The following is a 121,896-nucleotide window of genomic DNA, read 5'->3' on the forward strand; positions in this document are numbered from 1 at the left end:
TCAAACATCTTGAAAAAATCACGTAAAAGAAGTTTAACACTAATGGGCAGAGAGTTTCACAATCCAACACCACGATAACAAAACCATCCTTGACCGTGACCATTACTAGAAGTGAATTAGAAGTTTTAAATTTGTGGTCGCACATGGATGATGCTTGTGATTCGTGAACATGATTCGAGTTAGTGAATTTGCTAATTATTATAAATAATCAAATATCGTTATCCCTTATATTCTATTAATTTATATCTGATTTCTGAGCGGGTCATCGGCTAGACTTGCTTGCAGTCTGGCCGGTAATGTGAGGGCGCTTACTAGTAGACTGATAGCAAGTCTGTTGGGATTTCATGATTACAGGACTTTCGCGTTCACCCCTCGCTCAGTTTACGCAATTTATATTTATTTTTAAGACTTTTTCATCGGAATTGCAACAGGCTTCGTGTCGGAAGATGTTTCACAAAAATGTAAAAAAGTAAAAAACCAAGACAATTTACCAAGATGATATACAACTTGTTACCTTCAAGACTTAAAACAATGGCAGGTGCCAGTGGCGGATCCAGAGGGGGGGCCAGGGGGCCACCCCCCCCAAACGCATGACGATTCGTATCATCTGGATTACGCATAGCTTCTCTGCGATTTACGCTCCGTATATTTTAAGCGTAGCTTGGGACCCCCCCCCCCCAATACATTTTGCTGGATCCGCCACTGGCATGTGCTCCTACTATACAGTCATATCTCGCGTAACAAAAACTCAAATAAGCTCATCATTAGTCGCGTAATTTACTTCAGTCGAATGCATAGATTTGATTGTTGCCGGTCGCGAAGAATTCAAGTTGCAAATGCATTTTGGCAGCTTTTCTACAGTTCCCGTTCGCGAGTATTGTCTAGTATTGTCTTTAGTATGCAGCATAGTACTGAACAAAAACTAAAGTTGCTCGAACTATTTATGAACTATGTATTTGACGCAGGCGCCTCAATCGACTCCATGCGTCCGTTCCTTCCACGAAAAGCACAGGGCCCGTCACGAGGCCTCATCATTGTTTTAACCGCTAAAGTATTATCAGCTCACAGTTCATACCCCGGAGACATAACGTAAATACAGTTGCTACGTGTTCAAACGTGTGACGGTTAAAGATATATATACCCGGATTATATTGAGAGTGTATAGCTTGAATCATGCACACTGGTATTACCAAACAGTTCACGGTGGTCATATTTCATAGCTGTGTTTCTGTTTCTTTAGCGTACTAGTAGTATAGCGAAAACGGAAAACCAACTTGAATTAATACATTGAATTGATCTAATTAGTTTTTGTTAGCCCCCAAGTAACATATTGTAAAGTGTCGGTTCGATCTCTGGCCGGAAAGAAAATCTTCTACTCCACATTTTTGTCTGTGGTACTGCTATAACGAGCAATTTGACTGGACAATGCATTTAAGAAAATATTCCTAGTATTGCCAGAGAGGGCGCACTTAATATACGTTGGCTGTATAACGTCTGCCAGCGACGGTGTAGTGGCGAGGCGAGGCGAGTGGCCGAATGGTTTTCAAAAATTAAGTAGAGCTAGGAAAGATAAGACTACAGGGTCATATGAACATTTTTTTTTCAGTAACTTTTGAGATAGAGGGCAAAAATGAAATTGGTCTGTACTTTGACTAAAGATTAATACTACCGAACCCATAAAACAACGGGTAATACGTGCACATTTCATAATATCTAGAATTTATAATTTCGTTCATCTTGATTACCTGGACCAACGCATTTGCACCACTCTTTTAACATGTGTCTTATGATTTATGTATTAAACCCGTACCTAGAGATAAATTATGATCCACATAGTCGTACATGTTTACTCCGAACACAGGGGAGGGACTGTGCTGCGAAGTTCAAATAAAGTTGTATTCCGCAATATGTATACGACGGTTGAGTTAACAACTTCGATTATGTTTGTATGTTTTCTCACAGTCCATGGTACAGAGGGTCTACAGTCATCGGTACAATTTAGTTAAAGTACCAAATCCTTCTCTTGCTCACGATTCCTCGAGGCTTTCCGCTCGTAATTGGGCATGCTAATTTTCAGTAACGAACGCTTGTTTCCGATGTTTTATTGTATACTAATAGTAGCTCACGACTGATACCAGATGTTTTCATTTTTCCATCGTGTAAAATATGACGGCTGTAACACGTGTTGGTTTTGTACTATTGTTATTTAAATTGCCTATTATTGGATATTTACCCAATTAATGTTATTGTACGTTCAGTTATTGTTTAATCTATGCCATGAATTAAAACACGTAACATTGCAATTGTTCGACTTGTTGTAATGCGACATGCCGTGTATTTAATTAATTTTTGAGTGTCGTTATTTCCAATAATAACAAAACCGAGTGGTGCGTGACAAGATCAGAAGCTTGCTCCACGAGGGGTTTCTGTCCCCGCTGAGCTCGCTTTGGGACACCTGCATTTCATTACACAGGCGTTTCTTTCATTTTAGAAATAAATACTATGTGAACGTTATGACGTACTATCGTGTCCTGACCACCACCACGTCACGTACTCAGACCACATGTTTATCAATTAATCATTTTAATACTTGTCTTAATCGCCAGTGGGAAAGAAATTGAAACAGAAACAAAACTGAAAGGAAAAAAAAAACGGAATGTATCGAATTGTGCAAGAAGAACACATTCTTTGATACCAGACTCAATTTATGATACAGAACTACGTGACGGTAAATATATACATGTATATACTAATATTTGTCAGTTTTGTTTATAATCCCGACGGGTCCACGGCATAATGCACCTACCTAGTGCGTGGTGTCAGATAATTGGTAAGGGTTCGATAATTGAATACTTGACAATATCCACCTGATGATACTATGTGTATGGACACCAAATTCGTGTTATTTTATAAAATGTGGAATCAGACATGCACGAACAAACTAGAATTATTATTGAAAATTAAACATATAAATTGTTGTTCAATATATATCCAATATTTAGCGGTGGCATATTCGAGCGCATATTCGACTCCCGTGGACACCGAATCAAGTTAAATGTACCAACTCACAATTGATTATTCGCATACTATTTCAAGAAATATGCGTTTTTGATCATAAGTATTCCTTATTTTTGCATATTCATGAATACGCCTGAACAGGCTGCCACGCACTAATCTCATCTGCACTGAATCCCTCATATTACCTGTTATTATTAGAACAGTCCATGAGCAGCTGCGCTTGGTAGTGGAAATTGCTACATACATGGTAGTCATTGTAGGACAGGTATCAGTTCGAGAGTGGAGGCAATAGTTTTCAGTATGTATAGAAAGTTGCATTATAATCGACTTGTCAACTACGTTCTTCTTATTTTGGCGTTTTACGCGTGTTACCTGATCAGAACGCAACTGCGATTGGCTGGAGTTACACCATGGACAGCTTCGGAAAATACAAAACAAACGTGAGTGTTAAAAGTCCGTTAAAAGTGGACCATACTGTCGTTACTTTATTTCTCACCTACTGTTATTTGAAAGCCAGACTGGCTGCTGTGACTTGACACAACGTATATACTAACCATATGTCTATAATAATCAACATTGTATCCAAAGTATAAATTAATAATAACCACAATATTTTAATTTAATTTAATAATTAAATTCCCTGTACTAGTTGTAAACAAATATAATTCACAACTGTACGCAGAAGCCATGAAAAAAATCGAGTATTTTCAATGTACACTAATACGGGGTAATCCGTATAAAAATTATGTATACTATAAATAACGTTAATACCACGATAGAAGCGGTTTGAACCCAAAAGGCAGAACAACTAACAACAGTTGAATTTATAAAAAAAATGAATATGGTAATATCGGAAATAAGTAACATGAAATTGTTGAGTTATAATGGCAAATGTATGATACCAATACAGCTTACGAGTATGTAACGTTAGTTATGTGACGGCCAAAGAGTTTTATACTGAGAACCTTGCATTTCACAACCAAACCTCATTGTTCTGAACTTTTTACTGTTATACACCATAGTCACTATAATGTTGAAATACGACAAGTATATAGTGGTCTCCTATGAGGGACCCTTCACTATCAGATCAAACTAGTCAAGCCTTCTTTCAATTAAAGATTATGATAGTAATTGTTTATTATTATATATCTGTCACCGTAACGCCATATGTTACAGCTTGCCGTAATTTTGCGGTATTGCACTGGGTATTTTTCATCCTACCATATTAGGAAACGCGAATTCCAAATATGGAACGATTAAGCGTGTAAGCGTCCTCTAATAATAATAAAAAAACATGGCTGCCCCCAGGGTTTGACCGAACTTGAACCCCACACAAAAAAGTTCGTTAAATCTGTTCTAAACGTTTTGGATTTCGGCATACCCATGATGTATTCCTGGAAGGAAATGATGTATAATGATAAGGTTATTACTAGAATACTGCAAAGTATGCACTCAGGCAGTACGCGATCGCATAACTTACGAGTAGTATGTAATTTAGAAAGCGGAATTCAATAATTTTACGCACATTTAATTACAACGTTATTGAACTGAGTTTGACTTCCTGACCTCATCAGTAGTTCAAAGTAACAACAAAAATCACTTTAATAAGAATAACTTTAATCCGACGTTTTTTTTGTATTCAAAACAAAATATGGAGCTTCTAAAATTCACTGACCGATTTTATGATGTAATTTCGGGCAGTGGACAGTACTGCGGTGCTGATATTCAAAGTTGATCGGTCCTTCCGGTTTTTTAATCCGACGTTTTTTTGTATTCAAAACAAAATATGGAGCTTCTAAAATTCACTGACCGATTCTATGATGTAATTTCGGGCAGTGGACAGTACTGCGGTGCTGATATTCAAAGTTGATCGGTCCTTCCGGTTTTTTAATCCGACGTTTTTTTGTATTCAAAACAAAATATGGAGCTTCTAAAATTCACTGACCGATTCTATGATGTAATTTCGGGCAGTGGACAGTACTGCGGTGCTGATATTCAAAGTTGATCGGTCCTTCCGGTTTTTTAATCCGACGTTTTTTTGTATTCAAAACAAAATATGGAGCTTCTAAAATTCACTGACCGATTCTATGATGTAATTTCGGGCAGTGGACAGTACTGCGGTGCTGATATTCAAAGTTGATCGGTCCTTCCGGTTTTTTAATCCGACGTTTTTTTGTATTCAAAACAAAATATGGAGCTTCTAAAATTCACTGACCGATTCTATGATGTAATTTCGGGCAGTGGACAGTACTGCGGTGCTGATATTCAAAGTCGATCGGTCCTTCCGGTCGCTGCTACATGCAATAATACTGTTTGAAGACATTCGTTAAAACGCGGCAGTCGTCGTGCCGCGTCCTGTTCGATATGGGACTCGCGTGTAAAATACATTACACTATCACTATCAGATCAAAATACCTTGCCGTTTATTCGGTGTTATTTGCTTACTTTACTTCCTATGTCGACAGCAACTATGAGTTTAAAAATTATTTCTCAGTACTTATTCACTGTTAAAATGCTGTACCATTACTTTCACCATCCTACTACAGCCAGATCTGAAGGCCTTTGCCGCATTCTGGCCATGCTGTGTGGCGCGTATCGCGTGGACGGGTTTCACGTTCTCTGCACGTAAAAAGCTCGGTTATTAAGCATCCTTTTTTGGGGATGCCCGGTGGCCGAGGGGAAGACGTGTAGTGGCGTGAAGCTAGGCGATTAGGTGCCGTACGCGAGCGCCGGTTCGAGTCACGCACGCAGTACGTATTTACTATAATTAGACATAGTCTTTACCTTGCCGTTTATTCGGTGTTATTTGCTTACTTTACTTCCTATGTCGACAGCAACTATGAGTTTAAAAATTATTTCTCAGTACTTATTCACTGTTAAAATGCTGTACCATTACTTTCACCATCCTACTACAGCCAGATCTGAAGGCCTTTGCCGCATTCTGGCCATGCTGTGTGGCGCGTATCGCGTGGACGGGTTTCACGTTCTCTGCACGTAAAAAGCTCGGTTATTAAGCATCCTTTTTTGGGGATGCCCGGTGGCCGAGGGGAAGACGTGTAGTGGCGTGAAGCTAGGCGATTAGGTGCCGTACGCGAGCGCCGGTTCGAGTCACGCACGCAGTACGTATTTACTATAATTAGACATAGTCTTTACCTTGCCGTTTATTCGGTGTTATTTGCTTACTTTACTTCCTATGTCGACAGCAACTATGAGTTTAAAAATTATTTCTCAGTACTTATTCACTGTTAAAATGCTGTACCATTACTTTCACCATCCTACTACAGCCAGATCTGAAGGCCTTTGCCGCATTCTGGCCATGCTGTGTGGCGCGTATCGCGTGGACGGGTTTCACGTTCTCTGCACGTAAAAAGCTCGGTTATTAAGCATCCTTTTTTGGGGATGCCCGGTGGCCGAGGGGAAGACGTGTAGTGGCGTGAAGCTAGGCGATTAGGTGCCGTACGCGAGCGCCGGTTCGAGTCACGCACGCAGTACGTATTTACTATAATTAGACATAGTCTTTACCTTGCCGTTTATTCGGTGTTATTTGCTTACTTTACTTCCTATGTCGACAGCAACTATGAGTTTAAAAATTATTTCTCAGTACTTATTCACTGTTAAAATGCTGTACCATTACTTTCACCATCCTACTACAGCCAGATCTGAAGGCCTTTGCCGCATTCTGGCCATGCTGTGTGGCGCGTATCGCGTGGACGGGTTTCACGTTCTCTGCACGTAAAAAGCTCGGTTATTAAGCATCCTTTTTGGGGATGCCCGGTGGCCGAGGGGAAGACGTGTAGTGGCGTGAAGCTAGGCGATTAGGTGCCGTACGCGAGCGCCGGTTCGAGTCACGCACGCAGTACGTATTTACTATAATTAGACATAGTCTTTACCTTGCCGTTTATTCGGTGTTATTTGCTTTGTTTATTTACATGAAATTCGAACACGCGCTGCGCGATGACCACCGCGCTTTAAGGTGAAACAGTCTTTATAGCTTGAATGCAGAATTGGCATACAGAATAGCAGACCCAACTCAAAATGTGACGACCCTTGAAGTTCGAAAGTCATGGTCACTGCCGAATCCGAACAGACGTGCTGTGCTATTTGTACCAAGAATTATAACAACTGGGTTGGGTATAAAATTTGCGCAGTGTCCCACGATATTGGCCATAAAGCCAATCAGATTCTGGTCGATTTTCTCACTGCACAGATGGCGCACAGATGACACACAGTCAGGGTCGTCCCATTCAGGGAACTCGGAGTGTGTTCGTCATGATTCGCGGTGACTTTTATTTGGCCGTTTTAAAATTCATAAATATTTTATCTTTATAAAACGTAAATATTTGGCACGGCTCTTCTGAAAACATTATAGTTTAGCTAAACTTTCCTTCCTAACAGATGTTATAAAATATGCATAATAATAAGGTTACAGCAAAATACGGAATTTATGTACGTCCTCATCGTACATGATACGTCTCGGCATTGTCCCCGACGCTATGCGTCTCTGACAATAATTCGCTGCACATTCTCCGTTAAAACACCATTCATAACGTCTGGGATTGAATATTATCTAAACTACTCTATCATGTGAGTATTTCCCCAAAACTGTGAACTGTTGTCACGTCAGTACTATAGCGGGAACGTGGTGTGCTTTAAATTCGGATGTAGTTACTATAGGTTCTTGTTAGCGGATACCAAGTCTGTATATGTACTGTGGCATTCGCGCGATAATGCTGAGATAAATGTTCATAATGTTCAGAATAAAAAAAATCAAACTGAAAAATAAACATATTGTTGTATTTTTGTGAAAAATTCGCACACACAAAAATGCCTGTACAAATGTACAATTATCAAGTCTGCTAGTAATTGCTGTTTGTCGGCTCAAACAACAATGTTGTTTCGTTATATGTGCTTGGATATATATTTGTGTAAATAAATGATTGCTGGTGATCGAAGCAAAATGGATAGATACGATTACCGGATGTAGAATATCATACCTTGAAAGTATGCCCATTTGAAGTCACAAACAGAAGATTCCCTTCAGCAATACAGTTGTAACGCGGTGCGCCTTCGTAACAAACAATCTATTTGACATCATTCAGTGAATATACGTTTTATCGGGAACAAGATATGTAGATAGTCTTTTTGACGTTTCTTTCCGTGTATAATTCTTTGTTAGTACAGAGTATGTTACCGCGGCCATTTACATGTAATATGCGGTGAAACTATTATAATAAAATGTTCTACTACTGACACTTATTATCTGTGTAATTATTACTATTATATATTGTGGTACTGCACAGTTCTTACCCCACTGCGTTTTAGATCTGTCGGGACGCATTGAATTTCGAGGGGTCCCCGTGGAAACATTGTCGTTGGTAAACAATTATGAAACTCTTGGATTAAGTTTTTGCTCGCAATAAAAGTTAACTCAACGAGTGCAATCATCCAGTTATCCATTCTTTAAAATGCAATGTAACACGCATCTTAGTTTACGTTCGATGAAACAATGAAATTCTATAATACGCATGTGCAGCGGTCCTTTTAGTATTAGTGTGTCTAGTACAAACGCAAAATTTTTCGTTTATGATAAACCATAAAACCATTTAAAAATTTCATCAACACAATATGGCATCGAACAACAACATTAAAAAATATGTTTTCATCCATACTGCATCTTTAATGTAATGCAACAACAGTAAATATGTGCCTGACTATACGTTGCATCTATCATTCAGTGCTAATCTACTGAAAATATAATATATTCAAATCCCGTCCAAATATTGTATGTAATCCAAAAAGGGGTCTCACAGATTTATACGCTTCTGTGTACAGCAAGAATCAAGACCGCGGATACTACTCGGGCACATCTAGGGCCACTAACATCCATGTACATTTTGTTCTGTTTCTGGGTAGCAGGAATTGAATAGGTATTGTGTGGTTGTTTGATGTACTATCGCATGCAGCCCGGGTTACAATTGCCTGGTACATACTAGTAGTATAGAGTTGGGTTACGGTGTATCCCATGTATCTATCTCGCAGCAAAGAAATCGTAATTTGTTAACGCGTGTTCGAGTCTTCGCAAGTGGCGTGTCTTACATTTTAATTGCATGAGGAATATGTTTATTGTAGGAGTGACCATCAATATACTTACACTTCCGGGGCACGTGAGACCATATCACAGTTCTGAATGTTAGTGCATTCTGGGATAGTTTTGACACAACCCTGGTCAAACACAACTCCGCCAATCACAAAGCGTGCCCGCTCGTTCAGCCTGAACTATTCCACAGTGCACTAACATTCGGAATTGCGGTGTGGTCTATTGGTCACATGATTACGAATTTTTGAGGATGTTCAATCTGTGGCATTTGCATCATGGCTGTTGGGGTGGCAAGGGGTTGGGAGAATTATCTAGATATAGTGCCCACGTATAAGAGCATTTATAACAAAGACGCGTTTTAGCTTGATATCTGAAACTCTCAGTAATATTCGAATTAATAAACTTCCTGTGTAAAACCATCATTTGAGAATTTGGTGTATTCGGAGAATGCCGACCGTGTAATATATTTGCATAGACCAATCAGATTACTGGGAATAGCATAATAACATGATAGTATGCATGTATCAATAATTATTACATCTCTTTATTATACGGAACGGTCAAGATAGAGGGGATACAATAACATACGTCAACTATTAGAATGGTAATGGTACATGCCCGGGGGGGGGGCAGTTGCAATCTGATTAAAATCTGATGTAGTGTACGGGCTTTAATTATTTTGGTTATAAACTTATTTTAATTTTATTTTTTATTACTTTTGTTATTAATGCCCTTTTATTTTACTTCGATTTTGTGATTTTTTTCAAATTCTGCCCTACCTACATCTGATCCGACGCCTATGTAAGTCCCGTTCAAATCTCGCGTAAGTAACAGCCAATCACAGCCCCCCTTTTATACAGGCTGTTGGTTGCTTACTTTTCAGTGTAGCGATACTCTACGGGCAATCTTTCTGTACATTATATTTTGCCCACTTGAATAAACCATTAATAGAAAATTGCTAGTATATTTTTATTTGCAAAAGAAATTCCTCAGCATTTTACAATTGTTGTCATTACATTGAACATTTTTTTTTACTTCCAACAAATGTGTACACTTCCAGATACATCTTCGCCAGCCAAGGTTCGTTCATTCAGTCATCGCTTCAATTTTACATCACTGAGCATAATTATCTAGAATGGAAGCAAAAAAATAAGTAAATCGTAATGATTAGAACACTGTAAACAGCTATAGTAAACAATGCAAACTGATTTTAAATTGTATAACGGTCACCGGCCCACGGCATCGACGCAGAAAATTGGATCAATTGCGATGTGTTTGTTCCAAATAAAAAATATTTTATTCCAGTCCAAATCAGCTCAATTACTTTAATAAAGAGTTATTGTATAATGTACAAAATGTTGATACAATTTGATGAATATTTACAGCTACGGCTTCAATACCGTAGATGATGTTGGCCCGATCTTCAACAAAACATCACCCGTCTCCAGGGCAGGCGACTGGAAAGACACTGGTGTTCGGTCGAAACGGTGGAAACAAAATCGTCACTCCCAGAATAACTATGCAAAATAACGATCTAAAGTCGAACCATTCGAGCCACAATATTAACATAAAAATGACTTTCGTTGCATTTGACAATGATAAACTTACCGTAAAGCCGTGTTATTCTCGGTCGCTAACGTCGGTATAATCCGCCATTTTATTTGAGTGTTTGCCACCCGACTCCGCCCGGTGACGTCATCATGTGCGCTATAGAAGGAGGTCTGTGATTCGTTGACTAAAATCGTCGATAGTGGGTCTCGTTGAAATCTCGTTACATAGGCATCGGCTCAGATGTAGGTAGGGCGGAATTAAAAAAATCACAAAATCAAAATCAAAGTAAAATAATAAAATAAAATAAAATAAAAGGGCATTAATAACAAAAGTAATAAAAAATAAAATTAAAATAAGTTTATAGCCAAAATAATTAAAGCCCGTACACTACATCAGATTTTAATCAGATTGGGGCAGTTGATACATATATGATGAATTTGTTTTTGCGTATCTGTTGATCGACTTAATTAGTTTATTACGAGCGAATTGCCGTGTTATGTCTGGCATCGTTTAGGCAGGCGAGGTCCTGGACGGAACTCGACTCAGTGATTTGGAACTAATTTCGAGATAACCGTCGCTATTCTGACTACTATTTCTGACAGTTAGTATTCGTAGTTATTAATGTAGTGAACGATTAATCAAAAGATATGACGTGTTCAGTACTTAGTGTGATTAGTTGAACGTGTGAAGGCCACGCCTTAGAGTCTTAATACTGTTTTGTAATTGATTAGAGTTTTGAAAATGAATAAAGTTTTTTTAGTTGGTCTTGGAGAGTACAGGAGGACAGAGGCACTCTTGGAGAGTCTAGAGTCTGGTTTAAGTCCAGTCCTGGAGAGTCTTGGGGCGAACCTTGAAGCAGTCCAGTCTTGGGCTAGTCTTGGGTCAGCATTGCGATAGTCTTGGGGATTTTTCCCCAGGGCGCTGTGTCTTATAGAGTGCTCGACTGATCGACTAAGACAAAAGTTGAAACGTATTTCGCTGTGTGTGTCTTATTTAACTGTAAAGCTTAAGTGACTTCCCCGATCCCGTACTTCAGGGGGACGCGATAGAGAAACGAGACGAGATTTCCCCCTGACACGTGTGGAGAACCCAGAGGAGTGAAGAATTACCCCTGATACATATAGCTGGGCAGGGAGGTGCACCTGAGTGCTCAAAAGTGTGACCATTTTTATACCTGGATAGTTGCAAAATCTATACCCATATTAATACCAAAGTACCATTCCCGATATTTATATCCCTATCTTGACCAGAAATAAGACCGATACTTATACCCCAAATCTAAAAAAACGAGACCCATTTCAGGAGAACGTCCCCATTAGGAAAGTTCTATCATCCGGTCTGTTAGTACCTTCCATGGTTCTATGTACCGGCCCCGAGGGTAATGTTATAACACAACTAACGTCACCTTTGTATATTGTTTCAGGAAGCCACGTGATGCTAGTATTGTTCAAGCCATAGAGAAGCTGGTAATAGAGAGTAAGGATGTCTGCTTGGAGCACGTAGACGTCGTACCAATGTGCGAACCAGTGAGAAAAGTAGTTTTCACAAAGACACACAAAACCGGGAGTACTACCTTAGCGTCGATCATTGAAAGATACGGCTATACGCGAAATTTGTCGTTTGTCGTACCGCCGGATAGAAAAAACGGGCCACACATTTTATCCATGAATCATTTATTCCACCGCAACATGGCGAAAAAGTCAGCGCCTCCATTGAATGGAGGCGAATATTATGACATGCTGACCAATCATGTGCGTTATAATCGACCGGAAATGGATGCTGTACTCCCTAACGCGACCCACATAACTATAATACGTCATCCAGCGAAGCACTTCGAGTCATCTTTCTCATATTTCTTGTGGGGCAGGGACGTGAAAAAGGAGCACGGCGACGTTAACGTGGGTGATCAAATAGCGACTTTTATGGAAACTCCGGAAAAATACATTAAAAACAAAATTTATTTTTGGTGGCAGGCGCATAATGGGCAGCTATTTGATCTTGGGTTAAGTACGGATGATACTGATAATCATACCACGGTGAGCAAAAAAATACAAGCTCTTGAAAAGGAGATGGAATTTATTCTTATCGCAGACCACTTTGACGAATCGTTGCTTATATTAAAAAAGAAATTCTGTTGGACAATGGATGATATATTGTACATACCGAACGGCGTACGAAGTAAACAATTCCGCAGGGAGATGTCAGAGGAAACACGTGCGCGCATTTTGGACTGGAATGATTCCGATTTAAAACTATTCGAATATTTTAACAAAACTCTCTGGCAAAACATTGCTGAGTACGGTCCCTGTTTTGAAAGGGATTTACAATATTTTCGTGAGAAGCGACAGAAAGTGATGGATGAGTGCATTGGCCCTAGTCAAGTTGTCAAGAAAGACCCGCGAGAAACTAGATACGTGCTGAAAGAAAACGCATCGGAACTGTGCCTCAACATGTGGCGTGGTGACGTCACATTCACCAAGTTTATCAGAAATAAACAGTTATCCAGAATTGTACACCCTCTCAACAATTAAATACTATTATTATACATCTGACACCGTAACGTCGTAAGTTACAGTGTGCTGTAATTTTGCGGTATTTTACGGGGTATTTTCATCCTACCATATTAGGAAATGCGAATTCCAAATATGGAATGATTACGCGCGTAAGCGTCCTCTAACTTGAATAATAAAAACAGACATAGCTGCCACCAGGGTTTGACCGGACTCCACACAAAGAAGTTCGCTGATTCTGTTTAAAACCTTTTGGATTTCGGCGTTCCCATGATGTAATCTTGGAGGGAAAATATGTATAATAATAATAATGATAAGGTTATTACGAAGATACCTCAAAGTATGCACTCAGACAGTACGCCGTCGCATACTCCCGCTATACCGACTGTCTTCGTGCATACTTTGAGGTATCCTCGTAATAACCTCATATTATATAAGTGTGTGTCGCCTATGAGTTTGACCAGAAAGATGTGTCAGTATATCGATGTTTAATGTAGACGCCTCAACATTTCGATGAGCTACAGTTGCATGGCAACACGATTCAGCATTCATGATGTATGTTTCACGAGTGCCATATTTTGAAGTCATTGGCCTAATATATATATATATATATATTTCAATAAATGTTTTTTTAAAACAATTACGTGAGAAAAATATTGATTTTGTGTAATTTTTTAAATCCCTTTTTTAAATAATAATTTAAGACAACTAAAAGTAATTATTTGCACTAGGGTAGGTCATTTCGTCAGTTGAGACATACTCAGTCGACGGATCACGCTTTGACATGATGTGACATACAATCCCCGTCATAGAAACCGATAATACTCAGGCAAAAAATGCAACCATCATTTTCTCAAAAAGGGGCTGGTGACCCCAACTGTTTTGATATCACTCTATTTTCGAGAACGGCTATCAACTTATATGCATAAAATGTCACTGGTTTCTATAGACCACAATGAAAACATCTCGTAAGACGTTACATTACACTAAATATATTTTGCAACGTTTCCTAGAGAGCTCAAAGTTATATTAATTAATTGTTAATTTTATCTTAGACAATATTCTCAACAATAAATGCAATGTATTTATATCATTTCGCTATGCAAACGTATGTGATTCGAGTACACTAGGTGTGAGATGACGTCATTGTCACGTGTTTATTACTAGTAACTGGCAATAACAGATGCAATATATTATTTATATATTTAATATTCGATACGCCACACTATAGACTAAATCGGACTAAGATGTATAAAAATGTTGCGTTTGCAGGACATGCAACAGAATTCGTTAGATGAAAAACAAAACCACTAATGCCCATTTGCAGAAATTGTTATTATACGTACCAAAACAACCAGTGCGCATGCGCATTAGAAAATCTCATTGGTTCATATTCCAATATATTTATCAATATACAGTATTAATACAAAATATAAAAATGACATGCTATCATCCGTATTACATTTTTAGTTTTTAAAAATTGGTAATTAAAAAACAATAATACTTGTGTATTTCTTTCGTTTTTATATATGTCAGCGACAGCATCGATCAACACGTTGTATTTGTTTGAACGTGAGATGAATTATAAAAGCAAACAATTGTGCCACTATGGTTATAGTTTTTATTGAGGCATGCTATATTGATAAATTGTCACTAAGAGTTTTAAATTTCTGATTATTCGAATTCTGATACCTGGACATATCTGGGGGTACGTCGGTGTTTCAGTCACTCGGACATTTTCAATTCTTGGTAACATCAATCGTCGTATTTGATTTGAGTGACGACTGTGACAATAGTAACCACGTGGCCGCCTCTCTGTAAGGGTAAAACAGTGAACGAAATAGAAACAAAACTCTTAATTTCTCCTAAATACAATATATCAGTTGTATGCATGTTTTTTCCAGTACAAAACTAAGATATTGAACCCGAATTGGGTCTAAGGACACTCTATGGCAGACAGTGGTCAATTTGACGTTTTCAAACAACAAAACAACGCAAACCAATCATAAACACTTCATAAACATAGTACATAGTTCATCTTTCGGCATAGCACTGGGTCAATGATAAAACTAATGTCAAAATTCATTGTTTCTTATCTTTAAAACAATACTTCCTGGATAGCTGATGTGTCTGTCTATGGAGAATGTGGAGTTTCTATACCTACTGACCTCACTTTCAGTCATTCTGAAACAGGAAGTGTTTGAGGGCGCTCGACTTATAATAAAAAACGTTAATAATAAAAAATCCACTTGTAAATTTATTGTGTGCAGTATAAAACGACAACAGGTTCAATAAACTTACCAGTAATAAAATGATATGAACAAACATAAGTATAGTTCCATTTTTATGACAATGTCGCAATTCTATGAACTATTTTCTATTCTGGTTTACTTTTGTCCTGGACAAACGGTACTAGTAGTGAGAAGCCAGAGCTCTGTTCTTATCAAATCTGCCGATAAAATAAAAAAAAATCGTATGTCTGGATCTTTCTTTTTGATGCACGCACGCAGCAACTTTTCGGCATTGTACAGGTAGTAGCCAAACACAGCAATATAAGAGATGATTTGTTCTGGGATGTTGTAGGAAGATGTCTTCTAAATGTGTTAACTTACTAGTAAAGGTAGTATTATTCTATTTTCCACATGGCATGATACATCTTGAGTAGCGATCTAAAGATTCATAGAATGACATCATTTATTTCATTTATAAATAAATAAATAAATAATACGTTCACGCTCCGAATACTATACTATAGTAGTGTGAAGTTCACGGGCGCCCATGTTGTTTTGTATGGTCGTCTGTCCATAAAAATACTATTTTTCAGAAATTTGCTAAATTAATGGACGACGAAACGGAGTAATCTATATGAACAATATTTCTTACACGCATTTGCGTAATTTTAAAGTAACAGAATCGCTTCGTCGAATTTGGGAATTACTGCTAATAAGAAAATTACTGGCAATCGGGAAATTACTGGTAAACAGAGAATTACTGGTAGTAAACCGTCACTCGCGTTTATATTTTAAAGTACAGTGTCCGAAGGTAAAATCATATTGTATATGTGTCTTTGAAATTTGTTATTAAATCTTATTAAATCTTATTAAATCTTTTGTATTATGCGTGAATTGTGGGACAATATCGTGACAAGTTCCGCACACGTGCGCGATGTGTATTGATTTTCAACAAATAATATTGATTATGCTGTCAGATTCCCTCATTGTATCCCCATCCTTTCCCCCAGTATGTTTGGGACAGTCCGCGCAGCTGTGACACGATGCTTGGACGATAATCCCTTTGTTTGGGGTCAGTCCGTCGTCGGCACATTCACGGCGAGCTCATAATGCCGAGAAGACTGAAATTTCATAGTTTAGTGCCTTATATCGCCGTCATCGTCATATTATATATGTGTTTTCTCATTGGTATTCAACTAGGACAAGCCAATTCCATGCTATGGAGAAGGAGTGTGTCGCAGTACGTCAGCAGTCGGTAAGTAACACTATCGCCCGGGGCAGTATGCGATACTCACGCAGATCGATTCTATCAAAATCGCCGGCTCTTACGGTCGAGACGGCATACTGTCGCAAATGCACAGACTACATTATCCGGAGTTCGGAGAACGAACAGTTAAACCCGTGAGTTGTGCCTTGAACGAGAATATCTGCCTTGAACGAGGTTATGATCCTGAAGTGTATATTATAGCACTGATTTTTCAATTGATCACGTGACTCATTAATCTGCACGAGTAGTATCATAATTGAATTCATTGCCTTACATATGTAGCTACATTGAATGGCCAAGTGACAACGAACAAACAATGGGAGTTCACAGGAAATGGAAAGAGGTGTCACATGTTTACGTTTAATATTTTTCACACTACCAATATTATAATAACAGGACAAGAGTGGTGCTCCAGTTTTAGTCTTAGTATTCCAACATGTAATAAATAAATGACTAAATAAATGACTGAATAAATAAATAAATAAATAAATAAATAAATAAATAAATAAATAAATAAATAAATAAATAAATAAATAAATAAATAAATAAATAAATAAATAAATAAATAAATAAATAAATAAATAAATAAATAAATAAATAAATTATAATTTACTACGATGTGTATGAACACAATATGCTATTTGTGGTAAAAAAATAACCAAATTTAATTCGCGATATTTCAGTATGTATATGCCGAAGTGAACACCATTCGGAAACTAAGTGTTGGCAATTGAGTGTGTACGATTGAATACTATTCCGAATTCAACCTTCACACCACACCAAATAATTTTCCCGTTTATTTGATCAATCTGATGATATCGGATACGCCTTTTAGTCATTCATATTTTAATAATTAATTATAGTACAGTAATGTCGAGTCCGCCTGGCGGCCATCTAAATAGCCACATCTTATCTATCGGCAATAAAGTGAGAGAAAAAACATGTGCGTATATGCGATGATATATATACCGCAATTCGCGCGTATTCTTTTCAGTGAAATACGTCACATATGATCAAAAACATGCCTAGCACTTTCATATCAGAACGTTTCGGCAAATTTCTTTACACTCCACTGCCTGTTTGTTTGCTTGTCATTTTGTTTGGTTTTTGTTTGTTTAGTAAGTAACGTAGCTCGAAACTGAATGCGATTTTTTTTTAATAATTGGATCATTATTTGTGTTTTTAGTGAAATTACAAATACTTTTGTTTAGAGATTCTATTTCCACTTACACTGTAATCTGGCGACATTGATGATTTCACTTTTAGATAATATACTGTAACATTTGTACAAGTGAAGCAAATGAGCGGAATAGATCACACGTCGCGTGGCGCCCTCGCTTTCGACGAGATTTCGGCGGCCATTTTGGGTATAAGGTTTATTGCCTTTTTATTTGACCATTTGACTTGTACAATTCTTGTTTCACAGTGATTTTGAAGACCCACTTTGTAAGAACGGTGTGCTCGGTTGCATTTCCAACAAAAACACAGGCAAAAAAACAACAATAACTGACATTGTCGATGCTGTGAAGGAACTTGTTGCCACTGTGGAGCACGAATTATGCCGAGAACAGTTTGAGAGTCCTACATCGTGCGAAGCAGTTAAAAAAGTGGTATTCATAAAGACGCACAAAACCGGAAGTACTACCGCTGCTTCAATTATAGAAAGATTCGGATACTCGCACAATCTATCTTTCGTTGTCCCACCAGATAGAAAATACGGTCCACACATTCTATCAAGTACGCATCATTTTACGAGAAGCATGTTGAAATATTCGCCTCCGCCTCTGAATGGCGGGAAGTACTACGATATGCTGACCAATCACGTGCGGTACAATCGTCGCGAAATGAATGATGTCATTCCCAATGCTACTTACGTCACAATATTACGTCACCCTGCAAAGCAGTTCGAGTCAGCGTTCGCGTATTTTTTGTGGAATCGGGAAATCGTGAAAGTAAATGGCGTAGTGGATGACCCAATCGCAACTTTCATGGAATACCCAGGGATATATCTTGAAAAGAAATTCTTCTTTTGGTGGCAAGCGCACAATGGACAACTTTTTGACCTCGGTTTGCAAACAGAGGAAACCGATGATTATGACACGGTAAATAGAAAGATTGAAACTTTGAGCGCGGAATTAGATGTTGTTCTTATCGCAGATTATTTTGATGAGTCCTTGATTGTACTGAGGAAAAAAATGTGTTGGACTTTGCATGACATTCTATATATTCCGAACGGAATAAGGAGACAGAAATACCGCAGGGAAGTGTCTGATGAAACGCGTGCCGAAATACTGGAATGGAATCGTTCCGACGTGAAACTGTACGAACATTTCAACAGGACGTTGTGGAAAAATGTAGCCGAATATGGCCCATGTTTTGAAAGGGATTTAAATCATTTCCGGGAACAGCGTCAGAAAGTTATGGAAGAGTGCATTGACCCATCACGTGTTAGCCGTAAAGACCCACGGGAAAACCGATATGTACTGAAAAATAACGCATCCGAGTTGTGTGTGAACTTATGGCGCGGTGACGTGACATTTACAGACATCATAAGAAAAAAACAAATAGCGAGATTGGTTTATCCACAACGAACAGATTACAGGTCTAATATGTGAACGGCTTTCGAAACATTAAGTCGAACTTATTTATAGTGTCCGACATATGGAGTATCTCGGCTAGCATTGGATTTCACTGAGTGTACACTAGTACGTGTAATACCAGTTATAATCAGTTTTTCCCTGCATAAGTTTTTCGACCTGTAACCACTTACGACTGTGTGCAATAACAGTGACGAGTGTTTTCCTACACAAACCCGAGGCAAGATTTTGCATTTCTTTTTAGGAATTCGGATTCTTGTTTGAATTGCTAGAATTGTGACGTGAACAATTTTACATACTACGCGAATGTTAATTCCTATTTTCGTCAGAGATTAATAATTAAATGTTTTGTTTTTTTAATTTTGATTTGTGCGTGTATTTGCCGTGAAAACAAACGCGTGTCTGCTTCAGCACAATCAAACACAACTTTTCGGCCACAAGACAGTCATGTAATCCGGGTCATAATATTAGTACAACATTTCTATAAAAGGGCGCCCTCTAGTGACGGATCTAAAAACACAACGACCGCAAATCAAAGCTTCATTTTGTTCAGCGTTTTAATAAAAAAACCTACTTGACACTTTTTGTGACTCTGGTACATAGAAGATGTGATTTCTAAACACGATAAATTTTTCGGTTTCAACTAAAAGATTTTTGATGAAATGCAAACGCCTGGAATTACATACTAATATTCATTTTTCTTAAAAGCTGTTTTTTTTTCTTGAAACCAAATGACTCAGCGATAGATGTATTTGAATTTTAAATAGCAAGGACATTATTCGTCGCAATTTGGAGTATTTCTTTTATGTGTGTGTTATCATAATTAACACCTTCGTCAACATAAGACGCTTAGTGGCCAATACGCAAAAATGGGTAAGAAGATGTTTACTAGTATTATGATGAACATATTCAAAGCACACATATGCTGGCGTTGTGTCATGTTCGTGTATATTCCCTATCCCAATAAAAAAAAGCATTTCGTATGCTTCATTGTTAAAAGAATCTATACAGTCTTGCTGAGAGTGAAAACCAACAAATGGGTTGATAGAATTTTTTTATAAGTGGAATGAATTTACCTTGGCGTGTCGTTACTATCCAAAGGGAAGTGAAATCACTTGTTGGTTACTGGTAATTACAATTTTTTTTTATTATAATTATTTTTTACTGTACTTATCGTTGATTCCACTTTTTCGTTTGTATTTTTATCGCCTGGAAAATATCTTCAGTGCTTCATGAAAATCGTGTTAAAACTAGTAATACTTGTATTACTCGTCTGAAGTTAAAGTAAGAACCGATCAATATGTAGGTTACACAATCAGCCTCTCTGTGATTGGTCAGCAAAACTAGCCAACAAAGATCACGCGAGAAAATTTGCACACGCATTGATTCAGATGAATGTGGGATGAATTAATGCAAGAAAATGTGTGTACAGGTTGCAGACATTTTTTCAATAATCTACCGAATGCCCCCCCCCATCAGTCACATGACATTGTTGTAACACACGAATAATGTGCCACATATAGAAACGAGTGTGTTTTAGAGTTACAGTCAATACATAAACATGGCATTCCCATTTAAATCTAATTTGTTTTTAAATTAAAATGTTACATTTGACAACAAACATAAGTTCATCACAATGGGGGAGTTGGGGTTGGGACGAAATAAATTTATATTTAATTCACGTAACTGGTTTCAAAATAAGACCACCAGAATTTCCAAAACATCTTTGAAAACATTTTAAGGTAGCGAGAAGGGAAATTTTCACTTTTTTCTTGATTTTTCAAAAATTGATAAAACGGTTACTTTAGACCTTGATACATCACCTCCTGTTTACAAAAGATCAAAATTGCGAAATAACGTTGCTCAAATTAGTGTTTAAAACACTAGCAGAAAAGACTATGCCGTTTCGTGGATATTTGCATAATGTTTATCTTTGAAAGGGTTTAAATGATAACATCTTATCTGTATACTCTGTTGTTGACGATTCTGATATAACGGGTGATAAGCTTCCAGTTGCAAACAATGCGTGTTTATCTAACGTCCATTGTCAGTCGAGACTTCGTCGGAGAAACATGGTCATACAGTACTCATTTCGCCCAACCTTCCGCTTTTACATCGACCGCTTATCGCTTAATTTCCGACCACGCGGTCTTGTCCGGCCGGAAACCGACCGCATTTTAATCGCGTTTTTTTTTTCGCTCGCTCGCTCATTGAAAACATTGACCGCTCGCCCAAACACTGAAAACTGGCACATGGGTGGTCGAAATGGTGGTTTTGATAGTAAAGTGTGAACATACAACTAGTATTAACAGAGGTACATTACTTGGGGTTTGCAACTCGCATAGTACTGTATGGTGACATCATGTCAAGATCCCATTCAAGTCACTTCTCGTAGATAGCGAGACTGAGGCTACGACCTTCTGACATGACACATATCAATGTTCAAGGTTTGTAATGAAAAAATAAAACTTTTCTTGTCGCTATCATAGTGAAAAATGTAATACATCGAAAATGTACAGAAAATATAGTTCTCGTAATCCGTCATACCGTGGGCAGCTATTTTGGTCCACCTGGACATCCCAGTATCCTAGTTACCCCGGGCATGCGCATTCGCATTTTTCTGAGTTGGAACGCTTATGCGAGAGCGAGATTGTGACGGGATCTTGGTATCATGTCACCGTAGTTACAAACCCCAAGTAATGTACCTCTGGTATTAACTATTATTAAATTCTGTACGACACTTCAAATCTAGTAGTTGTATGACACTTGTATCGTGAAAGCAACTGAACTGGGACCTCTTGTTACGTGTTTTGGGTGATTGTTCTAGATGTAATATTTTTTATTTTATTTTAATGAGACAGTTACGTGAAAAAAGCCTAGGTAACTCCTCTTGACAGAGCAGAGAAACGAGGAAATGTTAGTGATTAATTCCAAAAATAACGATACCGAATCCACATCGGTCCACGTCTGGTAAAATTTGACATTAAATTTTTAAAATTAAGTCACGATCATTGAATGAGCTCGGTCTATACCGTATACGTACCGCAAAAGTGTTCCCACAAAAAATATTTTTGACTAAAAACGGCCACATGCCCTGAAAAAATCGAACAGAGCTTAACATGTATGAATAATTTATTGGGCTTAAAAGAAAAACGTGTCAAATTTAGCCAAATAGCCATAACTATTTGGTGGCCAGTCGATGAACAATTCAAAACTCAGGATTCACACGGAAGTCCTTCAGGGCTGAAAATCATCGACGCTACTCTGGTTTACTTTGTTTCACAACTTGCAGAGAAAACTGATTCGCGTGAACTCTAATGTATCTTAGCCTAGTATTTTCTTTTTGAACTAAGGTCAAATTCCATCAGTTTGTCAAAATATATGTTTTTCAGCGAATAATTTTGAAGCCTGTCACAGCACAAAAAAACATGTGAATCGACGCCGGTGATTGGATTGTACGAAGGCCCTTAAATTAGCGTCAAATATGCTTTGTTACAACATCATTGATTGGCTGAGAGTCACCTGATCGGAGCACGACCTGGGCCACAGAACCATATTTGTCCGTATTATCAACAGGACTTTGCAAAATAACCACACCCACATTTTCAATCTTTTTTAGCGCGGAAGTTGCCAACAATGTTAAACAAAATCGTGAATTTCATGGATTCGAGTAAAATAAAGCAAGCGATTGATAAGGATGATTATTAATATTTTCCCCGATGCTTTTCGAATTTTTATTTTTTTTTTATTTCAAGGTAAAAAATGGCTAGTTGAAGTTGCATCGTCTTCAATGCGGTTGTTTCACCGCGAACAACTCTAGCTCTGTTTGGGGCATGGTTTAGTTTTGCGATGTAAAATAAAATATATATTAAAATAATAATATTGATTAATTATTTGGGGTTTCAGCCCACAAATTACGGACATGATCCCCATGAATTACGGTCAATGTTTGTCTTCTCTCGGCTGATTGTCACGGTGTTGATCGACGCCCTTCCTAAACTCAGTATGGAGAAACCAACGGGGATCGACATTCCAAACAAATAATCGAAATTATCAACGAAAGACGAGATGTTTCTAGATATTTACAAACATACTGTCATGACAAACATATGTAAAATTAACAAATACACAAAGAGGTGTAATATTAGGTTTTATTTTAGGCTTAGAAATATTTTCTTTCACTCAGCTCGTGCATGTAACTGCCATTTAGCTTTACGGTCCTTCAGCATCGGGGAAAACAACAATAATTATACAAAACACATTGCGAAGACTCAACAATCAGGAAAGAAACCCCAGACAACCATGTCGTACTTGTGTTGAAATACATTTTGCATTTCGCGTCAGAATATTGTTTAAAATAAAATATTCAGTCCAAGCCAAATCGAGGTCAAGGGGTCAGGTTGCGTGCATATAATTATAGATAGTTAAAACAAAAAGTATTTGAACTTTTGTCAGCTGTTCAACATCTATAAAAACCAGAAAGACAATTATAAGACAATGTGAACCTCGGAAATTATTCTGTTAGTCTGAATTTTAAATGCGCGCGAGCGAGCAGGTGGGCGGTGATATTTCGGGGTTTGCGCGGTCGAAAATAAAGCGGAAATTTTCCGGTCGAATTCAACAAGCGGTCGCAAAAGCGAGAGAAAAAGGTGATTGGAAAGCGGAAGCGGGCGGGAGGTTGTGCGAAAGGAGTACTGTAACTTTGCACAACTTTCTTTTAAATCGTTTTATTTTCCAAGTCAATTTTACTAATACATTTTTTTTCTAACGCAATGGCGAAGAAAAGAACGAAAGCGTTGACAGACGAGGCAAAGAAAAATCTGCCACTCAGTGTCGCACTTTTTTTCAAACATCGGCCATTTTGTTTCACCATGAAAACCGTTTTTAGATGTCTTATCAGAGACACTTGAAGGATTAGCTTGTTTGTAAACTGTCAGCGTGTACAGTGGGACAGTAATGTTTGTCAGAGGATTATCCCTCGTTGTTCGTTTGCATAACAATGGAAAACCCGAACGTTCCTGGAGTACGGACTCAAATGCCAGCAGTTTTCTTCATTTTTCACGCTTGAGCTTGAAATTATTCATTATCTGACACTCTTTATGAGTTCTATGATATCAGTGGTTAATATGTTTGGCCATTTTTAGTGTATATTTATAATAATGCAGCAAATCTACAGTGTTTTATTAACCAAAACTGTTTTTCGCGTTTTTCTCGAGTTGAAGTTTTGATCGAGTACGACTCATTGGGACCGCCGCCAAATCAAGTGCGTTCGGACTAGGACATTCAAACTCGCAGTTATCGTTCAAAAGATAATGATGGTGCGAAATATGTCTGGGCTTTTAAAGAAAATGCTTTGTCACAGAATAATAGTCTGTTAAAGGTACCAAGTATGAAATAATTTGGGGACAAAAAAACAAACCTGCATAGAAATCGGAATAATAGGTCTTTTGATTATCGGAGACGCATTTCAATGGACTTGATTACGGACAATGCATGACGTAAATTTCACCAGGAAATTCCGCAGTGTGCTCTCGCGATCGCGGACTTAATCATTTTTACAAGGTTCGCCATTTTTGATGTCACGTGATAATTATGTAAACAATGTCTGTCCAGTTTGTGCGAACTTGCACCTCTATACTTAGTCTTTTGATATATATAACCTAAATTACTGTTCTGAACGAGACAACAGACAGAGAATGTTTTATTTAAAAACGTCACAAAACCTTCTCGCTACCTTAACCATATGTATATATATATATAACCCATTTACATTGCAAATATAGGTGAGCTTGTTTATGTTACAACATGGAGGTATAAACATCTGTTTATACCTCCATGGTAACAGATAGCAACAGATAGCCTGTAGCGTGAATTGCGTCCTCCGTTCGGCCGGCGAGTTCGCCACTCACGCCTACATGTCAGGTTACGCAACAGCCTGAGAAAATAGCTGAATTTAAAATGAAGCAGAGCATCATGGGTATTTTCTTGACGTGTTTGTTCGTGGTATAATGCTGGACGCTACATTACATACAACGTGGCATGTTAATCTGTTACGTGTACTACTGTAAATTGCGTGTATTAAAATTTAAAAAAATAGGTAACCCTTGACAACAGGTTCGACCATACAAAGAATACTATATGACAAACACATGCAATGGATAATCCATTTAAACTCATAAAAATAAACCCTTCAATCTATCTGTTGGTTGTCATCCTCAGCAAGGTTGAGTATTGCAACAATGAACCGTTTAGTGGTGGAATGCATTATTTTTTTTATTGGGATAGAGTACATCTTTCGTTCTTTCTTTCCTTCGGGTGTGTCTTAGTTCCTCTGTTTCGTGGTTCAATGATAGCCATTGAAACGTCGATGTAAAGCCCACTTGCTTTGACAAACTCGCAGACAATAGTCATTCAATAAATAAATCGGACGCTACCCGCCACGCCCACTGGAAACATCTGTTCGTATCATGTAAGAACACATATTGAACTCAGGACAGCTGTTTTACAAGATACAGTTCTATATACGCACTTCGTGGTCATAATCATGTTCCAGGTGAATATAACAGGGGAATAGTTTGTCCTTTATCTGTCCCTGTCCTGTATAGTGGACTGTTCTTCTTGCCAAGTGTCTTTGCCGCCTATAGAATAGAATGCTCCGTTTCTCAATGACTTAAACAATATTCACTCGAAACTCGATACATTAACTCGCCATTCGCATTTTATTTCATTGAAAAAACACTCCAACAAGCAAGCAAGAGATTGCATGCAAGTCTACATGAGGGGTAGATAAAAGGGGGGCAAGGGGGGTAGTGGTACAGGTTACACGAAATAATAACGTAATTTTACGTTTTTACAGGAAATAAAATGAAAGTTACATTTACAGTAAAAATAGGTTTTTACACTTTACATTTTACATTTTTATAATACATAATGTATTTTTGATAGATTGAGTTTAAGAATCAAAATTGTATATTGCGTACGAAATACAACATTTAATTTGGAAAATGCTGTATCCGATTAGTACAAAAAATAATATCTTTGTACAAATTACGGACGAATGAAATTACATTTACACCTTGCCCATGTCTACGAATTTACGTTTTTTATTTATTTAAATTATATTATTACGAAAATAAAAAAAAAAGATTACAGCTTACGAAAATACTCCTTGCCGACCCTCATAAAAACTATATTTTGTATTTTTTGTGATACTATAGTAGCCCTGCGAAATAGGGGAAAATAAACCCAAAATTGCAAACTTAGTAAGGCCATAAATCAAAGTAAGTTCACTTTTTTGTGACAAGACATTTTCGTTTCGTATTACAACTAGAGAGTTTTCATACACAGATTGAAGAAAGTAGACTAGCTTAGGGAGTCGTTCTTATTACATATCTTGTATGTTTTATTCTTGTGGTGAAGGACGGTTCAATGGCGAGAAGTCCGTAGTATGACAGTCTGTAGATGCCAAACATGGTGACCGAAACTCGTGTTCTTGCTGCCATTACGGCGATAGTGGTATTAGAGATCATCGCGTTTGTTGTAACAAGACATAAGTACACCAATGTTACCAACCGCGCGTACACCAACACGCCATCAAGTACCATAAGGGTTGACACCCAAATGTCCGTCGAGGCAGTACGGTAAGTTGAATTCGTTTGTTGTGACACAGTCCCTCTATCATTTGGGATAGAGAAACTGTGGCTGTGACCATGAATGGTGTTTGCTGGACAAAGAGCTTAGACAATGAATCGGTGGAATGGGACTTGTGATCCTTATACTGTGTTTATACGATGATGCTAGTGAGATCGCTGCCGTTTTTAGTGACCTGGTTTACGGCAAAGCTACTTAGTGGTAATAGTCGTGATTAACATTGAAGAAAAAAACTCGCGCTCTTTAGATTTAAACGACCTCCAATCCTGTGATGTCAAGGGCGTCACGATCTCATGAAGACAGTCAGAAATGCTTGAGTTGACAGACACCTTCTTTATCTGTTTGTACCATCGTCTCCGTACACACCCGTTGATTCGTGTTTTTTTAAATCTAAAACGTTATCTTTCTATGACTATCATGAGATTACAGACATTTACACCGTGACCCCCTCCAGATACCATCGCGAACATTGAGCATTCAAGACGGCCACACATTATAAATGTCATCATTTTACTAATTGACGCGGAACGTAGTCGTGCTACATTATTTATAATACTGCCTAGTGACGTGGACACACCTAAATACGAGACACGTGACTACTGTTCATATCACAATGCCACGTGGCAAAGATTTGACATCATCACGAATTCGCTGAAATATCGTTATACATGTATCACCATACTGGCGTTGACACTGAAAACACATACCGGTAATAAATAAACGTGTGATACCAACAAATCGATTACCACAGATAATCGATATTCTTGGGATAAAATTAAACGTTACCAATGTATTTATATGTACAATAATTGAATTACACGTTTATTTTTTTTTTATTTTTTTTTTTTAGAAAAGGGATTATAAATTGCTGTTTTGCCAGCCAACATTCGTATACTAGTATTTTGACCTCTAAAATCACCAAATTGCACGATTTTGTTCATAGTTATCACTGATAATGAAAGGTTGAGAAAGGTTATTTTACGACCATTGTCGTACGTACATAACGTACGTAACGTGCATCAAAATCGGGACTGTAAGATTTCATTACAACCATGACCCAATGGATTACAACTTAGTCAATATAGCAAACATACCAATTTCTTTGTTGTTTATCTGTGTTTCATCAAAGATAATACATCTAGTGACTTTGATTTCGTAACGCTTGCTTACGTTTTCCCGGGCCTGTGCGTGCACGTGCACAGTGCCTAGTTGGCAAGAACTGATCGTTCACACTCGAAGATAAAAAGAAATAGTGTAATTTGCCGTTGTTGTTATTAAAGGGAGGTGGTCGTCGCGCTGCGCATGTGCGACATTTGTGTTGATAAATATGGATCGCAATCTAGTGCCAATCAGTGCGCAACAACTGTTTATTCGCATACGAAATGTAGAGTGCAAATATGTAATGGAAGAGACGCAAATGTATCATCTTATATAAGTATAGTGACTAGTGTTAATTGACTGAAATAATGTTATCCTTCTCCCGGACTCTACGTCACTCTATTAGATGTTACTAATGTTAGGTTACAAACATCTAAACTGGAACAAACGTGTCAAATAACAAGACCTATCGACTAATGTTTGTAGTCACGAAGTCATCACGTGTGAAACACATGTGCTATATCACCGGGACAAACTTAAACGACCTCCACATGGGAGACGTTTACAGTGCACTATGAATGTGTTACACAAGATTCAGACAACTAATAATTATTAGTTGTCTGAGCACTGGAGTATGCCTTGTTTTCAAATCGTCTTGGTAACATTTCGGAACTCTGTCAAACGTGGGAATTGATTTTAAAAATGACCTACTGCCAATGTTTGACCACCCATATTGAATTCCACCAACTGTCAGTGTATGTGGTCTTTAAAGCGGGGGTGTCGTCACCTACGCATGCGTCAGATGGCCATAGCGTGTCATTGTTTGCAAACAAGCGTCTAACCATGAGCCTTTGCGTTTTAGCGTCTGTTGTTATCGTCGCTTGGGAAGCCACACGTGCCCAGGTGACGACCCTCCCGCTTTAATATATCGCGACATTTTTGTTGGTACCTGTAAATAAATACATGATTAATTAATTGCCAAAATATTTATTTAAAAAACAGGTAATAATTGATTAATCGCCAACACTTTTTTTAAAAAAGTCTGGCCGCATCTGACTTTCAATTTATAAATATACTTTCAAGTTATCTGTCACTTTACTTTTCAGGAACGTCGAAGCCCGAGTCCAATGTACCCCAACTACGAACGTTGTATTTATAAAAACACATAAAACCGGAAGTACCACTGTGGCATCCATTATTGAAAGGTTTGGATACCTAAAGAATTTGTCGTTTGTCGTACCGCCAAGTAGAAGATATGGACCCCATATATTATCAAGTAATCAGTTGTTCACCCAGAAATTGATTAAAAAATCTCCCCCACCTTTAAATGGCGGGAAATATTACAACATGTTGACAAATCACGTGGGCTATAATCGTCCTGAAATGGAGGCTGTTATTCCTAATGCAACCTACGTCACTATAATACGTCACCCCGTACAACACTTCGAATCCTCGTTCGCATACTTTCAGTGGAAAGGGGTCGTTACGAAGGCACGCAAAAACGTTAGCGATCCAATTGCGACATTCATGGAAACTCCGGAGGAATTCCTAAAAAGTGGTTTCTATTTTTCTTGGCAATCGCACAACGGACAGCTTTATGATCTTGGCTTTCGACCAGAGGCAAATAGCACTATTGAGGAGTTGGTGGAAAGAAAAATTAATGCCTTGAACGAGGAGATGAGTGTTGTTCTTATAATGGAGTATTTTGATGAATCATTACTCATTTTAATGAAGACACTTTGTTGGACCATGGACGACATCCTTTACTTACCAAAAGGCGTGAGGAAACAATCACTACACCGGCAGATGTCAAATGAGACCAGGGAGAAGATTCTAAGATGGAATGAAGCAGATGTGAAATTATATACACATTTCAACAGAACGCTATGGAAAAAAATTTCTGAATATGGTCCCACGTTTGAGAGTGATTTACAACGTTTTCGAACCAAACAGTTAGATATTAAGCATGAATGTATCGACTCTAGCGGGGTGTTTAAAGGGGACGCGCGCGAAAGTAGAAATCCGTTAAAGAATAATGCAACCGAATTTTGTAACAACCTCTGGTACGACGATGTCACTTTCACCGGATTGATAAGAGATAGACAGTTAGGCGGCAAATGATCACGGACAACGCACTACCCATTATTTACAATCGATTTCCAGTCTGCCCCGCGCATGTAGCTGAGAGTTGGTATTCTTGTTTTTGTTATACTGCCCTCTACGGTGTTTGTGTTGTAACGTAAATTGCACGCGTCGTATTTTGTTTCTGTGTGTACCAATCCGCGTCACAAAAAATATAATTTCCGTCTGTCGAATATCGGCAACACATTCCTGTATTTTCCGCGATGATATAAAAGCAGGCGTATTTCTGCACCCATGGCTCGCTACTTTCGGGAATGTGGTCGATTATTATAATTGCTACAAGTGGCTCGCCGGGCGACCGAATTTGAGTCACAGTTGCGCAACGACATTATTATATTATTGCGTGTTGTAAATCACCTCTATCAGAATTTTACTACGTAATGGTTTTACATTATCACACAATAATGTAAACCCTCCACAAGTAATTTCATTTCAAGAAAAAGCATCCAAATTCCGATGGTAGTGATTTACTGTAATTAGCTGGAAATAATTTTCACTGAAAAGACATTTTGGGCGTTTCGTATGGAATTTATTTTCACTGATTTTTGATGAGTCATTTTGAATTCGGAGAATTCATTATCTTAGTATAGATCCCTTTTCTCATCGAATATGGCGCTATGTGACATTCATTATTGTTTAAAGCGGGGAGTCTGTGCATGCGTAAGATGGCCATAGCGTGTCATTGTTTATAAGCGCCTACCCATAAACCTTTGCGTTTTTAGCGTGTGTTGTTATCGTCGCTTGGGACTCAATTCCCGCGCGTGCGCAGGTGACGACTCCCTGCTTTAAATAACAGAAAGAGGACGGGGGGGGGAGTACGCAATAATGGACAAGACGCAGCCGAGCTTATTATTTAACATATTTAAGGTAACATCTTCAGTTTGTCAGAACCTTGTTATCATGCAATAATTTCTGTTATAAATCTGAGAAATACTGAATACACGTGCAATGCTGACCGAAGAAGAGAGAAATCGAGTCGTCAGTGTGGTAGTGCATCGCAGGCGTTCGTACCAGCAATGCAGTTACCGTGGAACACGCTCAGTGATTTTGCAAATGAAAATTACCTGGGTTTGTGAAAGACTCATCTTAGATTTGTTCATTTCGTGATGATATCTTCAATTCTCTAATTTTGATGAATAATTTTGTCATTTTTGGTAAAAAGTGATATTTTCGACTTCTTGTTGAAAACCGCGTTGATATTATACATATAGGCACTACCGATAGACCTCTCTCAAATTTGTTCATTTCCTGATGATATCTTCAATTATCTAATTTTGATGAATACTTTTGTCATTTTTGGTAAAAAGTGATATTTTCGATTTCTTGTTTAAAACCGCAAGTCCGATTGATATTATACATATAGTTACTACAAGTAGACCTCTCTCAGATTTGTTCATTTTGTGATGATATCTTAATTCTTGTTGAGTAACAGCAAGACCGATTGCTCGGTTACTATATATATATATATATATATATATATATATATATATATATATATATATATATATATATATATATATATATATATATATATATATATATATATATATATATATATATATATATATATATATATATATATATATATATATATATATATATATATATATATATATATATATATATATATATACATTTGATATAGCTGATTCAAGTACAATATTGTTCGTCTGCTCGTGCATTGATCTCAACTGCCCAATTATTGTCTGAATACCACGTGACATGGATTGACTAATTAGAGCGTGGCTTTTTATCATTGGAGAGCGCACATAATATTAATTAATATATAATCACTTGATTTATCGAATATTCATATACTCAAACTATACTGTAGTTTATTGTTTCTGCTGATGAAAATCATGTTTTCCCATGTACAACGGATTTTTTCTGGGTTTGCTTTCTAGCTCCGCTGTCTAGAATTCGGATAGAGCAAGGACATAGAACATAATCATTGAATTGTTTCGAAGTTGGTTGTACACGGATATCAATTTTGCTTTCTAAAAGTATGTTTTTGAATTCTTCTTGATTGTCTAGTAATGTGTGAATTGCAATCAGCGGTGAGTGTTTGAAATGCTGCAGCACACCGGCCTGGCGCCAGAGTAGCATAGCTCAGCGGCGATGAACCCCCCCCCCCGCGCCGTCCAATAAGTAGTTATCCTTATCCGATTGTTCCTTTCGTGACTATGTGCTATATTTTGTGAGTTGACCCCCCCCCCCCCCCGAGACGATGGTATTCTATTTTTATCAGCTAGCCCGTTTATTGGCAAAGACTGGGTGTTTGCGAATTATGAACAAAATACTCCAACTTTGACATAAGACGTGTGTTAGAGTGCCTTGCAATAACCTCAATCGGATATGTTCATTTTAACTCAAAATATGTAGTTTTTAATTGCATTTATTGCTTAAATTATTTTATTTTGTTTTTTATTATTGCTATGTTTTAATGTATCTGTACTTGATATGTAAATACATAAAGAGAACAAATGTGTTATTTTAATAATAGTTAATATTTAAAGCATATCCCCCGAGGCTAGTAGACCACTCGATTTTGACTGGAGGGAGATAGTGATGTGTTACAACGATACACCCACCAAAGGAGTTAGTCTTTTACCAAAGGGAGTTATTGGAATGTTACGAGTAGTCATTTACCAAAGGGAGTTATTAAAATGTTACAAGGAGTCATTTACCAAAGGGAGTTATTGAAATGTTACGAGGAGTAGTTTACCAAAGGGAGTTATTAAAATGTTACGAGGAGTCATTTACCAAAGGGAGTCAATGAAATGTTACGAGAAGTCATTTACCAAAGGGAGTCATTAAAATGTTACAAGGAGTCATTTACCAAAGGGAGTTATTGAAATGTTACGAGGAGTCATTTGCCAAAGGGAGTTATTGGAGTGTTACGAGTAGTCATTAACCAAAGGGAGTTATTGAAATGTTACGAGAAGTCATTTACCAAAGGGAGTCATTGAAATGTTACGAGTAGTCATTTACCAAAGGGAGTCATTAAAATGTTACGAGGGGTCATTTACCAAAGGGAGTTATTCGAATATTACGAGTAGTCATTTACCAAAGGGAGTTATTGAAATGTTACGAGTAGTCATTTACAAAACGGAGTTGTTGAAATGTTACGAGGAGTTATTTACCAAAGGGAGTTATTGAAATGTTATGAGGAGTCATTTACCAAAGGGGGTCATTGAAATGTTACGAGTAGTCGTTTACCAAAGGGAGTTATTAAAATGTTACGAGGAATCATTTACCAAAGGGAGTCAATGAAATGTTACGAGAAGTCATTTACCAAAGGGAGTCATTAAAATGTTACGAGGAGTCATTTACCAAAGGGAGTTATTGAAATGTTACGAGGAGTCATTTGCCAAAAGGAGTTATTGGAATGTTACGAGTAGTCATTAACCAAAGGGAGTTATTGAAATGTTACGAGGAGTCATTTACCAAAGGGGGTCATTGAAATGTTACGAGTAGTCATTTACCAAAGGGAGTCATTAAAATGTTACGAGGAGTCATTTACCAAAGGGAGTTATTGAAATGTTACGAGTAGTCATTTACCAAAGGGAGTCATTGAAGTGTTACGAGTAGTCGTTTACCAAAGGGAGTTATTAAAATGTTACGAGGAATCATTTACCAAAGGGAGTCAATGAAATGTTACGAGAAGTCATTTACCAAAGGGAGTCATTAAAATGTTACGAGGAGTCATTTACCAAAGGGAGTTATTGAAATGTTACGAGGAGTCATTTGCCAAAAGGAGTTATTGGAATGTTACGAGTAGTCATTAACCAAAGGGAGTTATTGAAATGTTACGAGGAGTCATTTACCAAAGGGGGTCATTGAAATGTTACGAGTAGTCATTTACCAAAGGGGGTCATTAAATTGTTACGAGGAGTCATTTACCAAAGGGAGTTATTGGAATGTTACGAGTAGTCATTTACCAAAGGAAGTAATTAAAATGTTACAGGAAGTCATTTACCAAAGGGAGTTATTGAAATGTTACGACGAGTCGTTTACCAAAAGGAGTTATTAAAATGTTACGAGGAATCATTTACCAAAGGGAGTCAATGAAATGTTACGAGAAGTCATTTACCAAAGGGAGTCATTAAAATGTTACGAGGAGTCATTTGCCAAAAGGAGTTATTGGAATGTTACGAGTAGTCATTAACCAAAGGGAGTTATTGAAATGTTACGAGGAGTCATTTACCAAAGGGGGTCATTGAAATGTTACGAGTAGTCATTTACCAAAGGGAGTCATTAAAATGTTACGAGGAGTCATTTACCAAAGGGAGTTATTGGAATGTTACGAGTAGTCATTTACCAAAGGGAGTTATCGAAATGTTACGAGGAGTCATTTACCAAAGGGAGTCATTGAAATGTTACGAGTAGTCATTTACCAAAGGGAGTCATTAAAATGTTACGAGGAGTCATTCACCAACGGGAGTTATTGAAATGTTACGAGGAGTCATTTACCAAAGGGAGTTATTGGAATGTTACGAGTAGTCATTTACCAAAGGGAGTTGTTGAAGTGTTACGAGTAGTCATTTATCAAAGGGAGTTGTTGAAATGTTACGAGGAGTCAATTACTAAAGGGAGTTATTGAAATGTTACGAGGAATCATTTACCAAAGGGAGTTATTAAAATGTTACGAGGAGTCATTTACCAAAGGGAGTTATTGAAATGTTACGAGGAGTCATTTACTAAAGGGAGTTATTGAAATGTTACGAGGAGTCATTTACCAAAGGGAGTCATTGTAATGTTACGAGGAGTCATTTACCAATGGGAGGCAGCTTGTGATATGTAAAAAAAAGAGATATTGCCAAATTCTAACAACCTTACAGTCCACCACACTATACAAATGCATACGATTTCATAAAGACAGAATAAACTTCTTCTATATAGTGTTTTATTACAAGATACTATTACATAGAAAACATATAACACACAATCATACAACAGTATATAAGTTACCAATAAACAAAGAAATAAAACACACCAAATATCCATGCTTGCAAATCGTAGCGGAAAAGCATGAATCATTAACAATAGTTCTCTGTGTTAGACAACCATGTGACAGTTCTCGTAAGATAATATGGGTTAGGTCACACTGAAACATGCAATTTTAAGCGGAACAAGATTATGTTGAACCAGTTCCAGTTTTGTAGTGGACGTATTGATTGTGTGTGTGTCCTGTATACACCCATGTTATATGTTCGTAAATTACAGAAAATGTAATACGCATTGATGAAACAAAACAAAATATGCTACTTAATAGTGTTGATCTCTGCTAAAGAAATTTATTCAACCTTAAAAAACGGGTTATACTATCACCCACACATATCAAGCCTCCAGTGCCCAATGATGTGTCAACTCAAAAATTCTTCAGCCAAAATAAGTGCAGCTCAGATGTTTTTCAAGGAATGGCCAGTAACATCCGTATGGGTTTTAGTAGATGACATTTTAATTAAGCTAATTAGCTCTTAATTATTTCCTAATTTGACCGCACTCCAAATAACAGGTCAGTCAATGACCTATTAAATATGTTGAGGTCACAGACTGACATGTATATTTATTGATGTAGTGCGAACTGTTTCAATTTATCTTGTTCTTTTAACGAAATATTATCGTATCTGATTTTTTTTTCCATTCTTATATTGATTTATTCCGACATACATTTTGTTAACTCCCAGTTTTCAGAATGAAATTATGATGGACATATTTTTATTACGCCGGTATATTCAAAGCTGAGGGGTCGTCACCTGCGCATGTGCGGGAATCTCAAGTCTCAAGCGACGATAACAACGAACGCATTTTACGTTTTTACAGGAAATATAAAGGAAAGTTCTATTTACAGTAAAAAATTGTTTTGTTTTTTTACAATTCACAGATAAAGCAAATTCCTGATTACATTTTTAGAATATACTTGATAATTCGTGTTTTAGAATGAAAATTGGAAATTGTGTACGAACTACGACATTTAATGTTGAAGATGCATTATACGCTTACAAAAAATAAGACCTTTGTACAAATTACGAACGAATAAAAGATCTGGTTACATTTTACACCTTGCCCATGTCTACGAAATTACATTTTTTATTTATTTAAATTTCATTATTACGAAAATAAAAACAATTGATTAGAGCTTACGAAAATACTCATTGCTGAACCTCAATGTAGACATTTTCACACACCACATAATGAAATAGACAATTACGTATGCCGCATTGACCACAACATATAACACATTTTACTAATTTTAATAATAAGTGAAATATAACAACACTGCCATTATTATTTAATGGGATACAATATAATCTATTAAGTTGCAAGCTCTGGCACAAAATGGCCTTTAATCGTATATCACCTACGTTTACGATTACTCCTTTCCAACTTGAAACGTCATGGATCGGCGTATATATATATATTAATTAATTAATATCATTAGAGCAATTAAAATGTAAATCGCCATGAACGAATACGAAGCTTGTTTCTTACTTGTAAGGAAAGAACTCATTTGTAACAACTCTTGCCTCGGTAATGTCATTGCGATTTGCCGTTTTACCAGTTTGAGTTATATCTCATGAGAGCCCTAGCGATTATTACGGCTCATGTAATATTGGGGGACCGGCCGAAACATTCATTTTATAAATAAGTTACTGTTAACGTCTTTATTTGAGGCCAAACCTGGCATGTCCATTCAAATCAGAATTTAGGGTACTCTCACGTTAGCCTGCACGCGTTGATTTTTAGGATGATGTTGAGGCATTTTGGGCTTTTCTCCTTATGTTTGATTTTATTTATAATAATATATTTTTTCTGTGTTTCTAAACATGAAATATTCCCTACCCGAGTTTCTTATGGACAAATTAGTAACGCTTTTCAGGTCAGAATTGATCCCTTCAAATTTCACGTCTGTGGTTGAAATTATTGTTATAACGTTAAATCTAAAACATCATTACCTCTTTCAATTATTTTGTTGACTACGAACAATAAAATGGTTATAATTGTTGCACTAGCATATACGTCAGTGGATGCCTTAACTGCTGAGTCATTCTCTTCGTGCATTTCGCATTAGATATTTATGTAAACAAATTAACACGTGATGTCCACGTCACATGCGCAGTGTGCATTCAATACATTTCCGTTAAAATGTGTCTTTAGTTTCCGTCTGAAGTCATCTTTCCCCCGAAGATTCACTTTCCCGTCGATGACCCGCGGTACCAAGCCGTCCAGGTGCGTCAACTATACTTACACGACCGCGGTCGGCGACACTCAAACGACCGTGACTAACCGATGTATCTGTAACACTCAATCTGCTGGCAGCTGTTCTAGAACGCCCTCCCAGATACACGCATAAGTCAGATCTACCAGACTTCTCTAACGCACGGCAAAGTTTCGCGATTTTATCCGCTGAACGTCTCTCGCTGTTTCTCCACGATATTAACATATCAAACGCTTGACTTTCTGTATCCAACTGATTATCGCACTTGACTCTTTGAATCTTCGGTTGGTCGAACCCTATGTGGGGTGCAAGTAACTCGTAGTCTTCGCCGAGTTCTCTGGCCAGAGTCTTTAAACTTTCTTCACTTAGTGGGCCTGTAAGACAAACACAAAACTGTTATTTTTTATGCATTGCGTAGTTCAAATTTTATATACAATGAAAATATATAATTCGCTTATTAATAAATTCACTTATACATTATTATTGTAGCACTGTGTTAATTTTATAACTGTGCGTGATAACCATGTACATACCGGTCAACTTCACCGCCGTCTTACATGATGTCTTCGGTCTCGGTGGTGGAGGCTCTGCCTGATTGGAAGTAACAAAATGACGTGTTATGATTGAAACAACTAGACATAATTAATACATATTTAATAGATGATATTCACTTCCAGCTTCCCTACAAAACTCTTGATAAGCTTACCTTAGGCAGAGTAATGGTCATTTTTTCAACAAATCGAAGAGATTCGTTGATTTCAACCTGGTCCTCATTTTGATTTAGTTGCTCTTTTTCACAAACATACACTTGAGCCGTGCCGATGTGACAGTCCGACGCAAAATTACGATACAAATTTAACTCTTTTATTAGAAACTGTACTCGATTGGTCCGTCCTTTATAGAAAGTCAGCCTGGTTTCCTCTCCGTCAGCTCTGCAAATATTTCCGGTGAATTTAACGACTATTTCCTGTTCTTCTCGTAGTTCTATATCGCTACTTGGATCAGGTGGACCCACATAACCGTCTTTAATCATTCTATCTTCGACCAAGTCACATTGTTCATGCAATACTATCTGCAACAGCATCCGATCTCTCTCGTCATCATGTTGATGTAGTATGACATTCACAAGTGAGGTCCGTGTCCAGTTCTCCAGTGCTGTTGCCATACCTGTTCTACTGGTGCGACTGTTTGGTGGAGACATAAGCAGTAACAATCTGGAACATGATTGAACGGTGGTAAATTTAATCTGAGATATTTTTCTGAAAAATAGAATGCCTGAAATATCAATTAATGTTACACTGTTGATATTTATCAAATATATATATATATATAACTCACGCATCAGGAATATTTTCTAACTGAAATTCCACCACATCGTTTTTCAGTATTGTCATGTTAATATCATCTGATGCAAATTCTTTCCATTCTTCTTGGTTGGCGCATCTTGCTAATACATGAGGAACACATTCCGCAGTTGCATCCTTTTGTTGCATTCGTTTCCCCTGCTGCGTAGATGGCCTTGAAGAAGACCCTTTTGATTTCTCGTCCAATTTCTGCGAGGAGTTCAGGAGTGGAATTCTCAATGTCATGGGCTTGACAAGCTGAGGACGAGCGGAACAAGATACAAAAACAATGGGACTACAAGTGTCTAAGCCGTATATGCAGGACGGATGGCGCTCTCGTAGCTGTGAAATTGAAGCTGCATCTATTAGATTCAACTAGAAAATAAATATAGCATATTAAATATACCATTATATATCAACACAGACCAGTCATGTTTACATATTCTACAGTTGAACATATTAATCTTGGCCTCAACTAGGCCAAACAAAATAATTACATGTATTATAGGCATTAATCTGTTAATAATTGAAAAGTAATAAGGGTTCACATTAAGTAATATAATTACTGACTTTACACCTACCTCTAAAGACACATCAATTGGTGTACGTAATGATTGTGGAGGGAAGTTAATACTGACTCTGCGTTCAATTGATGATGTCAAGTTGCCACCTTGCCGCTCTATTCTAGCATTTTCTCGCACCAATCGAGACAACACAAAGAATGTAGAGAATCTATTGACACGAACTTCAGCAAATGTTTTCCCCTAAAAATTAAACATGCACCATTAACATACTATTTCAAAACCATGCCAACAAGGCATCTACACAATTATAATTATATTGGAACAGGCCAAACACCCAGGTAGTCATCAATCAGAATAGGTACTGATTAATCACGAATCAAATAAATAAATAAATAAATAAAATAAGGCTTTTATTTTTTTAGATTTTGCTTGGGAAAATGTTTTACAAAGTGAATCAACAGCACATATTTAATTTAAACCTTCACTAAATATTAAATTCAGTGGGGAATTTGTTGCAACTGTTGCAGTTTATCTAACCTTTGCTGTTATCAGTATACACAACGTTTAACACGGAATAAGCGGATGTTTATAAGCCTTTGACCAAAAATTATCTTCCTTAACACGTATAAGTTCGTGTATATACTATATATAGCATGAAATACCTTGAATTCATCAAATGACCTATCAGTTGAGTTTGTTGGAGTCAACTTCCACGTCTTTCCATTCACTGTAGTTTTAACAACAATTTCTCTGTCTCTACCCCGCAAAGAAGTATCAAATGGAATAGCTACTAAGGCAAATTTCGACAGATTCACATTTTGTGGTTCTATTTTCACTACATGGCTGAATGGTTGGTCATGGACACCTACAGCATTTCTCATTAGATTACTGGCCTCACTACATGTTATGTGAATGTCATCCAATACACCAGGAGGCGTTCTAATAACACATAGAAGTTGGTCTTCTGTTTCTTCATTGTTGATGTAAAACCTGAAAAAGTGGATCGAATTGGTCACATTGCAATAAAACCATTTAGCTGTGCATGAAATAAAAACTAACATGTAATAGAATTACATCTATTAGGATAATAATGATAATGATAATAATAATAATAATGATAATAATAATAATAATAATAATAATAATAATAATAATAATAATAATAATAATAATAATAATAATAATAATAATAATAATAATAATAATAATAATAAGCACTAACTTATGACATGCCCAACTCTTGGGATTCTTCTGTTTCATTTCCTCAAAGCATGTTTTGACTACGCTGGTCGCCTTACTAACTGTCTGAGTATGCTCCTTCATAACTGTTGTACATTGATTAACTTCAGTCGATTTCTCGTCAATTTCTTCTGCAGGAAACCTCTCTTGCCTGGTCATAATGTGTAGTTTGTCGATGACTTTACTACTGGCCTTGTTCGTCTTGATCAAGTTCTCTGTGCTTTCTTTAAGGTACTTCAAACTTTCAATCACATGTTCAATTGCTTTTCTGGCTTCATCTGTATCACGTCCACAATCTTCTACTGCTGCAGTTATTGTGTCAATTATTTCTATGGCATCTTTTCCATTTCTATTACACTCATTCAGAACATCTCTAGCAACTTCTAAGTTCGCCTGGGCCTTTTGAACTGCCTGACTGCGTTTCTCAGTATTAATCATTTTCTGTACTTCCATTTTTACTTTATGGCATTCTTCAATTTCACTCTCTGTCGTGGAAGCCAAAGCATTAGTTTCATTTACCATCTTCTCTAATTCAACACTTTTTTGCTTTATGTCACTTTCTGCCAACCCAGATTCGTGTAATACCACATAAACTGCTTTTATGTGTTCCCTGGACTTATCTACATGTTCTTTTGCTTTTTCTGAACAAACCTTGGATTTCATATGTATGGATTCTAACCTTTCCTTGCAATGTTCATCATCAATGTTATATTTATCTAACTCTTCTTTCAGACACAGAGCCTGTTTTGCTGTTTCCATTGCAGCTTCTGCGCATGTATTAAGCCACTCAACAGCCCCCTCTGCAACGTTTGCTGATTTTTTTGCATCTTGTGCTGCTTTTTTTAAAGCTAGTCCTGATAAAAAGTCAGAGATGAATTGTTTTATTTCAGAAGACAGCGATTGCACAGACCCATGAAGCTGGTGAACTTCCGTAAAATTCTTTTCTGCTTTATCAAAAATAGTTTTCATTTCTTCCTCACTCTCTCGTCTCTTATATTTATCCATTGCCTCCTGTGCTATGGTTTCTGCAGTCTCAGTTAATTCTTTCAATCTAAGATTGTTGTCTCGACATGTTCGTTCCATTTTCTCAACATCTCGATAAATTTCTGGGTTTACTTTTATGACTCCATCATCCAAACTACTAGTGTCTAAACTGAGTAGTGCATTCTGTGTGTCACTGATGTTTGACATTTGTTTTGATGCAGAATTTGGTTTTTCAATATTCAATACTTGACTGACTACAGACACTCGCCTTGTTTTCTTCACAGCTACAGATGTTTTTCTTCTTGGAGCTGCTTTTTCACACTCATATTCTAACTTGACACCTGGGCTGTCCTCAACTTCTCTCTTGAATGTGTCCACATTAGTACACACTTCCTTATACAGTCGATGAGTTTCTTCTTGAGCAGAATGTGATTCTTTTACCTGATATTTTATCTTGTTTAAAATTGTTTGCCTTTTTGAAGTGCTCTCTGCTATAGCTACCAGGCCCTTTAACCATTTATTATTGGTTCTCACTTTTCCAATATCACTTTCTGTAACTTTCATTGCTGTCTGGACTGCATGTAATAGTTGTTCTTCATTCTCCGGTTTTTCTTGTTCAGATTTTGCTATTGTTAATTCTTCTGTTGCACTTTTTAGTTGTTTAATTGACTTTTCTAGGTTAAATGCTAATCCCTTAAGTAATTCTACCATTTCTTTCAACTCTTTCACAAGCTTTTTATGTTCTGCACTATCTTGTTCGATTTCATATGCTAAGTTTTTACATTGTGCTAGCAAACCACATGCATTATAAAGCTCATCATCAAAGGATGGTTGAATATCTTCTACTTCTTTTAAGAGTTTCCAACCATCATCATTCATCAGGGCTTTATCCAGCTGTAGTTTCAGTTCCTTATTTTTCTTTTGTATACATTCAAATATTACGTTTGCATTTTTTTTTGCAGCGTGAAGTTTCTGGCTACATTCTGCTTTGGTTAATTCATCAATCAATTGTCTAATCTTACCACTATTCGATTTACTTTTTGCAACCTCTAGTATTTCATCAGCTTTATTTTGGATTGATTGGTGACTTTCTTTAGTACGGCTTGTCTCTTCTTGCAGTAATACAAAGTTGCTTTTTATCTCTTTAATTAAGGAAAGAAATTCTGACTCATCCAAACCACTACTTTTTACAGTTTGTTCCATTTGCCCAATCTGTTTGTCTACAGCACTCTCTAATTTTTCAACCTCTTCTGCATGACTTTCTGCATCTTTGGTAATCGTTACTACTGTCTCCCGAAGAGCTAATTTTGTTTCTTTTTCTTTTGCTATCATTTCCTTAACTTTTTTCACATTATCATCAGTATCATCGGAAAGCTTAAGTGCATCACTTACTACATCCTCTATCTTCTTTTTCCACATTAAAACATCTTCAGCTAGACCGCTTTCATTTTCTGCTAAAGAGATGTCATCATTACTAATTTCATTCAACTTCTCAGTCACTGTCTTCAGCTCATTAACAAATGATTGAGCTTCTTTAAATAGATCCTCGCCATTCGCAACATTTTTTTCCAAATCTTCACGACATTTGTCTATGTCATCATCATCAATAAACGCAGCATTTTCTTTCAATTGCTCAATACCCTGTTTCATTGCTTCAACTTTAACACCAGCCTTTCTTACTATTTCTTCTATATCATAAATTACTACTGTCCTTGCATTTGATATTTTGTCTTCCTCTCTGTCTACTTCTTTGTCTTCTACTTCATCTTTTTGATTGACTTCTTCTTTGTCCTTTACTTTGTTTTCTTGTTCGTCTTCTTTTCTGACTTCAACTTTGTCTTCTACTTTGTTTTCTTGTTCGTCTTCTTTTCTGACTTCAACTTTGTCTTCTACTTTGTTTTCTTGTTCCTCTTCTTTTTTGACTTCAACTTTGTCTTCTACTTTGTTTTCTTGTTCCTCTTCTTTTTTGACTTCATCTTTGTTTTCTACTATGTCTTCTTCCTTGTCTTTTTCGTTTTTCTCATCATTGTTTTCTACTTTGTCTTCCTTTTCTTCAACTGTTTCTTCTGTTGCATCTTCTACTTTTGTCTTGTCGTCTACTTTGTCTTCTTCCTCGTCTTCTTCTCTATCGTCACCATTGTGTTCGAATTTCTCTCCTTTTTCTTCAACTTTGTCTTCCTTTGTGTTCTTTACATCATCTTCTTTGTCTTCTACTTTGTGTTCTGTTTTCGCCTGTTCCGTGTCATCTAATCTGTTTTCCTCTGTGTATCCATTCTTGTCTTCTACATTGTTTTTTGAATTGTCTCCTCTGTCTTCAAATGTGTCTTCTTCTTTTTCGCGTTCTTTGTCACTTTCCTTGTCTTCTTCTTTACATAAGTCTGTCATAATAGCTGCAACTTCGGATTCAGATAACTCAGTGATCTTAGCAATACTGTTAGCTAACTCTATCATATGTTCTATGTTGCATTGTGCACCCTCTCCATATTCGACAAGATCTGCCAAAGCCTTGTCTGTTTCGTGTAGTTGTGCCAATACCATTTCTGTTGGATCGATAGTAACATTTTTTTAAATGAATGTCTGCAAACATGGTTGAAGGAAACATAACTGAATAACATACATGTATTCTATAATAATAATTATCAAATTATGTGTACAATACATAAGTAGATCATTAAGGTTGTTTAGATAGTATTCATTATTATTATTGTTATTATTATTATTATTACTTATGTTAAATGAAATCACATTTATGGCTTGTTATCTCCAGTTATCAGTTCATATCATAATCATCAGTTCAAAATACCATAACTACAAACATTGGACACACTCTTACCTTCAGGACGCTGTTCCATGTCTGGACTCTCTTGGACTGTAATCACTGAAAAGTTAAAAAATATAACAGGGTGATTGTGACAGATAAACACGAAAGAATGGTTTGACCATCTACTTTAGCACTACAATATGTACAAAAATATTTTCTTTCCAAGAACTTAAGTGCATCGTGTATTATGTGAATATTTCCCATTCTATTAGGGGGACGAATATATTCAGCATATATTTGTATCTATATTTTACGCATTTATAATTAACATTTATATTTGCATTATGTAATTATTTTGTAGATTCCACTATTAAAATAGATATCAAACTTATAATTATAATTGAAAATTACAATCGAAATGCATTTAAATATAAATGCGTAAAATACGGAAAAAAACTACAATACAAAAAATCGTTATAATTCTAAAAGGTATAGTCATGAACCTCCTCTGTTGACGTAAATATATCCAATTCAATGGCACTGTGTTGTTCAACAGACCATAGTTCTGGTGACTTAATGGTTTTGTGTTCTAAAAATAACAAACTGGTGAAACTGTAAATAAGGGCGAAGTTTAATAGCTCAAGTTACTTTAGATGTGGTAGTTTGGATAGTATTTATACAGCTACGATTATGCTCTACTCAGTTTTAGTTTCATTTTTACTCTATGTATCAAAAGCTGTATTGTAAGTAAATGCCTTAGACTCGCAAAATGCTAGTCGTACTTAGTACCACCACCACACATGCCCCCCCCCCCACCCAGTGCGGACTACTACACACATTTGGGTCAAAGCCATTTTTAGGTGACTGTGATGTAATTCGATAATGCCGTTCTGGTCAAGGTTCTGATCTAAGGTGGGATCATACATTTCATTCCAGGAATGTGTCAAAGGTGCTGGGCTTTCCTAGCACTATTATCTAGATGGTGTTGCCGTTTGCGACAACTCCCACCCCTTCTGGGAAACATATTTGTAATTGTGTATATCTGTTTGGTTGGTTGGTTCCCGTGATATATTTTGTCTTGGCAACCAAATTAGTTAAATGAAATAGATTGATTTGTGATGCACGTTCCATCTTTGGATGGCACCCTAATTAGACTGGTTAACGGTATCCCGCATTGTTATGACACTATTGGAGTTCGAATTTGCAATAATCGATCTTAATAACAACTAACTTGGCTTCAGTTCCAGCATGGTGGATATTTTCTAGTTCATAATTACGTGAAAAATTCCAATATCAATCCACAATGTAAAAACAAATGAGTATATTTAAGCCCTACTCGAGTATATTTCACGGTATGGACTGGATGTACGATGTTATCCGAGTTTTTATTTACTTATTTGGTTGATGAAAATTGATTTAGGTGTTGAGAATACTGAGTGTTTTAATGCAATGTAAACACTCTCTGAGATACATCAAATGTGATGGCAAAATATTTTCCTAATTATGCTGATAGTTATAATTTAGTTTAGTTTAGTTTATATATATAATTGAACACATATTAAAATATGTCTTCAGAGTTCATACTTTGTAACAAATGTGGCAACTATATGGCTCAAAGATGGTTTGTTTCATTGAACTTTGCATAAGTTTCAATTTAATTTGAAATAGATTAAATACTTTCCAAATGTTCTGAAACTGTTTAATAGATAGGTAGTATTTTGTTGTTTTGTGGGTTTATTTGTTTTAGGAATAATAATAATAATAGAAATGAATATAACAAGTTTTAGTAATATAATGTATGCATCAGAATCGCCAAATTTATATGTAGCACACCATACAAATAAAATCTCTTTTTAAGTATTTTTTAGAATGCAATCACCTGTGCGTAACAAGTGAAACAACTACTCCGCTCACCTCACTTCGCCTTTAAAGAATCGGATCCAGGCTATCCCTCTGTCTGGTCCAGCCATTGTTTAAACCATTGTATGTGAGTTTTGATTACACCCGTTTTACTACATCGATGCCGACGGGGAGACATTTCACAGTAGATTATTTTAGGTTACATCGAAATCCTGCACCCATAATTATAAAATTTTACTTCCGTGGTCTGACTTTTGGAATATGGGTATCAATCACGTAATGTCTCGTACGATCGTTCTCACTCTCTCAGTTGATAGGCCGGACGATATACTTAAACTATATAAAAATTAAGATTTTTATGAATAATAGTACTCCCATGGTGCATATCACTTACTAGTGTATGAATACTTATTCACTGTTCAATGTGTAAAGCCATGGGAATAATTATCACCATGTAGGGCGTCTTAGCATAATGTTGAAACAGGTATTTCCTGCATTTTTTACAGTCCGAAGATTTGGGTTTAATTATGAATCTCCATTGTATGTAGTTTGTTTCCATGCCAACAAGTTCAGGTATTTATACTTTTTCAGTGTGTTATTTATTTGATATAATCTTTCACTCAATAAAAATACAACAAATTTGCAGTGCTTTTTAATTTTCAGCATTTTTGCTCGTAAACCGCGTCCATCATCATTAAAGGGTGTGGTCGTCGCGTCGCGCCCCGTTCAATATAGAACTCTTAGCGACGTATACAACGCGCGTGAAATGTTATTTGTTTACATATAGCATGATATTTGAACACGCGCTAGTGCGACGACCACCGCCCTTTAAGGTGCCTAAGTTGCCTCGACGCGTCGTGTCAGACATGGAGTCCCACGCAACTTGCACAACGGGTGTAAAATACATTGTTTACACGAAATTTAAGGTAGCGAGAAGGTTTTGTGATGTTTTTAAATAAAACATTCTCTATCTGTTGTCTCGTTCAGAACAGTAATTTAGGTTATATATATCAAAAGACTGAGTATAGAGGTGCAAGTTCGCACAAACTGGACAGACATTGTTTACATAATTATCACGTGACATCAAAAATGGCGAACCTTGTAAAAATGACTAAGTACGCGATTGCGAGAGCACACTGCGGAATTTCCTGGTGAAATTTAAGTTATGCATTGTCCGTAATCAAGTCCATTGAAATGCGTCTCCGATAATCAAAAGACCTATTATTCCGATTTCAATGCAGGTTTGTTTTTTTGTCCCCAAATTATTTCATACTTGGCACCTTTAACAGACTATTATTCTGTGACAAAGCATTTTCTTTAAAAACCCAGACATATTTCGCACCATCATTATCTTTTGAACGATAACTGCGAGTTTGAATGTCCTAGTCCGAACGCACTTGATTTGGCGGCGGTCCCAATGAGTCGTTCTCGATCAAAACTTCAACTCGAGAAAAACGCGAAAAACAGTTTTGGTTAATAAAACACTGTAGATTTGCTGCATTATTATAAATATACACTAAAAATGGCCAAACATATTAACCACTGATATCATAGAACTCATAAAGAGTGTCAGATAATGAATAATTTCAAGCTCGAGCGCGAAAAATGAAGAAAACTGCTGGCATTTGAGTCCGTACTCCAGGAACGTTCGGGTTTTCCATTGTTATGCAAACGAACAACGAGGGATAATCCTCTGACAAACATTACTGTCCCACTGTACACGCTGGCAGTTTACAAACAAGCTAATCATTCAAGTGTCTCAGATAAGACATCTAATAAAACGGTTTTCATTGTGAAATAAAATTGCCGATGTTTGAAAAAAAATTGCTGTGTCAGAGTGCGACACTGAGTGGCAGATTTTTCTTTGCCTCGTCTGTCAACGCTTTCTTTCTTTTCTTCGCCATTGCGTTAGAAAAAAAATGTATTAGTAAAATAGAATATTGACTTGGAAAATAAAACGATTTAAAAGAAAGTTGTGCAAAGTTACAGTACTCCTTTCGCACAACCTCCCGCCCGCTTCCGCTTTCCAATCACCTTTTTCTCTCGCTTTTGAGACCGCTTGTTGAATTCGACCGGACAATTTCCGCTTTTTTTTCGACCGCGCAAACCCCGAAATATCACCGCCCACCTGCTCGCTCGCGCGCATTTAAAATTCGGACTAACAGAATAATTTCCGAGGTTCACGTTAGATAAACACGCATTGTTTGCAACTGGAAGCTTATCACCCGTTATATCAGAATCGTCAACAACAGAGTATACAGATAAGATGTTATCATTTAATTCCTTCCAAAGATAAACACTATGCAAATATCCACGAAACGGCAGTTGTAGTCTTTTCTGCTAGTGTTTTAAAACACTAATTTGAGCAACGTTATTGCGCAATTTCGATCTTTTGTAAACCTGGGGTGATGTATCAAGGTCTAAAGTAACCGTTTTATCAATTTTTGAAAAATCAAGAAAAAAGTGAAAATTTCCCTTCTCGCTACCTTAAAGACGATGATATATATATATATACGTTTTTACCAAATACTCTTTTTGTTGGTATAATTGAACACACTTATAGACTATTTCATTTTCATTTCCACTGGAACTTATGGAGAGTATATTGACCATAATAAATAATGGATAATAAATTAAAAATTAAATACATTGACATTATCAAAGAATTAGGTGGCATGCTATTGGAAACGATAGTGTTACATTTTGTTGATTTGTTGACAAATGGTAAAACTCCAAGCAAAGGTTGTTCTATAGAAAGCACTGGCTAAATACAATAGTATCAAATGGCCCATGAAATTAACACTGTTATACACTGTATGCATTTGTGCCCTGGGCAACCACAGTATACGTGAACGTGACGAATAAATATCACAACAAAAACAATACTCAACTCTTTTTTAGCTCTTCCTTTCTGTCTCGGACCACTGTTAGACTCTCACGCAAAGCCGTGTTGATCGCCTGCACGCCCGATGTCAACGTGCCGCTAATGCCGCTAACCGTACGCAGCCCTTGCTGCGAACTCTGCATTAGCGACTGGGTGTGCTTCAACAAGTGCTGTTCTCGGCAGTCTTTTACAAAGTCCTGCGAGTTTTTCATCTTCTCACTTTGCGTCGACAGATCAGCGGCCCATTTGATCAGCCTTGCAGAACAGCTGATATTGTCGCGTCTGCTCTCTTCCCTGTCGAATAAGACATCGTTGGCGGGCATCTTCGTAGATCTTGGTACCGCTGTGTTGATTCCCCACTGGCAATGTCTCTACACCTTGTAGCGAGGGATAGAGTAGGCACGAGCTGTGAAGTTACTTAGCGACCGCTACAGTTGAATGCTAATATCCCTGGTCAAATGTATTTTGTTTCAAATTTACACAGCGTCTCAAATGACTTGTTGTGTACGGGTGTGCCAAGAGGGTCCCTCGCGAAATATGTGCTTTTAAAAAGTGATGATGGAGGTGTGGTTTATACGCACAATGCTTTATAAAAGCGCCGTCCCTCAACACCGGTGTTGAGAGACAGTGATAGAAGTTAGCGTTTGATTTAATGCAACCATGGAATTATAAATTTATAGTTACATGATTCAATCAAGGAACACTAACCTGGACGTAATTTGAAAGTAACTACCAGTTAAATGGGTGCTTACACAGGTGTGCAATTCCTCCAGTAATACATATAATTTTTACGAAAGTATTTGCTGGTCTGGTCCGAATAATGGTTGGTGGAATAATTGAGATATAAATACTTTCTGATGTTTATTGTTAGTTAAGCCATGGCATGGTGTGAAAAGAAACTAAATGTATTGTTTACCACGTGTTTCTCATGTGTTTTCATTGTTCTAATACTAAATAAATATGCCTACATGGAACGCAGCTCATTGATGCTTTATGACCTGAAGTAAACCGTGGTAACCTGGCAACTCAGTTGCTACGTACGTAACCGGCAATTCAGCTACTGCGTACGTTGGAAACTCAGTTGTTTCGTAACCTGACAACTAAGATAACATTACAGAGCAAATCCACCAATAGTAAGTAATTGACGAAGGAGCACCCTACATTTATTTTGAAGGAAATATCTCTCCGTGTTTTGAACTGCTAGGATAGGCAAAAAAAGTACTAGTTACAGAGATCATAAGAGTGACACACTGCTATAAATCATACTGTTACCAATTATTATATTAACGCGGCACCGCTGTGAATGTACCCCAGGGGCTGGAGGTTGTAGTGTTGTATCATACCGGGCGGGCGAAACATTACAACCTCCAGTGCCTGGGGTACTGTGAATGAGTCGTTCCTCTACGATTTAGCTTTAATGCATCGCGGACTAGATATTTCATACTACAAACCATTGTCACTAAAGTGGAGGAGTTCAAAGAGTGTTATAATTTACTAGCAACAATCATGATAACGAATATTGAAAACAATTAATAGTTATTGGATTTATTAATATTAGATGGATCATGTTTTGGCGGTACAAGTACAAACATGATACTACTATACGGTATAGGTTAAAACATACCATGTATAATACGAGGATAATATTTAACTTACCCACTAGTAAAAATTACACTCTACCCCAAATTGATTAAAATAAATCCTAGTTTTGGCATTATTTTCAAGTTATTTTATTTTATTTTATTTTATTTTATTTTATTTTATTTTATTTTATTTTATTTTATTTTATTTTATTTTATTTTATTTTATTATAAATAAAATACATGCCGTACAATACTGTAACATCAGATTTTAATCAGATTGACTCTACCCGAGGAGAGTAAAATATTATGTAGTATGCAACGCACGAACTCTCTTAGTGTATCTGCATTTATTTTTGACAAAGGCATCCTATTTTATCGTGATAATAGTGTAATTCTGTAATTCAAATCACAATGAAACGGTTTGGATTACATTAATCGTATCCCTCTCTTGGTCACCTGTCCCATTGTCTCGGCAGCGCGTTTAGAGCTCCTATAGAATATATTATATCACTATTCGTCATGTGATCCATCGCAGTGGCTGTACGACTAGTCCTGTAATGCCACTTTTTGACCCACTCCATTTGTCCTGTGGCTATACTTTCTGAAACTGAGCACTTTGCCATTAATTAGACTGTATACAATGGATTTCTCGAACGCAGACCTCGAACTGGTACAGGTGGCAATACTATCTGGGATTTATTCTTGAATACACATTTCCTTTAAACCACGCCCTCTAGTGAGGAAAAACATTTCCCGTCATTGAATATCGCTAATTTTAAAGAGAAAAGTAAAATGTTCCCTCCACAAACGCCATTAATTCATCAATTCGCGAATATGAAATGGTTTACAGTACGTGTATCTCGTTATTTGTTTATTTATGATAATTCGAATAATGTCTGCCTAGTTTCCCCTTACCAAGTACCCAGGAGTATTTCTAGAAACATCTAACTGTCATCGATATACAGATAGAATAGAATAATGCTTTATTAATACCATAAAGAGAAAGTTAACATTTCTTTTTAGGTTTTCACATTAATAATAAAAGTACATGAAATTTAAAAAAAATGATTTAAAAAGAACTCAAAATTGATGAACGACAAAAATACTACAGGCAATTATTAATAATATAAGAAATATTATAATACTGTGATATGTAATTATATCTGTATAAAATATAAAAGAACATGACAAAATAAAAGAATTAGTCTTGTTTAGATTTAACTAAATATTTGCAAAGAGTGATAAGATGGTCTGTATTTGGTGACTTTAGTTTAAATTGTTCTTTTTTTGTTTAAGTTTTGGTAATCACTGTTAATTTCTTTAAGGATATTATATATGTCATCTCTGTGTTCTGTGTACCAGTTTACATTCTAGTAAATGATGTAATTCATCCTCTATTTCTTTACAGTGGATGCATAATCTGTCTTTTATCAGTGCTTTTGGTTTTGTGTACCTTCCTGTTTCTATAGCTAGTTTGTGACTACTTGTTCTAAATCATGCTAGCATGTTGATTTAATGTCTGTTATCTATGTGCTTTTATGTAATGTTCCATGTCTAGTGTGGTTTTGTATGTACTGTAAGTGCGCAGTTTTGCATCATCTCTTTTATTGTCATTGTTCCATGCGTTAGTGTAATATTCTCTGATTGAAATTATCAGTTCTTGTATTGTTATATTATCTATATTACATTTAGTGTACATTTCTAAGTTGTCTTCTAATGACTTCAACCATGACCCCGTACAATAAGTCCGATGGTGGTGGTCGTCGCGCAACGCGTAGTCGAATTTCATGTAAACAATGTATTTTCTCCTAACTATGAGTTCATATCGAACAGGACGTGGCGCGACGACCACCGCCTCTGTGAAATAAAATAATTGTGTTCACACAATTACGTTTATATCGTACGTGTACTGTAATTCCTTGACAGGCTTCGATAGACGCACCGTTAATATTTTCTCATAATAGACTATGATTTTTTCTCTCTCAATTTATTCTGTAGTTTTCATTGTTTTTACTATCGATCACATTCATTAGGGTTAGCTTCGACAGTGGTGTTCTCATTGGATGAAATACGTCGTTTTCACAACGCCTTATATTTGAGAACGTTGTTAACATGTGCGACTGCAATAAATCAAACATCAGCGTAGGGTATTTCTGGCATTAACCTTTTCACCTCGATTTCCATCTTCACAAAATTATAATGTGAACTTTCGTTCAAAACATTGGGACGAAAATAGCCCAATTTGTTGAGTAAAAACTGAAAATTGACTAAAATTTTGTCTGTTGGTACCAAAATGTTGGTTCTTTTCCAAAACCATTGAACAATATAAAAAATAAAAGTGCAGAAATAATTGGGCGAGAAAGTCTAGTTGTGAAAGGGTTAATACATCACACTTGTTGTTGTTTTAAACATGGACCTTCTGTGAAGAACGAGTGTGTCCCTCGTCTAGAATTTTACCAATAAAACATCAACTTTATTAACCAGTCAGAATATCGAGGTCAATGGGGTCACAACGCACAGATGCATTAAAATACAGATAGCACCTGAATTCGAACCAAGTTGTCTAAACGAGTGTTGAATAATCGTGTTTTAAACCTTACAGATCAAATTATTAGCTTGAATAAATTTGATTAGAGCGATAATTATAATTCTGTATGATGATAACGAGTGGCACTCTTTTGACGAGCAACGTTCTACAAATTATAGCCCCTCTAAAAACAAAATATGGCCGGCAAAATGGCTTGTTGCAGGTTTACTATGTTGACAAGACCGGTGAAACTGTCCCGGCTTTGGAGACAGGTTGGGTCGGCTATTTCTCGTGATTGGGTGGTGAAGAGAAGATATTCTACAGGTAAATATTGTGAACGTAAGCCTGCAGACACCGATCTCCCTTGGCACGGGGTGGATCCATATGATAAACGTGAACGACGTACGTGTGTCACTGGCTCACGTCGGGTCGGTGTGGCACACAGGCGCTCGGCACGTTTTGGGGGGTAATAAGTGGAATTAACGCGGGGGAGGGGTAATTAGTCAGTACATCCTCCCTATCTTCAGCTCCAGTAATAATAACATAAGTTTATTGTCCACATTCTCCCCTTACTGAAGGTATGGGTGAAACAAACAAATACAAATTACATAACGAAGCATTCTCTAAGTTTGTGTGTGTCATTTCAAGAACGTACCGAGCGTCCATGGGTCTCACGGATATAATGACCCAGGTAATTTTTAGATGATTATTCATATTCATGTCTTTTTTTTTTTCTTCAGTAATTATGTCTATTTTTAATCCACCAAATAAACAGTGGAACATAAAATATTCTCAATATTATTTTCTGATAATTTTTGATACAGTTTTTATATACTGTAAAACATGTCTTTTTTGCAAGCATGTTTTTTTAGAGAAAACTGATTCGCTAATTCAAGATGTCGCTAATGACTTTATTATAAATTCAAAAATGGTCACCAAACAACGTCTTTTTTCTCCACACACACGCGTTGTAAACAACACACACAAAAAAAGTACTGACATGATAGATACACAATATTAAAAAGTAAATTTACACAAAAAAATAAACGTATTGTGAAAACAGGAAATCAACTATAACAAGAGCGATTTACTAAAATTGCATGTCGCTTTTTCAACATGTTTTACAGTAGTTAGTTTAGTTAATAAAAGTTTATTTAATGTTATATAATTTATTCCTTGCTTTTGTAGATAGTTAGAGTAAGCTTAATAAAGAGATGAATACTTTTATAGAAATTTATAAAATAGTTATGAAACATTACACCATTTACATGCAGGCAGTCATTGCAGGTTTCCTTCAATCATTGGTCGTTTTACTACCATGCACATCAAAGATATTAAATACTGGTGTATGAATCCACAAAGATATTGTGATTGAAGGGTAGTGGTCATCACACTGGGTCCTGTTCAATATGGGACTCATATTGGCATATACAACGCGTTTAAATACATTGTTTACATGAAATTTGAACATGCACTGCACGATGATCACTGCCCTTTAATAATCAACTTGTTTTCAACCATTATCTGAAATTTTTAAAACAGTTATAAATATTCATGCCTTTATGAAACTCACTGTACATAGTGTGATAAAATGAATTTTATAGTCACATGTGTTAATTTCTTCTGCAGGTGGATCGACACAAGCTATGGGAGCTCTTGATGGCATCCGCGTACTGGACTTAACAAGGTGATGTACTGGGACTTAATTATTAGCTGGATTTTATTCCACTGATGGTTAGCTAAATGCGCTAATTAAAATTTCACAAGAGACAAATTTTTGTGAATCAGTGACTTTCTCGAAATTTTTTCTCGCGCATCAAGTAAATTCCCAGCAGCGAAAATTAAGCAGTTTATATTATGCTAAGTTAAAAATAGAATGCATTTTTTGTCTTCACAAACTAGTAAATTTAAAACCCAGCGACTCCCTACAACATTGAATTTCTTCAAATTAAGCCAAGTGAATATTTCTCGAAACAAAAGACAGTAATTTAATTCAAATAAAATACCTCTACACTGTTGTGACAAATAAACATTCTTGTTTAGTACCATATTCAATATATCTTAGTCGTGAAATCATGATCATTAATAACAATATAATCAAATCTACCGGTATTATTGTACGCAACTATTTAATTTTCAAATACATTCCACTAACCATTTCAGGGTATTGGCTGGTCCTTTTGCTACTATGATACTTGGTGATCTCGGAGCTGAAATTATTAAAATTGAAAAACCAGGTAAAACATTTTAATTAGTTATAAAATTTACATGGTTGAATAAATTCTGGTCTTGACATGATTGCTTTTAACCATTTTTGTGGCCTTGATAACTCTGATTGAAACAATGGACATAATATTCAATACATATATATACAATACAAGTTTAATTTTGGTCTCAGATTTCGAAAAAAAGTAATGTAATCTAAAGTTCTAAGATTGATCCCCGGAGTAAATTTCGATATGTTTTTATTCATAATAGTTTCAGTGGCATGAAGAATTAATTTGTTGTTACTTTTCTCATTTTAATTTTTAGCTGACCAAATCTCCACCAGTTAAACATAAATTGTAGTAATATATTCTTATATATTTTTGTTAACTTTTTTGTATACAACTTTTTGTATACCACTTCCAGCATATGAAAAACAATACTTGAGTATTTATATACAGAGACCTCTATTTATTGATTTACAGTAGCTGGTACTTATTTGTTAAGACACTGGTAATATTGGTTATCTACATAAATAATGAATGTTGAATACTATAATTGTTTTTAGGTGTTGGGGATGAAACCAGAACATGGGGTCCACCATTTGTTGACTCTCAAAGTTGTTATTTTCTCTCAATAAATAGAAATAAAAAGGTATGTGTTTTCTCTTTGTTTTATTAGTCACCATCTAACAGATTATATTCAAAGTTGTTACAAAGGCAACACTAATTTTTATGTTCTCAAATGTTAATTCAGCGAAACATACACATGGCCATGTGACTAACAATAGTATACAGAATGTGTTATAATGTCATAATGTCTGATTACATGATATCTAGTCGTAAAATGTCAAAATCTTATTGTATAGCTTCAATAGTTTGCATGACTCGTCACACAGATTCATATATTTATCACATCTGCAATGCCTAAATATCACATTTGTGCATTTTGAATTGTCACCATGGGCAAGTTCTCACCATAAAATTGGTGAAAATTACTTAGCCAATGAAGTGGTTAATATTTGTATTCTCACCATTGAATAGTGATAGCAAATCCCCCCTCTATATCAATGAGAATAATATCAAGTCTTGCCAAACCACAAGCAAGTGTTGGTTTTTTGCTCTAGTTTTTACTGATAGTGTGTACAATACAAACATAATGGAAAGGCAATAAGTGCAGTCCTGATTGGGATCAGTGAGCGACGGGGAAATGATATATATGTGACCCTTACGGAATGAATACATCACCTTTATTTGATTTAATTTAAGAGTCTAGCCGTAGATTTAAAAGACCCAAGAGGAAAACAAATTATTATTGAGGTTTGTTTCTGCTTATTTTTTCGTTTTACTGTTTGTTTTAAAAATGTGAATTATTGTGGATATTTTATGTCATTTCATCATAAACTGCTTAAAACTGTGTATTTCTGCTGACTAAAAGTGACTGGTCATTGATTAAACTTCTCTTCGCATGCATGCTTTCTAAGCAACCATGGCAATCAGGGAAACTGAAACTTGTCTATTGCTCCACAATTTTAGAATTTCAAAGTATTCACCATATTATTATTTTTTACGTTTTCTAGCTAGCCAAGAAATGTGATGTTTTAGTTGAAAATTATGTTCCGGGAAAGCTAACGTCAATGGGTTTAGGTTATGAAGATTTGCATAAAGTGGCCCCTCAACTTATATACTGTTCAATATCAGGTGAGAAAATGAGAAAATATCACCTTTGAAAAAATAATTTGTTTATGGTCCAGTTCAACAATCAAATGTTTTTCATTTATGGTATCATTGCTTGTCAACAATGTGCACTGTGGTAGTCAACATACAGTTTTTTGTTCTATTGACTTACCGCCTGCTAAAAGCCGAAATGAAGGAAAAAATGGTGTCAACTGCCGACGTGTATATATTTCCCAATGCTAATTTGACAATCCAAATTGGACAGTCAACTCTTTCTAACAGCATATGGTATCTAAATAAATATTGATAGCCCGTATTTCTATCTAGATAGATCTACTCATGGCCAGCATAACTCGTCAGAGTCTCAAAATTAGCTTCTATCACCCTATTGGTCAGAATGTTATTTTGAGATGAACATACTGTTCGAATGAACCTATTAGAAAGGTGTATTGACGTAAGAATTATTCATAGTACATGCATGCTTGTATTGTTACTTATACAGGTTATGGTTCAGATGGTCCCTACGCTGAGAGAGCAGGTTATGATGTCGTCGCTGCATCCATGGCAGGATTATTACATATCACAGGACCTCAGGTATTTTTATACTTTTTTGTTTTATATTATTATATGGTGTTATATTTCAATCTACCAGTATTTTGATATACAGTGTAGATTGTTCTTAATCCAGATATAAATAATGATAATGATCTTACATGGTGTTACAAGGTTGTATTATTACATGTCTTTTCTTCCACACATTTCTTTTGTGATCAGAAGCATTCATTTATGATTGCCGTTTATACTTTTTCCTGTGTAGAGTTAAATAACTTGAAAAATAATTTATGAATAATTTATTTTTGGAATCAACATACATGTATGTCTAAATTCAGGCCTGTCCACCTGTCCCAGACGGTGAGATTTCAGTTGGGACAAGTGAATGTACAAATTGCCTGTGGACAGGTGAATAAAAATATCAAGTTTTAGTAACTGACCAATGACGTAGTTCAAAGTTGCTAATATTCGGAAAATTGACTTGAATTGAATTGATTGAATTTTTAGACCTATGAAATGAATTAAAATTATATTTTAAATAATATATCTTAATTTATTATTAATTGAATTGCTAAGGACAGGTACATTGGACAGGCGACCTATTTTTTTAATTTTCAATTCCTTACAACTGTGATATGATAATGCTTTCAAATGCTTAATCCAAAAAAACAATATGTCAATTTCATATAACTGCATTCTGACAGTCATTACCAGCCCAAAAAGGATTGATATTCATTAATTTTTCATGCATTGTATGAAAATATATTTCGTAGTGTGACTTACACATTTAAGTTTGTTACAGTGTTATGCGTAAATTATACATTTCACTTATCATTTGTAGGATGGTGAACCTGCTCGCGTTGGTGTCGCTATGACTGACTTGTCAACTGGTTTATACTCACACGGTGCAATAATGGCTGCTTTATTACAAAGATATAAAACAGGGAAAGGACAAAAAATTGAGTGCAATTTACTTTCAACTCAGGTAAGTGTATTGTCATGGCAACAAAATTACATTTGTATAAGTGGAGCAAGAGGAATAAGCATGTATGCAAATGAGCAATAATTTATAATGATCATCGCAGATTCGTGAATTTATTTTTATTGCTAGAAATGTACGTCATTCACGAAGACAAAATTTCTACTTTGTGAAAAATTGTTCTCCCACAAAATTAAAGCTGTTGACAGTAGTTCCTTTATTTTGACTTAAAGTGCCTGTGCAAAGCCCACCCACACGTTAACTATTTTAGATCCGTGTTCTACTGAAGTGAGCAGTTATTGATTTTTTTTCCTCAAAATGGTTACTCCTATCCAAGTAAATTTAAGATATATCTCGTGCTGTAGCCACGCCCACCTATCCTGAAACGGTCGACTGTTTCCGGATTTCCGACTCTCGCCGAAAGTGCGCCACCAAATGCCAAAATATGAGAGGAAGCCATACTCCTGAGTTGTACTTTTATAACACTGCGTCATTCAACATACTTTTAAACGATATACATTTTTCGGTCGGCATTTCTTTTTTTTGTCAATTTTTTTTTTTTTTTTTGAGATAGAGAGTTTTTAGAAGTTGTTTTCAGAACAAACGTTTATGATGGTTAAACGTTGTGTTGTGGGCGGTTGCAGTAATACGTATAGTCATAGTGCAAGTATTCATACGTTTCCAATCGATCCGAAGGTGCGACGTCAGTGGACGAAAGCCGTGAAAACAACGAGAAAAGGTTGGGGTGGACCTTCTCCTTACAGCGTCATATGTAGTGTCCACTTCACCTCAGATTCTTTTTTCGAAAAACTGTCTTCGGCCGTGAAAAAACAACTAGGTTTTAAAGAGAAGCGCCGACAACTTAAACCTGGCGCAACAATTTTGAAAGAAATAGATTCCGAACCAGCCCATGATCACCGACTTGTTTTGCCATCCTGATTATCGCTTTATAGAGACAATTAAGTTTGCCTTATGTAAAGGTATCAATAATTTTTGATAGTAACACGAAAACGACGCGTCGGACAAACAGGAAATTACGCAGTCCTTACACACTGCTAATTGTTTTCATTTTCGCAGGCTAAAAGTTTCTGAATTGTTCGGTGGTTGGTGTTGAATGTTGAGTTCACACCTCTGTTACTTTACTTCCAGCTTGATCTGCGAAATAATTTATGGGGGTACTGAACATCTCGACCCCAAAAAATCCCGACCCGTTTTTCATACCTACAGCCAAAACAAAGTCAGCTTGGACTTTCAGTTATGAGACATGACAAAACAAACGCTGCCAGTGATAGATTTCGCGAATAAAAAACAAAATTAACGCAATCAAAGGCGCCGACCACACGCATTGGAAATACTAGTAGATAGAACACGAAGTTTCGAATCAAAAGATGTCGATCAACGTTGAACTAGATAGAGGTTCGCGTCGCCACATTGAGACAGGGTCGCGTCGATGCGGTGGGTCGAGATGTTCAATTTGGGTCGAAGTGTCTTGGGTCGAGATGTCTAGAAATCATTTATGGAATAAGAATCCGGGCTTTGGCTGTCAATGCGTTATCACCAAGTAAATAAGTATGACAATCACGCAAACTCGAGTCCACTCTGAATTTGTCTGTATGCGTGTTGCTCTCAATTATTTTTGTTATCCAATTAAACGCCGCCAGTTCACGCACTTGTCCTCGTCGTGACCCGACGCGTTCACCCATTTCAACTGAATCTATTTCCACGCGGCTGTCATTTATTTAGTAACTGTGATTTGTCGTTTTTTTTTAGTTATTTCCCTATTTTATTGATCACTATAGTTTAACGTCTAGAATGTCAAAATATGTTTTCTTTTTATTTTAATTTTGAATGTTTTTTTCGTTTTGTTTTTTGACTCAGACGATCGATGAAATAAAACAATGTAGTGACGTGCCTAGTAACCTGCTGAATAATAAGACAATTCAGGCGTCAAATCCGATTTTGACAAACAATAAAGGGGTAGATAGTTCCGTGGAAGTAAAAGTCGACACTTCGACTGACTGTGCAGCCCAGACCAACCCCGTTGATTTCCAGATGCTGCAACAATTATGCTAATAAAAAACACGGCTACGTTACACAGTTCACACATTTTATTTAGACTTGTGATGAACAAAGAAATATGACAATGTAAACATTGGATTGTCTGTACATGTATGCATGGAGGTATGTATGTAAAGAAAATAATGTGAATAAAATATAATTTGTACATGGATTAATATTACTATAGTATATGGTTTTAATTGAGTGACACTGTGTGACAATGAAAAAAAAGAAAACACATCTTCAGATTTTGGAATCTATGAAAAACCAAGATTTGGTAATTTAAGTCCTAAATAATTCGCTGACATAAATATTGATAAATCTGTTACTGCTCGCTCTGGTAGTACATCTGTAGTCTTTTTCAAGGAACTTCAAGTATCCCCTCGTTAACCTGTGGAGGTTTAGAAAATAAATAAGGTCACAATCTTTATTTGGCATTTGTTTATACGTAATTCATTCGTTTTATGATGCATCTTTTTTTACTATTATTAGTTATTATGTTATATATGTGTTTGAATTATGGATGAAAAAAATATTAAACACATGTACAATTACTAATTAGTACATAAGTATAAGCAATTGCCACCCAATCCTCTCAAACGATTATTCGAAAAATAATTAAATTTGTTTTTCCTCATTTTCTTTTCATAATAATAAGTCAATTTTATTTCACCAAACATTTTTCAAATTTACGTTTAAAATGTTGAAACTTGCGGATGTAATGCACACCCGCGCTTCGTGTGAAGGGAAGCCAGGTAAAAACATTGGGCATTTTACGTGTGTAGAGCAGCCCACAGAAATAGTTGATGGTGGGAAAATAAGAGTTTCATTTGTGCAAAAAAAAAAAAATCAAACGTGATAAAGTAAAACGCCGATGATATTCGGGCCACACGAGACACTCGCGCCTTCGACCATGAACGAAAATCCAATATGGATGCCAATGCACGTTTGAACGGAGCAGGCAATATTTCTGAGGAAATTCGCGATCTAAGTTTATCGAGCATAAAGAGTTCACACATACTTCTTTGAAGTTATCGATAAGATATTTTATAAAGAGCAGTAAGCTTAACTAGAACAAAAAAAAAACTAGAACTTCTTACCGACTCGAAAGTTGTCCAGTGCCGAGGTTCAGCGATAGTTTACAAACGTGCGCCGGGGACGGTGACATCACTGTGACCAGCTACACCAGAACGGACATATCTCGCATCTAACTCAACCACATGCAACAAATTTGATAACCAAGTGTTCATTATGGCCCGTTCTTCCTCGACGAACAAGTACATAAGTGACAATTTAGTCAAAGACGAGAAAACTGCACAAGAAATTTGCCTTTTTTACACGTATCGGCAATGCAAGCTGCCATGCGACTTCCCTTTCTGACGTCACAAGGGGAATTTCTGCATGGAAATGAATAGCTAATGAGGAGCCTCGTTTTAAAATACAAAAAATAAAGTTGCTGTAGACTGAGTTCAAGACGCATTTTTTCACTTAAAAAAAAATAATTTATGCTTAGAAACATAAAAATTAATAATATTTATGTATTAATTGATAATTTTAGGCGTGAAAATAGCAGCCATTTCACAGGCACTTTAAAGACCCCCTCCCCCTTCTCTCCTGTTTGTAACCTGTTTCTGGTAGCAGCTACTGTATGTGTATATTAGTCTGAAAACATGTGTCGCTTATATCAATGAAAAGCAACTCAGAGGGCCGTTCAGTTAATGACATACGAGTGAAGGAATAGTTTTTGTGTCATCCATTTCTAACATGGAAGCACTTTGCCACTAGATGGCCTGATTTAAGGTAGAAGCCTACTCATAAATTAAAAAACCCAGAATTTATTCATTTTGCAATAAATTGTACTCCAAGGCAATATAAGGATATTGACCTAAAAAAAGTTGGGTGTCACCAGCCTTTTTTTCGAGAAATTGATAGTTGTATTTTAGTAGAAAATCACCATTTTGACACTATTATAACACTTTTACCACAGGTTTCTATGGTAGAGATATTATGCAATATCTCAAAATCTAGCCTGGTGACATAGGCTGAAAAAAATCATATATTGTTAATGATGGAGTACTTTTTGTTGTTCTAAATTATTTAAAAAATGTCAAAAAATGCAATTTTTCTTTTTGTTCTATGGAATTGTTCTAAAAAAAGCAATTTTCAATACACGTTTCTCAAAAAGCATAACTGTAACACGCAAAATAATGCTATTTCATTGTACCATGGGACATTAGCTTCATGATTGCACATAATAAACTAATGAATATTGTCATGCAATTTATGACCAATTTTGTCAAAAATTATGACTAGGCTTAAAGACAAAGTATATTGATTCATTTTTATAGAAAATACTTTTTTATCTATAGGTGGCGCTGTTAACGCACATAGCAGGTAACTACCTTAATGCTGGAGTAGAAGCTAAACGTTGGGGAACCGGACACGGAAGCATAGTTCCTTACCAGGTGGGTCAATGCTGTGCACAATATGCAATTCTAATTTCTCTGGTTTCTCAAGAAAATTGTTATTGAAATATAGTATAAATGGTAGATGGTATACGATTTGTTATTTCTGAATCTAGTTTTATTGGCTACCTGATATCTTGAATGCTTTGACTCTTCGCCATGTTATTGCAGTTGCATATACCGGTGATAAAAGAATCAGTAATTGCAGACAGAAGTATTTTTTTAGGATACATGTCAATCAAACAATATGTAAGTTTTGAATAAAATTAATTTTAGGGGTCTTGTTAATCGGCATTGTTACCTCTATTGTACTTCTAGGCTTTCAAGACCAAAGATGGGTTTTACCTGATTGTTGGCGCTGGTAATGATAAACATTTTTCAATTGTATGTAAGGTAAGAAAAAGTTTAGTCTATTTCGTGGTGTGTCTGACATATTTTTTAGTTAAACGTTGACAGATTTTGTCCAAATTTGAAACAAAGGCAGAATATAATTGAATGTGTTTTGCCCTTTTTTGAGTTTTTTACCTATACAACATAAACTCTGATAAATGCGAGATGCTATCAATTCAGGAATTGATTCTATTGTCTTATTTCCATAGTAACCATTTTGGCTTTTTACAGCTACTGTCATTGGAATTTTTATTGGAAGATAATCGATACAAAGGGAATCATATGAGAGTGGAAAACAGAAACACTTTGATAACTACGATGTCAGATAGGTAAGCCCATCTTCCTGCTTTCTCAAGTGCATGTATCACTATCCACATGACAAGTTTCAGTCACACATACAAATGTATAACCATACTCATTCCTCAAACACTTTTTGTATGATTTTGTTCAAATTTTTACAAAATTTTACAAAGGCAAGGTATATTGTTTTGCAGATGCATGTCAGTTTTGATTTTAATTAAATTTAACTGACAGTAATTTTCATTTTAAAACACAAAGTCACACAAGGTAGGATTCAACCTCTTCACATTTTGATCTGTACTAGAGTAGGATTAGAACTTTGCACCAATCGCCACTACACTTCTGGTGATTCTCCATATATGGTAAGGATAGTGTGAAGCTACATCCATATATGGAGACGTTCATTTGCATGTAGTGATCATTCTCCATATTTGGTAAGGATAGTGTGAAGCAACATCCATATATGGAGACGTTCATTTGCATGTAGTGATCATTCTACATATAAGGTAAGTATAGTTTGAAGCTACATCCATATATAGAGACTCTCATTTAAATGTAGTGATATTAATAAGGATAGTTTGAATTCTCATTTAGCTTACATCCATATATGGGGACACTCATTTGCATATTGCACATCACAGTGTTTTAATATTCTTTTGGCATTTCAAAAATATTGTATGTGGTTGAGAATACTTGAGAGAGTCGACTAGTATGTATCGGTAGTTTTATTACTGTAATGATGTTATGCTCTTGTCCATAGATTTTCCCAGAAGTCGTTAAAAGAATGGCTTGATATCTTTGAAGGTTGTGGTATTCCCTATGGTCCAATTAATAACATGCAGCAAGTATTCAATGATCCACAAGTACAACACAATAATATGGTGCAAGAAGTTCAGCATGCTACCGTAGGAAATGTCAGAATGACAGGTTAGTTGTGTATTGAGTTGAACGTGGGTAACAGTATTGTAGTTAATTGGGGGAGTAACCTTACCCAGGGTAAAATTGTCAGGTTAGTGACCTAATCCAGGGGGTATGCATGCATTTGTCAGTTTTAAGATTAGTGACCTTACCAAGGCTACAGTTTTAAGATTAGTGACCTTACCCAGGCTACAGTTTTAAGATTAGTGACCTCACCCTGGCTACAGTTGTCAGACTAGTGACCTTACCCAGGCTACAGTTGTCAGACTAGTGACCTTGCCCAGGTTTAAGTTTTAAGATTAGTGACCTTACCCAGGATAAAGTTTTAAGATTAGTGACCTTACCCAGGATACAATTTTAAGATTAGTGACCTTACCCAGGCTACAGTTTTAAGATTAGTAAGCCTACCCAGGCTACAGTTGTCAGACTAGTGACCTTACCCAGGCTACAGTTGTCAGAGTAGTGACCTTGCCCAGGTTTAAGGTTTAAGATTAGTGACCTTACCCAGGATACAGTTTTAAGATTAGTGACCTTACCCAGGCTACAGTTGTCAGGTTATTGATCTAACCCAGGGTACAGTTTTTAAGATTAGTAACCCTACCCAGGCTACAGTTGTCAGACTAGTGACCTTACCCAGGCTACAGTTGTCAGACTAGTGACCTTGCCCAGGTTTAAGTTTTAAGATTAGTGACCTTACCCAGGCTACAGTTGTCAGGTTATTGATCTAACCCAGGGTACAGTTTTTAAGATTAGTAACCCTACCCAGGCTACAGTTGTCAGACTAGTGACCTTACCCAGGCTACAGTTGTCAGACTAGTGACCTTGCCCAGGTTTAAGTTTTAAGATTAGTGACCTTACCCAGGGTACAATTGTCAGATTAGTGACTTTACCCAAGGTACAGTTGTCAGACTAGTAACCCTACCCAGGCTACAGTTGTCAGATTAGTGACCTTACCCAGGCTACAGTTTTAAGATTAGTGACCTCACCCAGGCTACAGTTGTCAGACTAGTGACCTTGCCCAGGTTTAAGTTTTAAGATTAGTGACCTCACCCAGGCTACAGTTGTCAGACTAGTGACCTTGCCCAGGTTTAAGTTTTAAGATTAGTGACCTTACTCAGGGTAGAGTTGTCAGGCTAGCGACTCTTCTTAGGATACAATTGTCAGATTAGTGACTTTACCCAGGGTACAGTTGTCAGGTTAGTGACTCTTCTTACGGTACAGTTGTCAGATTAGTGACCTTACCCAGGGTACAGTTGTCAGATTAGTGACCTTACCCAGGCTACTGTTTTCAGACTAGTGACCCAACCCAGTCTACACTTGTCAGACTAGTAACATTACTCAGGGTAGAGTTGTCAGGTTAGTAACCTTACCCAGGGTACAATTGTCAGGTTAGTGTCCTTACCCAGGGTACAATTGTCAGGTTAGTGTCCTTACCCACGGTACAGTTGTCAGACTAGTGACCCAACCCAGTCTACTGTTTTCAGACTAGTGACCCAACCCAGTCTACACTTGTCAGACTAGTAACATTACTTAGGGTAGAGTTGTCAGGTTAGTAACCTTACCCAGGGTACAATTGTCAGGTTAGTGTCCTTACCCAGGGTACAATTGTCAGGTTAGTGTCCTTACCCAGGGTACAATTGTCAGGTTAGTAACCTTACCCAGGGTACAATTGTCAGGTTAGTGTCCTTACCCAGGGTACAATTGTCAGGTTAGTGACCTTACCCAGGGTACAATTGTCAGGTTAGTAACCTTACCCAGGGTACAATTGTCAGATTAGTGACCTTACCCAGGGTACAATTGTCAGGTTAGTGACCTTACCCAGGGTACAATTGTCAGGTTAGTGACCTTACCCAGGGTACAATTGTCAGGTTAGTGTCCTTACCCAGGGTACAATTGTCAGGTTAGTAACCTTACCCAGGGTACAATTGTCAGATTAGTGACCTTACCCAGGGTACAATTGTCAGGTTAGTGACCTTACCCAGGGTACAATTGTCAGGTTAGTGACCTTACCCAGGGTACAATTGTCAGGTTAGTGTCCTTACCCAGGGTACAATTGTCAGGTTAGTAACCTTACTCAGGGTACAATTGTCAGGTTAGTGTCCTTACCCAGGGTACAATTGTCAGGTTAGTAACCTTACCCAGGGTACAATTGTCAGGTTAGTGACCTTACCTAGGGTACAATTGTCAGGTTAGTGACCTTACCCAGGGTACAATTGTCAGATTAGTGACCTTACCCAGGCTACTGTTTTCAGACTAGTGACCCAACCCAGTCTACACTTGTCAGACTAGTAACATTACTTAGGGTAGAGTTGTCAGGTTAGTAACCTTACCCAGGGTACAATTGTCAGGTTAGTGTCCTTACCCAGGGTACAATTGTCAGGTTAGTGTCCTTACCCAGGGTACAGTTGTCAGGTTAGTGACCTTACCCAGGGTACAATTGTCAGGTTAGTGACCTTACCCAGGGTACAATTGTCAGGTTAGTAACCTTACCCAGGGTACAATTGTCAGGTTAGTGTCCTTACCCAAGGTACAGTTGTCAGACTAGTAACCCTACCCAGGCTACAGTTGTCGGATTAGTGACCTTACCCAGGCTACAGTTTTAAGATTAGTGACCTCACCCAGGCTACAGTTGTCAGACTAGTGACCTTGCCCAGGTTTAAGTTTTAAGATTAGTGACCTCACCCAGGCTACAGTTGTCAGACTAGTGACCTTGCCCAGGTTTAAGTTTTAAGATTAGTGACCTTACTCAGGGTAGAGTTGTCAGGCTAGCGACTCTTCTTAGGGTACAGTTGTCAGATTAGTGACTTTACCCCAAGGTACAGTTGTCAGGTTAGTGACTCTTCTTAGGGTACAGTTGTCAGGTTAGTGACCTTACCCAGGGTACAGTTGTCAGATTAGTGACCTTACCCAGGGTACAGTTGTCAGATTAGTGACCTTACCCAGGCTACTGTTTTCAGACTAGTGACCCAACCCAGTCTACACTTGTCAGACTAGTAACATTACTTACGGTAGAGTTGTCAGGTTAGTAACCTTACCCAGGGTACAATTGTCAGGTTAGTGTCCTTACCCAGGGTACAATTGTCAGGTTAGTGTCCTTACCCAAGGTACAGTTGTCAGGTTAGTGACCTTACCCAGGGTACAATTGTCAGGTTAGTGACTTTACCCAGGGTACAATTGTCAGGTTAGTAACCTTACCCAGGGTACAATTGTCAGGTTAGTGTCCTTACCCAGGGTACAATTGTCAGGTTAGTGTCCTTACCCAGGGTACAGTTGTCAGGTTAGTGACCTTACCCAGGGTACAATTGTCAGGTTAGTGTCCTTACCCAGGGTACAATTGTCAGGTTAGTAACCTTACTCAGGGTACAATTGTCAGGTTAGTGTCCTTACCCAGGGTACAATTGTCAGGTTAGTAACCTTACCCAGGGTACAATTGTCAGGTTAGTAACCTTACCCAGGGTACAATTGTCAGATTAGTAACCTTACCCAGGGTACAATTGTCAGGTTAGTGACCTTACCCAGGGTACAATTGTCAGGTTAGTGACCTTACCCAGGGTACAATTGTCAGGTTAGTGACCTTACCCAGTCTACACTTGTCAGACTAGTAACATTAATTAGGGTAGAGTTGTCAGGTTAGTAACCTTACCCAGGGTACAATTGTCAGGTTAGTGTCCTTACCCAGGGTACAATTGTCAGGTTAGTGTCCTTACCCAGGGTACAGTTGTCAGGTTAGTGACCTTACCCAGGGTACAATTGTCAGGTTAGTGACCTTACCCAGGGTACAATTGTCAGGTTAGTGTCCTTACCCAAGGTACAGTTGTCAGACTAGTAACCCTACCCAGGCTACAGTTGTCAGATTAGTGACCTTACCAAGGCTACAGTTTTAAGATTAGTGACCTCACCCAGGCTACAGTTGTCAGACTAGTGACCTTGCCCAGGTTTAAGTTTTAAGATTAGTGACCTCACCCAGGCTACAGTTGTCAGACTAGTGACCTTGCCCAGGTTTAAGTTTTAAGATTAGTGACCTTACTCAGGGTAGAGTTGTCAGGCTAGCGACTCTTCTTAGGGTACAGTTGTCAGATTAGTGACTTTACCCCAAGGTACAGTTGTCAGGTTAGTGACTCTTCTTAGGGTACAGTTGTCAGGTTAGTGACCTTACCCAGGGTACAGTTGTCAGATTAGTGACCTTACCCAGGGTACAGTTGTCAGATTAGTGACCTTACCCAGGCTACTGTTTTCAGACTAGTGACCCAACCCAGTCTACACTTGTCAGACTAGTAACATTACTTAGGGTAGAGTTGTCAGGTTAGTAACCTTACCCAGGGTACAATTGTCAGGTTAGTGTCCTTACCCAGGGTACAGTTGTCAGGTTAGTGACCTTACCCAGGGTACAATTGTCAGGTTAGTGACTTTACCCAGGGTACAATTGTCAGGTTAGTAACCTTACCCAGGGTACAATTGTCAGGTTAGTGTCCTTACCCAGGGTACAATTGTCAGGTTAGTGTCCTTACCCAGGGTACAGTTGTCAGGTTAGTGACCTTACCCAGGGTACAATTGTCAGGTTAGTGTCCTTACCCAGGGTACAATTGTCAGGTTAGTAACCTTACCCAGGATACAATTGTCAGGTTAGTGTCCTTACCCAGGGTACAATTGTCAGGTTAGTAACCTTACCCAGGGTACAATTGTCAGGTTAGTGACCTTACCCAGGGTACAATTGTCAGGTTAGTAACTTTACCCAGGGTACAATTGTCAGGTTAGTGTCCTTACCCAGGGTACAATTGTCAGGTGAGTGACCTTACCCAGGGTACAATTGTCAGGTTAGTAACCTTACCCAGGGTACAATTGTCAGGTTAGTGACCTTACCCAGGGTACAATTGTCAGGTTAGTGACCTTACTCAGGGTACAATTGTCAGGTTAGTGACCTTACCCAGGGTACAATTGTCAGGTTAGTGTCCTTACCCAGGGTACAATTGTCAGGTTAGTAACCTTACTCAGGGTACAATTGTCAGGTTAGTGTCCTTACCCAGGGTACAATTGTCAGGTTAGTAACCTTACCCAGGGTACAATTGTCAGATTAGTAACCTTACCCAGGGTACAATTGTCAGGTTAGTGACCTTACCCAGGGTACAATTGTCAGGTTAGTAACCTTACTCAGGGTACAATTGTCAGGTTAGTAACCTTACCCAGGGTACAATTGTCAGGTTAGTGACCTTACCCAGGGTACAATTGTCAGGTTAGTAACCTTACTCAGGGTACAATTGTCAGGTTAGTGTCCTTACCCAGGGTACAATTGTCAGGTTAGTAACCTTACCCAGGGTTCAGTTGTCAGGTTAGTAACCTTACCCAGGGTACAATTGTCAGGTTAGTGTCCTTACCCAGGGTACAATTGTCAGGTTAGTGTCCTTACCCAGGGTACAGTTGTCAGGTTAGTGACCTTACCCAGGGTACAATTGTCAGGTTAGTGTCCTTACCCAGGGTACAATTGTCAGGTTAGTAACCTTACCCAGGATACAATTGTCAGGTTAGTGTCCTTACCCAGGGTACAATTGTCAGGTTAGTAACCTTACCCAGGGTACAATTGTCAGGTTAGTGTCCTTACCCAGGGTACAATTGTCAGGTTAGTAACCTTACCCAGGATACAATTGTCAGGTTAGTGTCCTTACCCAGGGTACAATTGTCAGGTTAGTAACCTTACCCAGGGTACAATTGTCAGGTTAGTGACCTTACCCAGGGTACAATTGTCAGGTTAGTAACCTTACCCAGGGTACAATTGTCAGGTTAGTGTCCTTACCCAGGGTACAATTGTCAGGTGAGTGACCTTACCCAGGGTACAATTGTCAGGTTAGTAACCTTACCCAGGGTACAATTGTCAGGTTAGTGACCTTACCCAGGGTACAATTGTCAGGTTAGTGACCTTACCCAGGGTACAATTGTCAGGTTAGTGACCTTACCCAGGGTACAATTGTCAGGTTAGTGTCCTTACCCAGGGTACAATTGTCAGGTTAGTAACCTTACTCAGGGTACAATTGTCAGGTTAGTGTCCTTACCCAGGGTACAATTGTCAGGTTAGTAACCTTACCCAGGGTACAATTGTCAGATTAGTAACCTTACCCAGGGTACAATTGTCAGGTTAGTGACCTTACCCAGGGTACAATTGTCAGGTTAGTGACCTTACCCAGGGTACAATTGTCAGGTTAGTAACCTTACTCAGGGTACAATTGTCAGGTTAGTAACCTTACCCAGGGTACAATTGTCAGGTTAGTGACCTTACCCAGGGTACAATTGTCAGGTTAGTAACCTTACTCAGGGTACAATTGTCAGGTTAGTGTCCTTACCCAGGGTACAATTGTCAGGTTAGTGACCTTACCCAGGGTTCAGTTGTCAGGTTAGTAACCTTACCTAGGGTACAGTTGTCAGGTTAGTGTCCTTACCCAGGGTACAGCTGTCAGGTTAGTGACCTTACCCAGGGTACAATTGTCAGGTTAGTGACCTTACTCAGGGTACAATTGGCAGGTTAGTGTCCTTACCCAGGGTACAATTGTCAGTTTAGTGTCTTTACCCAGGGTACAATTGTCAGGTTAGTGACCTTACCCAGGGTACAATTGTCAGGTTAGTAACCTTACCCAGGGTACAATTGGCAGGTTAGTGTCCTTACCCAGGGTACAATTGTCAGGTTAGTGTCCTTACCCAGGGTACAATTGTCAGGTTAGTGACCTTACCCAGGGTACAATTGTCAGGTTAGTAACCTTACCCAGGGTACAATTGTCAGGTTAGTGACCTTACCCAGGGTACAATTGTCAGGTTAGTAACCTTACCCAGGGTACAATTGTCAGGTTAGTGACCTTACCCAGGGTACAATTGTCAGGTTAGTAACCTTACCCAGGGTACAATTGTCAGGTTAGTGTCCTTACCCAGGGTACAATTGTCAGGTTAGTAACCTTACTCAGGGTACAGTTGTCAGGTTAGTGTCCTTAACCAGGGTACAATTGTCAGGTTAGTAACCTTACCCAGGGTACAATTGTCAGGTTATTGTCCTTACCCAGGGTACAATTGTCAGGTTAGTAACCTTACCCAGGGTACAATTGTCAGGTTAGTGACCTTACCCAGGGTACAATTGTCAGGTTAGTAACCTTACCCAGGGTACAGTTGTCAGGTTAGTGACCTTACCCAGGGTACAGTTGTCAGATTAGTGACCTTACCCAGGGTACAGTTGTCAGATTAGTGACCTTACCCAGGCTACTGTTTTCAGACTAGTGACCCAACCCAGTCTACACTTGTCAGACTAGTAACATTACTTAGGGTAGAGTTGTCAGGTTAGTAACCTTACCCAGGGTACAATTGTCAGGTTAGTGTCCTTACCCAGGGTACAATTGTCAGGTTAGTGTCCTTACCCAGGGTACAGTTGTCAGGTTAGTGACCTTACCCAGGGTACAATTGTCAGGTTAGTGACCTTACCCAGGGTACAATTGTCAGGTTAGTAACCTTACTCAGGGTACAATTGGCAGGTTAGTGTCCTTACCCAGGGTACAATTGTCAGGTTAGTGTCCTTACCCAGGGTACAGTTGTCAGGTTAGTGACCTTACCCAGGGTACAATTGTCAGGTTAGTGTCCTTACCCAGTGTACAATTGTCAGGTTAGTAACCTTACTCAGGGTATAGTTGTCAGGTTAGTGTCCTTACCCAGGGTACAGTTGTCAGGTTAGTGACCTTACCCAGGGTACAATTGTCAGGTTAGTGTCCTTACCCAGAGTACAGTTGTCAGGTTAGTGACCTTACCCAGGGTACAATTGTCAGGTTAGTGTCCTTACCCAGGGTACAATTGTCAGGTTAGTGACCTTACTCAGGGTACAATTGTCAGGTTAGTAACCTTACCCAGGGTACAATTGTCAGGTTAGTGTCCTTACCCAGGGTACAATTGTCAGGTTAGTGTCCTTACCCAGGGTACAATTGTCAGGTTAGTGTCCTTACGCAGGGTACAGTTGTCAGGTTAGTGACCTTACCCAGGGTACAGTTGTCAGGTTAGTGACCTTACCCAGGCTACTGTTTTCAGACTAGTGACCCAACCCAGTCTACACTTGTCAGACTAGTAACATTACTTAGGGTAGAGTTGTCAGGTTAGTAACCTTACCCAGGGTACAATTGTCAGGTTAGTGTCCTTACCCAGGGTACAGTTGTCAGGTTAGTGACTTTACTTGGGTACAGTTGTCTGATTAGTGGCCTTACCCAGGCTACTGTTTTCAGACTAGTGACCCAACCCAGTCTACACTTGTCAGACTAGTAACATTACTTAGGGTAGAGTTGTCAGGCTAGCGACTCTTCTTAGGGTACAATTTGTCAGATTAGTGACTTTACTTGGGTACAGTTGTTAGATTAGTGACCTTACCCAGGCTACTGTTTTCAGACTAGTGTCCTTACCCAGGGTACAGTTGTCAGATTAGTGACCTTACCCAGGCTACTGTTTTTAGACTAGTGACCCAACCCAGTCTACACTTGTCAGACTAGTAACATTACTTAGGGTAGAGTTGTCAGATTAGTGACCCACCCCAGGGTACAGTTGTCAGATTAGTGGCTTTACCCAGAGTACAATTGTCAGGTTAGTGTCCTTACCCAGGGTACAGTTGTCAGGTTAGTAACCTTACCCAGGGTACAGTTGTCAGGTTAGTGACCCAACCCAGGGTACAGTTGTCAGATTAGTGGCTTTACCCAAGGTACAGTTGTCAGGTTAGTGACCCAACCCAGGGTACAGTTGTCAGATTAGTGGCTTTACCCAGGGTACAATTGTCAGGTTAGTGTCCTTACCCAGGGTACAGTTGTCAGGTTAGTAACCTTACCCAGGGTACAGTTGTCAGATTAGTAACCTTACTCAGGGTACAGTTGTCAGGTTAGTAACCTTACCCAGGGTACAATTGTCAGGTTAGTAACCTTACTCAGGGTACAATTGTCAGGTTAGTGACCTTACCCAGGGTACAATTGTCAGGTTAGTGACCTTACCCAGAGTACAATTGTCAGGTTAGTGTCCTTACCCAGGGTACAGTTGTCAGGTTAGTAACCTTACTCAGGGTACAATTGGCAGGTTAGTGACCTTACCCAGGGTACAATTGTCAGGTTAGTGACCTTACCCAGGGTACAATTGTCAGGTTAGTGACCTTACCCAGGGTACAGTTGTCAGGTTAGTAACCTTACCCAGGATACAATTGTCAGGTTAGTGTCCTTACCCAGGGTACAGTTGTCAGGTTAGTAACCTTTCTCAGGGTACAATTGTCAGGTTAGTAACCTTACCCAGGGTACAATTGTTAGGTTAGTAACCTTACCCAGGGTACAATTGTCAGGTTAGTGACCTTACCCAGGGTACAATTGTCAGGTTAGTGACCTTACCCAGGCTACAATTGTCAGGTTAGTGACCTTACCCAGGGTACAATTGTCAGGTTAGTAACCTTACCCAGGGTACAATTGTCAGGTTAGTGACCTTACCCAGGGTACTGTTGTCAGGTTAATAACTTTACCCAGGGTACAATTGTCAGGTTAGTGTCCTTACCCAGGGTACAGTTGTCAGGTTAGTAACCTTACTCAGGGTACAATTGTCAGGTTAGTAACCTTACTCAGGGTACAATTGTCAGATTAGTTACCTTACCCAGGGTACAATTGTCAGGTTAGTGACCTTACCCAGGGTACAATTGTCAGGTTAGTAACCTTACCCAGGGTACAATTGTCAGGTTAGTGACCTTACCCAGGGTACAGTTGTCAGGTTAGTAACCTTACCCAGGGTACAATTGTCAGGTTAGTGACCTTACCCAGGGTACAGTTGTCAGGTTAGTAACCTTACCCAGGGTACAATTGTCAGGTTAGTGTCCTTACCCAGGGTACAGTTGTCAGGTTAGTAACCTTACTCAGGGTACAATTGTCAGGTTAGTAACCTTACTCAGGGTACAATTGTCAGATTAGTGACCCAACCCAGTCTACACTTGTCAGACTAGTAACATTACTTAGGGTAGAGTTGTCAGATTAGTGACTTTATTTGGGTACAGTTGTCAGATTAGTGACCTTACCCAGGCTACTGTTTTCAGACTAGTGTCCTTACCCAGGGCACAGTTGTCAGATTAGTGACTTTACCCAGTCTACTGTTGTCAGACTAGTGACCTTACCCAGGCTACAGTTGTCAGGTTAACGACTATGTAGTTATCAGATTAATTGTTTGTTTTTTCATTTTTTTCCTTGCAATCAGGACCAGCTGTCAAGTATAGTGATTCAGACAACTCAATTCATTTGCCTCCACCGTTGCTAGGGCAACACAGCAAAGAAGTCCTTCAAGATCTCCTTGAATATGATGAGAATGAAGTGGCTGATCTTATTGATAATCACATTGTAGCATCTTGCAAGGATCAGTGAAAATGAACTTACCAGTCTTAGAAATTGACAAACGTATGTTTGGCTTCATGATTAAGCGCATGTGAACCAAATACATAATGCTAAGTCATTAAAATTTTACTCTGAGAGCATTCAAAGAGCTTTATCTGGGTTATCAGATTATTATGCAACATATTTCAGGAAATACATAATAAACTTTCAAATTTTAATGCTTTTCTGATGCTTGTAATCGTCCGCTTCCCATCTGATTATGTATTCAAATTTTATTCGCTAATGATTGGGAACAGTGTTTCAATGCACATTGTTTTAATTCTGAATTACTCTGTGGTCTGCAGTAATTCAAAACAATTAAAGCTTATTAAATTTAGTATTGCTATTAATTTAACCTTAGGGTGAAGGTGTATACTTGTATGAAATTTGAAATGTTCGTTACTCTATCAGAGTAGTGTGCAGATTCTAATTATTGGATAACCAATTTAATAATTCCGAAATCAGTGCACTTTTAACAGACCCTGTTGTAAATCAGTGATAAATATATGCTTATTCATGAGATTCAAATGTAATATATAATTTACATAAAAAAACAGAACATTGTCAGAAATGAGTTGATTAATTTATGGAAAAAATTGTGGCATGTTGGCTTGAATTACTTAAAGCAACATTAGCTGTAATTACAGATCATTATTCTCTGATTTTCATTTTTATGTGCAAACTGAAAGCATAGCATATACACCATGTATACCGACATGAAAAACGATGACGCCATCTATTAAAATTTAGTTTTGTCAAGCGAACCTTGGGCGATAATTTTCTCTTGTCCCCATTTTGTTTTATAAAATAGCGACTACACAACTCTTAGTTTTAAAATCATACAACATGTAATTTTAGAATTGTGTAGAGTGACTTTTCCCATGTAATTGTGTCCCAAAAAATATTTTGGTGAGATTTGTTTTGTCTTCTTTATGTTTTATAAATATTTAAACAAAAAATTTTCAAAATTACAGCTTGTTTAATTTATCCACATGCCAAGTTTTATGTAATATTGATTTGGCTGCTTAGTTGGTGGTTTTATTGTCCAAATAGAAATAAACTGTGAACCATGTGTGTAGTATTTTAAAGTATGTAACTTAACTAAACAGGGGATCCATAGATGTCTCATCACTGAGTGAAGATGAGTTGTTAATGGCAAGTAAATAAGACAGAAACAAAGATTGTATCCAAGTTTGATACCAAAGCTTCTTGATGAGAAATTGTTTTTACAGAATTTGTATAATTCAAAGAAGGTGTTGATCTGTGTTAGTTGTGAGCTTAGTTTTTATTGACATAATTTTAAATAATTTAAAAAAATGTTCTACTCTATTCTAAATATATCTTAATTAATCACCTCTGCCAACTTATGAGTATTTATATGCAAGGTGGCTAGCACAGATTGCAGCTACTCATTCTGTCTTGATCAGTATTTGGAAAAACTGTCACGAACACGTCTGTCAGATATATCTGCTTGTATAATCTATGAAATTCTAGCTATCACAAACAACAGATGTTTCAGCCAACAATCGTCTTGTTTTTGCATACTATTCCACATATATATTTTTAAAGAAAATATTAAAATGTTATTATTTTTTATTCAGTCAAAAATTTTTTTTATCATTCTCTGCCATTTTCAGGTATTTGTCAGAACACAGTTTATTCTAATATGTTAATATTTTATTATACATCAGTGCTGAATTTGTTATAAATACAAAATATACATTAATAAATTGTCTTTATAAATAATGATAATGATGGTGGGTTGGTTTTATCATGTACATATATATATCATGTATGTACTAAATAACATGGCATTGCTCACTATGTCTTGTGAATGTACATTTCATAGCTATGATGATGTACACAGTACAGTGTATAATGTGTATTTGATGTACGCTCAGTTTGATTGTAAAATACTATACCGGAATATGTATATGATTCAATCTACCCTCAAAGGCAGTTATTCATATGCATTTCAAAATAATAACAGTTGTACCTTTATTAGAAAATGACTCCAAATAAAAGAGACGATATGTTTTATTCATAATGGCAAAATAAACTTCGTTGTGCGATAGCGCCCTTACGTCATAGCATTTAGTTTTAACCACTTATTGAAACTTTTTGCTGGAACTTCATTCTTCAAAATCACTCGAGCATTTTGCGCTAACATGTATTGTTCAAGCACTGTTTATTTCAGTACTTTTTCGCCAACTTTTGGCACGGTTATGGTTCATCATCTCTCAACTCCACTGCTTGCAGAGAACATAAATGCACTCTGAGGCATTCAATATGCTATTGTCGGAGTTTAAACACATTCCATATGGTCAGAGAACTGTAACACGTTGTTCAATGAACTCCGTTGATGGTATATGGCTAGCTATATGATATCCACCATCACTCGTGATACTATTATGTACATAACCACTTGCAGTACAACCTGTGAAAACATTCAACAAAATTGAATTACTGATAGGTAATTTGGGGAAATGTAACAATGACATGTACTATTAAATGATATATATATATATATATATATTGAATTGAATTCTTTTTAAATCAATTTTTATATTTCATGTACTTTTATTATTTACTTTATTAATCTGAAAACCTAAAAGGAAATGTTAACTCTTTCTTTACGGTATTAATAAAGCATTATTCTATTCTTCTATTCTATTCTATATATATATACATACGTGGACAGAGAAATTAAGACACGACTACATGAGTAAAGTTCACTCTACAGTACTGTTTCATAAGGTACATGGAGTACCTCACTCATCAGGAGTTAAGACTTTATTAAATAAACCACCGAAACAGACTACGTTATAAGCGCTACAGATTTGCATAACAATGGAGTGTGTTTACGATATTAAAACTAGTTGTTGCATAGCAACGATTTGGCTCTGTGTCTACAGGAAGAAAAAAGCTCATTTCTTTTATTTAAACTACAGTAATGTGGTTGGAAAATTATAATATATTTCTCTCTAATACATAAGTTGCAACGTTTGCTTGAAGTATTATATGGTGCAGCACGCGATAACACTCTCCATTTGATGTCGTAATCGATGTTATTGTCTTTTAATGACCAAGCGTATTTACTGAGCTCTGTTGCGTTTCTCAATGATTGGTTGCGTAGCGATGCAGTGTGGTTTCTGTACCGGGTTTTAAATTCATTTCCTGTTAGTCCCACATATGTTTCACACTTGTTGTTGTCTTGCCGTCTGATATTAGCTTGGTAAACCAAGGCCGATTGTAAACAATTTCCGTCTAAGGGACATGCAGATTTCTTACGGCAGTTACATAATCTGTTGATCTCGGTACTGGGTGTATTGGTGTTGGCCGCTGTAAGTTGTTGTTTGTTTTGATTGCAGATTATTTGCTTCACGTTATTCGTACAACTGTAGCTCAATTTGATCGTGTTACGGCTGAAGATTTAGAAGATTCCTCACCCTGGTTGATAAGTGTTTCCAACAGGGAAACAAACTCAGGAAAATTTTCAGCCGTAACACCTAGCCGCAACAACTAGTTTTAATATCGTAAACACACTCCATTGTTATGCAAATCTGTAGCGCTTGTAACGTAGTCTGTTTCGGTGGTTTATTTAATAAAGTCTTAACTCCTGATGAGTGAGGTACTCCTTATGAAACAGTATAGACAGGCCATTTGCTAGAAAAATTAGGCCTTTTTTCCTGTCAAAGTTTTCTCTTCGGATTTTATGCCAGGAAGCATGTTAGAATATATTAAAACTTGGGGCATGTTGAAAATTGTCCAAAAATTCAAGATGGCGGACGTGTTTCAAAATGGCGGACTTTTTAATATATTTTCGCGATACTGTGGAGATATTATCACTATAATTATACTATTTTTTTTTCTACCAAAGTTTTCTCTTCGGATTTTATGCCAGGAAGCATGTTAGAATATATTAAGACATGGGGCATGTTGAAAATTGTCCAAAAATTCAAGATGGCGGACCAGTTTCAAAATGGCGAACTTTTTAATATATTTTCGCTATAACTGTGGAGATATCATTTGAATTATACTATTTTTTTTCTATCAAAGTTTTCTCTTCAGATTTTATGCTTGGAAGCTTGGGGCATGTTGAACATTTTCCAAAAATTCAAGATGGCGGACCAGTTTCAAAATGGCGGACCTTTTAAATGCATATTCGCTATACTGTGGAGATATTATCATTATTATTATTATAATTATTTTTTTCTAGCAAAGGTTTCAGATTTCATCCCAGAAACCAAGTTACAATATTTTATGACTTGTTTAAATGACCAAACAATTTAAGATAGTTGAATAATTTAAAGATGGTGGACTTTCAACTTTTAAATGCAATTTTGGTATACTAGAGAGATATTATCATCACACCAATTTATTCAGAAAATTGTACATTTATATGAAATACATGTATTAAAATGTCGATGCTTGACATAGAAAATCACAATTACCGGTAGTTCAATAGCAAACCTCCCTGAAAAGAAATTTAAGATTCATACACACACACACACACACCCACATCCCCCCCCCCCACACACACATATATATATATATATATATATATATATATATAACCAAAATTAAAAACTTTCATCAGAGTCATAATCAAAATCATAGTCACTGATATCTGTGCTATCTTCTTCCTCATTATTGTCAATTCTTGAAAATACTTCATCATTATCACTGTTGTCAGGCTGGCTGTCACAAGGTGGAAATTGGTTACATGTGTACCATACCGGAACTATGCTGTCTTCTTCTTCTTTACATCCCCATGTTTCATTGGGTGGTGGATAATTAATCATCTGCTCTGTGCACTGATGCCAAATATATGCCTGGAAGCAACTTCGCTTTAAATGTTGGATTGCACTATTCTCATCTGGGATTATTCCTGAACTTGACTTGACTTTCTGTTTTTCATACATCCGAACTCTTGTGTCAACATAATATTCATCTGTTTTGCCTGCGTACATTACAGTTCGAAAGAATTCCTTGGCTTGTGACAATTCTTTTACTGAGGCCAAAGTGGAACCAATGTTGTTCAGCAGGCTGTAACAATTCAATTTGTTCATCTTTTTTCATGGCTTTAATTTCCCAATTCCAAATGGAAAGGAGGTGGTATCACATCCAGTGATGCTGTGATATGCTGGAGCCGATATGTCCACAAATTGACTCAATATCCACGAATCTTTGGTCACCAACTTTCATTTGCCATTTCCGATTGAAAAGGCGAGTTGGGAATTTATGAACCAGCAACACTAAGACATCAGTGTATGTTGTATGAACAATCACGGGTGCATCAGACTTATTAGCCTCCAGTATCAAGCGAGTATCAGCTTCACAATGGTTACTCTCTTCAAGATCTGTTATATTTTCATTGGCGATCAGCCAGGTCTTTTCATTTTCTGTAATGCAGAGTGGTATTTTGAACATATCTTTGTGGTCTTTGGCATAATTTACCAGGAAACTTATCAGTTCTGTTTTATTCTCTGAGTTATGAAGGAAAATGTCCCAATCTTTTCGCTGTGGCATACTTTGCTCATGACTTGTAATTAAAACTCTATTACCAGGGTTCCCTCTGCGACGCTGTGTAAGTTGTTTTGTATTCTCCTGTGTGTAGTTGTCAAAATATCACACCAAGTGAGTATGCTCGATCCGCAGGTGCAGGTGTGCAGAATCTGAAGTATGCCTTTGCATACTCTCCCCATGTTGGCTTGGTTTTAATTGATCTAACTGCAGCCATGCCATCAATTAACCATGCTGCCTCTGACAAAGGAGTTTGCATCTCAGCATTCGATTCATCAATCAGGTAATTTCATAGAGCTGATTTGCAACCTTGTCTGAGATCTCTATCAGGTGAGGCTAATGCGAGTGGAACACTAGTTAGAGGGTAGGAGTGTGCTTCCCTTGGACTTGCAGCTTTACCAACAAGAACACCAAATGCTTGTCTGTCTTCTTTGAGAACACTCACTGCTTTTGGAACTTTTTTTGTTCGTTCCATACCAGTTTTTAGTTTAGGGTTTTTAATTGGTGCAAAAATGCTGACCCTGTTGTCTGTGGTTTTGAGTCGTTCATCAACAAACTCAATATACATGTCTTCTCCCATCGCAGAAGAATTCAATAGACCTTTGATTACAGCTGACTCTATTTGTGCCCCAGTTTTGAAATGTCTAGCAGGACCCTGAAGAAATGGGTCAAAATATTTGTCCAGCTGCAGGACAAGACTTTCAATCATAGTCTCGTGCTTCTTAATTGCTCCAACAGTTGTTTCCTTGTGAACAGACTGTGTCAAAACTTTCAAACGTTCCTTTAGTTTAACTCGAACTGTAGCCATAGAGTGACTCGTTTTCACAAATGTATCTACAGCTCTTTCGTTTGTACTAAATCCTCCTTGCATAGGCCCTCCTCTAACCTTTACTTCTCTGTTAATAGTTGTTTCAGTTATTAAGTCGCCATGGATGATTGAGAATGGCTTACCAGAGACTGAACCACCAAAACCATTAACTAGAAGATCATTCCATGCTACTGTTTGCTTACTTTTGATATCGTGCAGCTTAACGTGTTGATATGTCAGATAACGGGCATAGTTTTGATGCCCGAATGCAAAGCACTTTGGTAACAATGCCCGCTCTGCTGCTAAGTGGCGCTCAATTGTTTTTTCTCTGACAGCACTGATGAAGCAAAGAACAGCTGAGACATCACGAATGTACTGTACCATCATTTGAGATTGAGTGTCAGATGTGTCTGTCAATTTCTTCACCATTTCTTTGAATCCTTCTGAATCAACTAAGGACTTCAAATTGTCTGTTGACTGCAAAATTCTCAAATTCACAATTTTCTCTTTTAATTCATGGCTTATGTCATCATTCATCAAAATACTTTTCATTCGGTAACGAACGAGTGCCTCAAAAGCTTGCTTATGTAGTCTTATACTCCTATGATAGTGCTTCCCTTCCATTGCTTGATCAACAGAACCTTGAGCTATTACATCAGCATCCACCCACCATTATTTTAATCCAAGACAAGAATATTTTTTTCCGAGGATTTTTAGGTTGACCAAAATCGTATGGAATCCACCCAAAAAGGTAATGATTTGATCATACTTTCCTTGGTTTAACCATTGAATGATCAGAACTTTTGAATCGATGGCTTCATCTGCATGAAAAAAATATGATCTGTTTCTAGTTGATCAATCATTTTTAAAACCATATCCATATACCATTTGACAACATTGTCTTTAAGTGGAATGACTGGGAGGTACTCTAATTTGCATTTTGATGTGGTGGTGTCTGTAACAGATTTCATGAAATCTGTCCATGATCCAACAGGCTGAAGATCAATCAATGCTCATTTCTGGCTGCACTTCGAAAAGAATATCTCTGCTTACAGCTCCACACAATACCCAAGCTACATCACGCTGAAATGCTTCTTCAATCAATGGTGAATCTTTGAACTTGTCCTCAAAATCAGGCGTCGCAGGGGGGTCCGCCCGTTTTTTTGGAATAACATACGAGCCATAATCTTTCTGTTCCTGATGCAATAGATCACCATATGGTTGACATGACGTTAACCTCTTGTCGCCTGGAAAAGATGCCTGGAATATTGTTCCTGTGGTGTGATGTGTCGTTTGTGACCCTGTCAGAGTTTGCTGTCGACCATCAGAGTTATCAAAGGTAATATGAACTGCCCTACCCTTCACAAACCCAGGTGGAAGCATCTGTGCATGCTCCATTGTGACTTCGTCTGCCCAAGTATTGCTTAGGAGCCTAATGTCATTGTAAGATATAGTGATACCACTTCTGTGCAACAATCTTGATGCCTCCTTACTTCCGGTCAATCTGTTGATTGTCAAGCCCATGGCGATATTTAAAGGTGATCTACCATGTGATTTCATTGCTTCCCATCCTTGAGCAAGGCTGGAAATTTTGTGACTTAAGTCCAAGGGCGTATTGACAATTCCATTTTCATTGATCGGCCATTTGTCATTCAATGACCATGCTATAGCATTGAAGACACACTCTAGTGGAATATACGTTTCCAAAGACTTGCAGAGTTCATCATTTGTTGGGGGCCAGTCAAGTGGCTGTCTATCTGCAAGTTTTCGTCTTACAAGTCTTGCAAATGCTTTGGTTAGGTCAACCTCTCGTAAACCATGGCCTTTTAATGCAACCTCAACATAGGTAACAGGTCCGACTGAGCTGCAATGTAGGACTTGTTTCTTACGACCAACTTTAGAAAACGCGATCTCATCTTTAAAGGTTTCTTGAAGATGCATCTTAAGATATTTTGTTTGTCTTGTTGGTGGTTCATTGAGGCTAAAATCAGAACTTATCTCTTCGATGTCTTTCAAGAGCTCAGTCATGAGAAAGGATTGTTTATCTAGGATTACTCTTCGTCTGATCATTTCATCAAAACACTCTATACATGTAGCTTTGCGTTCTTGCTCTTTTTTGTTTGTCGACGTTTCTTTCTTGTTGTAGGTGTATGAAAATGCAGCATAGCATTTCTTGTGGTAATAGACATCAGCTGCAAACACATCGTATGATGCACCATTGAGTAGAATATCAATTCTCTTTGCAGCATCATAATGCCGATCATGCTCATCTAACAGCTTCTTTGCCACCAAGGCTTTTACCTTAAAAGCAGCTTTTTCTTCTGAACAGCGTGCCAGTCCACCACCATTGTATGGTCTTCCATCATCACTTGAATTTTGGTTGCATATCGAACATTTCAGTCCTTTTTTCTCTAATAATTTTGGTTCTCTTTCTCCCACTGGCCAATAGTAGTGATTCCCCTTCACCACAACTATCATTTGCTTCTTCATCAATATTTCCTTTCTCAAGCTTACTTGACTGCAGCACTTTTGTTGATAATCTACTTCTGAATGAAACTGTGCAAGATTTATGACTGTACAATGTCTCAGTGAAACTTTTGGGGAGCCTTGATGCTGCTTCGCGAAATGCCTTATAAGGTTGGTCTATACAAACACGTTTGTCGATTTTTGACCACAAAACAGCATTTTTCTGAATCGTCTCAAATGCTACTGACTGGACTGGCTTTTTGTCTCTATCTTCAATAAACAAGTCACACAAAATGCATCGATAAGATCCAGGGCTGTTGGTTTTCAGATAAGGAACTGCTGACATAATTCTAGTGCTGAAAAAATAATTTTTAGACAGTAAAGGTGATTAAAAATAAATTATTCAAATCTTGAAAAAAAAAACTACCCAAATAAAATTTTAAAAATTTGCTAACTTAACTTAAGTAAAAAACAACACAGTCAAGCTGATAATAAATATATTAAAAAAATGTAATTGATTACTTACATTTGGTTATTTTTGTTCTGTTTAAATGCCTTCCTTTATTTCCAGATTCAATCGTTCCAGTTTGGCTAAAATTTCTGTTAGACCAGTAAGCTTAACGTCTGCCCATGCACTAATCAAAACAGCAGTGTAGTGAGATTCAATAAACCAAATTCACAAAGTACAAGAAAACCCTGAAGCTCTGATCCACATGTAATTACATCAGTAAAACAGAATAGATTCTATTTATGGTCATATAAACGATGAAATTTCAGTATAACAATAAAAGGTGTTAACAATGTTTCAGAGGGTACATTGTTGTGAATAGGATTTCAGGTGCATGCATTACGTTTTCAGATATTGTCATTTGCATCATTTTAATATTTCAACAAATCCTAATATATTCTAACATGCTTCCTTGCATAAAATCTGAAAAGTAAAAATATGATAGCCCCCACAAATAGCACAATTATAATGACAATATCTCAACACTATAGCAATTATGTATTTAAAAGGCCGCCATTTTAAAAACTGGGCCGCCATCTTGAATTTTTGGGAAATGTTCAACATGCCCCAAGCTTCCTGGTATAAAATCTGAAGAGTAAACTTTGATAGAAAAAAAATAGTATAATTCAAATGATATTATCTCCACAGTTATAGCGAAAATATATTAAAAAGTCCGCCATTTTGAAACTGGTTCGCCATCTTGAATTTTTTGAACAATTTTCAACATGCCTCAAGTCTTAATATATTCTAACATGCTTCCTGGCATAAAATCCGAAGAGAAAACTTTGGTAGAAAAAAAAATAGTATAATTATAGTGATATTATCTCCACAGTATCGCGAAAATATATTAAAAAGTCCGCCATTTTGAAACAGGTCCGCCATCTTGAATTTTTGTACAATTTTCAACATGCCCCAAGTTTTAATATATTCTAACACGCTTCCTGGCATAAAATCCGAAGAGAAAACTTTGGTAGAAAAAAAATAGTAAAATTATAGTGATAATATCTCCACAGTATCGCGAAAATATATTAAAAAGTCCGCCATTTTGAAACAGGTCCGCCATCTTGAATTTTTGGACAATTTTCAACATGCCCCAAGTTTTAATATATTCTAACATGCTTCCTTGCATAAAATCTGAAAAGTAAAAATATGATAGCCCCCACAAATAGCACAATTATAATGACAATATCTCAACACTATAGCAATTATGTATTTAAAAGGCCGCCATTTTAAAAACTGGGCCGCCATCTTGAATTTTTGGGAAATGTTCAACATGCCCCAAGCTTCCTGGTATAAAATCTGAAGAGTAAACTTTGATAGAAAAAAAATAGTATAATTCAAATGATATTATCTCCACAGTTATAGCGAAAATATATTAAAAAGTCCGCCATTTTGAAACTGGTTCGCCATCTTGAATTTTTTGAACAATTTTCAACATGCCTCAAGTCTTAATATATTCTAACATGCTTCCTGGCATAAAATCCGAAGAGAAAACTTTGGTAGAAAAAAAAATAGTATAATTATAGTGATATTATCTCCACAGTATCGCGAAAATATATTAAAAAGTCCGCCATTTTGAAACAGGTCCGCCATCTTGAATTTTTGTACAATTTTCAACATGCCCCAAGTTTTAATATATTCTAACACGCTTCCTGGCATAAAATCCGAAGAGAAAACTTTGGTAGAAAAAAAATAGTAAAATTATAGTGATAATATCTCCACAGTATCGCGAAAATATATTAAAAAGTCCGCCATTTTGAAACAGGTCCGCCATCTTGAATTTTTGGACAATTTTCAACATGCCCCAAGTTTTAATATATTCTAACACGCTTCCTGGCATAAAATCCGAAGAGAAAACTTTGGTAGAAAAAAAATAGTAAAATTATAGTGATAATATCTCCACAGTATCGCGAAAATATATTAAAAAGTCCGCCATTTTGAAACAGGTCCGCCATCTTGAATTTTTGGACAATTTTCAACATGCCCCAAGTTTTAATATATTCTAACACGCTTCCTGGCATAAAATCCGAAGAGAAAACTTTGACAGGAAAAAAGGCCTAATTTTTCTAGCAAATGGCCTGTCTAGTACTGTAAATCTGCTTTACAAACTCATCGTTTAGTATCGAGCACTCTCACCTGGAATAATCGACTACCTTCCTATATATATATATATATATATATATATATATATATATATATATATATATATATATATATATATGCTATTAAATTTGATGTAGAATTAATTTCATTGATATTTGTATATGTGCACTGCATTTTTTTTCTTCAAAATTTAGCACCCCCAAGTTTGTAATGTCCAATTGAGCTCAACATACACGTTTCTTGCGCCTATAAATTAAATAATGCAAATGATTGAAGACGAAATTCGAATTTTTTTTATTACAGGCAATATGTTTAACAATATTGAGGAATTGGAAGCTGGTCATAACACACTATCATGGAACTTTGTAATTTCAGGTTTAAATGTTATAAAAAATAATAAAACAACAGCAGATTACTTGTTTTTAAATACGCAAAATTCAAGTATTAAACTATTTCACCTTTGCACCGAAATAGTGCTAGGATCCAACCAAAGATCGCCAGATAACCTCTCCGGTATTGTCGACTGAGAGCGAAATAGACAAGGGGATTCAGAAGTGCGTTCAAGGTAGTGCTCATCAGCGCGTAAAGGGAGATAAGTTCGTCCACATAGCGACCACACTGTGTCAAAGTACCCACAACCTGCAAATAGAAACAGATAGCTGATTATGAAAGTGTGTTCATGAGAATGTTGCAGCGCCCTCTGTAGTTAATGGTCATATAATTCAGAAGGACGCAACCACGTGAATTAGTCATAGCGGGAATTAATAGTAGCGTTACAGACGAGAAATACTGATTTTCATAATATCGCTTTCTTTCAACTTCAAACTCAGTCGTGTGTGTATTAGTTGAGCGCCATGGTAATTTTTCCCAAAACAAACCGAAATAATGTTTAAATAATTTTGGTTTACCGGTAGAAAATTTTTAAAGCGCGGTAGTCGTCGCGCCACGCATGGGCGAGATATATGGGTCTCATATAAACAAAGATGGCGATTTTGACTGTTGCGCAGATCAACGAGTACAAACTGAGACGTTTCAAAGCTTTAATTAGGTCATCTTTAGGTGATTGGACGGTATCGAAGAAGTCGCCGGTGGTATTCAGTGCAAGTCGCGCCCAGGTCAAACCTCATACTTGTGATTTCCATTTGAAGAGCACACTGGATTGAAAATCAATGTTTATCAACACAAATGTCGCACATGCGCAGCGCGACGACTGCCGCGCTTTAAGATCCGTAACCAATGTCCGATTTAATTATTGAAAAATACATAACAGTATTGTATCATTTTTGTGGAAAAACTATGACGTTTAAATTGTGGACAGAATTACACTTTGATTTAAAGGTGTTCCTACAATAATTAATCTAATGGATCAACCTCGGGATCAATACCGAATATGTATACGACCCTCTACAACCACATTTACACAGCAAAAATAACTGTCGGTCATCAGTCATCAAATAATGGTGGGTGACAAAGTACTTTTGATTTTTTATAAGTCTGTATGTGTAAACTTTGATTATGTCATGTCAGGGGTGTGTATTTATAAACTAATAATTCGGTTTGTAGTAAAAAAAATGATATTTTGGAAGGGGTGTTACGTATTATCCGGGACCATCCGAGCACAAGGAATAAATAAACTGGTTACAGAGGCGGCGACATGGAATTGTGCATCAGTGGCGGGATCTGTTTTCCAACCACGCGCCCAAGGCGTGACCTTACTAGGGGGGGGGGGGTCCGGGGCATGCCCCCTTAAAAAATTGAAATCTATACTCCTCTGAAACGCTTGATTTTGGAGGGCGACGCCCCCCAACATTTTTTTCGAGGGGACGACCCCCCCCATGTGCCGCCGCCACAGGGTTAAAATAGACAATATCATCACTGCTATTTTGATTGTATTTTACACAGACATTATAATATAGTTAAAGACAGGGAACCCCTTAGATGTAGTCATCACTAGAATAACCACCTTACGCGTATGATTGGGTTACATACACTGCAGAATATTAAACCGGGGGAGTCGTAACCTGCGCATGCGTCAGATGGCCTTAGCGTGTCATTGTTTACAAACAAGCATCTACCCATGAGCCTTTGCGTTTTAGCGTGTGGTGTTATTGTCGCTTGGGACTCAATTCCCGCGCGTGCGCAGGTGACGACCATCCCGCTTCAAAGTTATAGGAGTAAAGCTATGGCTGAATACAGATGCAAACATCGATTACTATGAATCCGTGTTCCTTTCATGACAATCGATAAACTGCGCTTTTAGGTTTATTTATTTCACCTCAACAGAGTTCTCCGTTCGATAGCTCATAAAAATACTCTATGTACCAAGTAAAACCACTGCAGCAGTTACATCACACGCTTTCAAGTTGTCTTGATCACCGTCCCTCAACACCGGTGTCGAGGGACGGTGTCTTGATGTTCTGTGACAGACATACTAGTACTCGGATTTCGCCAAATAATGAAATCAGGACATTCAAAACAATTTAAGATGCATTGTGTGACTTAATCGAATGACGCGATTGAAACAAATTATTTTTGTATTGAAAACATAAATTGCAGTATGGCAAATTCCTTTTGCCAATTGGAATTTTTACTCGTAATTCACGAAAAAGAAGTTCAGATTTGGATTGTTACATGTTTGCCTTTCAAATAACAGATTAAGTGCTGAGCCTTATTGATGCATTATAGAAAAGAGGTCAGAAAGGAGATGACTCTCTTGACACATGTGCTGAAAAAAAAACGATGAAAACAACGACTATTACTGTCTTGTATGTGCAATATGCCGAGAGTTGAGACAAAAAATATACTGTCAGCAGTGATGTTAAAATTACATTGTTTACATTTTGCGCTAACATTGACAAACGTGTTCATGGTTTTCGCTTTGCGTATACTATTGCGTTTATTTATTAAAGGCCCCGGTCTGGGACTATAGTGCTAATAGTATGCATATGTCCTGTAATATTCCTACATATGACGCGGTTAGACGGAACACGTTTCTGTTCTACTTTGCACTACTAAATATATGATCGTTGTAGTGCTTTTATCCTCTTATACGTATTTGTGTTACAAGTCTCATGCTCTGTATCTTAAACTTTTGTATCGGTCCATCCGTTAGTACCTTCCATGATCGGTCATACCTTTTTTTTTTGTACATTGAATTTATTTGTGTTTTGTGTTTGTTTGTTTGTTTGTTTCTATATGCATATGAGGTTATTACGAGGATACCGCAAAGTAGGCACGAAGACAATACAGCGGAAATATCGACAGATGCGCAGTGGACGCCGATGCGACCGCGTACTATCTGAATGCCGAAATCTAAAAAGTTCAGAACATATTTAGCGGACTTCTTCGTGTGGGGCCAGGTCAAACCCTGGGGGCCGCCGTGTTTGTTTTTATTATTAGAGGATGCTTATGCTTGTAATTATCGTTCCATATTTGAAATTCGCATTTCCTAATAACACAGGATGCATGGCATTACGATTACATACTATAATAATAGTATTTATGAGCTTTTTCATGTTATAGCCTGCACAAACGAAAATAATAATAATAATAATAATAATAATAATAATAATAATAATAATAATAATAATAATAATAATAATAATAGTAAACTATCGCAACAATGAAAAAAAAAAATTCTTTTCGAATTGGCGCGTGCTTATTTATTCGCTGTTCTCTCTAACTATAACTGATTCAGGTGTTGTATTACTGTAACAAACATCTCATGTGAAAGGACCCGTATGTCTTTCGATTTCCAAATGAAAGAATAATGCGTCATACACTGTGCAATCATCATAAAATAACCCGACACTTTGTGTTATGGAAGATCCTTTTAACCACGAGTTAGGTTAATAAAGAGCGTATAATATAATAGGTGTGTAGATTACGATATCGTGACAAGAGCCGAAATGATGTCAGTTGTATAACATGTTACAGTGTCCAGTTGCACATTTTAGTCACCTGACATTTTCACGAAATGTTCTTCAGATGAGTATTATCGACACAATAGCCACAAAGAGTTTACCGCTACGAAAGGCTGTCTTTCCCAAATTCCTTAATAATTCCTGTAACCCGAAGCCGAAAATCAATCAACAGTTTGTACGCTGCTGACTTCGAGGGATGTAGATTGTGTTGCTAGGACACAGACTGAGAACAGCCAGCATCAGTGAAAGTAACCATTATGAGTATTCTAAGGCGCTGCTGCAAACTGTATTTGAAAAACCAGTGACGGTCTGCGCACGGCCCTTAAAACATTAGGTTTTATGTCCTGGCTGACATATACATCACGATAACAACAACGTTGTTGCTTATTATTAATTTGTATATGATTTGACATTTTAATAACATATAAAATGTGAGCTGTAATCAAATGTTTTTTTTTTCGTAATAATGTTACTTAAATAAATAAAAACACGTAAATGCGTAGACTATATGGGAAAGTTGTAAAATGTAATCAGCTATTTTATTCGTCCGTAATTTGTACAAAGATCTTATTTTTTGCAAACATTTTAAAGTACTTTCCACATTAAATGTCGTAATTTGTACGTAAAGTCCAATTTTGATTCTTAAACACAAATGATCAAGTATAATATAACAATGTAACTATCTGTAAAGTGTAAAAACTTATTTTTTACTGTAAATGGAACTTTCTATTTTATAGATTGTAAAAACGTAAAATGCATTTTGTATTTCCTGTAACCTGTACCAGCTATCCCCTTTGCCCCCCAATATTAGTTTTTTTACTCCGTCCTTTAACATTTATTGTATCGTAGAGACAGAGCGATGATACACCTCTGAAATATATAACTAATATGAACACATCGAAATTGTATATATGATATCTAACATACCACGTGATCATTATATATTGCTCTATGGTGAATAATAATATGCTAAAGCGACACATTATGCATTTCATCATGTTAATTTCATTTTGCACGCGCTGTATACGTTGCAGAAGACCCATTGAGTATGACGCGCTGCAGCAGCTTTGTCGATTTAATTTGTGATGAAACATTTAAACCCGTTCTGACCAACGTTTAATCTTTTTGTAGCAATTTAACTGATTGAACTAATTCAATGTTATCATTTTCACAAAGACAATAAAATAAACTGGTTGCTGGTGGCATTGGCAGGTTAAACTTCTTCTTTTTTTGTGACACGAAAACGAACAGACAGAGTTATATTTCTTTTCTTTTTTTTGCGGCACAAACTGATGCGGCACGTATGCTCACAGACGGATTTGTATCTACAAACGAAACACGAACGTGATGAGGCTCCCAGCATCGCTTGAGACAACATACCCACAGGGAACATTGTACTATGCTCATATTACTTTTAACTCCGTAATGATGCCAACTGATTTCAAGAGTCTTTATTAGTTTACATCGACGATGACATCACGTATGAGTTGTGACTGCGTCCCAGTAATGTAATATTTAGTCCTAGCCACAGTAGGGAGTACCTTTTGACAAATCAGTGTGTTATTACTTGCTGGTTGACGGATTTTGAGAAACTCAAGACTGGAGAAAATGCGGGGCATATTTTCCTCATTGCCGCAACGACTGGTCAATGCAACGCGAATTTTAACGCGTGAACACGTTCCGAGTCACCACATCGATTCGAATTGTATTTCACAAGTTCATACCGTAAGCCAATCACACCTGAGTGTTATATAGGTATATATATAGTAGCCACGTGATCTGTGTAAGTGAGCACATGGTGCTAAGTTTATACAATGTGCTCATAGTTTCATGGATTTGATTTTGTGGGTTTGTGTTTACTTTAAATCACCAAAGTCGTTGGGGCAGCACGCGTATGTGTAAATAAACACAATGTACATTATACGCTGCAGTGTATAGGTTGCTTGGGACACGCAACGAATGTGACGCGGCGCGACAACTGTGCCGCTTTCGACGCACATACTATTATATAGGTTCTCCGATCGCGCAGTCGTCTCGCTCCGAGAAGGCGAAGGGCCAATCTACAAACGTGTCCCGGTGTCTCAATACCAAGATTCATTAAGTGATTATAGAAATTCAAAGCAACTAATGACTTATTCACACTCTGAATTCGCTTGAAGGGCGTTGATCGTCTCTTCGCGTCCTGTTTGCGCGACGACCCATTAAAGGGCGTTGGTCGTCGTTCAGCGCAGCGTTTTAGCATGTGTTGTTATCGTCGCTTGGGACTCAATTCTCGCGCGTGCGCAGGTGACGACCCTACCGCTTTAACGGAGAGCAACGTAGACCTACGGGAGTCCAGTTTATAACTGCTTCTACAAGCGAGGCATGTGACAAACGTACATAGCGTACTGAATGTCAGTGAAATGTCATGAATTTGTTTTCGCGTATCTGTTGACCGACTTAATTAGCTGATTATTAGCGAATTGCTGTGTTATGTCTGTCATCGTGTAGACCTATTTGAAGTTTTGGACGGAACTTGGCTCAGTGGTTTGGAACTAATTACAAGATACCGTCGCTATTCTGACATCCGTAGTTATTAATGTAGTGAACGATTAATCAAAAGATATGACGTATTCAGTACTTAGTGTGATTGGCTTTATGATTGAAGGTTACGCCCTAGAGTCTTTTTACTGCTTTGTAATTGGTTAGAGTTTTGAAAATGAATAAAGAGAGTTTGAGTTGGTCTTGGCGAATACTCCACGATAGACGCAGTCGAGGGCGGTCCTAGAGAGTCGAGAGCAGTCCGAGAGAGTCCAGGGGCGAGCCTTGAGGCAGTCCAGTCTTGGGCTAGCCTTGGGTCAGCCTTGTGAGAGTCTTGGGGACTTTTCCCCAGGGCGCTGTGTCTTACAGAGTGCTCGATTGACCGACTAAGACGAGAGCTGAAACGTATTTCGTTGTGTGTGTCTTATTTACCTGTAAAGTTAAAGTGACTTTCCCGATCCCGTACCTCAAGGGGACGAGATAGAGAGACGAGACGAGTTTCCCCCCTGACAGTGTGGAGAACCCTGAGAGAGAGAAGATTTTACCCCTGATACGTGGTGTGAGAACCCTGGGCAGGCGTTTAACACACATTGACATCCTGTGAAGAAAAGTGAATTGGCGAAGATGTGTCTTTCTTGTGAACCGAACTAACTGGCTCGATGGCAGAGACGAAACCGCGCTCGACGACTAACACCGTTAACAGTATGGCACCGATGAACGACGCTGAAGAGATGAAGATTTCAGAACCCCTTCGGAAGGACCAGTACCGGATAGGACTGTATAATTAAGAATTGAGCGACATTAAAGACAAGAAGATGACAAAGAACGACCCGGACTAACGCGACGACAAGAGAAGAAGACGCTTATAGACTTTGATTAGAACTTTAGCTATTTGCTTGGAGAACCGCTCGTTGGACACTGTAACGGACACTGTAACTCAAGGACGTTGAACTCTTTTCACAACCCTAACCCTATTGCTCAGTAATGTAATGTAATGTATTGCTTGCTTTTCTTATCGTTTTTACCGTTTCTTTTAGTGATGTCGAATTGTATGTTATGTAAGCGCCCAGATCTTTGTTTTGAAATGATATTTAGTGACGTTCGAGGTCCTTTATAACGATTTAAGCGCGTTTCAGTGGACGAGTATTTGCAACACAGTGTTTTGAGTTTTGTGAAGTTTTTATGGTGTTTTAATGAGTTTATGAGTACGGATTATGATGGGGAAAGTAATGCCCCAATGAGTTTTTCAGAGTTTTGAGATTTGTCGAGTACAGAGATACCGACGTTTTAAGAGTTGTTTTTGTTTACGTGTTGTTTCCGGAATACTTCTGACGCTTTTTGAGTGGAGAGCACCTTTGTAACGTTTTTTAATGTCTTTTTGAGATGAGAGTTTGGTGCGCTTATAGACGTATTGTTTGATATCGCAAGCTTTTGTTCATGATTGACAGGATTATATGTAACTCAGTAGTGTATATCGTTTTAGTCTTTTCCGTCATTTTGCCAGAGGAGTAATGTGTTATGAAAGCGACATTTGTCTTTGCATTCTGTTTCCACGCCGTATGACTTTTGTTTAGATTAACGACTTTTGAGTTCAGTTGAAGTTTATAAGCGTATGTGACAAGAGTTTGATTAATAGCTTTTTATTCATTGTTTATTAGTTACCGCTTTGCAATGCTTTAACCGAGAGACGCATCCCTGGTAATCACGTGATCATGCTGTCGACTGCAGCGATTGGCTGATCGCTTGGTTACACCGCCACGCCTTAGTTTTTTTTTTGACCTTTTGATATAGAGTTTGTAACCTTAGTAACGGAGACAGTGCAGCAAAGGGTTACCTCAGCGAACCTGTTTGAGAAAAGTGAGTCGATTGGTAGCCTTTCCCTTGTTTTTGATTTATAACCGTTGATATTTGAGACTTTATAACCATTGTATTTAGACTTTATAATCATTGTACTTAATTAGTGTGTTTTACTCTTTTTGATTTATACCTTTTATTAGTATTGTATTTAACCCGTATGACGATGAGTAGAGGACGGTATCTTTGATTTATGAACGTGCAATGCCAAGAGGCATATCTCAGTTTGGGTGAAGGGATGTGTCATGAATTTGTTTTCGCGTATCTGTTGACCGACTTAATTAGCTGATTATTAGCGAATTGCTGTGTTATGTCTGTCATCGTGTAGACCTATTTGAAGTTTTGGACGGAACTTGGCTCAGTGGTTTGGAACTAATTACAAGATACCGTCGCTATTCTGACATCCGTAGTTATTAATGTAGTGAACGATTAATCAAAAGATATGACATATTCAGTACTTAGTGTGATTGGCTTTATGATTGAAGGTTACGCCCTAGAGTCTTTTTACTGCTTTGTAATTGGTTAGAGTTTTGAAAATGAATAAAGAGAGTTTGAGTTGGTCTTGGCGAATACTCCACGATAGACGCAGTCGAGGGCGGTCCTAGAGAGTCGAGAGCAGTCCGAGAGAGTCCAGGGGCGAGCCTTGAGGCAGTCCAGTCTTGGGCTAGCCTTGGGTCAGCCTTGTGAGAGTCTTGGGGACTTTTCCCCAGGGCGCTGTGTCTTACAGAGTGCTCGATTGACCGACTAAGACGAGAGCTGAAACGTATTTCGTTGTGTGTGTCTTATTTACCTGTAAAGTTAAAGTGACTTTCCCGATCCCGTACCTCAAGGGGACGAGATAGAGAGACGAGACGAGTTTCCCCCCTGACAGTGTGGAGAACCCTGAGAGAGAGAAGATTTTACCCCTGATAGAAACGTGAACTAAAGAAAAATACATAGATGCACAATTACAATTTTTTTCGAAAATTCATATAGCAGATACCATGCGTACTCGTTGGATAGGATTCTATTACTCTGCTAGATACCTGAGTATGTGGAAAATATGATTTCCCAACGCAATTATTCGATGAAAATATACACATACATCGATGCCTTGAATGTGATGTGATGTGATTGTGCAGCAGTAGTCTTGAAAAGGTGGAAATGTCACCTAAGGTCGATCAATCAATCTGTGCGAAGCTATTTCGCTACAGTACCTATTACGTGTAACACATTTATTCGTTCAGGAAACGTGGCGAGAGTGCATACGGTATATATAGAATGTTGCCAATTTCGACAACTTGAGAGCTGCATTTCACTGTTCCCTTTGGATTGTATGAATCTAAAAATCGATCCTGGGGGGTGTTTGATTCAAATTCAACAGAAAATTGGCATCAGGCTGCGTAAATTTGAAGTTAATTTATATATACAAGGACATTTGGCGATAAAGTCATGCTTAGACGGTTATCCATGCGATGATTATTATTCGACGGTGAAACGTGATTGGGCATTTGAAATGAAGATACAATTAACGCAAAACTACACATACAAACCGACGCGCCTGTTTATAAAAACGAAATCATGCATCGTATGAAATATGTTTTGATAACTCAACATTGGCGAACACTCAGTGAAGCGATGTTTAATAATTTTAAAATCGTTCTTCAGATCATACCGCGGACGGAGGAAACCACATTGGTTTGCATGTACTGTACATATGGCAAACAATCAATTATTTGTATTACACCGATGGTTAAAGTACATAGTCACTACTATTGCCCGAGGCTGTGCAAGACACATGCTGATCACAGAATAATGGTACATTTCATCACTATTATTATGGTAATTTTATATATTACACTTTCAGTTGTGTTATGAAGCGAGATGCATTTTGTGTTCCAGAGATTATGACAACTCATGTTATCCGCTCGCTATAGTTATAATATGACTAGAATTAAAGAAACTATGTGTATATTATTGTTGACCATAAATGATTGTGGTTTTTAACAAGAAGAAAATATCACTTTTTACCAAAAATGACAAAAATATTCATCAAAATTAGAGAATTGAAGCTATCATCATGAAATGAACAAATTTGAGAGTGGCCCATATGTAGTATCTATATATGTAATATCAAAGCAATTGGACTTGTCGTTTTTAACAAGAAGAAAATATCACTTTTTACCAAAAATGACAAAAATATTCACCAAAATTAGAGAATTAAAGATATCATTACAAAGTGAATAAATTTGAGAGAGGTCCACATGTAGTACCTATATATGTAATATCAAAGCAATTGGACTTGCGGTTTCTAACAAGAAGTTGAAAATATCACTTTTTACCAAAAATGACAAAAATATTCACCAAAATTAGAGAATGAAAGATATCATTACAAAATGAACAAATCTGAGAGAGGTCCACATGTAGTACCTATATATGTAATATCAAAGCAATTGGACTTGTGGTTTTTAACAAGAAGTCGAAAATATCACTTTTTACCAAAAATGACAAAAATATTCACCAAAATTAGAGAATTAAAGATATCATTACAAAATGAACAAATCTGAAAGAGATCAGCATGTAGTACATATATATATGTAATATCAAAGCAATTGGACTTGCGGTTTTTAACAAGAAGTCGAAAATATCACTTTTTACCAAAATGACAAAAATATTCACCAAAATCAGAGAATTGAAGATATGATCATGAAATGAACAAATCTAAGAGAGGTCTACCCAAGGTACATATACACCAAGTATCAAAGCATTCAGGATTGTAGTTTTTAAGAAGAAGTCGAAAATCTATAACATTGACACGGACGACGGACGACGGACACCGGACGACGACGGACAATCACTCATATGATAAGCTCCGCTCGACAAAGTCGACAGCGGAGCTAAAAACGGTACAAACGCGCACTAAAAGTAAACACGTACATTTGCTAATGCGGAATATATTTAAAGCGCGGTAGTCGTCGCGCAGCGCGTGTTCGAATTTCATGTAAATAAACACGCGTTGTATACGTCGCTATGAGTCCCATATCGAACAGGCCGCGGCGCGACGACCGCCGCCCTTTAATTTTAGGACATTAACCAATAACAACCTGAATAATTGTTGCCATGGCATCCGTTGAATCAGTCACATTTGCAAATAGCTATACAATAATCTTTATCTGAACTGAACAAGTAAAATAATCATGTCAGTTTCAAAAATGAAATTTACATAATTATGATTGTGCATGGTCATATTGTGGTTGAATACGAATCAACAAAATGACAAGTACAAAAAGCTTTTTATGTTATTACATCGAGCATGCCGTCTTTCAGATGATTAACTATGCTAGTAATTTCATTTTTATTCTTGTCAAGGGCATCTTCAATAACCTAGTGAACGCTGGCAAAGGTCAAAGTCTGATAAACCGCTCAGTTCATAGAGCACAGTTCAACAAAACAGATTATTGAGTGGGTATTCTCAGGGGCGGACATCCGGGCATTTTCATCGCTTGGCAACCACCACGGTGGAAACAAAGGCCTGAAAATTTCAGAAAACGGTACTTTGGTTTGTGTAGCATATATAAGTTTGGTTGCTCATTCTAATGTAACGTCAGGCATATGGACAGACACAATTATGGTTTATAGCAAGAGACATGTCGTTAATGTGGCTTTACATAAAACTGTCATTCTAATGTGACGTCGGGCATATGGACAGACGCAATTATGGTTTATGGCAAGAGACATGTCGTTGATGTGGCTTTACATAAAACTGCCATTCTAATGTAACGTCAGGCATATGGACAGACACAATTATGGTTTATGGCAAGAGACATGTCGTTGATGTGGTTTTACATAAAACTGTCATTCTTATGCAACGTCGGGCATATGGACAGACACAATTATGGTTTATGGCAAGAGACATGTCGTTGATGTGGCTTTACATAAAACTGCCATTCTAATGTAACGTCGGGCATATGGACAGCCACAATTATGGTTTATGGCAAGAGACATGTCGTTGATGTGGCTTTACATAAAACTGCTATTCTAATGTAACGTCGGGCATATGGACAGCCACAATTATGGTTTATGGCAAGAGACATGACGTTGATGTGGCTTTACATAAAACTGTCATTCTAATGTGACGTCGGGCATATGGACAGACACAATTATGGTTTATGGCAAGATACATGTTGTTGATGTGGCTTTACATAAAACTGTCATTCTAATGTGACGTCGGGCATATGGACAGCTACAATTATGGTTTATGGCAAGAGACATGTCGTTGATGTGGCTTTACGTAAAACTGCCATTCTAATGTAACGTCGGGCATATGGACAGACACAAGTATGGTTTATGGCAAGAGACATGTCGTTGATGTGGTTTTACATAAAACTGCCATTCTAATGTGACGTCGGGCATATGGACAGACACAGTTATGGTTTATGGCAAGAGACATGTCGTTGATGTGGCTTTACATAAAACTGCCATTCTAATGTAACGTCGGGCATATGGACAGACACAATTATGGTTTATGGCAAGAGACATGTCGTTGATGTGGCTTTACATAAAACTGCCATTCTAATGTAACGTCGGGCATATGGACAGCCACAATTATGGTTTATGGCAAGAGACATGACGTTGATGTGGCTTTACATAAAACTGCCATTCTAATGTGACGTCGGGCATATGGACAGCCACAATTATGGTTTATGGCAAGAGACATGTCGTTGATATGGTTTTACATGAAACTGTCATTCTAATGTGACGTTGGGCATATGGACAGTTACAATTATGGTTTATGGCAAGAGACATGTCGTTGATGTGGCTTTACATAAAACTGCCATTCTAATGTAACGTCGGGCATATGGACAGACACAATTATGGTTTATGGCAAGAGACATGTTGTTGATGTGGCTTTACATAAAACTGTCATTCTAATGTGACGTCGGGTATATGGACAGCCACAATTATGGTTTATGGCAAGAGACATGACGTTGATGTGGCTTTACATAAAACTGCCATTCTAATGTAACGTCGGGCATATGGACAGCCACAATTATGGTTTATGGCAAGAGACATGTCGTTGGTGTAGCTTTTACATAAAACTGTCATTCTAATGCAACGTCAGGCATATGGACAGACATAATTATGGTTTATGGCAAGAGACATGTCGTTGATGTGGTTGTACATAAAACTGCCATTCTAATGTAACGTCGGGCATATGGACAGCCACAATTATGGTTTATGGCAAGAGACATGACGTTGATGTGGCTTTACATAAAACTGCCATTCTAATGTGACGTCGGGCATATGGACAGCCACAATTATGGTTTATGGCAAGAGACATGTCGTTGATATGGTTTTACATGAAACTGTCATTCTAATGTGACGTTGGGCATATGGACAGACACAATTATGGTTTATGGCAAGAGACATGTCGTTGATGTGGCTTTACATAAAACTGTCATTCTAATGTGACGTCGGGCATATGGACAGCTACAATTATGGTTTATGGCAAGAGACATGTCGTTGATGTGGCTTTACATAAAACTGCCATTCTAATGTAACGTCGGGCATATGGACAGACACTATTATGGTTTATGGCAAGAGACATGTCGTTGATGTGGTTTTACATAAAACTGCCATTCTAATGTGACGTCGGGCATATGGACAGACACAGTTATGGTTTATGGCAAGAGACATGTCGTTGATGTGGCTTTACATAAAACTGCCATTCTAATGTAACGTCGGGCATATGGACAGACACAATTATGGTTTATGGCAAGAGACATGTCGTTGATGTGGCTTTACATAAAACTGCCATTCTAATGTAACGTCGGGCATATGGACAGACACAATTATGGTTTATGGCAAGAGACATGTCGTTGATGTGGCTTTACATAAAACTGCCATTCTAATGTAACGTCGGGCATATGGACAGCCACAATTATGGTTTATGGCAAGAGACATGACGTTGATGTGGCTTTACATAAAACTGCCATTCTAATGTAACGTCGGGCATATGGACAGACACAATTATGGTTTATGGCAAGAGACATGTCGTTGATGTGGCTTTACATGAAACTGCCATTCTAATGTAACGTCGGGCATATGGACAGCCACAATTATGGTTTATGGCAAGAGACATGACGTTGATGTGGCTTTACATAAAACTGCCATTCTAATGTAACGTCGGGCATATGGACAGCCACAATTATGGTTTATGGCAAGAGACATGTCGTTGATGTGGCTTTACATAAAACTGCCATTCTAATGTGACGTCGGGCAAATGGACAGACACAATTATGGTTTATAGCAAGAGACATGTCGTTGATGTGGCTTTACATAAAACTGTCATTCTAATGTGACGTTGGGCATATGGACAGACACAATAATGGTTTATGGCAAGAGACATGTCGTTGATGTGGCTTTACATAAAAATGTCATTCTAATGTGACGTCGGGCATATGGACAGACACAAGTATGGTTTATGGCAAGAGACATGTTGTTGATGTGGCTTTACATAAAACTGCCATTCTAATGTGACGTTGGGCATATGGACAGACACAATTATGGTTTATGGCAAGAGACATGTCGTTGATGTGGCTTTACATAAAACTGCCATTCTAATGTGACAGACACATGTGTAGTGTATGGCGTTACCTAAGAATGTCATGCAATGAGATTGTAATTAGATTCATGAATTATGGTACATACAAATGGCGAATTAAATATTTGATAATACATTATTCGATACACAGCGTGCAATTCGATTAAAATGGCAGATGAAAGCAACAACTAGAAAAAAACTCCAAATCAACCACAGAACACAATCTGTCAGATTTTACAGGCAATGCACGGTTAATTTACAACCACGGCTCTTCAGCTCGTATCTCGCCGGTCTCTTGTTGTGATTAGTAATTAATCACTCTTCCAAACGACATTCACATCAATTGCAAGCTTGAAATTTGCCGACCTTTCAGTCACAGAAACCTGCGCATAACCCATTTCCCCCCAGAAAGTCGATATTTTAATATGTTTCCTTCACCCAAGAATATTATTGTACACGGCGACTAGTTGTTTATGAGTTTGACACAGTTAAATGATATTAAACCCTTTGTGGGAAATATTTCATTATTTGCGAATGGATTTCATCAGAAGATGAATTTTAATCACCAAATGAATTTGCCGAATTGCGAGCTGTCGTATCAAATAAATTGGGTATAGTATATCTAAACCTAGAAACGCTAATTTCATATCAACTACACTAATATTTGCGGCATTGCGTATATAGCAGAAGTGTCCTCAGGAAGTCCTCTGTGATGGCAAAGTAATTGCACATATCACAGAACCTTGGCGACTATTACCCGCATGCAAACGACATGATATGACTATAACTTGCACTGTTCGGCTTGCTCTGGTCAATGTTTTCATATGACGTCATTTTGGCATAATGGATATTTTTGAAACGTCGGTTATGTGATAGCAAAAAACGGCAATTGAAGTTATTAGTTCAAGATCAGTATATTGACTCTAGGGCTCTGTGAACATCAGCATTACATAAATATTTATTCTCGAAAATATTGCGTCCGTCGTCGCGCAGCGCCGCGTGTTTGAATTGTCCGTAAACAAACAATGTATTTTACATGCGTTGCCCACATCGCTATGGGTCCCATGCCAAACAGAACGCTTGCGCGGTGCGACGACCACCACTCTTTAATTATATATATATTTTTTTTTAAATTGTCAGTTTGAACTCTCAGGAGGATAATATTTTTCATGAGAAGCACACACATGTTCAGACATTCTCCAACGTAAACCTGTGTTTAAAGAACTACGTCTCAAGGCATTTCTATCATGATGTCATCGTTTTACTTGAGGGTTGTTTACCCGAAATTCGAACACGCGCTGTGCGACGAACCACTGCCCTTTAAGGAAGTGCGATACTGACTTTTTCACATGTACGCACATTTAAGCAGTGACAACATTTCGTGTCAAAATCAGTCTACAATTAATTGTTTTAGTATTAGTCAAACGTGTGTGAACTTTTGTGATTTACTGTCAAACTAGTTTTCGTAAAACAGTAAAATAATATGAATAAAATGTCACTTTAGCAGTAATTTTTATAAACCGCAATGAAAACACATTTCCTCCACAAAAAATATTGTCATTTAAAAAAAATACTTTTAGACATCAAAAAGTACCTTGAACACATTATATTTCTTTTTTCTCCATATGTTACCGAGCAAAATTTTGAGATATATCCTTGCCATAGAAAAAAACTGTAAAATACCATAAAACAAACGAACAAAACTTGCCATTTTCACTTCATTTTGTACATCGATTTTTTCCGAACCGAGTACGGTGACCTAATATTTTTAGTCCATTTTCTTCATCCTCGCAACATGATATTTCAAATATGTAAAATTGAAGAAAATGACAATATTTTTTTTACTTTTTGTGCAGCGTTCTACGTTAATGCGTAAACTGCCACAAGATAAAACGATTAGTCGTGAAAACATCATTTTAACGTTATTACATTATAAACGGCAACAATTTAGCGCGTGAGTTAGATACACAACTTACACACACTTCGTTGACCGTACTTTAACATCGCCCAGGGATATGAAAAAGCAGCAAAAAAGCACCCAGCCGTTCGAAGCAGAAATCAATCTCCATAATAGTTGCGGGGAACTATTCGACAACTAGCTTTCAGGAAATTGTCCGAATATTGATAAGAAATTATGGAACGAAATGCAGAGATAATGGATAACGTTAAAGGTATACACGTGTAACCCGTGACCAAGATTGGAAATGTACACGGGAATGAGGCATCAGCAAGTCTAATGTAATTATGGCGTACGTAGCATTCAATATATCATTAAACACGCAACGACCGCATTGATGTTGCTAAGAAAAAAGGTGGAGTAGCAATCGTGTCGTTGAAGTAAATCAATCTAAAGTGCCTCCCACTAAACATAATATAACTCAATCGAAGTAAACACATATTGGGAATAATATAAGATTATTACGAAGATACCTCAAAGTATGCACGAAGACAGTACAGCGGCAGTATCGACCGACGCGCAGCGGAGGTCGATGCGACAGCGTACTGTCTGAGTGCATACTTTGAGGTATCTTCGTAATAACCTTATTATTATACATCTTTTCCCTGCACGGATACATCATGGAAATGCCGAAATCCAAAAAGTTTAGAACAGAATCAGCGAACTTCTTTGTATGGAGTCCGGTCAAATCCGGGTGGCAGCCATGTTTGTTTTTATTATTAGAGGACGCTTACGCGCGTAATCATTCCATATTTGAAATTCGCATTTCCAAATATGGTAGTATGAAAATACCCCGTAAAATACCGCAAAACTACGGCACGCTGTAACTTATGGCGTTACGGTGACAGGCGTATAATAATACAAAGTATCTCTAATGTGAGATGTTTTATTTTACACTTACGTTAACGATATACGGAGTGCATTGCTCATTTGCAGGCGACGTAATACGATTACATATAAAACAAAAAATGTTTACAGCCACCAGAAAAACAGTATAAATGAGGAGATTTAAAAAATCTTTATATCTCTTCAAATTGACGTTTAGGAGCACAAAAATAAATACAACTAAACCATTAAATTGAATTACCCGAAAGTTATTTCGCGGCACACAGTAAATTTGATGGTTTTCTCCTTATATATTTTAATGTAACTATTATATCAGGCAAAGCTGCAACACTAACAGACTGGCGTGTAATCACCGACCAATGCAGTAACGGAAAGGCTTACGTATTATAGATTGTAAGTGTAAACAACTACAATTTTACAGTTACGGAATGGTTTTCTTATTCTAGGTTGCAAGTCGTAACATCTACAATTACAGTAACGGAATGGCTTACAGTAACAGAATGGCTGTAAATGTAACCACCCACCATTGTAGTACGGAATGGTCTACTTATTCTAGGTTGCAAGTCGTAACATCTACAATTACAGTAACGGAATGGCTTACAGTAACAGAATGGCTGTAAGTGTAACCACCCACCATTGCAGTAACGAAATGGCTTACAGTAAAAGAATGGTTGTATGTGTAACCACCCACCATTGCAGTAAAGAAATGGTCTACTTATTCTATTTTGTAAGTTTAACCACCCATCATATTTGTAGAAACGGACTGGCTTACTTATCCTAATCTTTAAGTGTAATCACCCACCATTGCAGTAACGGAATGGCTTACGGATAATATATCAAATTACTGATGCTGCTCTCTCATTATCCCTAGGAATTATATTCAATTATAGTGAATGAAACTAATCTACCAACGAGGAATGAGTTCTACAAAATAATGGTTTATCGTAAATCATGCCACGAAATGTATTATTAGTTTTTACGGAATTGGGGCTTTCTACCTACTAGGTAAGTATCGATGTAGCGTGAAAGCAGTGTGTGTTTATTCGTGAGAGCTTGCATCGAATGATCGCGCGCGTGGCGCGCTTGGTTCAGCACTATAGACAGCGCCCACTCAATACAACGCATCACATAACCCAAATATTTATAAAATTAAGGACACAAAATTTGCACATTTACATTGACGAAATTCCGAAATATAGAGTAATATAAGGTTGTCATGGTTATACCACAAAGTATACGCGACGACAATGTGACGATGATATCGACAGACGCGTCTTTTTTCTGCCTGTAGTCATAACAACCGAAATGCCAGAGAAGTAAATTCATGCATTCAGTGGACGTGCTTATGCTTCCACCACACACTGAAAGTGTTCAAACATGACATGAAATCTGACGCACATTTTCCTAAAAAGGAAGACATACGTCTTCGAACACTTCGCCACGCCGCGTTCAATATGAGATCCACACGACGTACTAGTATAGAACACTTGTAAAATACCTTGTATTTGCACGAAATTTGAAACACTATTGTACGACGAAATCACACTTTATAGTGTGTTTACCAAGATAAAATATAGTGTTCATATATACTCAACATTGGACACACTTGGTGCGTTAATAATGTAGTATGAACTCTAGATAACGTTTTGTTCTGTAAATTATGCGTGAACAGGAGGTAACTACAGTGCAATGGAATATTAAGCTCGATGCAACAATCGCAATGAGGTACGTGGGTAAGTTAACGAAACTGTTTCGAACAATTTGAAAATTATTAATCAATTGAAGACTTAGTGCTTTTGGTTGATTGACAGACATTATTATATTAGAATTCAAAATTTCAATTGCTATTCTATCAAATACCTTATTCTCAAATGAACGTCGAAATCTCGCTAAGAGCGAGAGAGCAAGGCGACTTTTTTTGCGCCCGATTATTCTATTATCTACCGTCATCGCGTTCACTGTACCCATGGTTATGGTAACCATGGTATTTGGACGCGATGGAGGTGAGAATGGAAAACTATTAGAGGCGGCAATATGGTCTATTCGCCATACTCCTAAAACGCTCCGCCCTTGATAGGTATATAAATCGATATTATGCACGTATATGAGCATGTATACCCATATCGAGCCCTTTTATAGTTGTACAACAGGTGAGCGTGGTGTATGTCTTTTATCTCATCTTCCTGACCAAGAAAGATATTTATAATATGAATATATTGCGACGAATTCAACGGAACAAGTCAAACTGTGACAAAACATCTAGCAGACAATCTGCAACAATTAACGATACCATTACTTGTATATTTTTCACTAAATTATTTGAAGCAAAACTACTATTATTATTATTTATTATAACTCTCGCTTCGAGTGCTGTGATATTGTTGAAAGCCAAGACGTGCCAATAATACTCAGTAATCACATGGAAAATTAGATTTAATTCAGGCAAGTAAATTGTGTAGCCGATTATCCGGGGAATATTGGCATCCGGAATTAATGACTCCACGTGACTATATTATATCAATGTCAGTATATCACTGACATCCGTCTTCATCTACTATTTCATCTTTGGATACTGTTAAACACGCGCCTTTCCGGTTCATTTAAAACCGGTCTTTACTACATTTGTATAATCCTGTGTTTCAACCACAGAAGCGCCGGCACGAAATTTTACATGAGGGGCGGGATCAGAAATCTAGACCCTCAGAAACGCTATTTCCTGCCTTTTGAGGGGCAAATTTTGCCGATACAACGACCGCCCCTCTGCCCCCCCCCCCCCCGTGCAGCCGCCACTGAACAGTGAAACGAATCTGTAAACAGATGTATCACGTTGGTAATGTCAGCCGAAAACGGGGAGCTCCGCGTCTAGAAAAACATGAACTATATCAGTGCGCCTCATAGCAGACTTTAAATGCGACTCCCCACATTCTGATGCCACCATCTATTATGTTATCACAATCAAGCTAACTACCCCATTAGTATATTTTTCGCAACATTCCCAGGATGCAAAGCTGTAACACCGTGGATGTCATCACGTGTCTGCCTACTATATTGGGCATCCAGTCATCGCTGGCATGCAGGCATTCCCAGAATGCGGACGTTAGTTGATTATTTGCCTACTGTATTAGAATTCATTCGCTACTATAGTAAATTTAAATTCCCAGAATGCACAGCCGCATAGCTGTGGAAGTCAGTAGATTGTTTGCATACTTTACTGAGATTCATTCGCTATACTATAATATATTTAGCATTCCCAGAATGCAAAGTTGCATGGTAGCTGTGGAACTCAGTACAATATTACCTGCATACTCTGTTGGGCTTTCTTGCATTAGTCTAGTACTAGTATACCGTGTACGTCTGTAATGCAATTATATGCACTGTATATCTGTTCATATCCCTTGCCAACCCATTAACAGAATTGCCGTTTCACGATCAGCAATGACGGCCTAGACAACTGTAGACGATTAAGAATGTACACAAATCAGTTGCAATAAATACGGGCTGGCCGGACAGAAGCTTATGAAATACATTAAAGCGAAGGAGTCGTCACCTGCGCATGCGTCAGATTACCATAGCGTGGCATTGTTTATAAACAAGCGTCTACCCATGAGCCTTTGCGTTTTTAGCGTTGTTTGCGTTGTTATCGTCGCTTGGGACTCAATTCCCGCGCGTGCGCAGATGACGACCCTCCCCGGGCCGCTTTAAGAATACTAGTACGTTATGATGCGTTCTAAATATGAAAGTGTGCTTAGTCCCACTCCTCTCCGTCACGGTGTACAACGTATAGTACTCGGCGGTGTGACAAAAGAGACCATTTATAGTACGTACAATTATTGAATTCAAATGTGTTGATTTTGAGTAGTTTGTGTTTTCAATGAATTCCAATGTGTTGCCTCTAGCTTCATAGCGACATTTTGAACGGTGGTGATAAAACACAGTGACGTTTAATGTCACTGAGGTCGTCAGTTACTTGTACTTTCCGCGTTATTAAAGCTTTGGCACCTATGACATTTTTATTAAAAAAAATAACAATACTAGGAAGTATAGCTGACATTTAGGTGAAATATTTTTCAAATTTGTGAGTGTTTTTATGATTTACTTTTAAATAATTTTCAATTGGTTGTTGGCCATCATGAAGAAGAAATGTGCACATTGACAGCGGAAATTGATTCAGCCCGACAGTTCAACGCGAACAACGTGCAACATGTTCGCGATTCACTGAAACGCAATCGGTAAAATGTATCAATAAGAATCCGTCGTCAAACGGGCGTCGTGTGACATCTTGTACTTATTAGTAGAGTAATCAACGTCAAACATAATAATCATCGGCTGTATTGTTTCGTATCTTTGAGTCAGTGTGTGTTATGTCTAGACGACTGATTAATTTGGCTCATTTAATTAAAACTAACAAACTGTATCATTATTCAATTGTCGAACTGCTTTGATTTTTGCTGTATCTTGTAAATATGACATGTTGTCCTGAGACTGACATCCAAGCCACAAATTCTGTATTACAACAAATAGTCTTATCACTGTTATCGAGTTAGCAGTGCGATACTTGGGTTGGAATTCATACATCTGTAATAGCACGCACACTTTATCACTCTATAGCTACCCAGAACTCTATGTTGCTAATTTGATACACGATAAGTCGCGATCAAAATTGGACTGTTCAATGTTGCTCTAAAATTGCAACAATTTCATGAAAATAATATAACCCCGGAATCATAAAACCCAGTCCGCGTTCCATGTAGACTATGGGAATACCATTATAGCTCATTTTATTCGAAAAAGGAGCTGTACACTGACCCGATTGTATTTCTCAGGAACAAATATTATTCAGCATTCACCGGAATTCTAAAAACAAAAAATCTGCCGAAAAAGTTAAATTATAGAATATTCTGAATAGTATAATAATAACTAACTATTATCAATTACTTACGGAGTAAAGTACTAGATTTTGGGTCGTTTGGAATCTAATAATAATATTAATGACAATGAATTGTCACTTATTAGGTGAAAAATATTCCACGATTCACGAACAGCATATGCGGATATACCATTAATTTAACAGGCTTGATACCGAACTGTGGCAGAGTGACGTTACTTCGCTTTAATGGTATTAAACCGCGTTACAAGAGAAATAAATCATTTAAATTTTCATCAAATTGCAATTGTAAATGCCAAAAATCTGTAAAATTGTCGTCAATATGCCGCATCCATCATATTCGATGACTTGCACAACACATGAATTGATGAACAGTCAATTATTCATAATGCATACAGAAGTCGTTTAAAAGCACGGCGCGGAAAAAAAGTTGCGGCGTCTCCGTTTAATAGCGACGTCTCGATCAAAGGGAGACGTTTACATTCCGAAAACTTAAGTAGTATGCAATGGGAGATGCTGGTAGCGCTGATAGCCTCGGTGCATCTATTGACGCATGCACGAATTCGTTATTTGTCCAATTACACGTACCATACCCCACTCCTCTTCCCCATCCACCGCTAGCATAAAAATAAGAGTAGCAATCTCTGTAATTTATCCGTTCTTGTGTAGCTCGAATGTTACACTGGCTACGTTGTGTTGGATCTCTTGCAGCCTAATTTCACCCGAGGCGACAATTGCTTTCTGTGCATTGTATCAATCATTATAGGAAAGGAGTTTATTTAAACAATTCATCTCAATTGATCAGACTCCACATCATCGATATTAACTCAGATAACTCTTACGACATGATTTAATCGTAGATTCATAGTCACCATAGCAACGCATAACGTCAATGATGTATGCTAGTGGGAATCAGTCTGTAATGTTTCGGAAATATATTATATTGTTCAAACACAAAACATTAAGGTGTAGATGCAGGTTCGTGGGCACTTGAGAGTGAATTTTCTTTTTTTTTGCTTTTTATTATTCAAACAGTCTTGGCTATAGACTGTTAAAATTTCACAGCATTGTGAATAGTGGAACATACTGAAAAGTCGATTTTAAAATATAGAAAACTGGTACAAACATTCTTACTTTTGAATGCTTAGCAAGATTTAGCAAGGCTGTACATAAATAATCAAAAATAAACATGGTGAAAAAAAGTAATGACGGGATCTCCATATTATGCACTATATTTAACTTTTTACAAAACTATAATAGGTTTAAATTTGGAACTGTTACAGCCATTTTAATTATGAGCATTAGCAAACTTCTTACTGAGTGAATGGTTATGCAAATTAGCCATTATCTCCACTTGTGTTTTTCAGTTTACCATGAAGTTCAAATCTAAATAGCTCCCACAATTCTTGTTTATTTTGAGTGAAACTTTCACACAACGTTTATCAGTTGTTTATTAACAAATGGGCGTCCAGGCGTATATTTAGTATGTTTTGTTTTCATATTACAAAGTTGTCAAGCAGGATGTGTGCCGTATAGTCAATCCCGTCACTTCGAATGTCATTGTCCGAGAATGCAAAGCTTTAAAAATAAGCCCAGACGTCCTTTTGTTCGTAGAGACGTTGTCAAAATAGTGTGAAAATGTCAAGACAAACTGACAAAAACTGTGGGAGCTAATTAATTTTCAATCTCTCTAACCAACCAGAAAACACGAACGGAGATAATGGCCGTTTTATGAAAGTGACGTTAATCTTCCACAAAAATGGCTATTGCATCACGACGACATGCCAAAATCCATCATACACCGACACTTGCCGATGTTCAATGGTCAGATAAAAAAATAAAATAAAAATATTTAGAATACTAGGAAAACGGACGTAAAATCGTCCGCGGAGTCAAAACCTTGCGTGAAAACTGTCATGGCGTCGTCTTATCTTTTCCACTTAGGGAGGGGCACAATGGATTACGTAAAGTCGATGAGATATTCATACAGTTATACAAACATAGCGATCCCCATTGGGTGGGTTGAGTCTAAATTTACCTTTCCTCAAACCTTTAACAAATACTCTGTATGACGCAGTTTTTCACGATCTCCAGTGAAATGGATCATGCGAAGTTAGACGGCCAGGTTGAAATGGGCCGTAATATTTTGCTACACAACGGCTATTCACAGTTTTTGTACTCAATCGCCGGTGAGAAAAAGTCGAAATGAATTGTAAATCGAAACTATTGTAAATCGAAACAGGTTTCATTCAACTACGAGCAGACGCGATGGGTCGATAAAAATTAAAACGAACCCTGACCTCTGGAAATACCTCATTCATAGAGTGCCATAGTACCAGAGGTCGCCGAGCACGGCCGTACAACGTACTTTGCGACATCGCTACAGATGCATGCTAGCTGACAAGGGGGTGTCCGATTAAGGTAACCAAGATGGCATCGCAGAGTGCGTGATTTTTCCGCGGTGTTTAAAAACAGCATCCCGTTGCCGATGTTTCTGTAATTTTCGGGGTATTTTTTATTTTTAAGTAACCGAGCATTTCACGTTTGTGTATTTTGCCACTGAAAAGTTAGTTATCGATGACAGCACATCAATGGTCTGAATGGTGTTTATCCACTACTACATCGCAATGCTATCACCACGGTGATCGTTACAGCGAAACGACAAATGTAAAATTAGTCAGTTTTATAATGCCTTCGGAGAAAAAAATGCGTGAAAAAAAAAATATTTAACAGTACTCCACTGGAAGCTGCCAGGCTAGAAGTTGTCGACATGTTGCGAGATAAGGGTGAAAAAGCTTACTTATCATTTACAACTGTATGTTTTTTGTATTCCGCTTGCATGCTGGAAGCGTCTACGTATTGTCTTTTTTTTTGTAGTTTGCAAGACTAGTTGGTAGCGCTTGAGGTAAGTTAAACAGGGTCGCGGACAGGAAGTTACACATCGCCGCACCATAACTGAGGCCAGTAACTCATTTGCATATAACATCAACAGTGACTTGTCAATCAAAGAGCAACGTAAACAAACTTTCGGGACTTTTAATCACATACGCGTGCCTCGATTCCCTATATTTTAAAATCCATTTTTGGGCATGTTCCAGCATTGACAATGCTCCGAAATTTCAACACTATCTAGCCAAGACTGTCTGGGTAACAAAAGCAAAAAAAAAAAAAAATCACTCCTAGTGCCCACGAACATGCATCTATATAATAAATTGTATTGTTAGCCGATGACAGCCTGAGGAAATGTACAAAATAGGTCGAGGCAATTTTATATTGAACGTATTTTTTTCAGTATTTTTGTTGTATCTTATTATTATATGGGGTAACACATACGACCCATCGTCAACGTTCCTTTCTTGTTCAGTTACATTTGGCGTGCTGATTTTAAAACGATCAGCTTGAAAATAGAATATACGTTTTCTATAAGAGCATGTTCAATAAAGATGAGTTTCATTACTTATTGCGCTGTGATATAAACGATGATTTGGAATGACATTTTCATTTAGAGAAAAGTTGATGGTGTACAATTTACCAGACTCGGAAAATCAAAATTGCTTTTACATAATTATGTTAAATACGTAACAAATTTTGTTGAAAAGACCTTTCACAGAGGACATGTTAATCCGTAGTTATAAGAAAATTAAGTACTAGTACATTATCCTCAACCAATATAATCAGGTTTTGAAGGAAAGTTGTTATCTCATTTTATTATAATAAACTTACAACAACAACAACTACTACTAGTACATATGATATGTCATTGTATGACAAATCGCTGGCGTTAATGGAAACAGTTCTCAAAGTCATATTTAAAAGCGGGGGAGTCGTCACCTGCGCATGCCTCAGATGGCCATAGCGTGTCATTGTTTACAAATAAGCGTCTACCCTTTGCGTTTTTAGCGTGTGTTGTTATCGTCGCTTGGGACTCAATTCCCGCGCGTGCGCAGGTGACCCCCCCCCCGCTTTAACTTGTTGGCCAATGCGATGTGATACGATGTGCTGTTCTAAACGATGATGAATTCTTAATTACCATGACAACGCTGGGATATTATGGAGAACAAATTTGGCTTCACATCCATTATCTGTTATGAGAACAACAATACATGTGATAGATCTAGACTTAGTTACAACATATACCCAGCAAGCAATATCATTGCTACACGTGGCTAGCAGACACTATAAACGGTAACAAAACGTGGCCATCCGACAATAAATGGTAACAACAAATAACCAGCAGGCAGTTGAGTCGGTAACAACACGTGGCCAGCAGGCAATATTATTGGTAACATTTTATTACCGGGCTATAGAGACGGTTGCAACACATGACCAGCAGCCTGTTAACCTGGGAATGAAACGTGGTAAACCAGCGCATGTAAATAATATGGGTCATAATTCACTTACTAATTGACTATTAGTCAGAAATACCGTAACTAACACATGGGACACATATATCGTTACTTAGTCACGTGAATGCAAGTACCATATCTGATTCACATCCTCCATTCATTATTATGGAGATAAACAAATGTAAAAAATGTAAAGTATCATCTGTTCTCCCACACGAGCAAAATTAATTGATACCAAAAGAGGAAATGGCTATGATAATTTTGTTTGATAAATTTCGGTATGACATATCGTAAAACAAAAATTCTATGTTGGCAATAAATGAAATAGTCAAAACGCTACTCCGCATCCACCCCAAATGTTACCTGTAATTCGAAGCGTTGGCGCACTGGCGTTTTCAGCAATTCGTCATCACCAAAGTTTGAGAGTTTTCGCAACAACGTTTTAACTTATTTTACAATAAATCGTACCTTGCTATTTTTATCAAGATGTAATGTTCAACACCCTCAATAGCCGTATGTCTACATCATCCGTAATTGGCGGATGGCATCGGCCACGACATTAATTGTAACTTGACAAGAAATCGATTGTCTATGCTCAATCAATGACACATTTAGCGTTCGTTCCATACATCGTCTGCCGAGTGCCATATTCGAATACTTTCTTTATTCTATCGATGCATAGGCCCTTGAGTCTTAGTCTTCAGGTTGTCTAATCAATATCGAACGCTGCTGCAATGTATCGACAAAACTACATATACTCTGCAAGTTATAGCAATGTAACAGTTTTAAACCCATTCCGATGCTGTCAAGACCAACCCTCGCACAATAATCACGAATGAGATAAAAGGATAGAATCTATGACGTATCGATAAAGATGCCACGCTAATTAAAACATTCCGCTGTGGCTACTTCTGATGTTCATAACTCCGTGAAATAGCATAAACCGACGTCCAACTGAAAGGACATGAAGTAGTAAAAAAGACTTTGAACAATCAAAGCGACGAATGCACTTCACGTTAATGGCATTATCACACGTGGCGATTGTAGGCTATTCTGGATGGAAACCGTTCGACCGTACAGCTGTTGAAAGAGCAGCATCCATCTTCAGAAATAGTCTATTTGCTATCTGTGTACTTGAAGTATACGCGCCGAGTGCATAAATCGATAAAGTTAAAATACTCAATTCATCCAAGGGCCATGAATTGTTACTCTTCAATGGGAACAATCGTTACTTTACCAAGAAACTGAACCGATTGAACTTAATGTGTCACATCAAATTAAAGAATTATTTCCAGCCGCCTGTTGTAACCGGCTTCGAGTGCGTATGTCATTTCTTTGATCTCTATAATTCAAGTTCTTCAATTTCAGACGCAAATTGTATTATGGCTTCATGTTGTGACGTAGTATAAACCATTCCCAACAACATTAATTGCTCGCTCGGACTAAAAGTTACGGCTTCACCACGGCATGCGTACTAACTTGCATCTGACGTCACGGTTAGACTGAGGGTGGCAGGCGCACGCGTGTCACTGCAACACCCGAACACAGCCATTGCATATATCAAGTCATTTATTATTTCAACCGCTGAGACTAGTACATTGTATTGTGTCTTGCCTATGTATATAGTACTCCGTGTGAATTATATATTAGATGTGGTTTGCTTTGGAAATGGAAGTTCCATGTACGTCAAACGTACAATACAAAATGCCCACGACAGCACCAATGTCCCCACAAGAGGTACTCTAACTAGTAACCATGACAATAGGCTATAAGAACTTGAATAAGACATGATTTCAATCATGCGCAACCCCGATTGATTACAAGAATGTTAATGATTATACGTCCCTCCATGTTAGATATATTCTCCAATTACTAAACGCTGCTACATCAACGTGTATGATTGAATAGGCAGGTGGTTATGCAGTTCGCAGCGTGTATTAATAGCATAAATATGTTGATATAATATACAGCATTTTGTATTTCGGCGGAGGGGGGTGGGGGCGAACACCGCACAATAAAAATAGCATAAGGCACCAAAGAATGAAATTTACAGAATGCGACTTATCAAGAAACGTGGCTTGTTCTTTGGAATTTCATAGTGTCTGTGTGTCGCCATAATCAGGGATTAATACACCATACTGGTCTGGTTTTGACATGCGCTATTAATTTCTGCAAGGGATGTTGTATATAATATAATAGACGTGCGTGTCGGTGAATGCATGATACTGGGTTGTTCAACGAGTCAAGTGACTAAACCACTCGCGACGCTTACCGTGTAGTCATGATTTAGCGTTGACAAGAATCATGGCAAAGCTGTATGCGATATGTACCTACTACCGTGACGAAGACGGGATTTGTTTTCAAAATAAAATGGCGTAGTTTCAATTTAAGAGTTTTCAGGTTTACAATTGATAGGAATAAAAGTGAAAAAGAATCGAATAACAATAAATGTAATTATTATTTAGTTTGATCATAGGCTTGCATCTAAGACGTCGAAGGTAACATCGTTACATTTGTGTTCACGTTCATCATACAGCAGTACTATACACTGTGACCGTGAATTGAACTCGATACTTAATCACCAGTATTGAATTACCCCCATACGGTACGCTAGCAACATTCTGCAGAAATCTGTCATTCCTGTATACAATTGAAAACACTACTAATTGGTATATTTAGTGCAGTACGAATTTTGTGAGTTCTATTAAATACGAAATCCAAATAACATCGCGTTCCTGACCTCACATCACATTATCTCTTCAGCGCCGCACACACCCAGTCGAACGTAATCGGTTTACGCGCATTGATGAATCAATCCGTACGCGTCCGCCGAGTTCTCATTTCCGATATTACTACGCGATCTCTAACAATAATTGCCTGAGGGAAATGCCTGGGTTTGGTAACACACTGCTGGATATGCATGGTATCGCAGAACATCCTGTTAGTATACCAGGAAATTGACGGGCCTAGTCTGTCAACACCCACTCGGACTAAAGTGACTTTGAAAGCTGCGTGATATAAACGCAGTACGATGTACGCGATGAAATAATATTAATCAACCACAGATTACGCAACGGAATCCGGAAGTGAACACAATAGAATTCATGTCGACCACATGCTTAAAGGGACACCTCCAATTAAGCCTAATCTCACAACGAATTTACTTTCTGGATTAAAATTACAATGGATAACAAAAGATAGATTAACATTGTAAGCAACTTAAACAATAATGTCCCATGATTCTTTGGTGCAATCCCTGGGTTTATAAGGTTCCCCTTTAAGGTCTAGGATATCTGTACCGTGTGTGTGTCCAAACGCGTTGTCATTGTTACGATTACGTTTATAGTAATGTCACATTTTAATATTTTTCACAACACGCCAACAAAATTGGCCGACCAATGCGCTGAAGGTGTTGCCAATGTTCACAAATCTGTCTTGAACAAATCGGTATTATATCGGTATATGTGTTTAGTCACGGTACCCCTAAGTACTCAAACAAACACAGCCGGTCTTATACACATAAAGATATACAATAAATACCTGAAACACGTGTGGGTTCAAGTGTTTCGTCCGGTACACTTGAATTATTGATTGCGCTGGTGATATTAGGAAGACTCTATGAACTTGAACCAAATCGATGGTAAACATTTGAATTAACACAACGACACTGAACAACACGCTTCATAATACTGATATTGAACCCTATACCCAACTTGAACAACTTGGATTAGGGAGTATGAATTTCGAAATAATAATACTTACCAATACAGGCAACCACGTTATATAGAATAGCACGACCACGACCACAACCATGCGAGTAAAGTCCTTAAATGATTTCTTGTCGATGTATGTCTTTAAATTCGGATGTTTTAGACGTTTTTTGTAGTGGATTAAATGCTTTAAAAGAAATCCATTGGTTACGAACACAGCAAACATGATCAGCCAGACGACAGAGAGAAGCACCAGAGGAAATATTGCCTCGTGCCATCGTTTCGCTCTCGTAACCAACCATGATCGGCAGAGACGTCCAGCGGGGCTGACGATCACTGGAGGGGCGAGTCCGGTTAATGGAAGCGCAGACAAGACAATCGCAACTGCGTATATGGCGACGATCGTGGTCACTGCATGGTATATTCGCCGGCAGTTCCGATAATTAAGCGGCCGCCAAAGGGCGATCAGCCTATCGACAGACATAGCAGTTACTAGAAACATGGCTGATATTTGAAACAGAAATGAACAGAATTGGTAAAATTCACAAACTCTTCTCCCACCCAGCCACTCTCCGTTAAAATAGGATGGCAGCGAAACTGGGAGTGTAGTCAGTACTGCGAGCATGTCATTGGTAGAGAGGGCGGCAATTAAATAGTCCGTTATTGTACGATCGGTACGGCTCTTAACTTTAACAACCACTAATACAGGCAAGATGTTGGCAAGGAATGTGACGACCTCGACAGTTACGCTGACGGTACCGGAGACGTCGCGTTCAGGGGCCGCTGGACTGGTTGCTGTTTCGTACTGTGAGCCGTCGCGATACGGCATGACGATCTAGACATACGCGGTACATCGTTCACTGGCGCTGTCCGAACTCTTGTGATATCAGTGTCGTTTCCGGCTAGTGTCGTCACGATTATGCGAGTACATTACCGTAGACTCCTCCAACATAACACGTTCTATAAAATAAGCGGAATTTGATCGTCACTGTGTCGCTGTATCCTGTACGCTTCTTACGATTGTAGTTCCGGTCTCAAATTAAGGACAGTTAGCACAATCAAACGCTAAAATAGATAAATAAAACAGACATCACAATGGAGTACTTACACACAAATAAACAAACCTCGCCTTTCAACAGAATATTGATATTATGTGTGTCCTGTGTTAACAAGTCAGACGGCTCGTTAGTGTGTTCAACCCAGTGATGTAGAAGTGTATGATAGACCCCGCCTTTCTTTCTATGGCCTTGTGTATCGTCGATGCCAGTATATATGACGTATCTTATGCACGATAACGACATTATTATTATTTATTTTTTATTTGACTCACTCACACAGAGAACAAAAATATATTGTTGTGGCTGTCCCTGTTATTCCTGTGTAATGGCCGAGTTAACCTTTACCGGGGACGTGTAAAGGGAAAAGTCCTTTCATACAAACCATAGCATGTTTCTTTAATGGTAGGTCAGTTGAAGCATCGTGTCTTATCTCACAATAAGAGTTTCTAAGGTAAATAAACGTGTCCATCTTGCGTCTAATGAGCGTGTTATTAAGGGACTATCAATTGAATTTTGTGCTGTGGGAGATCACGGCATGGAGCTCAAAACATTCATAGAAGCATGCCGCTGCCGCCCGCGATTAGACTAATATTTCCAAACGATTCAGTTCATACGATTAGATGTCTCAGCAAGAGCTGGGCGTATATATTTATTGGACTCTGTGATTAAATTTCAGATGTCTCTACAAACTGTATGATGATCAAAACCTAGATCGGTGCTACAGATTAACTGAGTCGGTTCATTCAACGTTGATCCACGTACTGTTAAATGCCAGATAAAGGCGACCATTACACATCGCATTGCAACTGTATTGTACCTTATATAACGGCGCTTCCCATGAGATATAAAAGATTACATAATAGATGCTAGATATTGCACAAAGCGCTGAAGTCTCTTTTAAGGGCCGTACCAACCCACGAGGCGTACTCGCTGGAGCTTCTCGTTACCGTTTATATCGGCATTCAGTCATATGCAAAAATCCGCAACGAGAGACACGGTCGAAGAAATAACAACAAAAGATGTTAGATAAGATGAATGGGATTGGAGACACCCCGATACAGTAATTCATTACTTCTGACAATAATAGTGGGATTGGTAGTCGGGTTGAGTGTTTCGTTAAGGGTGACATGCATGCTGGTAGTCTAAATGATAATCGCACGTACCAAGGACTTATAATGAGAACCTTTCATAATGAAACTTACTTACGATATCTCGGCGTTGACCTCTTCACAGCTTTGCTGTGTGTTTGGGCTCACTACATCAAGCGCAGGCGGCCGTCGAACGTCCAACTGTTCAGAGACGTAGATTACACACTATATGGTTTATCAAAATACTGTGCATGTAGCAAATGCCTTGCGTGAACTACAACCTATGCATATAGTGTCCTTCAACACGGAGCATACAACATGCGCCCACAGTACCACTCCTCGCAAAAACCGACGTTGATCACAAACTGCAAAATCTGAAACTTCTTTTCTCAGTGCTTCTTATGCGGTAATGCAGGCAAATGTTTATATCTCCGATCAAGCTTTGCCGATGATACACTCAATCTCCACCGATTAATTTGACTTATCTTGTTGCCAAAAGTATATGTTGTTAATCCACTTTTACGACCGGAGCATCGCCATGAATTTTACAGCTGACAGAAAACGCTTTACCTGTGGGAATTAGAGGTTTTCTTTATCTGATTGGCCGCGGGGGTGATGTGGTCAGATAATCACTCCTCACTCGGCTGCACGACGTCTTCCATCGGAATCCTTACAACACGTTTATGATAGTCTTCTTCCTGCTTCTGAAACCACGCTGTTGTGAAGGAAAAAGGACGTACGCGGGTTTCGATTTCTTCGCAGGAATCAATTCGGAATGTTCCAGTATGGACTTCCTTTGCACTGTGATTTAATGTTATTGCCTGCCGAACAATAAGTAAATTGTGACTGATGGCCTAAAGAGAACACAAACAAACAAGTATGTTAGAGGTATATGAATCTGCATGAAAGTACTTCAAAGATGGTAGATTCAACATTTTGCGAGAACACAACAACCTCCGAATTAAATAAAAGATAATTATGAATTTACATTTATACTGAGAGTATAAGGTCCCAGAGTTACCTTACGTCTAAAACCTTCAATTGCCATTTAACCCTTTTGGGAATACGTTAGGCACAACTTCGGGAGTTATAGCGCAACAGTCGCTGCGCCGCGCCGTGATCGATATGGGTCACATGCGACGTAAACAGCGCGTTTTTTTTCAGTTATTCATTCCATTTATTGCATATCACAACGAGGCTCTATATGAGTCTCATTTGCATACGAGTATCCCCTGATGTGCATCACGGCGTGCTTTCCATCATACAGTATCTAAATGAGAAATATTCGAATGATATTAACAGCTGTTGTAGTTTTTTTTTTTTTTGTTGAATCGTGAAATATCAGCCGAAATTAGTGTAGAAGACGCGACTTGTTGAAAACCAGCTTCATCGTCGAACACGAACCCGGCACGATGCCGAGCAACGAGCTAGTATTTATCTTAAGGTGCCGCGATGAATAATAAAGGAAACCACACGAGAAAACAAACAATTGAACACACATATCATGTGCTGAGTGAACTCAACACAAATATGCACGAGTAGTAGCCCACGTATAATTTAATATTTTATATATATATGAGAGCCCCAGTATGCGGTATAAAATCTCAAATGTCATTGCTGTTGTTTTGTGAGCTTGCAGTTGTGTCACACTTTAGCATTATTACTGCTTTGGTGACCTGCGCAAAGCTTTCGACAGTGTCTGGCATGAGGGTATATATACTATATACTAAAATATAGTATTAGAGGTAATATGTACAGAACTCTTAAAAGTTTGACAGTAAAAGTACAAAACAAAGTAAAAACGAGTGGTTAGTAATTTAATCATTAAAGGCCTGTGGTCGCCGCGTCACACCATGTTGGGACCCATAGCGACGTACTCAACGAGTGGAAACTACGCGAAATTCTAACACGCGCAGCGCGACGACCACCGCCCTTTAAATTGAATTCAGGCGTAAAACAGAAATTATTCAATGTATGTCTCACGTATGCGAATGATCTAGTTATTTTCACTGAAACAAAATCTGGCCTACAAACAGTTTGAGCAATCTCTCAAAATGCACAAAACACGTAAAGCTCACTGTAAAAACAGATAAAACCAAAATAATGATATTTAACAAGTCTAACAGGCCACTAAACCAATTACATTTTTTTTCGCATAAACCGATTTAACTAGGTGGGATATTGAGCTCGAATGTAAAATTTAACAAACTTGAGGAAAAAAAGCCCAAAAGCATCATTTGTACTAAAAAAGAAAATTGGTTATGAACAAAATATAAGAATTACAACAATCTCTTTATTTGATAAACTCATCCGTCCAACGTATGGTTGTGAAAATTGGGGTCATGAGAGGGGTTACAAAACAGATGTAGAAAAGATGCACCTAACTAATGTTGGTTCCAAATTATACCCACCTATGGGGAGCTAGGCATATATCCACTAGATAATTATTAATAAAAGACAACTAATTAAATACTATAACTGCGTATTTAAAGGACGGCAGTCGTCGCACCGCGTCCTGTTCGAAATGGACACATAGCGACGTATACAACGCGTGTAAAATACATTGTTTATTTACATGAAATTCGAACACGCGCTGCGCGACGACCACCACCCTTTAATATTAATGATTTTCCTCTGATAGATGCAGCACTAATAAATAAACAGACTAACACCAAATGGTAAAATGCAGTTGA

At 37.6% G+C, this 121,896-nt stretch overlaps 6 protein-coding genes and 1 long non-coding RNA gene across 8 annotated transcripts; 4 read left to right on the forward strand and 3 right to left on the reverse strand.

The window, feature by feature from the left end:
* Positions 1-3,220: 3,220 nt before the first annotated feature.
* Positions 3,221-14,269, forward strand: LOC100368523 (galactosylceramide sulfotransferase-like). Its single transcript, XM_006816436.2, has 2 exons — positions 3,221-3,458; positions 12,090-14,269. Exons 1-2 carry the CDS (start codon positions 3,319-3,321, stop codon positions 13,195-13,197), a joined length of 1,248 nt encoding a protein of 415 aa, XP_006816499.1. The 5' UTR covers positions 3,221-3,318; the 3' UTR covers positions 13,198-14,269.
* Positions 14,270-16,477: 2,208 nt separating this feature from the next.
* On the forward strand, positions 16,478-19,401 carry LOC100368374 (galactosylceramide sulfotransferase-like). The gene is made up of 2 exons (XM_002734707.3): positions 16,478-16,662; positions 18,101-19,401. Exons 1-2 carry the CDS (start codon positions 16,517-16,519, stop codon positions 19,287-19,289), a joined length of 1,335 nt encoding a protein of 444 aa, XP_002734753.1. The 5' UTR covers positions 16,478-16,516; the 3' UTR covers positions 19,290-19,401.
* Positions 19,402-26,672: 7,271 nt separating this feature from the next.
* LOC100368226 (galactosylceramide sulfotransferase-like) lies at positions 26,673-30,603 on the forward strand. The gene is made up of 2 exons (XM_002734706.4): positions 26,673-26,911; positions 29,126-30,603. Exons 1-2 carry the CDS (start codon positions 26,733-26,735, stop codon positions 30,138-30,140), a joined length of 1,194 nt encoding a protein of 397 aa, XP_002734752.2. The 5' UTR covers positions 26,673-26,732; the 3' UTR covers positions 30,141-30,603.
* A 4,447-nt stretch (positions 30,604-35,050) lies between these two features.
* On the reverse strand, positions 35,051-49,386 carry LOC100368073 (uncharacterized). Its single transcript, XM_085501314.1, has 9 exons — positions 48,986-49,386; positions 44,307-44,351; positions 40,473-44,013; positions 39,913-40,240; positions 39,308-39,490; positions 38,722-39,101; positions 38,090-38,597; positions 37,917-37,974; positions 35,051-37,757 (listed from the first exon to the last, which is right to left on the reverse strand). Exons 1-9 carry the CDS (start codon positions 49,299-49,301, stop codon positions 37,336-37,338), a joined length of 5,781 nt encoding a protein of 1,926 aa, XP_085357440.1. The 5' UTR covers positions 49,302-49,386; the 3' UTR covers positions 35,051-37,335.
* A 3,901-nt stretch (positions 49,387-53,287) lies between these two features.
* LOC100367923 (succinyl-CoA:glutarate CoA-transferase-like) lies at positions 53,288-75,221 on the forward strand. The gene is made up of 13 exons (XM_002734704.4): positions 53,288-53,412; positions 54,718-54,775; positions 55,252-55,325; positions 55,862-55,947; positions 56,562-56,612; positions 56,873-56,993; positions 57,472-57,563; positions 58,363-58,506; positions 62,928-63,023; positions 63,342-63,416; positions 63,645-63,742; positions 64,474-64,640; positions 74,850-75,221. The coding sequence occupies exons 1-13, from the start codon at positions 53,298-53,300 to the stop codon at positions 75,011-75,013; spliced, it is 1,341 nt and encodes a 446-aa protein (XP_002734750.2). The 5' UTR covers positions 53,288-53,297; the 3' UTR covers positions 75,014-75,221.
* On the reverse strand, positions 60,591-61,938 carry LOC146740864 (uncharacterized). The gene is made up of 2 exons (XR_014929913.1): positions 61,659-61,938; positions 60,591-60,949 (listed from the first exon to the last, which is right to left on the reverse strand). It is a non-coding gene; the product is annotated as an uncharacterized LOC146740864 (long non-coding RNA).
* A 1,798-nt stretch (positions 75,222-77,019) lies between the features above and the next one.
* On the reverse strand, positions 77,020-119,458 carry LOC102803966 (melanopsin-like). 2 transcript variants are annotated; one of them, XM_085501315.1, is made up of 4 exons: positions 119,322-119,458; positions 117,110-118,122; positions 86,892-87,072; positions 77,020-77,459 (listed from the first exon to the last, which is right to left on the reverse strand). In XM_085501315.1, exons 2-4 carry the CDS (start codon positions 117,884-117,886, stop codon positions 77,347-77,349), a joined length of 1,071 nt encoding a protein of 356 aa, XP_085357441.1. In that variant the 5' UTR covers positions 117,887-118,122; positions 119,322-119,458; the 3' UTR covers positions 77,020-77,346. The 2 variants fall into 2 exon arrangements, with proteins under 2 accessions (XP_085357441.1, XP_006816498.2); XM_006816435.3 differs by having other exon boundaries at positions 119,318-119,448.
* Between the last annotated feature and the right edge of the window lie 2,438 nt (positions 119,459-121,896).

The sequence above is a fragment of the Saccoglossus kowalevskii genome, chromosome 7 (assembly GCF_978046115.1).
Source record: "Saccoglossus kowalevskii chromosome 7, keSacKowa6.1, whole genome shotgun sequence".
NCBI classification, from domain to species: domain Eukaryota; kingdom Metazoa; phylum Hemichordata; class Enteropneusta; family Harrimaniidae; genus Saccoglossus; species Saccoglossus kowalevskii.

Excerpts from the sequence above, each read along its gene's own strand:
- LOC100368523 (XM_006816436.2), top strand. The coding sequence starts at position 3,319 with ATGTATAGAAAGTTGCATTATAATCGACTTGTCAACTACGTTCTTCTT. Across the intron at positions 3,459-12,089 it reads TCGGAAAATACAAAACAAAC|GAAGCCACGTGATGCTAGTA; the intron begins GTGAGTGTTAAA and ends ATATTGTTTCAG.
- LOC100368374 (XM_002734707.3), top strand. The coding sequence starts at position 16,517 with ATGCCGAGAAGACTGAAATTTCATAGTTTAGTGCCTTATATCGCCGTC. Across the intron at positions 16,663-18,100 it reads TCGCAGTACGTCAGCAGTCG|TGATTTTGAAGACCCACTTT; the intron begins GTAAGTAACACT and ends CTTGTTTCACAG.
- LOC100368226 (XM_002734706.4), top strand. The coding sequence starts at position 26,733 with ATGCCAAACATGGTGACCGAAACTCGTGTTCTTGCTGCCATTACGGCG. Across the intron at positions 26,912-29,125 it reads ATGTCCGTCGAGGCAGTACG|GAACGTCGAAGCCCGAGTCC; the intron begins GTAAGTTGAATT and ends TTTACTTTTCAG.
- LOC100368073 (XM_085501314.1), bottom strand. The coding sequence starts at position 49,301 with ATGCCCGCCAACGATGTCTTATTCGACAGGGAAGAGAGCAGACGCGAC. Across the intron at positions 39,491-39,912 it reads GGTCATTTGATGAATTCAAG|GGGAAAACATTTGCTGAAGT; the intron begins GTATTTCATGCT and ends TTTAATTTTTAG. Across the intron at positions 37,975-38,089 it reads TGACCATTACTCTGCCTAAG|GCAGAGCCTCCACCACCGAG; the intron begins GTAAGCTTATCA and ends ACTTCCAATCAG.
- LOC100367923 (XM_002734704.4), top strand. The coding sequence starts at position 53,298 with ATGGCTTGTTGCAGGTTTACTATGTTGACAAGACCGGTGAAACTGTCC. Across the intron at positions 54,776-55,251 it reads CGCGTACTGGACTTAACAAG|GGTATTGGCTGGTCCTTTTG; the intron begins GTGATGTACTGG and ends TAACCATTTCAG. Across the intron at positions 63,743-64,473 it reads ATAACTACGATGTCAGATAG|ATTTTCCCAGAAGTCGTTAA; the intron begins GTAAGCCCATCT and ends TCTTGTCCATAG.
- LOC102803966 (XM_085501315.1), bottom strand. The coding sequence starts at position 117,886 with ATGCCGTATCGCGACGGCTCACAGTACGAAACAGCAACCAGTCCAGCG. Across the intron at positions 87,073-117,109 it reads TAACGTGGTTGCCTGTATTG|GTTGTGGGTACTTTGACACA; the intron begins GTAAGTATTATT and ends TTCTATTTGCAG. Across the intron at positions 77,460-86,891 it reads AGCACTATTTCGGTGCAAAG|GTTGTACTGCAAGTGGTTAT; the intron begins GTGAAATAGTTT and ends ATGTTTTCACAG.